This window comes from Alosa alosa, chromosome 20, assembly GCF_017589495.1.
Source record: "Alosa alosa isolate M-15738 ecotype Scorff River chromosome 20, AALO_Geno_1.1, whole genome shotgun sequence".
Lineage (NCBI taxonomy): Eukaryota > Metazoa > Chordata > Actinopteri > Clupeiformes > Clupeidae > Alosa > Alosa alosa.
Window position 1 is genome coordinate 16715816 of NC_063208.1, and position 125000 is coordinate 16840815.

General features: G+C 43.0%; 5 protein-coding genes across 10 annotated transcripts; 2 read left to right on the top strand and 3 right to left on the bottom strand.

Moving 5' to 3' along the window:
• Positions 1-11426: 11426 nt before the first annotated feature.
• On the bottom strand, positions 11427-20852 carry e2f3 (E2F transcription factor 3). The gene is made up of 7 exons (XM_048229037.1): positions 20335-20852; positions 18498-18600; positions 17739-17958; positions 14839-15006; positions 14495-14609; positions 14028-14166; positions 11427-12077 (listed from the first exon to the last, which is right to left on the bottom strand). Exons 1-7 carry the CDS (start codon positions 20608-20610, stop codon positions 11776-11778), a joined length of 1323 nt encoding a protein of 440 aa, XP_048084994.1. The 5' UTR covers positions 20611-20852; the 3' UTR covers positions 11427-11775.
• A 384-nt stretch (positions 20853-21236) lies between these two features.
• Positions 21237-25708, bottom strand: srfbp1 (serum response factor binding protein 1). Of its 2 annotated transcripts, none has more exons than XM_048229029.1 (3): positions 25635-25708; positions 24524-25158; positions 21237-23091 (listed from the first exon to the last, which is right to left on the bottom strand). In XM_048229029.1, the coding sequence occupies exons 2-3, from the start codon at positions 25130-25132 to the stop codon at positions 21436-21438; spliced, it is 2265 nt and encodes a 754-aa protein (XP_048084986.1). In that variant the 5' UTR covers positions 25133-25158; positions 25635-25708; the 3' UTR covers positions 21237-21435. The 2 variants fall into 2 exon arrangements, with proteins under 2 accessions (XP_048084986.1, XP_048084985.1); XM_048229028.1 differs by having other exon boundaries at positions 25639-25678.
• Positions 25709-25769: 61 nt separating this feature from the next.
• On the top strand, positions 25770-45057 carry maco1a (macoilin 1a). 3 transcript variants are annotated; one of them, XM_048229030.1, is made up of 11 exons: positions 25770-26019; positions 27096-27237; positions 27617-27743; positions 28793-28916; positions 30280-30458; positions 33825-34443; positions 34890-35048; positions 36834-37016; positions 38134-38254; positions 39704-39878; positions 42576-45057. In XM_048229030.1, exons 1-11 carry the CDS (start codon positions 25940-25942, stop codon positions 42776-42778), a joined length of 2112 nt encoding a protein of 703 aa, XP_048084987.1. In that variant the 5' UTR covers positions 25770-25939; the 3' UTR covers positions 42779-45057. The 3 variants fall into 3 exon arrangements, with proteins under 3 accessions (XP_048084987.1, XP_048084988.1, XP_048084989.1); XM_048229031.1 differs by having other exon boundaries at positions 33828-34443; XM_048229032.1 differs by lacking the exons at positions 25770-26019; positions 27617-27743 and having other exon boundaries at positions 27172-27237; positions 28276-28916.
• Positions 45058-46121: 1064 nt separating this feature from the next.
• Positions 46122-60661, top strand: ldlrap1a (low density lipoprotein receptor adaptor protein 1a). Of its 3 annotated transcripts, XM_048229041.1 has the most exons (10): positions 46122-46491; positions 51549-51691; positions 51812-51924; positions 52798-52912; positions 54358-54430; positions 54619-54711; positions 55188-55306; positions 55509-55543; positions 58858-58889; positions 59940-60661. In XM_048229041.1, exons 1-10 carry the CDS (start codon positions 46407-46409, stop codon positions 59984-59986), a joined length of 855 nt encoding a protein of 284 aa, XP_048084998.1. In that variant the 5' UTR covers positions 46122-46406; the 3' UTR covers positions 59987-60661. The 3 variants fall into 3 exon arrangements, with proteins under 3 accessions (XP_048084998.1, XP_048084999.1, XP_048084997.1); XM_048229040.1 differs by lacking the exon at positions 58858-58889 and having other exon boundaries at positions 46126-46491; XM_048229042.1 differs by lacking the exons at positions 55509-55543; positions 58858-58889 and having other exon boundaries at positions 46123-46491.
• A 3993-nt stretch (positions 60662-64654) lies between these two features.
• fndc5b (fibronectin type III domain containing 5b) lies at positions 64655-80031 on the bottom strand. The gene is made up of 6 exons (XM_048229044.1): positions 79464-80031; positions 74832-74947; positions 74227-74425; positions 69120-69209; positions 68004-68189; positions 64655-67555 (listed from the first exon to the last, which is right to left on the bottom strand). Exons 1-5 carry the CDS (start codon positions 79531-79533, stop codon positions 68050-68052), a joined length of 615 nt encoding a protein of 204 aa, XP_048085001.1. The 5' UTR covers positions 79534-80031; the 3' UTR covers positions 64655-67555; positions 68004-68049.
• Positions 80032-125000: the final 44969 nt, after the last annotated feature.

The window sequence follows — 125000 nt, forward strand, 5'->3', positions numbered from 1 at the left end:
ACGGGTACGCTCTCACATACTCCCCCTCACTCATTCGCTCACTCACACACACACACACACACACACACACACACACACACACACACACACACACACACACACACACACACACACACACACACAAACACACACACACACACATTCTGTCTCTCCCCTCCCTAAGTCACACAATCTGCCTCGAGAGATGATGAAATGCACGCATTTGAGTAGCAAAATAACATTTACATAGCTGCCATTTCAATTTTACCTAACCCATCCACTTTCTCACACACACACACACACACACACACACAGGTTTCCCCGTTTCAACATCAGGTTTCGCTCTCCACTGCAACAGTTCTCCCGCCGCCTGTCTGGCCCGTGTGTGCCCATCTGAGGGATGGCTGGGTGGGAAGGAGGGGGGGGGACGGACTCCGTGGAGAACTCCAAACATGACCCTGGGCCCACACGGCCATCGCGTGCCCATCTGTGGGCTACCCCATAATGAATGCACTGTTGCTTCAACTCTGAGTGAGATTGATGGTGCCCGTGCATCAAACAGCCATCAGAGCCGGCGCCCTAATTTTTCATCTTTATCAGAACTCTTGACAGAAAGCGGTCCGCACTCCGTGCCGAAGATGCGCCTTGATTGGAAACAGCTTGCCCATCCTTCGGCCCCCACTTTGCTAACGACATTCAAATGTATGCTCCTGGTCACGGATATGGCTTTAATGAAATTAATTGCAATCAGACGCGTGTTTTTTTTTTTTCTTTTTCTTTTTGTGCACAAGGACGAAGGTAATTAAGGTCACCTAGCCAAGTAACCTCAGTCAAGCAGGGGCCTCCATGTAAATGAGAATGCAAAGCGCAAAGTAGTTAATTTGGCCTCTTGACATTCCGAAAACGACTCTGGGGGCTCCCGCATGCAAATCACATGCAAATGACGGCGAGATGCTTTTGTTTCCTCCCCAAAAATAGCGTGCAGATACAGGAAAAGTACAAGCTCTGCTAATATTTGCTGTTCGGCAGGTGAAACGGAGAGACCATGTGGTGCGAGCAGGAGTGGGGTGGGTGAAAAAAAAAGTTCAAGACCGTGCAGCTGTCAACGCCGGCAGATCAGTACGCAGACAACATCTGGCCCGTGCAAAAAAAAAAGAGAGAAAGCCAAACGGCTGCTCCTTCTTGGACCAATAAAAGGCTGCTTTACACTAAACAAAAACTCACCTAGGAAGAAAAAGCACACGGCTAAGGCTCAGCCTGCACCATCCACAAACACAGGCACTAGCCAACGTTATGTCATGTTTCACCACAAAAGTACTGAAAGGCAAGTTACACAACAATATCCTTTCTTTCACAAGCACTCACTCGCACATGTGTACACGCCCTCACATGCACAAGTGCATGGACATTCACATGCACACACACACACACACAGAGAGACACAGACAGAGAGAGAGAGAGAGAGAGAGAGAGAGAGAGAGAGAGACACAAGACACAGACACAGGCACACACACACACACACACACACACACACACATTACATTACATTACATTTGGCTGACGCTTTTTAACCAAAGCGACTAACAACATGGTAAACAGTAAGTTTTAGAACAATTCTCACAATTTTAGGACAGTTTAAAAAAAACATTAGAGTACAGTAAGAATAAGTGCGTCGGTGAGTGCTGTTTTTAGCAGTTACTTGTCAGTTTAAAACGGCTGGTGAGTGCTAGGATCAGTAAGACTTGTTGTAAGTGTTGCTATGAGAGTAGATGTTCTCTAAAGAGCTGGGTCTTCAGGAGTTTTTGAAAGTGGAAAAGGATGTCCCTGCCCTTGTAGGAACTGGCAGTGTGTTCCACCAACGAGGAACAACAGATGAGAAAAGTTTGATTGGTTTGAGCTGCATCGGGTAGAGAGGCAGACGTTCGTCAGAGGAGCGCAGCGGTCTGGAGGTAGTGTAAGTCTGTATGAGGGCATTCAAGTAGGTGGGAGCAGAACCGAGACTACTTTGTAGGCAAGCGTTAGAGACTTGAATTTGATGCGGGGCCGCCATAGGTAGCCAGTGTAGCTGGATGAGCAGCGGGTAACATGTGCCCTTTTGGGTTGGTTGTAGACCAGGCACGCCGCTGCGTTCTGGATCATCTGAAGTGGTTTCACTGGCGCAGGCTGGGAGACCTGTCAGGAGGGCATTGCAGTAGTCGAAGTCGTGAGATGACTATTGCCTGAACCAGAAGTTGGGTAGCATCTTGAGTCAAGTAAGTCCTGATTTTCCTCGTGATGTTGTAGAGTGCTAAACGCGGCATGACCGGGCTTAACTGAGGCAACATGATCTGAGAAGTTTAGTTGGTTGTCGAGAACAACTCCTAGATTTCTTGCAGTCCTGGTCGGTGAAACAGACAGGGAGTCAAATTTGATGTTGATGTCGTGGTGTATGGTAGGTTTAGCTGGGATGACCAGCAGTTCAGTCTTTGAGAGGTTCAGCTGGAGGTGGTGTGCCTTCATCCATGTAGCTATGTCTGAAAGGCAATCTGAGATCCGTGCTGAAACCAGGGGGTCGTCAGGTGGAAAGGACAGATAGAGCTGTGTGTCGTCTGCATAGCAGTGGTATGAGAAGCCGTGCGAACACACACACACACACACATACACATTCTGTGGCTCGGAGGGACAGAGTGTCATGATGCCTGTGGCTGACCATGTTACAGGGCAGGCCTACGTGTCAGTGGCAAGCCAATTTACAGATTCCCCCAAACAGCTGCTCCGCATGCGGGAGGCCAAGATTACCTGCTCCACACGGAGACCGCATCAATACAGGAGGGAAGGAAGGCAGACAGGCAGACAGACAGGCAAGGGACGTGGAGAGAGAGCAAGAAAGCAGGGGAAACAGAAAGCAAGAAAGAAAGATAGAGAAAGAGAGGCATGTGATCAGGGAGAGCTAAAATGCAAGACAGGAAAAATAATGGAAGGCAGGAAGAATGAAAAAGAAAGAGAAACAGAGAAGAAAGTGCCGCAAAGAAAAGGAGCAAAATATATAATGAAAATAAAGAGGGAAATAAAATCTATTTTCTAATGCGCACCAAGGACAGTCATTCCTTTCCAAAAGACAAATGAATGGAGAATCAAATTAACACCTGGTCCATATATGGATTCTTCCTTTTATGGATTGGCAGAGAACGGAAGGAGAGCAGTCATAATTTTGTTTCCCTGAACGACTTTTCCTCCTGCCCAGAGATCGCCTTACTGGCCCAGGCCTCCAATCACCGCCTCCAATCGCCATGGAGGGAGTGGAACACTCCTCTCCTCCCCTCGCCCAAACATTCTGAGTCAATGAGTGCCAATGATGTTATTGATGATCATTCCCATGAGCAAAGGCATTAGTGCTGGAAGTTCAAACAAGTTTTGTTCTAATTTAATATACTTCTGTTTCCTTCGAGGAAATGCAATATCGGTTTTCAGTCATTACTGAATTGGGCTTAAACCATCTACGGCTTAAAAGGGGGAATATGCAGATTCTGACATTAATCACTGAAGAGGAGAAGTGTAGAACTAAAAGGTGGAAAACCATTAAAACCCCCCTTGGGAGCAGCATGTTAAAAAATGATCATTATGAATGCAATGGGATTGTTTGAAATGTGTGTTTAAGAAATTAAGTGAAAATATGCTTTTAAGGCAAGCCCAGTACTACAGTATGTATCCATTTATCTGCCAAACAAAGAAGAGTATATAAAGTATCACAGTCTAATTATGCAGAGCTATGTAACGAGTTAGCAAATGAAACACTATTAATCTTAATTTGGAAGGCTTTAGTGGAAAACAGCAGTAGGAAAAAGCATCTTGCACTGATTGAATTTTGGCTATAGGATCATGCGGCAATGATCGCTCTTGGAATCGTGTTTTATGAAAAATGAAATAAATAATGGAAGTGTTGTTTGTTTGATGCATCTTAAATAGTTTTTTTTTTTAAATAGCTCTCATCCACTCTTCAATATTAAATCCACAACTTAACAACCATCAACTCAATTACATCTACCATTTTTGTTCCAAGACCACACCTTGCTAAACTGATGCTTCAAGTCAATATGACTTGAACTAGACACTAGTCAATATGAATGTCCCTTCTGGAAGTTTATTTAATAAAGAATCAAGTGACCAGGTGACCGCCTACTTCATGTCAGTTGGCCAAAATATTGTGCATATTCTAGTGAAGTTGGACTTATTTCCAAATTCTTGAATATGCTGGGTGTCAAATTCAAGTGCAAGGCAAGCGAAGGGCAACCCCAATCCTGACTTCTCCCATCATACATGACAATATGATGACCCCCTTCTCTGTTCTGGTTGGATTCATTGCTTTCAGCTCAGCGGCACGGAAAAAAAAAAAAATAACAGAACGTGCCCAGAATGCATTGCAAGTCAACGCTCAACTTCGCCAATAATAATCTTTGCATTGCAACGGACCAGTGTTTGTGAGACGGCGGTGTGTGGCGGCCATCATTACCGAAAGTTATGAGCCGAGAGTGGACGGGCATCACCTCTGGTTTTGAGAGAGAACAGACGCCACCCCGGGGAGAAAAATCAATCATATCTCTTTGTGCCGGCGCCGAGCGAAATCTGTCCAAGTGATTCACCATCACCATTTTGCCGTCCCACAATCCATCACGGCTCTTTTTAGTCATAAAGGAGAGGGCAGGGGTCACTGAGCCTCGGCAGTGAGGAGCGGGGAGCCATCGCCGGGGAGAGAGAGATTGCGGTGTCCGCATGAGGGAAGAAAATGAAAAGAGCCATTTGGGCCTGGGCGAGTGATACCGATGCATCACACACAGTGATCAACTCTCCCGAGAGTGATATGTGTTTTGTGACACCAGTTGAAACAGATATAACTCAGAGATGACCACCAGCTGCCCACTATATATCAATCCGTGATTGGACTACAGTAAGTACATTTGCTTAGGATTTGGCTATTTCTGAGCTCATTCACTTGACAAATATATTGATTTGTATATTAATATGGTGGTTGGCCAGTTGTCTGAAGGTTTAAGAGTGAAAGCATTAGTGTAAGCTAAGGAATAAATTTCACTTGATAATGCAACACTAATCCAGAAGAATGGCGCTAAACCTTGAAACCTGGAGCTCTGTACTTGTTAATGTGGCTACTGTACTGTGAACAAGTGGTGGTTGGGTTTTTTTTTATGTGTGTGCTGCTAAAAAGATTCAGCAGCACATTTTAAAAGCAATACGCACCTACTTGCCTCATCCCTCTTGGCACATTCCCAGCTTCTCTCAATCTTGTTTGACACTCCATTCTACACCACTCTTTTCCCTCCCTCGCTCCTTCTCTCTCTTCTCCTCCCTCCCTCCCTCTCTCTCTCTCCTTCCTTCTCATCTCGAGTTGTGCACAACTGGCTGAGTACGAGTTGGCACGTACTGTACGTGCCATGACCTGCAGTAACCCCTACCAGCAGCAGATTCAGCTTGGCTGATCTCAAAGTGTACCGAACCACTCGACTGTTCTCAGCTCATTTCCTTGCCGGCCCTGATCACATGGGCTTCATTAGAATCTGTGAAAAGTGCACTGCACTGAGCGCAGTAATAATGCGTATCATTTGCTCACTGCCACTGCTCAAGTGTCCCTTTCTTCCTTCTTTCCTCCATGAGATTGATTGGTTTTCCTTTGTTGGCCCAGACACTGTGCTGCGTAGGAATAACCCAGCCGTAGCGGCTAATGTCCCTCCGTCATTTGACCAGCACATTTGTGCCATTCACATGCGGTCATCAATGGGCACACATGCATAATGCAAAACGGCACGCTGTACCATTAGAACACCTCATTCCACCGTCTGCAAAGAGGCGGAGGTATCGATCCAGGGCTGTTAAAGGGGCCAACCTGTTCTGTGCGTGAGTCAATAGATCACCAGCACACTTGTACACGAAATACATGCACCTGCTAAGCCAAGCCAAACATTTCTGGGCACAATGATGTTATGTGCATTTTTGGGGGGTTTCGTCATGTTGTGGCTGAGCGGGGAATAGTGGACAGCAATTGGAGGCACCGGATTCTGCACCGGTGGGCATGGAGGAGAAGGGGAGAGCGGACGAGGGGAGAGAGGGGAGCCTCTCCCCAACACTCCGATTGGACGACGGCGCGCCGCAAATTGCAGCGTAGTAGAGCCCTCGGCCAATCAGCAGCAGCCTAAACGCTCGACTTTGTACACTGCGAGTATGTGAGTGTATGTGTGTGTGTTTTTATGAATGAGCTGCAGCATGCGATCTGAGCACGCGTGTGCATGCAGAAGTGCTGCTGCTGCTGCTACTACTACTATGCTTGTTGCATACGGTGTGCGAGGATTCTTTTAGGTTTTTTTTTTTTTTTTTTTTTTTTTGCCTGCGGTCTCCTGGCATGCAGAAGCAGAAGAGCAGAACGTGTTCTAACACCCCGCACCGAATCCTTAAAGCTCAACTAGACGTCTAGACATGAGGTCAGAGTGGGGAAGAGTTCATTTCTATAGTGACTGATTAAGATTGATAAGATGAGGCTTATTCGCTGTAAGACGGCTGACTATACACTGAAGAGTCCCCGACATGCATTTGTTGGATCCGTTTAAATTCAAATGCAAAAGCCATTTACATCAATCCAAAACAGTGTAGACAAGTGTCCTGAAGTACCTAATCGAGGCCGTGTGGTAAACAGACGAAATAAAGATCTTAGCACAACACATTCACAAAAATCACACAAACCAGCGATTCTAATGAAATATGTGACTTTCTATGAACTTTCTGTCTGACGGGGAGTTAAAAAAAAAGTGGGGAACTAGGTTAAGTGTGCCTTGCTCCGCTGCCGTGGTTCAACAGTGCCACCTAGAGGCAAGCCGGCAGTGCAACACCAGAGGTGCCACATTACATCACCACATAGAGCGCGCCAGCCCTGCTGTGCCTCTCCGCTTCAGTTCGTTTTCGCCTCAGACAAAGAGCAGGCAGACAGACGCACGCACGCACGCACGCACGCGCGCACGCGTACACACACACACACACACACACACACACACACACACACACACACACACACACACACACACACACACACACACACACACACACACACACACACACACGGCTCAACCAAGGCGCAGTCTTCAAGGCTCGGCGTGATAAGAGAAGCAGCACACAATGAGTGCGTCAGTCAATCTGCTCACACTAATGGTGCAGCCTGCTCCACTAGCTCTTCGGCACATAATGAAAAGCTAATAGGATGTCTGACAGCCCTGTGTGACAGACGCCAAGACGAGCAAAAAAGGACACTCCTTTCCCTCTTTACCTGCCCAGTGTAATTGCAACAGATATGATACTGGCGCCATATGTATAGGTATATAGGTAATGTAAAGGCGCTCTCAAGGACAGGGTGTATTACGGGGGGGTACTTAAAGTCACTCCAGGGTGTGAACGGCACCAATGGAAAAGCGTCAGACAAAGGAGAGCCTATTCCTCTGGCTTGGTACAGAGAGGGAAAGAAAAACACCATCCCGGGTTTAACAAGGTGGCCAGTTAATAATATTCTGACATTACTGTACTCAGGAGAGCAGGAAATCTACCCAGGGCACGCTTTAATTGGGCAGTGCTCCTCAAAAAAACAGCTGCTGTTTTCTAGATGAGGAAACACTGCCACCTCAAGTTCAGAGTGGGGAAGATCCAAGGCGCTGTAACAAAGAAGCTCATCACCAAAACACACCCAGTCTGACAGTGCTGCTGCACTAACAGTCAATACCCTCTCCATCCTCAACAATGGCCAGTTTTATTCAAACAAAAATTATAAAGTAAAAAAGTACAATTATATGGGCAAACAGTTGAGATGAGAATAGGCATATTTGAAGTGAAGGACACCCTGACTACTGTAAATAATTAGGTTTCAAAAGGCAGATTTGATTGACAAGACCAGTTAGGCACTGAGGAATCATTTCCAGCAAAATCTTGCAATCAGTACTAACCACTGACTTTCACTGGAAGCTGCTAAATCAGACACAAAAAGGCAGGTTGAAGCAGGAAATGTCACTCAAAGAACAAACCCAACTCTTGGCGGCATTTAAACCCCCTTGACAGAAGAAAATCAACTCATTTGTACTAGTGACCCATGACCTTGCTCTACACAAGCGCCACAGGCCTCCATTTACGAGAGGGGGTAGGAAGAGAGGAAAACTTTTTGTTCTGAGAGACAACCTGCTCTTCAGTGTGAACAAGGCCATCAATCAACCCTAAGGGCACTCTCTCCAATTAGAGCAAAGCTAATTGAGGTCCTTGACCCCCTATGTAGGAACGCAGAAACACACACACAGGCGTCTCTACCTGTTCCCAAGCGCCAAAGCCCAGTATAAGGATTTTAATTCCATGGCCAGCCACTGGTTCAAGGTGGAAGTTGGGCTCGGATATACTGGGAATTCAGGTTTACAACTCTGAAAACACTTCAGTGAGACACCAGGATCATGTTAGATCATGATTTCATGTGTTATCCTGTATGTAGCTGGATGACCACACTGACTCAGAGGAACTCCCGCCTCAACTGGGGGTGTTCCCGACAGTAGCTATGCAAATGACTTGAAGTATATAACCGTACTTGGATTGGTTGGTGCCGTCCGTCGATTGGCTTGATTGGCCAGTGCCGTCTGTCGGTGCAGCAACAGCTGAACTTCTCAATGCGAGCGACGGGAAAAACGCCATGCAACGGACCCACAATTCAGTTCGGCTATAAACTACGTGAACGAAAGGGTCTTCTCCTGTATGCTCATTTATTTCCGGTGGATATAACGGCATGTTCTGTTATATTCTGCTCCTCACATCTTTCTGATACTGATTATCTTGTTTGCCCAATAACAACAAATTTACACACACACACACACACACACACACACACACACACACACACACACACACACACACACACACACACACACACACACACACACACACACACACACACACACAAAACCCTTCTTTATCGTAACACGCCGATTCCCTAGTGAATCACCAAACCCAGTCGGTGTAGACACTAATTACATCAACAATAGCAACAGGTTAAAACACACCTGACTCCACTGGAAACAAAGGAGTGCACAGAGAGCCTTTGGTGCACGTAGCCTATTGGTAAAAAACTGATTGGTCCATTGCTAAAAAGTGATTGGTCTGACAAATAAATTTCAAAGTGAACATGTACAGGTACAAAAAGCTTCAACACATCTTTATTAAAACTTGTTTTTTTTAGTTTTTTTTTTTTTTATGCACAATTCACAAACAAAACAGCAACAAAAAAACAAAAAATCTACACGTGTTAAACACACTCAATTGTAGGTCGTAACACATTTTAAATTAAACCTGATTCAATTATGCATTTCCTCTTAAAGGTTCATAGCTCACCGTTTCTGATAAAATGCCACATTTTTTTGTTCAGAACCATCAAGTCAGCCATATCTCTGAGAATTAGCTTGAATGAACACGTGATGAATGTTCTCAATTACATTTGGTCTTTGGAAAAACTGAAGCAAATGAGTTTTCCAAAATCCACACAAACATTTTAAAACAAAGTCAGAGATGACCAACCATGATTCAAGGCAGCTAGGTCTCTCTAACTGAACCAACCAAGAGAGCTTGGTTTCCACCACCAGATTACTGATCAGGCATGAATGAGGAGAAAAAAAAAAAAGATGGAAACAAAACAAAGATCGACAGACCTCACAGAATAGATCTTCAGGGCAGTACATGGTTGGATCTTCCACAACTTAACAGTAATGAGTTGCAAGAAGGAGCCTATCCGTTGCAAATATTCCCATGGCTGACATGTACACTGCAGCATTTGAAACAGCTTGTCGAGCAGATGAGCCGTCATCCAAAAAAAAGAAAAGGCACAATTTTTACATTATAGGGTGTAAAACGTGACACTTAGCCATTTTTCGGTTCCGACATGTACACTCCATTCCAGTGGATGATGTCAAGTCATGCTATTCAGTGCTCAACTCAATGATTTTACAAGTGGCAGAAAAAAAACCCTACCAAACTAACAGATCAACAAATCTTTTGGTGCAAATTGCACTGCTAACCAACCATCGGTCTACAGATGGTTAAAGCACAAGATGGTGTTTGTTGATGTAGTGACTACTTCTGTAAACTGACAAATCATACACAATTTCCCAGGGGAACTATTCAAAAGAAGAACCACGATTAAAACACAGCTTTTGAAGGAAATTAATAATGTAAAACATGTACATTACAAAAGCTAGCTCAAAACAAAAACAAACAAAAGATAATTAAAAATCACAACTACTCTGCTCAAGAGGTAGTCTACAAGTACCTAATGCATTGACATCAGAGCTTTATTATAAAATGGCTTTTAAAGAACAAGGAGTCTTTAGCATATTCGAGGTTGAAGGCATTACACTTCATCTCTTCACTCGAACACAAACACACCATCATCCCCAGCGATGTCCTTCACAAAGCATTTCATAGGGAATATTAAGTGTTTACATTTCCGGTGAATGGAAACATATACAACCATGTCTGAAAATCTGCTTGTAAAAAGGTAGGATACCCAGTCAATGGGTAGAAGTATAACTGCTTGACAAAATAAATTATATAAAAAAAAAAAAAAAAAAGAAAAAAAAAAAAAAAAAAAAAAAAAAAAAAAAAAAAAAAAAAAAAAAATAAAGCATGAGAATTATTCTGTTTCACAACACATAGTTTGGAAGACAAGGAGTCGCTCACTTTTCAGTTTTGTACATCGTTTTTCCCCAAACGGTGATTAATGATGAAATGCATTGATCAAGTATTACATTTTGGTGGCCCTGAGATACTCCTAGCACTGTGGCTGGAGCATGTAATGCCTCTGCAGACAGCCAGCATCTGATTGATTTACTTGGGTTAGAAGTAATTGCCATTTTCTATTTAAATTTTGTCCAAATGAACCTACGCATGACTGCACCAGCTAAATCGTCTGACCTTTTCAATGTTTTCAGACGGCTGGAGATTGAGCGGCGACTGATGACTAGTAATTTCTCCTTTTGTCTCTTTTTTTTGTGTGCGATAGGAGGTTGGCCCATTTCCATTTCATTGCCTCCAGCCAGAGAATGGTGGATTTTACGCATGTGACGCAAACCTTTTCCTTTTCAATTGAGAGATACTACACATCTTTCATGCAGTCACGTTCACTCATAGCAAGCACACACACACACACACACACACACACACACACACCCCCGCCTAAAAAGGACAGCAGGAATACAGAGTTGTGACAACTGGCCAAAAACTGACAAACATTACGAGCAGACACAATGATGCTTTTCAAATTTAACCAAAACTGATCACTGACAATTCTGTTCTGTAGGATATAGTGCCATGATGCTAACTTATATCACTGTACAACAGAAAAAAAAAAAAAAAAACAAACAAGCTGAACTAAGCAAAAAACAACCAATGGGGGGGCACACACAGCAGTCTTTAGCTTTAAGGGCACCAACAAAAGTCTGTGGCCGAGAGAATCCTGGAGTGCAACATCGTAGTGTGACCACCGAGCCCAGTGAAGCGTTTCTGCCCACCATTACCCCTCCTTGCCTCACCCACATTCCAGACCAGTAGTCACTTCACTTCTCCCACAATAAGGTGCACACGTGTCACCAAAGGGTTCCCTGGGTGAACTCATTCTCTGCGCTTTCGGTGTAGCTGCTACTCACCACCACCACCACTTAGACAGCCACCTCATCAGCCAGACTGTAATCCTCTCCTCTCTACAATCATTGCTTCAGGGGGCCCTGGGGCCTTGGAGGTGAGAGATCAGTTGCAAAGCAGGTCATCGAAGTGGAGCGTGTCCAGGTCGTAGGAGTCAAACAGGTCGTTGATGCCCTCATCATCCTCCAGGCCCAGCATGTAGTCGTCGCTCAGCAGCGCAGGCGAGAGCGTGACGAAGGGCATCTGGTCATCGGTCTGCTGGAGGATACTCGAGAGGGAGGCCGAGAGCGGGGATAGGGGCGGAACGCCGAGGTTCGGCGGTTGGCTTTTCACCGGGGTGCTGATCATGCTGCTGCCACTTGTGCCGTTGCCACCATTTACCGTGATTCCATCGCTAGACACGCCATCTACGCAGCCGAGGGAAGAGGTGGGAACAAAGAGGCAAAGAGGTTGAAGTTGTATTATCCGGTCTTGCTCGTCCTCCTACTCCGCTTCACATGCCACCCTCGTCGAACAAACCAACACTTCCTGACATTCAGATTCAGACCACAATCAATAAGCTACGCTAATTTCCCTTGTTTGAACAATTACCTAATGCATGCAAGTATTGTCATTTAAGAAACTTTCTTTTGACATTTTTGCTTAAGGGCATCATCATGGTACTTCAAAAACAATCAATATCCCAAATTTTTCTAAAACACTGCAGTTAATAGTACCAAAATCAGTTTCCGCATAAACAAGGGGTTACACATTCTGTTTATAATGGGGTCTGGATTAATCAGATTGAAAGGGCTAGGTTAAGCTTTGAATTTCCAGTGGATTGGAAATTATTGGAGACAATTTCCACTAGTATAAGCAACCCCAGAGCAAATACAAAAAAAATCAGATTGAAAGGGCTAGGTTAAGCTTTGAATTTCCAGTGGATTGGAATATAAATATTGGAAACCCACAGCTGTGTCAAAGCACAATCTGAAGTCATTCAGTAATCAGTATTGGTTCTGTTTGTTTAATGAAAACTGCCAATTTAAAGGTTTAGACACAGTCCTGCGTCTGCATTCCCTGCACTGCGTGCTGGCTGACTGTGTTGAAAATTGCATCAAGAAGGTATTGGAAACACGTGGCATGTGTGCATGAGCTCTGCTCAGCAAGCGACAACACCGAAAGAACTTCACTCTATTGTCTGTCTAGTGAGCTCCTCATTCCTACCATGTCCTTAAATATTACAAGAATCATCACTTATCAAATACCACAATATCCAGAGGATGTTTTTGTCTGCTTAAAAAAATGAGAATTAATAATTCTTGAATCAATGGTTGAATATCAGATTCTACAAAGTCTTGAAAGTAGCCCGTTTGGAAATGTCTACGCAACTCAACCAGTTAGTTTATAAGTATCCATGCCCAGTATGTATTAGTATGCTTGCTGTGTTTAATACAAGTCTTGTGATCTTGCATCAATGAAACTGCTCATCAAGGAGCATATTCAAAACTATAACCACAAATCAATTAAGGAGACAATTTGAACTCCATCGATTGTTCGCTTTGTTTGCTGAAACATCGAGTATGCCTAGGGTGCACGCCGCGTAGCGAATGGATGTGTGTGAAGAAGCTTGCCAGTGCATTAAAAAGGTGCCATGTGTAAGAATTGAGGTAAAAATATATAAAAAAAATGAGCTACACGCATCAAAAGAATGAGAAGAAATAAGGGCGATGATGTCATTAAAAAAAATGACAAGGTATAGTGCTGCAGAGATATCAACCTGAATTAGCATGCTAAATTACTAGCCACAGCCCGACAGGTGTCATAATTCCAGTTTCGGCCATGGGAGGCGGTATGCCTTTCTGGAGGTTTACTGCCCCAATCTTTTATGGAATGTGGAGTATGAATTGATTTTTTGGCGGACATTACACATGGCACCTTTAAGGAACTGGTGGCTAATGTCATGAACAGAACCTGCCCAGTTTCAGAGACTAGCTATTTAAATTGGCGTCTGAAGAGCTTAAAATAGTCTGCTTTACAGGCAACCCTTCAATAATAGATGTTAGGTTGTAGAATACAGCAACTCATACCTTTAGCTACAGTTCAGTATTGCTAGCCAAGTTTTGTTCATGTGCTATCCCCCCTTTTCAATTATGATCACAGACTTGATGCTGCTGACAGGGCCTGAAATGAAATATTGCCTCCCTTCACAAGGGCAGAAACCTCCATGCCCATCTCTTGCCATTAGGCCTTACTCTAAAGTACATAAAATACCAATTTCACTGGAACACAAAGGACAACCAAGACTTCCATTTCAAGCAGGTTGTAATGCCTCTGAAAATTCTGCTCCTGTCAAAAGCACACAGAAGAGAGCTCACCTTGAGAAACTTTGACAAAGGCGGTGTGGTTCCCATTCACATCCAGGCCATTCTTCAGGGGGCTGCCGGGGTTGTTTTCATCCGTGCAGAGGAAGACATCAATAGGGCCCTGTGAGCTGCTCAGGTGGACCTGTAAACTCTGCCAGCACAATAGGAAGGCATTAGTCTCAAAAGAAAGTCACCGTTTACAACTCTTTAGATGAGGTGACGACTCCGGTAGCTAAAGGGGCAAATTAACAGTCATAATTCCACATTTCAACTCTCCAATATGGTAGAGCAGATCCTTTAAAATATATAGTTTATAAAGTAACTTGTGTGAATATTCTAAGGGAGGCTCACTGGCTCAGTCACAAAATAAATGTGATCATTTGAGGCCCTGATTTGTTTACAAGCAACACAGACAGGTCTACAACACAGACCAGAATTGACTGAATTGGGTTGAATAAATAGACCTAAAAATAACCTACTTCTTTGGGATCAGGCACTTCCAGTTTGGTCTCCTGTGGAGCTTTGACCACAATTACCGTCTGGTCTCTGAGGCTACTGATCCGACGGATGTCCTGATAGCTGACGTACGCATATGTGAGGACGGGGTTAAGGAAAAGGTCAAGTAAGCGACATTGCACTCTGACCCTTCAAAGAGGCAAAGAGATATGAGGCTACCAATTCATCCACCCTTGAGTGATGCATTGCCCCAAGACCATTATTATGGTGGAATGCTCACTCAAGTGATCTGCTACAAACACACTTCTTGACGAACATGTAACTTGTTGATCACAGCAAGGAGACGGGGGACTTATGTAAAGGATATTTCTGGTTCTGCGTGTCCTCGGTCATTCGTTGGACCTTGTGTGTGCACGTCTGGATGAGCTCGTCCAACCGCCGCTCCTCCTGACTCAGCTCCAGTATCTCCCGGTCCAGACTCTGCTTTGGGTGGTGCTGAGAGAGGGGGCCCCCTTCCGAGGTCAGACTGCAGCCCCTGAAACACAATGGTCACCTGTTAGCACCAAGTTTCATCATGAAGTCTTATGGCAAAACATGAATGCGTGTGCGAGCAAAGCAAAGATCTGTGTTCTGCTAATTTACTGGAGGTGGGCAGTGGTGATGTAGACAAACAAATTGGGTGAATGAGTGAAAAAATATTGGAAAAGGTTTTAAATTTGTTTGGTCAATTAATTTGCAAAAAAAGGAGTTATGTAGTTTAGATATTTAATTCAGGACTATAATGGAAAGACCACTCTTATCGAGACAAGTGACTGGGTAGCCTACAAGCTGGCTCACTAACTAGTTTGCTGATTTAGTCTGTTACACCATTTCCACAAGCCACAACACGCCAAAACAGAGTAAAGAGATTGACACTTCACTTGTATGCATTTTTAACCTAAATACTTCTAATCTTCTTGAACAGAGGTATCATTTAACTGCAACACCGATGCAATCAAAATAGTCATAATCACATACATACCAAATATACCAGAGGTTTATAGAGGTAATATGGTGTTTGGTTAAGAGAATGGGATCATAACATGTTCCATAATTTGAAACATTACCTCGCATGTACAGAACATTGAAAGAAGACACGCTTGGGAGAAACATTGTTATTACATCTACAGCTGGCGCTACAACTTTACGTCCCCTCTCAGCCACCGCGGTCCTGATGAGTGGCTACTGTGTCGGCCATCCATAAACGCTGAGAGGTCAGTCAAAACTATTCCTCCGTGATTCCTCATAGGTGGAATGAGTTACCTAATGTTCTACGTTCCTACACTTCTCACCGAGTTACAGTTTGTATGTTTATGGTTTCTGTTATTTTCATTGTTGATATTTGACATTTATGATGTATATTGTTGTTACTATTATACTTAATGTAGGCTTTTCAACTTTATTGGTTAAAAATAATAGTTTAAATTAATGTAGTGGTTATATACTGTAAGTTGCTTGGGGCAAAAGTGCCAGCCAAATATTATAACCATAAAACCAGAATAAGTCATGGCATGCCTAATGGCTTTATTCCTACATGGAGGGGGAAAAAGCATGCTTTATATGTCAATTGTGTTACTGTTCAGGGTTTCGTAAAGTCGGTCATGTACATGTTAGCATTTAAATATCTGTAACATGTACACTTTGCTTATTGAGGACTACAATATTTGAGGAATTATCTGCACCAACCAAATAAAGGCAGGGTAAAAGTTTTATCTGAAAAATGTTAGGCCTCACCGGCACTTCATCTTAAACATGAAATATCACATATGCACCCATGCTGTACAGCAATGCTGATGAGATAACATGAAATATTTTTTTTTTGTGGGGAGGAGGTTACATTTTACAAACCAAAATCGCATTTTCCTTATTACAGCCGTCAATGAGAGAACACCACGTATCACTTTCGTGGTCACAACAGTCTTTACTTACATGATTTTGATTTTCTAATAGGGAAGTAAGGATTAAGTGTTTGTGACAACACATCATGATACATTTCATAATGTTTGATCGCCGTTTTGGTATGAAGAATGCTTCACATAATGAATGCACTCTAGAAAGTGAAAGTGGGCCTCCTCTATGAGTCTGTCTAGCTGCCTGTAGCTGATGTGCACGTTCACAATCGATTACGTTCCTCAAATGGAGAACACATCCATGTTGATAGCCAATCTATGTAATCCTTGGCATGGCCACTCTATGTAATCCTTCTGTGTTTGCAAAATTCCTGACAGATCCTGATAGCTAAACTTTTTTCCTTTCAGTTAACAGTTGATGTAGAGGCACCTAGCGTAATTTGACTTGGTGACGAGTCCTACTGTGCAAAAGAGAGAGAAAGAGGAAGAGAGAGAAAGAGAAAAAAAGAAAGACAGAAAGCAAGAGAGAATAAGAAAGAAAAGAAAGAAAGAGAAAAAGAAAGAAATAAAGAGAGAATGAAAAAGAGAATGAAAGAAAGAGAAAGAGAAAAAGAAAGAAAGAAAGAGAAAGAAAGAAAAAGAGAAAAAGAAAGAAATAAAGAGAGAATGAAAAAGAGAATGAAAGAAAGATAAAGACAGAAAGAAAGAAAAAGAAAGAGAAAGAAAGAAAAAGAAGAAAGGAGAGAGAAAGAAAGAGTCTGCGCGTCTCTGCATGGTGTAGATTCGATTCAAGTCAGAAGTTGGTCTGTCCGGTCGCGCATTCATGCCGCTCCATTATTAGATTAACGTCATCAACAGCGCTGTAAAATGTGTGCGGGAATTTCATTATGATGGCTAGAGTTAAGCGACTTGAATAAATGATGCGCTATACCCGATATCCGCAATCCTGTGCTGAAATTTACGTTCGCATTGCATGTTTGCATTGAATGTTTGCATGCATATCAAAATATGGCCTATCGCTTGATGTGCAAAAAACACATACTGTATATTTTCCATCTAAGAATGCATTTAACAATCAAACACAAAACAAAAAGTGCCAAACTCTCAAGTGTAGAACAATGAAGCACAACACTAGCAAACATGCCAGTGATGCTGCGGAAACTGGGCAGCAGGACCATATGGCCTCACGTGGCCATAACATAGACCATAAGACTGCAAATCTAATCTCATCCCTGACCCCAGAGCTGACACTCCTAAACTAATCCCAACCTTAACCCAAATTCCAAGTTCTCCCTCAACCCCCACTCTGCTGTGGTCAACGCTATTCCTCAATCACTAGTGTTGTGATGGCTTCAATCCATGCCTGGGCTATACTCACAGCCACTGGATGTTGTTTTTGGATTTCTTCTTGATGAGGCGGACACCTTCCAGAACGTTAGTGATGTCATAGAGGCGTCTCTTCTGGACTTTCAAAACCTCAGCTGCTTGGTTGAGGTCCAGAACGCCATCCGAGGACTGGGCCAGGAGCTGACAGAACTTCTTGGTCAGCAGCCCCAGTGACGTGTCATAGCGGGTCTTCTCTGGTGGAGATTTGGGTGCTGCAGCATCAGAAAAAGAAATGTGTTAGGCAATTACAAAAAACATACTCCAGCAAGCTAAATAAAGCAACCTTTGTGTTCACCAAAGGATGAAGCAATCACTTATTCAACGCCTGATGCTTATGAAAACATTAAGAAAACATGCAGATAACATGCAAATTTGTATGTGTACACACATTTTTATTTTCTATATTTACAGGTATTGAGGGAAAACGGTCTTTGCTCTCCTTGTACATGTTGTGTGCATACCACCTTGCATCTTGTAGCAAAAGTTCATGTACTGGACCCCTATATAACTTCTCTGCGATACGCAAACTCTTTGCATGTTTAAATAAACTTGGTAATAACTCCGTATGCATTCTGACACTAATCCAGGATATGCACAGCAATCTATGCAACCTTATTTAGAAATGCTCATAACAAAATGACCCCAATTTAGAACACAAGTAGTCAAGTAAATCGTTGGAATCGTCTGGGATCATGACTGACACCTTCCTATGTGGGTTCCACTCCCCATTTGGTCCCCCTGCATAGCTTACTTTTGGGGCTTTTCGGCTGAAGGGGTCCCCGTTTGCCTTTTGCAGTCTTGGTAGGGTCACTGTACTGGTGGTCTGTGATATCAAGCTCCAGACGACGTTTTGCCTGAAAAGTGTGGAAATGCTTGAATCAAAATGTTCAGAAAGGGTGAACAAAATGTTTCGAAAATGTGTCAAAACAACTTCTCTCAAAAACGGGTGAAAAATGCCCCTTGTTCTAAGTCATTACTACTGCCACCCAGGATAAGTTAAATCGTTTGAGCAAAACCCTCCTGGCTACCTTTAGTGCACTACTAAGGAAATTCATACTGGGAAGCATAGCCATTAATAGATCTTCATAGAAACAATCCACGTTATTTGTGCCCTCAAGCAATTGGGACTATACCCTAGTTGATAGAACAAACTTGAATTTCCCCTGGGGATCAATAAAGTATCTATCTATCTATCAATCAAAGATTTCCACCAAACAAAAATACATACATGTCACGGATAGTAGCTTTCAAAAGTAATGTAATGCTGCATTTCATAGAGGGAAAAACACATGACGGGGTGTTGTACTACCCATCTTCCTGCAGCTGCGTCCATTTTAAGTAAATAGACACCATGATGCCTCCCTCTCCGTTGCTGCGAGTAACTTCCTTCGATACACGGTGCAATGAAATATGTCTAAAGTACTGAAAGCAGAGTCCTTTTGTACTGTATACATGCATAAAACGGGTATTGAGCTTAACTAATTGCAGCCACAGGACGTAAACAAGTACTTTGTGGGACAAGCGTTCGTAAGACTGCTAGGACACTTAGGAAGATCCTTTCACCAGTTAGTTTATATAATGTTATCGGCCAATTTGTCTGAAAAGGCCCACTCAGCCATAGTTAAGTTAGCCAGCTAGCCCCATGGCTTTAGTTTACTAACCTTGTGCAAAGTTAAATGGAAACACTTGGTGTACGACGCTAGCTAACTTGGTCTACACAGAGTAATTTCTGAACGCGCAATAAGACTTATTTGGGATGAGTCAAGACAAAATGTTGAATATGGCTAGTTTGTACATGTTAAGTGCAACTTAACGTTAGTTATCAAGTCCTCGAGGTGCTTCTGAGGTAGCAAATGGACCCCATCCCCCCTCCAAACACCAACTGGGCCTAGTTAGAACACGAAGCCATGTCTGTCGATTAGTTTGATAACTTATAGGTTGAATATACACCCATTTCATTTCGAACAGAAAAATGGCCAACAGTCTTCTTTAGTCACATCAGTCATAAACATTCGACTTTACAGACTGTGACTGACCAACACGTATGTTTCTCGACTAGCTTGCAAGCTAATTGCTTAGCAAATTATGCACTTTGTATGACTGCTTGCACTAGCTTGCTGCAGCCGTTATTGTGTTAGTGTGATAATTTGCTATATTTTATCTACTAGTCTTAACCAATTCGGTTACCCATCAAACGATATAACTTATTATCATCAAATGTTAATGCACCTTGGTCTGTCGAGCTACCTTAAACCACTTGCCAGCAACGACACAAACGTTCAATGTAAGTTGCAGTGGTAGGATTAACAGGAAAATGCAAGGTCTTCAAAGAGAAGATAACACAAAAGACTTGAAAGTTTTCTAGGGATTGCAAGAGTTGTTTAAAAACACAAGGAAATGCAGAAATAACAATAGCTAACTTTGCTAACTATCATTGCTAGTTTTTCCAGACAACCATAGTTAGCTCTGGTGCAATATCTGTTTTGACAGCTATTAACACCGTTCAAACAAAGCTGGTTCGCGTCGCAAACTTAAATTGTTAATAGGCAATTAACGTCAATTCAAAAACATGTTTAGTGATGGGTTACCGGAGGTCGTCCTAAAGGTGGTCGTTGTCCCGTTCCGTTGCTTGGTCCGTGGGGAGTAGTATACAGCAAACTGCCAGTTTGAGGATCAGGCGCACAGACATTGTTAGACTGTGCTGCACAGGACGGTGGAGTAATTATTTGTATATAAGTAGCAGTGGAATAACCGGTGGTCAGACGATCAGGTAGATGCGTTAAAACTGAATTTCTGTCAAGGGTAGAGCCCCCGACCCCCGATAATATCAATTTCTCCGGGACCGAGGAAACCCCCTTTCTCATCTTCGGAGGCTCGGGCTCCCTTTGTCCCTCCTTTGGTTGGGATATATTTTTATATAAATCCCACGGACAGTTTATCAAAATAATCACAAAAATCAATAGACGAATGTCTTACGAAAATATTTATTCTAAAATTGTGTAATTGTATTGTCTAAAATCGTCCGATGGAATGGATTTAAAAGAGACGCGAACTCCACCCCGGCAGCTAGAAAAATGGCTCCAGGAAGCTGACAATGAATGAAGGGATACGGTTTACGCGCGAAAGGCCCTCCCGCGAAACTCAGATTTCCCGGCAAATTTTCAAATAATATTTGCATACTGCAGGCGATTGGTCGCGGAGGAGGTATTCTCCGCCCCAAATGATGACAGCGCTTTTGTGACGTGTTCAAAATGGGCGGTCGGGTTCAGGCACCAGAAATACTTCTTTTTTTGACGGAAGAATACAGGACTTGGAAGTCTTACCAAAAATGAAAGCTTAAAAGGCAACACAGAGATCCAAATGTAGTGCACAAACTATTGTCTTGTGTCTCAGTCCTCGATGCTAACAGGCTGACTTATCTGAGTTCTTTCTCTGAGATATATAAACTCATTGTACAAGAATTTTAAAGGCATTCAAATCAACTCACAGCTACAAGGACACATGTTTAATGACAACGTTATGAAACATGAAATTAAGCAACATAAAACAAATTCCAACATTCAGAAGCACAACACAAATGTAAAATTATACTACTTGTTTTGACCACAAATGTTACAATGCTCAGAAAACAGTCTCCAACATATTGTTAATTAATCTGATATAAAAATGATCTCCTACATCACAACAAGTTAATCATCAAACTTGATCTTTTTCCCTTGAAACGCTGTGATTTGACTCATCTGCTCCTTCCTCTTTCTGCTGGCCTCCCAAGAAGGATGCAGTGCCTCTGGAGCTTGTCTGGAAGAGTTAAAGGTCTTCCCTGGTGGTGGCCTCTGGCTCCTATTCTGGCTCTGCCAACTGTCATTTGGTTGCCTGCCTCTTCTGGCTCCAAAGGAATCCTTTTCCTTATGTCCCCAATTACTACTGAAATCGCTCTTCTGATTCTGGAAGGACGACCCTGGTTTCCTGTTTGGTGCAGAGTTCTGGTTTTGCTTCCTCTCCCAAGGAGCTTCTGAGTCTCCCTCTGGCTGTCTCGTTGGCTTCTGAAACCGTGGTGGTGGTTTGGCACCAAATCTATCTCTGGCACCTCTACCCTTTGAAAGGGCATTGCAGAAGACGGATTCAAATTTAGAGTGTTTGAAGTCTCTCTTGAATGTGGTTTCCTTTTCCTCTTGTTTGTGGTCTTGCTCAGTGTCCTGGTCGGCACTTTTCCTTACATCTTTTGTTTTTTCCTCACCAGTTGCCAGATTCTTTTTCTTCTTAAATTTGCTGACCTTGCCAATAAAGAAGTCGTCGTCATCACTCTCCTCTGACATAGATGACTGCTTGTGAAAACGCTCCTCTGTGCTGTCATCAAAGTATGGCTTTTCCTCACCATCTGACAATTCCAAATCACTTTCACTGTCAGCATCCTCTGCTGCTTTTACTTCCTCTTTATTTTTATTTATTGGTCTCTTGCATACAGATTTAGAAACCGGTTTATTTTTTGGAACAGGAGAGACAGTATGGCTTTTATTCAAGGGCGTTGTATTTTCATCAGGTTTGAAACTGCTGTCTACAATGGAAGAAATGTTTGATGTGCTTTCCTGATCCACAACGGTCACAGAATGTCCTTCAGGTTTTCCTTCTACAGGTTTCTTTACTGGGGCAGAAGTTGCTTTAATTGAAATGTCTTCATCTGCAACTATCTGGACCACTTCAGCTACCTGAGATTTACTAGTAATGTGTCTCTTATGTAGTATTTCCTCTTCCTCATCCTCTGCTTCACTATCACCTGTCTCATCATCCTCTTCTGTCTCATCACCCTCCTCTCCATCATCATCATCATCATCATCGTCGTCATCGTCGTCGTCGTCATCATCATCGTCATCATCTTGGTCCTCATCATCCTCCTCCTCGTTTTCGCTGTTCTCTCTCTGTACAGAGGCCTGCTCAAGGCGTCTTTTCTTCTTTTCCTCAGCTTCTGCAGCTTTTCGCTTCTCCTCCTCAATGGCCTCTTTGACTGCTTGCAGCCTCTTAACAAAGCGAGGATGCGTGGCGATACGGGCAGTGGATCGTTCCAGTGGGCTAGCATCAGGGTCCTCACGCACTTTCTCCAGGTTTGCATTCTCCTGCAAGGCAGCCATGGTCACATGGTCTGGTTTGACGCTTCGAAGCACCTGAATTTCTTTGAGAAGTCTGCTGATCTTCTGCTTGTTTTCCTCCAACTCGGATGGCTCACCTGTCTTCCTCTTGAGGACTTCTGTCTGGTTTGTGAGCTTGCTAATGATGAGCACTCTTATCTTCTTCACCTCCTTCCTCATCTTCACAACCTCCACAGGCACCTTCTCACTTTCTGTTGATGTCTGTGCAGAGAGATCAGAGTAGCTGGATAAGTGTCTATTTGTATCAAATACATCATACTGTTTGATAGTTCATCACAGAGTTTAAATGGTAAACATTGGGGGTGGGGGTGTACACACACACCCATGTTTGCATCAAAGTAGTATATAACGGTCCAGTTGTGATTGTTTGTGTGTGTACACTGCCGTTCAAAAGTTTCAAGTCAATTAGAAATGTTCTTGTTTTTGATCAATACAGTGTAGACATCATTAACGTTGTACATGCCTCTTGTAGAAGGTAATAGCTGATATTTAATGCAATATCTGCATAAGTGTAAAGAGGCCATTTATCACCCATTGTCATTCATCTTTATGTTCCGATGGCACATTCTGTTTGCTAACATGAGTTTACTGACTTAACTGATCATTAGACAACTCTTTTGCAATTATGTTAGAGCTGTAAACAACAATGAAACTGGCCCTCTTTAGAGGAGTTGAATATCAGCAACGTCAACTATTTTGGGTTTGATTAAAAGCCCAAAGTGGGCATAAACAAAGAATTATCCTTCTGACAAGCGTCAATCAATTCTTTTCCTGAGAAATGAAGGCTATTCCATGTCAAAGAAACTGAGGAGTGAGAGGCCCCAGTTCACAATGGAGCAAGATGACAGATGGATCAGAGTGTCTAGTTTAAGAGACACATGCCTCACAGGTCCTTAACTGACAGCTTTGTTAAATAGTACCCACAAAACACAAATGCCGACGAAAGCAGAAGAGGTGACTTTAGGATACTGACCTATAGACAGAGTTGTAAAGAAAAAGCCATATCTAAGATGGGCCAATAAAAAGAAAAGATTAAGATGGGCAAAAGAACACACACACAGAACAGAGGAAGATTGGGGGTGTGGTATTAGAAATCTACACATGATACTGCCTCGGTGTGTGCACATTTTTAGGTATAAATATGGGGTCATTGAGACAGGAGAAGAATATAACTGACATTCGCTGCAGTTTTCTAGGATGTGTCTATCAATCATAGCAAAAGCATATCTCAGCAATGAAATAAGAGGACTGTTTGAACAAAAAAATGAACAAAAATCTGAGACCATGATTTCACGCCTGCTTGAACCGATATCGAATGACCTTAATATTATGTATGACCACAAAATCATTTGCATTCTTTGTTGCACTGTAATAAATGTTGTTCCCTTACAATGCATATGTGTAAATGACACTGTGTAAAGGGCTGACTTACAATTACTAAATAGATGTTATTATATTGCTGTAAACCTGATTAGTTGTTTAAAACCTGTTGACTGCTGGGTTTGTATTATGTGGTTCAGGACAGCAGTTCAGATAGTAGTTTGGTCTTTTATCATTTATAACCCAAATCAAACAAGCATTTTATACAATTCAATTTCATCTACTGCATGAACATGTAAGGTGTAGTAATTACCTGTTTTACCGTGGCTGCTTCATTGTCTGACATTGTCTGACTGGTTTGAGAAGCAGTTGTCTCATCAGTACTAGTAACACAGCCTTCACTTGGAGGATTGTCATTGTCATCCAGTTTCTCTGTCAATATCTTCTCCACCTCACCAGCTGTGGCCTGAACATCTTCACTGGCCACAGGTCTCTCGGTCTCTTTTTCAGTTATATCTGGTTTACTCTTTTTCTCTCCCTTTGATGATGTGCTGGTCCTCTCATCTTTAAAGGCATTGATTCGGTCCTTGATGCTCTGGATCTTTTGGCTGAACTGAGGATGAGTGGCAATGCGGGCCACAGCGCGATCTGTGATGCTGGCCTGTGGATTCTGACACACCTTCTCAAAGTTGATGTCTGTCTGCAAGGCGGTCTTAGTGACTGTGTCTGGTGCTATAACTTTCATTTCATGGATCTCCTCCAACAGTCTTGCTGCCCGCCTCTGATTCCTCTGCATTTCCTCCTCTTTGCCCTTCTTCTTTTTGAGCATATTCATCTGACGGGTGAGCTTGCGAATGATGAAGACCTTCACCTTCTTTACCTCACTCCTCATCTTTACCACCTCATTGCTAAGATTCAGCATCGTGACTTGTTTTATTTAACTGATTCCTGCAAAGTTACAAAAAAGAACACATTCATTGATGCTGCAAGTTTCAAACATGTATTTGTAGTTTAATGTATTATGTAGTTTCAAGAATGGCAACGTTTCATTATACGTTAGTTTTTAAGAACTAAAAGAACCATTCAGTTGACGTGAAGTTAGGGGCTCGTCAGGTTATGCTACTTTCAACTTTATAATGACAGGCAAGCAGCAAGACTGTACACGACTTCGACTACAATGTTTGCATGTGTAGAGATTTTTTTTAGAATAATTCGTACCACAAGATAACGTATAATCAGCAAGAATAGTAGGCTAATGTTAGCTAACGTCCCCTATAAGCATGGCTGAGTAAACAGCATGTGAACAAACTTTGAACGATTTGGGCTCTACTGTCAGGCATTTACAGGCGTTAGACGAGACTCAGCGCAACTAGTTCAGATAGTATAGTCCTTTTTACAATAAACATTTAATATTACGAACATACCCACATGCACCTTCATAGACACAATTTTAAAGAAAAACACATCTGTGACGGGGCGCAGCCATCTTGATTCCCTGTACGTATGTTTTATCTGACGCAACCAACGTAATAGCGTCACGAAACGTCTAAAATAAAAAAGAGGGAGGGCCTTCAATAGAATGTTTTTATTTATTTCTTTGTTTCTGGTACAAGAAAAACAATATCAGCAGTGCATTTGGAAAGCAATGCACATTTGTGCAACCCAGCAAACGTAATCATTTATTGGATATACCAACTATAAACAGTAAGTGTAATCGAAAAGGGGGAGAATGAAGCGGCGCAATGCGGACTGCAGCAAACTCCGTCGCCCGTTAAAACGGAACCGAATCACCGAGGGTATTCATAGCAGGTACGAAGTGTGGGGTTTTAGGGACTCGATCACACAACAATGGCGGCGTCATTGTGAGCCCTGGCAGTCATATGGCTATTTAATTTTCAGATCTTGCCAGTTACATGCAGCTTCCAGCAGGCAAGGATGCTGCTGCAGCTAGCAAAGGGAGCTAGTTAGCCTGATAGCTAGCCTTATTTGACTCATGTTTAGTCATTTTTAGGCCTTGTGGAGTACACGCTGTGATTAAAAAAATGGAAATAGAAAAACGCCTGAAAATCATACTGTAGACGGTGCAGTTATGGATTATTATTAATCACAAGTGGAATGCATCTCGCATAAAGGTCTCGAGCAAGAATAGCTGTCTGGTTGTCATGTAGCCCTATCCTTCATTCAAGTTGGCTTTTTGCCTCAGCCAGTAATGCCAATGTTAGCAAGCTAGCGAAGCTAATCATAGAACACGCTGACAGAATGGTACTAAAACACCAGTTGGTCAGTTTCTTCTGAATGACTGCTTTATTCATGAAAGAGGTAGCCTACATTCAAGAGCCTCCCGATTAACTCTGTTCTGTAGTGAACATTGCATGGTCGAAATTGCCTAATGTAGTTAGCTAGTTCGTGTATTTGCTCTGAAACCACATGATTGCCAGGTGAGCTTAGTTTTGCCAGCTGTCACATCGATGTTCTTTTTCTGCATATCTCGTTTTGGAAGGGTTCCCCCAATGTTTAGGTGGAAATTATTTTTGCTACATTCCTAGCCCTGCTAGATTGGGTATGCACCATAGTGATGCTAAGATGTTATTATTTGGACACATCTCTCCCCTTTCCTAAATGCCTTACAACATTTTACACAGCTGTTAGGCAGGGGAATAGCACCTAGAGAGGGGAAACAATGTTTCCACTACCTTGACAGTTGGCAGAATCTAGGGGTAGGAGGAAACAAAGATTTTATCATGACATGTTTGTGTTTGTGATCTTTTTATCATTACCTCCAGATGTACAGAACAAACCTTTATTTTTGTCTCTGTCTTTCTTTCCCATGTAGATACATTCATTCACTCGCTCATTATCTTTGTTTTTAATTCTTCTCTCCACAGTACCTTCCTTTACCTGAAATTCTTGGTGGTGTGGGCTCTGGTGCTTTTGGCTGATTTTGTTCTGGAATTCAGGTTTGAGTACCTGTGGCCCTTTTGGCTCTTCATAAGGAGTGTGTATGACTCTTTCAGGTACCAGGGACTGGTAAGTGATCAGACAGATTAACTGTATTGCTGCCCCTTTTGCAGTCTTGTGCAGAACTTTAACTCAACAGATCAAACAATTAGGCCTAAAGTCAATCAACCAAGCCCACAGGAGTTGATGTGCATGTGTAAATGTTGCTTGTACAGCCCGATTTTTCTCCACACAACAACAAATCAAACTTTCTCACTGAATCGTTTCCTTTACAGTCAGTGCATGAACTTAACAAGTGAATAGCCATCAGACTGTGTTGATGATTAACACGGATGCTGAAATAATTCTGTGGTTTAGAAAACTCTTAGAGTTGTTTATGATCTGCTGATCTCATGACTCTATTTTTCCCTCATCTCTTTCCCTGTCTCTATTCTCTTGTGTCCTGCAGGCTTTCTCTGTGTTTTTCGTATGCGTTGCATTTACTTCAGACATCATATGCCTCCTCTTCATCCCAGTACAGTGGCTCTTCTTTGCTGCCAGCACATATGTCTGGGTGCAGTATGTATGGCACACAGGTGAGCTACAGTAAAAAGTGGAAGTTGACTGATGGAAATCAAACCGGGGTTGACCGATCGTCTGTCGGTTACCTTACTGCACACCCATGAGCTGAGCCCATTAACCCACTACAGGCTCAACTTCACCCAGGCCCATAGAAGCAGCAGAGCTGTGAAAGCAGAGTCATCAGTACCAATCATTAATAAAATGGGGTGACTTACAAATTCTTTGTCAAAATGATCCACAACGGCATAGTGGTGTACTTCATAGTGTGGGACACGCCAGGTGCTCAGTAATTTGTTGGTGTGCAAACTTAAAAGCATCAACTTGCAATTCAGTTTAGCAAAGACCATCTCTCTCTCTCTCTCTCTCTCTCTCTCTCTCTCTCTCTCTCTCTCCATTTCATCACTTGCACTTGCACTCGATCACTTCTTCCATCTAAATTTTTGATCGCACTCTCATTTATAGGCAGCTTAAAATGAGAATAATTGAATTCTCTTCTCTTTAATGGATAGCGGAACTGGTACTGAAAACACAATTCTGTCATAATAGATCAATCTTCCCTCTTCTCTTGGTGAAGAGTGACTTTACAATATCCCAAGAAGGGAGTCGTGCAATGGTTTGCTGAGAATGATGAGTAGATCGAGGAGACCGGGGCCCAGGTGTTCCAACGCCACGATTGTCACCACCGCTGCTACGCCACCCAGAGCGAGTCTGAACACGACCCAAGTCCCGTGACCTTTTTTTATTCCTCTTCCTCCGCTAACGACAAGGTTTTGGAGCCTTTATTATAGGCCAAGGAGAAACATGTAGTGGAAGAATGTGTTGCTTCAAAAGAGCGCTTTAACCAACAGCTGGGGTGTTTTTCAAGCAAGGCAGTTCGGGATGCTCTGAATGCTAAGGATATAAAGCTGTTCAAATGTTCACTTACCCTCTTTATGATGATGCCATCAGATTGTCAAATGACATGTGTTGATGAGGGAAAAGTGTGGTTAGGTCCTTAATAAGATATGCATGCAGCATCACTCTCTTTCTCTTTCCCTCTCTTTCTCTTCCCCTGCCATCACAGAAAGAGGCGTGTGTCTGCCAACTGTATCCCTGTGGATACTTTTTGTCTACATCGAAGCAGCCATCCGGTTCAAAGACTTGAAAAACTTCCATGTTGACCTCTGCCGTCCCTTCGCTGCCCACTGGTAAACACCACTTTCACTAACATTTACAACCTTGCACTAGAGTGCAATATATTTGATAACCGCGTGATCGTAAGCGTTGTGCTATAATTGCTTGAGCGGAACCACTACTTGTTTCAGCGTGTGTGTGTTTGTGTGTTGTGGTGAAACCCAGCTATCAGTCACAAAGTACTTCCTAAAATATTTCTCGTAAATTGCCCCAGTGTTTTTGCAGTGCTGCTTTCTAGCCGTGGACTTTACCCATTGCAAAGGGTATAGGTTGTAGATAGATAGATAGATAGATAGATAGATAGATAGATAGATAGATAGATAGATCCAAAGTCAAAGTCAAAGTCAGCTTTATTGTCAATTTCTTCACATGTTCCAGACATACAAAGAGATCGAAATTACGTTTCTCACTATCCCACGGTGAAGACTAGACATATTTTACCAATTTAGGTCCACAGACAAACATAACATTCAAGTAAACAAAAAAATAAGTAAATAAGAGGGCACATATAATAATGAAAAAATAAGAGCAGCAAAATTTGGTTGAAATTGTGCATAGACAGTCAATAAAATACTAGTGCAAAGTCAGGCCAATAAAAGGCTTGGGTAGTTCTGTTTGACCTAAGTAAGAAAGAAAGTGATAGATAGAAGAAGTAGATAGATAGATACTTTATTGATCCCAAGGGAAATTCAAAATTGTGTATTGAGAACATAACAATGAAGATTAGGTGATGATTAGATGTTGACTTGATCGAATGATTCCTTAAGTGAGACACCACATAAGATCCAAAAGGGACTTTTTATTTGAAATGTCCACAGTATTTTTTGTGTCCTCATAGGAAGTGATGAAATACTTTAATATTGGGAAAGTCTTTTTTGCAGAGGTCTGCATTCTACTCATGCAATTTTATTGAATTATCTTGCTTAAAATTTTGTATAATAAAATGAATGGCCTGGCTGCCTGTAGCATGTTTTATAGTTAAAAAAAAAACCCACTAGAGCTTGATAGGGCTAAAAAAAAACTCTGATCTCGATATGCTGAGGAAAGATGGCAATATATTATATGATACGACTATTACATCATATATCATATCAAGTAATGTAGATATGGTTATACAAAAAACACATCATGCGGTAATACTTTTTAATAGTTTCAGTTCAGTTTCAGTTGTGCAAAATTAAACAATATTACAATATAACAGAATGATCACAATATTACTATATATAATATGATATGGCACAGCAGAATGCTCCACAATTAAATTTGCAAGGAGATTGTTTTCAAAATAATTGGATAAACCTGAATATTACTTCTGCATGGACTTCATTTGTACAATTCCCTACTGACCTGTGATCCTCTGCTCCCTGGGAAACCCAGCATCGGCTACCCGGTGGTGACGCTGGGCTTTGGCTTCAAGAGCTATGTCAGCTACAAGATGCGCTTGCGCAAGCAGAAGGAGGTGCAGAAGGAGAACGAGTTCTACATGCAGCTGCTTCAGCAGGCCCTGCCACCAGAGCAACAGATGCTCCAGAGGCAGGAGAGGGAGGCCGAGGAAGGTCAGACACACACACACACACACACACACACACACACACACACACTCACACACTCAGACTTCTTATTCTCTCTCACTCACACTCACACACTCAGACTTCTTATTCTCTCTCTCTCTCACACACACACACACACTCTCAGACTATGGAGTCAAAATAGGGTCTTTAATATTGAGAGCTTGTGTAAAGATGTTCACATGTGTAATAAAGTTTTGCAGCTGTGGAAAAGAAGTTCTGTATGTGCAAAGACATTTCGTACCTGTAGAAATGTTTTGTACATGTGTGAAAAATGTGTATCTGTAAAAATATTTTGTACACGTGTGTAAAAAATATGTACCTGCACAAATACTTTGTACGTGTGTGAATCTCCTACGCGATGATTTCCTGCGCAACATTGAAAGTATGAGCTTGTGAAACTGATTTGCAATGTATACGGACTTTTGACCCTAATTTTACTGCCTTTCTGAATAGACGGGCTCTGAGTACTCTTTCATATGAAGCCAATCTGTTTAGCACCAAAATCTGGGTGGTCGGTGGGAAACGCTGATTGGTTGGCAGAAAGCAATGTGTTGATTGGCTCTTCAGAAAGGCAGTAAAATTAGGGTCAAAAGTCCGTAAGCATTGCAAAATAGTTTCACAAGCTCGTACTTTCAGTGTTGCGCAGGAAAGCATCGCAGAAGGCCGCAGAGGGAGATTCACACATGTACAAAGTATTTGTGCAGGTACATATTTTTTTCCACAAGTGTACAAAATATTTTTACAGATCCGCGATCCCTCCCCCACATATGTACAAAACATTTCTACAGATAGATACACATTTCTTTCACACAAGTACATACTATTTCTACAGGTACATATTTTTTTTCACACATGTACAAAATATTTCTACAGGTACGAAATGTCTTTGCACATTCAGAACTCCTTTTGCACAGCTGCAAAACTTTATTACACATGTGAACATCTTTACACAACCTCTCAATATTAATGACCCTATTTTGACTCCATATCAGACATTCTCACTAGGGCTGAGACAACGCGTCGACCTAATCGATGACATCGACGCAAAGAATACGTCGACGCAAAATATGAGCGTCGATTCGTCAAGCATAACGTGTGCTGCTAAATATTTTTAATCTTACGTTGACTAATCTGTGGCTGGGCACCACGAAATCAAAACCGGCCACCACACGTTGATGTTCTATGTTGTAGGCCTACTATTTAAATTAAAGATAAAATAAAATCATTTCATTGAGCTGCACTTTTTACTCACACAGCCTTTCCTCGCCCCGCCCGTTCTCTCTCGTAACGAGCCCGCTGCTCCTCCTCTGCATGTGCATTTAACAAAATATTCACGATTGTTGAAGGATTGTTGTTGCCACATAGAAGCACTGCATAGAGCACAGTGGGCTAAATTGGTATTAAATCCGCTTAGCATCGTGACCATGCTGTGCAAATTTGTTCAAAACTGCTGCATTAAAGTTAAAGTAAACTCTGCTAAGGTCTTAGTTTAGTCTCCTCAATGTACTAAGTTAAGTTACAGTATGCAATCAAGCAGTATCTCAAAGCTAACGTTAGAATACTGTTTGGATGTCAAGTTTAGCATGCTTACTTGCAGCTGCTTGTATTCGTTATTCATGCAGGGCTCATTTTATTGACTCTGAATGTTTGCAAAATCCCGATGTAAATTGAAAAGTGTTTTCCAAGACTCAAAAGTGCTTGTCCAAAGGAGAAGTACGAACTGTTATTGAACTAACTACTTATGAATTGCATCCACACATCAGCAGCCTTTTAACTGTGTTAATGTTAATAGGATTCCCACACGAACCTCTTAAAATGACAGGCACTCAATTAGGCATACACTACTGAACTTTATTGAATGCTACCTCTGACTAAGAATGCTTTACTTTGCACTTGTATAGTCTTTTATTTTGTAATCTTAAAAGCAATGAACGTATATTGCAATGTTAAATAATTCATGTTTTAATTCATGTTTTTTCATTCAGATATGTAAATAAACATAAGTTGCTATTAGTGAATTAATGGGGAGATAATCGACAATCGAATCGAAATCGAATCGGACTGAAAAAAATGAATCGTTAGATTAATCGATGCATCGAAAAAATAATCGCTAGATTAATCGTTTAAAAAATAATAATTTATCCCAGCCCTAATTCTCACGCACCATCACTCATTCACATTTGTCTGTCCCTCCCTCTATAGTACATGGTCATACACTCAATTACTTACACCTTGCTCATTCACTAGTGCTTATTACACGGCTCTTCAGAGTGCTGCAGATAGTTCCATTCACATGAATGGGCCTTCCCAACGTTCGGGCCTATGTTAAATCTACATAAATCACCGGCAAAGCATTTAATCACCGCTGTCAATGGCAACGGGTTTTGTGCTTCTGATTAATGTCTTTCATATCACTACGCAAGGACTGGAACTTCATTCAAACGTGAAAGCAGACGGTTGATCAGCTGTGTTCTAAAGAATGTTTGATTCAAGTTCAGCAGCGTGTGTTGTTTGCTTAACTATTTGTTTCTCAGCAAATGCCACGATGAACGGTAACAAATAGGCTAGGTTATGTAGGCTAAAGTCATATCGTGGGGAGTTTATTATTTCGTTTTGGCAAGTAGCCGTATAATAAGCGGGATAATGTATAGAATGCCGGTCATTACTGTGAAAATAAGTCTATACATTATCCCTTACTTAGTCACTCCCTTGTTTATCTTTTTACTCACTGCCAATATGCACTGCCACTCCCCATCAGTCTGTTCGTTCTTCAACAATTAAATCATCTCGTACCTAAGAGATAGACCAGACATGACATTTCCTCTGGTGTCTGTGATATTGTCATTGTCAGTAGAGTTGCTAGGCTACTACAGGTAAATGGGGGAGTATCCTCTATCTTTAAGACTCGACAGAGGCAGCAGAACGGTATGAGCTAAGTTCGGGGTGGGGCAGTGAGTTTACATGGTGTCTCCCTGGGTGATGTTCTGCATCTCCCTGCTATCAAGTCCTCTACACTATCACCATGACACATGTTCTCCTATGAGTCTCCCTTGCCACTTTGAGCTGTCCACTTATTTGTGAGTTGTCCCCTTCTTAGCCTTCCCTGTTGGGCCTATGTAAGCATTCTTTGCTGTACTTATTTGCCAGAAGAATAGATGTAGAAATAGCTGTCAGCATTACTGGTATGGCTATTATAACTGCCTCGGTCAACAGAGGACAATGAAAATCCACATTTAGTTTATGAATGTTCTTGTCAATATTTGTTAATATTTTGTTTGTGTTGTGTTTTTTTTTTTACTGAGGCTCACTGACCTCTCTCTCTCTCTCTCTCTCATATATCTACCTCCATAGCAGCAGTGACCAAGGGCACGTCAGACGGCGACTCCACAGCAGTGTCTCAGAACGGCGCGCCCGCCTCCAAGAAGCTGCCTGCCACGCTGCCCGAGCTGGAATACCGGGAGAAAGGCAGCAAAGACGGTGGTGGTGGTGGTGGCGGCAAAGACCGCGAGGCCAAAAAACAACATCAGCAACAGCACAGCATAGGCATCAACAACAACATCCTGCACACAGTGGACTCCAAGCTCCAGGAACTGGAGTACATGGAGAACCACCTGAGCAGCAAGAGACTCAATAACGAGCTGGGCGACAGCGCCGAGAACCTGCTCGTCCGAGAAGATGCCGGGGGCCCTCCCCCGAGCAACAACAACAACAACTCCTCAACTTCCTCTTCCTCCTCCTCCTCCTCGTCCAATAAGAACTATAAAAACGCCACAGGGGGTGGGAGCTCGTCGCCGCGCAGCCACAGCTCCACCAATGGCAGCGTGCCCTCGTCATCCTCGGGCTCCTCCTCGTCCAATAAGAACGAGAAGAAGCAGAAGTGTTCGGGCGGGAAGAGCCCAGCTGCGCACAAGGACACAATGGAGAACTGCATCCCCAACAACCAGCTGAGTAAGCCGGATGCACTCGTGCGGTAAGAGCCCCTTTTCACACCAAGTGTCTTTGGACACCTGTCACAGCTTTTTAGGATTCTCTGCCTTCACCTCTGAGCAAAGCAAGTTCACATTGAATACTGTTGAAAAAAACAAAAACAAAGAAGAATACTGTTGAATCTTCAGTAACAGTATGATGTTTGGCTTTTGAATTTTTTATTTATTTTTTTAATAGAAAAGATTGCCTACCACCCCTCTCTCCCTCTCACTCTCTGCCTTTCTGTCTATCTTTCTCTTTTTTTATTGAACATTGACTTACATACGAATTACTGACATACACCCTCTTGTCAATCCCTTGCGTTGTCAATGGTCTACCTCACCTTTCATATTTCTTCACTCTCCCTGTCTCTCGAATTCCTTCGCCCACCATCTGTGATGACTGCCCTTTTTATCTCACCCTCACATCCGTCTGTGTCTCTTCTCCCAGGCTGGAGCAGGACATCAAGAAGCTGAAGGCGGACCTGCAGGCGAGCCGGCAGCTGGAGCAGGACCTGCGCAGCCAGATCAGCTCGCTGAGCAGTGCCGAGCGGAGCATGCGCTCTGAGCTGGGCCAGCTGCGCCAGGAGAACGAGCTGCTGCAGAACCGGTGAGACCCCCCAAGCAGTGCCGGACAGCATACACCACACCGTCTCACCACAACAATACACCCTGTTCTTCCTCGAAATGGAGGCACCATATGCCACACCAACACACTAGTGCTGATGGGTTAAATCGGGTCGTCACAACACATTACACATTACAGCATGCCTCTCTGGGATTTGTGGCGGTTCAGTGTGTCAGACGTGTGAGTCATATGACTGCACACATGTGGACTCGGGGCTACAGTAAATTGTTGTGTGTTTGTTCTGAACACAGATTAAGATTAGATTCTGGCCTGATTCTGAAGTCTTCAACACACACCCTTATGACATTTACACTGATCCCTTGTGCCATTCTTTAACATTGTGTAATAATGAAACAGTGGAATTAACAGGTGTGTTTGTTGTGGTAATAAGCATTTTTCATTTTTTCCCCCCAAAAAAGCCTAAAGGTTAGAAAGCTAACCCATTCCCTCCTTTTGTTCTTGCTTTAAAGGGGGAAATCCGGTGTTAAATGGGTTTTACATATGTTAAGTATGACCATAAGAGAGTCATGGACGAGGGGTGACCTTATCCAGACCCAAATTATTCCGAAGTTAGCCATTTTTTACAGATTCTCCCATAGCGCTAATAACGCTAGCAAACAGGGCACCGGTTCTACTGCACATAAATCGCTTCTTTAGCCCATCTACAAGGCTAACAAGAGCTCCAAACTTCGCCAACAGTGTAATTAGGTTCTTAACCTTTAAAATGAGGCATTGGCAACATTGTAAGTGTGGTGTGCTGAAAGTTTATTTAGAAGACAGTTTATACACGCACTACCTGGAGTAACTCTTCTGCATATTTTCCGGGCGACGCCATTTTGAATTTAGATTGAACGACAATCTCGTGTTGTCAGTCCTCGTCCTCGTCTATGATCTTATGGTCACACTTAACTTATGTAAAACCCGTTTTACACCGGATTTCCCCCTTTAAGCCTTGGAAACACCAGCAGCCCACGTTTGCAAGACCAACCTGGTTGTGACAGATGTGCTAATTTATTTACCCTCCATCGTGTGTGTGTGTGTGTCTGTGTGTGTGTGTGTGTGTGTGCGTGCGTGCGTGCATACTTTTAATCCCAGTTTGATGCTCTGTGCATCACTCACTCAGTTTTATGGTGTGTGGCGACGCAGACCACAAGGAATGTGATCGGTCATCTCCCCCTCTGTGTTGAGTCGGCTGCTTCAAGCAGCCTACTGTGAGGAGTAGCAACATGCTACTAACCTAAGCTTTGCAAATAAACTCACTTATTTTCTGGTTACAATAACTAGGTCATTGGAATATGCGGTGTCTATAACTTTTACAAAATCTCAGCAAGAAAAGACTAAACAAATCACTATTTCACCAATCTATGGAGTTCACCATTCTGACTACTGTTGTGGTGGTGAGCGACACAGACACAGGAGATGCAGAACTTGAAAGGTTCATGCCAGCATCGCTGGCAATGCCACAGCATAGATCGTAAAGTAGAGTCGACGCAGAAGCATAAAACAGCCTTAACTGTTCTGTTTGCGGAGCATGTGCTGTAAAAATTAGCTTCCACTGTATTCAATGGAACTGACTACACCAGACGCGAGCGCTGCGCACATTCAAAAACTTAAAAAATATAAAACATTTTTTTACGCTCCGCAAAAGGAACACTTCAGTTGCACTCCCAGTGTAGCCTGGTTATTTGATGTGAGACATAGGGAAGCACCCTGTGTGTCTGTGCCTGTGTGTCTTTCCTACTGTTAAAACTGTTTCTGTCCCACCAGGCTCCACAACGCAGTGCAGGCCAAGCAGAAGGACAAGCAGACCATCGTGCAGCTGGAGAAGCGCCTGAAGGCCGAGCAGGAGGCCCGTGCCGCTGCCGAAAAGCAGCTTGCCGACGAGAAGAAGAGGAAGAAGATGGAGGAAGCCACAGCGGCACGCGCGGTCGCTCTGGCCGCAGCCTCTAGGTCTGTCCACACACACAGAGTACACATATAAAACTTTCTACAGTGTGCACAGGTGTGTGTGTGTGTGTGTGTGTGTGTGTGTGTAAAAGACAAAAAAAAACTACTTTTCTATATGAAATAATACCTTCAAACATCACAGACAGGATATGTATTTGTGCCCTCAAAACTAGTACATGCCTACCAATGAAGCATAAGCTTCAAGCAAACAGACATATAGCCCTGTACACATATATATATATATGAGATGCTTTTGTCTGAGCTGTGTCTACAAACCGTCAGTCACTCAGACATACTCATATTCCATGTGTATGTACTTAGGGGTGACATTGGACAAAGGCGTCTGCTAAATCCATAACCATAACCATAACATGGAGACGCATGCAAAAACCTATACGTTGCCAGGTTGATTTAAGTACACTTTTTTGATCCCGTGAGGGGAAATTTGGTCTCTGCATTTAACCCAATCAGTGAATTAGTGAAACACAAACAGCACACAGTGAACACAAAGTGAGGTGAAGCACACACTAATCCAGGTGCAGTGAGCTGCCTGCTTCAACGGCGGCGCTCGGGGAGCAGTGAGGGGTTAGGTGCCTTGCTCAAGGGCACTTCAGCCACGGCCCACTGGTCGGGGCTCGAACCGGCAACCCTCCGGTTACAAGTCCAGAGTGCTAACCAGTGGGCCACGGCTGCCCCAATTTGTATGCTAAGCAACAGGTGTGCCTGGGGCATGCATCTGCATCAACACTTCCATTCACCGATCACTAGTGAAAGGGTTGTGGCTCATGTATTTGCCTCTGGCCTACATGATCAGGAACAGGTGCTAGATTTGTTTGCAATATGTAGACGTTTGTGTATGAGAAACACAGATACACACACACATACAGTACATACACACACACACACACACACACACACACACACACACACACATTCATACCAACATATAGAGACATGTCTTGTCTTTGTCTTTGCTACACACAGCGTAGTGCAGTATGTGTATAATAATTTGTTTGTTAAACATAAACACACAGTTTAATGAAAACCCTTTATAAATAGGCACACTGAGATTCAATATCCCTGTTTTACCGTGTGTGTGCGTACGTATGCTTACTTGCAGAGGGGAGTGTACAGACTCACTGCGCGGCCGTATCCGTGAGCTGGAGTCGGAGTGCAAGAAGCTCACGCAGGACATGAAGCTGAAGGAGGAACAGATCCGAGAGCTGGAGGTCAAGGCACAGGTCAGCCTCTACTCAACATGGCTCCTCTCTCTCTCTCTGATGAGCCAAATAAGAACGCCCACATTCAGACATTCACAGTGTCGCTGATTGTGCTATGATGTCCTCCTGACACTGGGGCTCAGTCAGTAGCTGGCTTGTTTGAGCAGACGATGACCCTCAAGGTGATGACGACAGGTTTAGAGACTTGCCAGTCGGGTCTGTCGTACAAAAGAACACAAAGGAAAGAGGGATGAGGGGTATTTAACTATTAAGAGAGATTAGTTGCGTGTTGAGCCACACCAGAAGTGTGTTCAAATTTGGCAAACAGCTGCAAAACGTTTGTGGTGATCGCCTTGTTGCCTGACATTTTTGTGTACACGTTCAGGGTGTCCGCGGGGTTGTAAAAAGTATTAAAAGGTAGTAAATGAAATTAGCCAAATTTAAGGCCATTTAAAAGTAATAAAAAGTAATAAACATCATCTGATGAGGTATTACATTTTCGAACCACTAACTATGATGTTTTCCATTTGTGTTAAGTGCAGGCCTATCTCCTAAAATTTCGCGTGAATTTATTTATATAATATTAATTATATGTGCGAGTAGGACCTGAGCGATATGTCTGTGTGCGTTCACGGTAAAAACTTTTAGCGCCCCCTCAAACTCTATGCTCAAACTGGATACGGCTGGCTTACTGCCTAAACTTGTTGCCAAAAGTTCGCTACCATTGACGATGTCATGGGAAATTTTATTTTTTCGGACATTTGGTTAGAGGACTCGAGATTCAAAGACTGGCTTAGGCTAGTTGGCAACAGCCAAGAGGCTTATTACCACGTCTGTAAAAAGACAATAAATGCGAATTGTGAATGCCGTCAGGTCACATATGAAGTCTACCAGAGCCGTTTTTCTACCGAAGAGACGACTGCCTGGCTCATCGGCCACGTAGGGCTACTGTCTCCACATAAATATGAGTCATTGAAGCTATCAGTATGTCTACGCTACCAGCTGTCATTGTCATCCAAAAAAGTAATCATTTGTGCCATCGCGTTTCAATGACAGTCAGTTGATAGCAAACAGCATCTGATTCTGTGCTTTGTACAAAGCTGTCAAATACCCACTCTTCCTGGCGCCACCCTCTGCATCAGATTGGCACAGCCCCAAGGTGTGCTTGGCTCATTGCAGCTATGGGGATAAATGAATCATTACACAGATGAAAATGCCAAAATATTAAACCAATTATGCAGTCAGTCACTGACATTAAAGCAGTCAACCCCTCACATGCTCATTAGGTCTATTAGCCAATTTAATCAGCCTTTGAACAACATGAGTTAGAATGTTTGCACAATTTACATTTTCATCACAATGCCATTAGATTAGAACAATGTTGACAGCAACTTCTACACACTATTAGAGATCATGTAGTGGACTGCACTGACCATCTTCTCTTTGTGCTCTTGTTTGTCACTTTGGCAGGAGCTGCGTAAATATAAGGAGAACGAGAAGGAGACGGAGGTGCTGATGTCGGCCCTGTCGGCCATGCAGGATAAGACCCAGCACCTGGAGAACAGCCTGAGCGCAGAGACCAGGATCAAGCTGGACCTCTTCTCCGCTCTGGGCGACGCCAAGAGGCAGCTGGAGATCGCACAAGGTTGGCAAACATATCCCCCCTTTTTTCTTTCTTTCTCTCCATCTTTCTATTTGTGCCCCTCTCTCTCTCTCTCTCTCTCTCTCTCTCTCTCTCTCTCTCTCTCTGTCTCTCTCTCTGTCTCTGTCTCTGTCTCTGTCTGTCTCTCTCTCTCTCTGTCTCTCTTGATTAGTCTGGTTCTAAACCCCTCACATAACACCTGGAATATGCAGGTTAAAACTGCTTTGATCTATATCCGTATTAACCATGTTAAAACATTTAGCCTGAAGTATCAATCTTAATGTTTTAATCAGAATAGCAATATCCGGTATAGCTAAATTAAATGAAAACTGATCCTTCATTAGATGTAATAACCATTAAATGGTGACAGAGGTCTACAACTTAGGTCATGAAATGGATTTTACCTCAGGCCAAATTCTAACTAAGCAACTAGGCCCACTCTAGCTGCCTGCACTTCCTGACACACACACACACACACACACACACACACACACACACACACACACACACACCTCATGGCACACTTGCTCAATCATGCTCTTTATTATTAGACGTGGGTAGCCAATCACTTTTATTCAAACCTGTAATTTTCTAGTCAAATGAAGGTGTTCTGAGGAATCGGCCTGTGATTTGGGCTGCTTCTGAAAAAAAAAAAGATCTGTGCAATCTTTTTTTTTTGTTCTCATGGAAATGCAAAATGGTAGCCAAGCATTTTGTGTGACTGATTAAAATGGACAGAATTATTAGACAGAAACTTTTTATCTCATGGCAGTGGCAATGACATGATGACAAGCCTGTTGTACAGCTTTGCCCCTGTTAGGAATGCCTGTTATGTGCTATTATTATGATTCTCATCTGTTAGATAGATATGTCTAGATTGTTCAGATATCTGTACTGGTCCAGCCTAAGGTCAAACACAGAGCTAACTAATAATAATAAATAATAATAATAAAGCTTTATTTGTATAGCACCTTTCATACACAGAATGCAGCTCAAAGTGCTTTACATTTGAAGCATGTAACACAATAATAGTCAGTCAGTCATTATCAATCACTTTTCTTTGCTGTTTATGTTATACTCAGTAACATATCAAAAATATAGAAAATGACGTCATAAGACTGGCAGCCTTAACCCTCTTACCCCCCACAAGCACGCCATATGGCAACTGTGGCAAGGAAAAACTCCCATATTCCAGGAAGAAACCTGGCTGCGCCCTCCAATAGTAGCAGATGTAGAATAATCTGAAAATGTAGTCTACAGGATAAGATGAGTTAACTAAAAGCTTTCCTGTACAGGTATGTTTTCAGATCTTTTTTTAAAATATTTACTGAACTTCGCCTGCTTGATGTACAGAGGCAGGGTGTTCCATAGTTTGGGGCATAATGGATAAACGCAGCTTCTCCACTTTGTTTGTGGAGCACTTTGGGTACGATTAAAAGATTAGAATTGGATGATCTAAGTTTCCTTTGTGGTTGATAAGATATTAAAAGCTCAGAGATATATGAAGGTGCTATGCCATTCAGAGCTTTGTAAGTAATTAACATAACCTTAAAATCAATTCTATAGGAAATAGGGAGCCAGTGCAGTTCAGCCAACACAGGGGTGATGTGTTCTCTCTTCTTAGTCTTAGTTAAAAGTCTAGCCGCAGAGTTCTGTATGAGTGCCAATTTCTTTAGATGTTTTTTGGGAAGACCAGTGAAAAGTGCATTGCAGTAGTCTAACCTGCTAGTGATAAAGGCGTGAATTAGTTTTTCTGCATCTTGTTGAGTTAAAAAGGGCCGCACTTTGGCAATGTTTCTCAAGTGGAAATAGGCTGTCTGAGTAACTTTACTGATATGGGGCTTAAAACTTAACTCTGCATCTAAGATGACACCGAGGCTTGTTACTTTTGGTTTGACCTGGTGTGCCAAGTTCCCCAGATTACTAAGAATAATATCTCGCTTTAGTTTTGGTCCAACCAGAAGTACCTCTGTTTTGTCATCATTTAGTTTCAAAAAGTTTTTGCTCATCCACTGATTAATGGAGGTTAGGCATGCAGTGAGGGAGCAAAGGCCATCTGGGTTAGTTGGCTCCACAGAAAGATACAATTGGGTATCATCTGCGTAGCTGTGGAAGTTTACATTATGCTGACTTATGACGTTTCCCAATGGGAGCATATATAGAGAAAATAGCAGGGGACCAAGGCAGCTCCCCTGGGCCACACCAAAAGGCAAGTCATGTAATAATGAATGAGACAGGTGTCTTTTGCGAGCCAACCTAACCAGTTCTGCTGCAGTGTGTCACTATGCAAAGAGCAATCATCTTGGTGTGACATCATCTTGTGTTATTTCTCTCAAAATGTGGCCCCTTTTAGATCTTTTGTCTCTATTCAGTACAGGTGGCTTTGCTGGGTTATGACTGGGGTATAGGTGTAATGCTGTCAAACCAGATCTGCTTTATAAGCTAATGGCATGAAGGGGTAGCAAAGTTGAAGGAAAAGCATGCCCGCATACACACAACACCCACACACCCAGACATCTTTAGACCTTTTTATCCACTGCATTATTTATGGTAGTTATGGGTGTTTTTGTTGTTGAGTCAAATAACATAATTATTATCAGTGTGTCTCACTACTCACCAGCCAGTTGCCATCTTCCTTTCTATCTTTGCAGTTCTTTCTTTCTTATGTTCTTTCTCACACATTACCCTTCTTGCCTGCAGGTCAGATTATGCAGAAGGAGCAGGAGATCAAGGAGCTGAAGCAGAAGATTGCAGAGGTGATGGCCGTCATGCCCAGCATCTCCTACACCAGCGAGGCCAACAGCATGAGCCCTGTGGCGCCCCACTACTCCTCCAAGTTCATGGACACCAGTCCCTCCAGCCTGGACCCCAACGCCTCCGTCTACCAGCCCCTCAAAAAGTGAACTCTGGCCTCCTCTCCACTCCCTCCCTCCAGCAAACCATCCATCCATCCATCCATCACTCCAGCTCACCTTTCATTCCCTGCCTCCATTTTTGTTTTTCCCCATGTTTTTTTTTTATTTTATTTTTTTCAGTTTGGTTATAACCATGAAAAGATTTTATGTTTGTATGTTTTCCACTGGGTTTTGTGGGATGCGTTCTGTTGTTTTGTGTGTGTGTGTATGTGTGCACATGAGTGTGCGTGTGTTTTTTTGTTTTTTTTGTTTGTTTGTTGTTTTTTCCCCCCCAGTTGAGCCTTTTTGTAGTGTAACTCGTTTGCTCATTGGCTAGAGAATGAGGAATAAGGAGAGTAAGGGATATCATTAACCAAGACTGCCCATTTTTGTTCCCTCATTTTTATACACATTAAATGTCTTCTCAGAAGCCGTCAAAAAAGCTGTTTGTTTTAGCACCCACGTGTTTTCATGGGTCTTTAGAAAGACGTTCTAGAGTTAAGACAGAAAATCGTTTTGCCACTGGTTACTTTTTTATATGTCAAAAATGGTGGCAGTGCATTTACTTTTATGTAAATGTTACCATCTCTTAAGTTTTCAATGAATGTAACAGAAAAATGGAACAAACAAAGCTGACAAATTATGCTTTATGTCATATCCTTTGAAAGGAAACAGTTTGTGAATTCATTTGTCCACTTTTTTCCTGAAATGTTGTGATTGTTTTGGAAAAAGCACATTTCAGTCCAGTTATGACCATAGCAATGTACGTTTCCTCCTAGAAAATACATTTCATCATTGGAACTTTTTTGTTTTTAAAAAAAAAAAAAAAAAAAAAACACACTTGGCCATGTGTGTTTCTTTGTTACATGGATACTCTAAAACTAACACTTGGTCTCTGAGACCAGCCCAAGATTTGTTTTGTATTCTGAAACTCGTCTGGTTTCTCAAGAGAAGAGTTCATTCAGAAGGGCCGGACTGTGGCATGGTGTACTCATTAACTTTATGCTGCAAAAACATTTGGGGAATGTTGATCTCTTTGAATTAATTGCAAGATATTTTATTGTTGGACCAAAATTACATAGGAAATAGATTCTTTAAGCAATGCAAAATAACAACAGTGAAAAAAAGAGAGAGAAAAAAACACACATTGAATATGATGTCTAGGTAACTGATATTTGCCAGTTGTCATACTACACAGTGCCTTGAGATCTCTTCGAATACACACATACAGTACATATACACACACTGCAAGATACTTGTCTGACACTTCTTTACAGACTCCCAAAATCCTTATAAAGTCCCTTCTTATCTACCCTACCCCACCCCCCCCCCCCCACACACACACACACACACACACACACACTCCAACTCATACACACCTGACCCAGTTGTGTTATTTCTGCTTAGCTCCTCAGTGACCCCGTCATGGTGTAAGGGAAGAGGTGGATGTGGTAGGTTTAGTGGGAGTAGGGGGTTGTGTTAAGTCCAACCTGCCAAATGCCCCCTGCAAGGACCCCACCCCTCATCAGGCCTGCTGGCCGCCATTGATTTGTTTACGACAATGTAAAATAACTTTTTTTCTGCTGAATGTTTTGATTTGAATCGTTTGTTTTGATTTCTTTTTTAGTCAAAAAAGTGCCAAGTTAATGGGTGTTTGTTTCTGCGTTCATGTTTTTTGTTTCGTATTCCTCCATGCATATTTATTTAAAACGATGACTATGATGATAATAATGTAAGATAATACGTTGGCGAAAGCACTGGAGCGTATTTGGTTTTCCTTCTGTGATTGTAAGAATGGAAAGGAAAGGGTGAGCCTTTGGTTACACCCCCCCTTCCCCACCCCTCTTCTTCATTTGGAGTTATGTTCTTTCAGTGATTGCATCATGTTACAAAGAGGAGCAGCTTGTCTGCTTTCAGTTTTGTTTTTGTATTTCTTTTTTTTTTATCTCCAGTGGGATGAAGTTTGTGAAAGTGCTGCGTCTATCTTTACTGTACCTCTCTCACTCCCAAGTCCACCCGGCCATTTCCTTAGCGTTGACCATGTTGTGTGTTTTATGGCCTACCTTGGAAAAGTATTTCTGTGGATTGCAATGGCGTTGTACTGGATTATTGACTTTTTTTTTGTAAAACTTTGTGGAGAGTAAAAGGAAAAAAAAAGTTTTGTTTCTCTCTGTTACTCGTCCACTTCGTTACTTTCAAAAATTGATTTCCGCTGCGTTTGCTCACTCTGTGGGGTTTACAAAACCATTAAATGAAATCTTGCTGGTTATGCAAGATGTTTGAAATTGCATGGGTCTGTGTGCTTGTTCCTTATCAGTTAAACTATCGGTTAAACCATCCATATTCTAATATGTTAACAATCAATGAAAATATTTACTTTTATAAGGTCTTCAGTAGCATCTGTAAATATAAGAACTTCTCCATGTACTTGCATAACATAAGTAGGGTATAAAAACAAGAGATGTGTTAGAAGTTTAACCAGGTATTGGTATTCTACTATTTTTTGGTATAGTGAAAAGGCTTATATATTTCAGAATGTATTCATTGCCACATTATATGTGCATGTCTGGGTTAAAGCCCAATTTCGCACAGGTCACCTAATGGGCTCTCCAACCTCAGTTGTGTTATTGTAATGGAAATGTAATGCAATGATGTTCATAAGTCGGAATGCAATATGCCATGTAGTTAACAAAGTCACCTCTGCAATACTGTGAATGAGACAAATGAGTATTGGGGCTGCACAATTATCGCAATATGAACCAACGCAATTACCCAATTGTTAAATATATAAATAATCGTGCACAGTTATTTTTTGTCACCTTTCTGACTTTCATATTAATTTCATCCCCCTTGACTGTGGCACTTCTGGTTGTTGGGTGTGCATATAGTGTGTGAGGGGCACAGAAATTCTGATTGGTGAGCCTCACAGTTGGTCGGGGGTGTTGTGCTACTTGTGCACCAGGCGTGCTCACAAATCAGGCAATCAGGAAAAAAATCGCAATTAGATATTTTCCCCAAATCGTGCAGCAGACAGTAGCCTGAGTCAACTTTCTTTCAAATTAGGAATTTGTTTCAGACTCTGTTGTGGTGACCGTCAAATCTGCATGTGCCTGGTGTGGGTAGGCTAGGCTATATGGTAAAATAGCGGTAGGGCCTACTCGTAGAGAAAATGCAAAGAATGTATCAACGTCCAGCTCTTCTGCATTTAGGAATACTTTGAAAACCCCACATTGAAGTCCTCTTCATGACCACATGGGGGCACTCGAAATTTAAAACAAAGCTAGGATATTTGAATTGAAGCGTTGGCTGTAGGCTAAATAATACGTCACAGCGTAGAGTTCGTGGCGTTTATTTTAAAATTGCGTAAGGACCAGCTGTGTATTTGATTAAAGTCAAGAAATGTATGCTATGGTGTAAAATAACACATCCTGCTGTCACGCCTTCGTGTTTGCTATTCTCTGATTGACAGCTTCAACACCGCCCAGTTGGAAGGACAATCCTCATTCCCATGGGTTTCGGCATCCAAACGCAAACAAAAGTTGGAGAAGTAGCCTAGTTGAGACAGCGCATGGCAACGACAGAGTGCTGGACAGAGAGAGTGTAGATTTATATAATTTTTTTTATATCAGCTGTACATATGGATGCTCTTAAGTCCGCGGGGAGGGCTATTATTCGTAGTCCAAGTATGGCCAAACAATCTTGGAATTCAGGAAAACACAAAAGTAAGTAACCTATCCTGTGCCAATTATTTCTCTCCGATAGTCAACTTCTGAGAGTTGTGCAACGGTTGCCTGCGGGATCGGCTTGTTTTACCACTTTAGCGTAGAGTTCTGGTAGTAGGAGACCATTTATCCACTGTTATTCAGTCGAACTAAGAAAACAATGTAGCCTAGCGAGAAGCCGATTGTGCTGTGATTCGTTTTAGGTCTCTTCAATTTATATGCTGCTGTTTTGCGGTAGAAGAACTAGCCTAGATGGCAGTTCTATCGTAGGGTGCTGTCGTATTTCTAACTTGCACCGTTATTTCGTCTACATAACATGAATCCAAACGTGTTGATTACATTGTTGTCTTTTAGAACAGTGTCCAAAAATGTAGTTACTTTGTTGCATTACCTGTTGATAGGCCTGTGGGGTTCAAACAATCTGTTGTGGTTGTGCCTTGTGCTGATAACGTTAAGTCACGTGCGACGAAAAACTGTGCCATAACTTGTGAGGTCAAGGCAGCCCTAAAAAGCGGTCTTGCTACCTAAAGTTAGGCTACATTGCCAGTCAGTTATAGCAGTGTTTCTCAAACTTTTTTTCTGGGGACCAACTTTTTAAAAATGACAGACTATCTCGACCCAACTCGTGACTGTGGTATTTAACAAACTAGATCAGTGGTTATCAAACTTTTTCTTTCATTCCCCACTTTTTGGCATAATAGGCCTACTGTCGCGATCGAGGCGCCTGTCCCATACTCAAGTTTTTTTGGTGAATGCAGTAATCTTATTTGCTAGGTGAGGTAGGTGCTTGTCTTTGCCTTGTAACTGGACATTTTACTCATATCGCTAAGATGGGCCAGCTTCGTCAAGAAATGTTTATTAGTGAACGTGCTTGCAGATTCAAACATGCGCTCTTCCTCCAAGAAGAGGCTACTCGGAGCTCAAACACGCGCGACAGCACTTTACCTCGGCCACCTTGCCTCGCTGTGAAACAGTACAGCCTTTAGGTCAGCTACCATCTCTTCGCAAAGTGCGGAGAATAGACGCGCTTTTAAGGGCCGGGTTTTGGTGAAATTCACCACTCTCACAACAACGTTCAAAATCTCATGTAGGTCGGGTCTAACTAAACTGCCTTGACACGAGCGCTTCCCTGTGAATAACACAGTGCGTCCATTGGGCATCGGGTGCTACCTGGGCCCAGGCTACAGATAAAACAAATAACAAAAAAAAAACTCCTGTTTTTCACGTCAGTTCGCGCCCCACCTGGCATGTCTCCGCGACCCAGTAGTAGGTCGCGACCCACAGTTTGAGAAACGCTGGTTATAGTGTGCTCAGATATGTAGGGATAGACCGTTCTACATTTGACAGTAACAATCTACACTATTTAGGCCTAAACAAAAACATCCACAGTTAACCTTGCGATGCGTTTCCTTCAGTGTAAGAACAGGGTTAGGCTACTACATCAACAACGCTACTAAACAGTGATGTTCAGTCGTAGCCTTGTTGTCAAAGTAGGCTACTGCTATATCACTCAAAATATTTGATTTCACCTTTTTTGCTTTCAAGGCGACTGGTCGCCTAATGCATAGGCTAGCTCTGTGTATGATTTGTTAAACTAACCTTTTGTTGCTCTACTGACCTACTTTCACAAATGTTCTGCCTTCTGTCAAACTTTGGACATTTACTCCACATAGACGACAGGGAATCGAGACTATAGGCTACTTAACACAAATCCTGCAGATCAGCACTGAAGTATGCCTTGGTTTCCTTAAGAAGCTAATGGATCCTAGTCTTCCCTACATGACTTAGTAAGCCTATCCATACAGTGGTACTACACTCGGAACGGGATGATTCTTAACGTAGGTCTGTCATCAGCACAGATAATACTTCTGAGATGTATCCTAGGGAAACAATGTAATTTGTTATCAAGAAAGATAATCTGCTAATTACAATTCATGCTGTGTAAGATCATCTCATATTTCTTCTAACACCTTCCAGTAAGCTACCATTTTACGGACATCAGTCATTTTAATAGGTGGAAAATGTATTTTCCCTCCCTTCAAAGTCATGCCAGCTCAGAAGATGAACCATATAGCTTGCGGCAAATGCGTTGTAATGAGGAGTGGGCCGGGGAAGACTTTTATTGCATGCTTCAGTCTGAATATTGTGTGTGTGTGTGTGTGTGTGTGTGTATTTAAGCATGCACGTAGTTCATACTGAACATGGTGGCACAAGTATGGGTGACATACCTATTTGAGAACCTAGCAACCAGGGCTAATGTCCCTATGGTCCAGAGATTACCTAATTACATGGTTTTGGTCTCACATTTTTTACATATGGTCAGGAGTTGCGACTCGAGTTAAGCCCTTGTGTAAAAGCTTTTGTGATGGATTTCCATTTGGTAGTGAAAACAGCTAAACGGCACACTGCATCTCAGTCAGATACGCGTGCATGTGAAGTATTCGACAGAGAGATTATGGTAGCCATCTGTGACACATAGCCTTTTTTTATTCCAGGGGACAGTGTTTGTACCTCAGCGCTAGTTTTCCTCTGTCTGACTTCTCAGCTGGAAAAGTGTTTGGTTGCCCAGCACTGGCATTTTGATCAAAGATAGACGATACAACGCCTGGTCCAATGATGAAATCTCTACTTGAACTGTCTAAGAAGCTGCACAGTGATGTGAACAAGCTACTGTTGTGGGTCTTAAACATTGACTTACCGTTTAAAGTCTTGCTTTACTTTTCACAATATAATAGGACTTGAATCTGTTGCTGAGGGTTTAAATGTAGTTACAGATCAAGATGAGGAACAACATTGCACCATGATTCAGCAGCTGGTCAAGCAGCAACTGCCCCGGGATGTGGCAACTCAGATTCCTGCAGGGCATGTCACTAATAGCTTAATGCATTTATATTCACTTTAAAAGCCCAAAAATATCTTTCGGTAATGGAAGTGATGACTGTCACAACACATTAAATGACATTAATTCTCTCTATCCCGCCAACTGTTTCGTCAGAGGAAAAAAGAAGGCTGTATACATTAAAGATACATGAGTGACCATTTAAGTTGGTCTAATGGGTCTGCCCCAGTTTGCAAAAATTGGCTTTGCGTCTCACTTTCCCCAAAGGCCTCAAATCCCAAGCGAGTTATCTGGGGGGAAAGTACACACACACACACACACACATAGACGCACGGCACAAAACCCACATACTTTTCCCATTCTTAATCTTTTGGCATTTGAAGAGGATGAGAGTGTGTGAGTCAGGGATTGGAGGCCCCAGGTACCAGTGCGAAATGGCCCTCAGCCGGCATCATGGGGAGAAAGTGAGGGGCTTTTCTCTGTGATGGAGGGCGCCTGCGCGTCCCACTAATCAGAATAATGGAGATTGCCTGTCAGCCTGGCGATGTTATTGCGCTGTTATGCGCTTTTTTGCAGAGTCGGAGGATCACCTCCAGACTGCCGTCTCGAGCACTGAGGACAGTCATCAATAACTCTGGGAAAGATGCGTGTGTGTGGTGATGTGGGGGGATCTGCATTTAGAAAATTATTCAAAATTTCCAGCCCTGTCCGTGGTCTTCAATCACTTTTGGATGGTGTTGATTCAAGGCTATCGATCAACTCTGTGGTGCTCGTCTAGCGTTTCTGCGCTGCTTGTCCTCCATTACTGTCACTTGTTGTTCTTGGCTTCCTGCTCGCTCTCTTCCTCTCTCTCCCTCCATAATCTTATTTTAACCGTCATTTCTACTGTGAGATGTTGGGACTGGGTAGTCGTTTGTAAAATCCAATTGAATAAAACTGGGCTTTTCAGTCGAGGGGATGAGGAAGTTTCCCCTTTTCGTCAGATTTTATTACCAACAAAACAACAACACGTTACATTTAAATAGCGCTTTTCTCAACACTCAAAGCGCTCCACATGGAAGGGAGGACCTCACTAACCACCACCAATGTGTAGCACCCACCTGGGTGATGCACAAGAGCCATTATGCGCCAGAACACTCACCACACACCAGCTTGAGGTAGAGAGTGAAGGAGTGAATGAGCCAATTACAGTGGGGGATGATTAGGAGGCCAGATTAAATGAGCCAGGTTGGAAATCTAGCCAGGACACCGGGGAATCCCCTACTCTTTGCAATAAGTGCCATGGGATCTTTAATGACCACAGTGAGTCAGGACCTCGGTTTAATGTCTCATCCGATGGACTGCATCTCCTACAGTACAGTGTCTCCGTTACTGCATTGGGGCATTGGGATCGATCTTTTTGGCCAGAGGGAAGAGGGCCACCTACTGAACACCCACCATCACCACTTCCAGCAGCAACCTAGTTTTTCTCCCATCCAAGTACTAACCAGGCCCACACCCGCGCGCGCGCATCTTGAACACTTGATGCAGTAATTCATCTTACATTTTAGGAGGAGGTGTCCCTCCACCCATCCCACTGGAATTCACAAACACATTCTCAAACCATACTCCAGATTCCAGCTCAGAGCTTTGCTCATAGAAATGAGACAGGGGGCGAGAGAGAGAAGGACGAGTCTTGAGGATAGAGGAGCCCGTGGTCTTTTGTGATGCTTATCAAAGGCTTATCAGAGCTTTCCCCACACTACCATGGATATTTCATAAGCATAGTTTGGGGTTCAGAGGTAGGTCACCATGGGCTAGAGAGAGATAAGGTTTATGCCTGTCCCTGGAGCTTTTCAGACTAAGCTTGTTTTTATGTTATTTTGTCACTGTTTTGTTCAGTATGTCAATGCAAAACAGGGCCTCTCTTATCAGTGTGTGTCAGTTCAAGATCAAGGACGTCTCTTGTCCTGATTTTACTTGATTCACCTGGAAACCTGAATATTTACACAGATGCTATCTGTAGGACATAACCATATCTGGTAAATATTTACATTATCAAAGCTTAGCAGATATCTATACATACGCACTGTTGTGTGTAAACAAACAAAAGCAGTGCTTTACTGAACTTTGTCTCTCCAGACAGTTTTGTTATCCTTTAGTCCATGTGCTGCCAGGGGGGAAAAAGTTTACATTAGCAGAAGGTTGTTGATGTCCCATGACCTGCTTTGCTCCACAGAGCTTCCGGAGAATTGGACAGACACAAGGGAGACCATCCTGGAGGGCATGACCTTTAACCTCAGGCACCTGGGGATGACCCTGGTGGACCAACCGAAAGGCGAGGAGCTCTCGGCGGCAGCTGTCAAACGCATTGTCGCCACAGTGAGTCCATTGTGTGAAAAGATTTCTTTCTCTGTCGTGTTTTGATGAATTTGAAATAGTATTTTCTGAGCAGAAACTTTTATATTATTCTTCTGTTGTGAATGCTGTCTTCTTTTGTAGGCCAAAGCAAGTGGGAAGAAACTCCAAAAAGTTGCTTTAAAAGTTTCACCTCAGGGAATTATCCTCTGTGACTATGCAACCAAACAGCTGATCGAAAATGTGTCTATATACAGGTGAGTCTCCACTTCTAGAGACCTGAGGAGTCTTTTTGCTCTATCCAAAATTGTTTCAAGCTTTGTTCTATTTTCCTTTCTTCCTTGCAAATCCATCAGATAAGTCAGGCTAAGAAAGATTCTTCCTGACGGCTATAAAAAAAAACATTCCCTTAATGATGCCGTCTGTGATTTGACTTTGGTTTTGTGAAAGGCTGTTAATGTTTTAGGTCAACAGACAATACAGTAATACCTCTACCTCTTGTGCCCCCCCCCCCCCCAACTGCAGTTATTTCCCTGCTTGTCATTAGAGATTTAAGATCTCTCTCTCTCCCTCTCTCTGTTTCTTTCTCTTAGCTCTCTCTCTCTCTCACACACATATTCTCTTTCTTTCTCACACACTGTCCTACACCACAGATCACATATCCCAGCACATATGCTCTCAGTGTTTTCTTGCTGAGGAGGAATGCCTAATAAATGTCTCTTAAGTCTTCGTTGCAGGACTGTTTCCCATAAATCTTTGCTGCTCACAGCTGGGTGGGCAGCGCACGTGTTGTTGGACGTAATGTTGTCCACATTCTCTCTCTCTCTCTTTCCCCCTCTTGCTCTCACCCTCTCACACGCAGACCTAGATTGCACATATGGACAGACTTAGAAGAATAACAACTCAAGCAAATTCCAGGCCCCCACACCCTCTAAAAAATGTCAGGCCATTCACAATTTTAAAGGAAAAGCTTCCTGGCCTCAATAATCCAGGCTCACTACATTTTGTGCTAGATGTTGTCTGCTGTATTTGTATGTAAACCTATGGACAATGGTGCCTTTACTGGCAGGGAGAGGTCTGACATTTCTGCGACCTTTCTTTCTCCCCCTTACCCATTTCCCCCTTTCCAGAATATCCTATTGCACTGCAGACAAGATGCACGACAAGGTGTTTGCCTACATCGCCCAAAACCAACAGAACCAGACTCTGGAGTGCCATGCATTCCTCTGCGCCAAAAGAAAAGTGGTAAGTGTTTTTAATTCTTTAAATTCCTGAACCAAACACCTGACTCATGATTCACATATCAGACTTGCTTTTAGTACAAGGTAGTTTGATTTGTCATGACTTGCCCAACTACACCTCTGAATAGGTCTTAGCTTTCCCCTGACACAAGTAGCCCCAGCAGGACTGTATGAAATGAAAACTGTGTAGAGAAAAGTAGTAATAACAGGGTTGTGGTTGAATTCTCAAGAAGCTGTATACTGTTAAATTCCTCTTTTGTAAGTGCTGTAGGCCACCTTGGATGGAAGTGTGGGATACATTTGAGTATAACTAGATGTACCGCAGAGCGGTATAAAATATGACCGCCGCCCAGTCCAGCACATTTTTTCCACAAAAATAAATCACGCTGAAAGGCCTATATAATTCTAACTGTCTCACTAAATTGCATTATCCACACTCAATTCTCACTGGTATCTGCTAGACAACAAGTACCAAAACATGATTAGTTCATAGATTTCACATGTAAAATTCATTTTATACAACCCCACCCCCATCTTGCCTGTTCATAATTCTGAGAAATTCTTGAATTGTGTGCGTGTACATGTTTATGTTTATGTTTGTGGGTGTGTGTGTTTGTGTGCGTGCTTGTGTGTTTGCCTGCGTATGTGTGTTTGTGCATGTGCATGCATGTGTACATATGTCTAAAAAATTGGTCATCCTAGGCCCTACGGTTCTCAAGATATTCACAGAAAACTGTGTCTGCCCTACCCTCCTTTCGGGGGGTCCAGTACAGCGGGGGGGCTACAGATCAAAACAAAAAACGATGGTTCCATGCTATCCATGTGGGGTTACATGCCCACCAAGTTTCGTGTACCCCGGTCTTTCAGTGTCCCGGGAATCCTTGTTGGTGTACGGTCACTAAATGTACTCATAAATTATTTTATTGTAAGGCCCCCCATGAACGAAAGTTCACAAAACTTGGCATGCATTCAGAGGGTGTCATAATGATCCTACACTTTCAATTTCGTGCAGTTTTGACCATGTCAGCCAGAGATATTGTGATGAAAACACCTAATTTTTTGCTTTTTAATTTTTAACTAGGTGGCGCTATACATGAAATAAGTGGTAATGGGATGGGTTGACATGCCCCCTTAAGACCAACATACAAAAAAAGGTGGACCTCCTAGGCCCTACGGTTCTCGAGATATTCACAGAAAACTGTCTCCGGCCACCTACAGGCCGAAAGAAAAAGACGGAAAAAGAAAATCTGACTAAACCTATATGACCGGGTCATAATAAAGTATAACACAATAGTGTGTCATAAGAGGGTTTTCGTGTTTGAATCAAGGAGCAATTTCTATTTTGTACTGTTTTGAACTGTAAGTCACTTTGAATAAAAGTGTTGGATTAATGTAAATGAATGATCGTGTAAATGCATGAATAACAACTTCAATGTCTCTTCCCTGTAGGCTCAAGCAGTGACTCTCACTGTGGCTCAAGCCTTCAAAGTTGCTTTTGAGTTCTGGCAGGTGGCCAAAGAAGGTATTCAATTTTGTGCTGTCCCTGGGTTTCTTTATTGTGCTCTAAATGCTGTGCGGTGGCAGGGATGAGAACAGTTTGGTGGGGAAAGTGGATTTGGTTAATGGGGAATAGAGGAGAATGGGAAATGTAATTATGGAGTTGATGTAGAGAGATGATGATGATGTGCCATCTGTCCTCGCTCCTCGCAGAGAAAGAGCAGCGGGTAAAGTCCAGCTCTGTCCAAGAAGTTACCGACAACGCCCAGACATGTCCAGAGATGTCCACCAATTTACAGGGACCAGGTAGTTTGTACACATTCACACTATAAAACACTACAGGCCTCAAATAGAATGCTCGGCAAAGTGCAAAGTCAGTCTATGAGCCGAGTTCTTGTGCATGAACTAACGGCATCATGTTGCATGAGACCGCTTTTATCTGACCCACCGATGTCTGTGATTAAATTATTTCTTATTGTATTAAAATTTGCACAAATACAAGCTTTAGTTCAACTTAAGACTTCATTTGAATGAATGTCCTGTTTTAATCGAAGCACATATAAACTCATGCACACCTTTTTATTTATTTTATGATATCAAACAAACAAGCAAACATGCATGTTCATTATCTCCCTCGTGTCCTCATCCACACAGAAGATTCCTTTCTGAGTCTATGCCTAAACGCATCGATTGTGGCCAGAATGGGCAATCATTAGCTACAAAGAAAGCACTGTCTATATGTAACACTGTATGCATTTGTTTGTCATGCTCTTTTTTTGTAGATGTAGCTACAGGGAATCTGTTGGACTTTGATAGCTCCTGTAAGATTGTGGATGATGTTGACAATCGAAAGAACCTTGTGACTAACCTCAACAGGCCTGATAACAACAACACCATCTGGGTAAGACCATTTCTAGTCACATGTTTATTTTTATTACCATTTCAACATCATTTCCCAATTCATAGTTAAAGATTTTGCCAACTGAGTTCAATAGAATTATAGCCTTGATTGTTCTCTTTGAAATCCTCTTGGAGTAATAGTATGAAATCTGAGCTGACTTCAAAAGAAAACATACTTAGGAAGTGTTTTCATCACTTGACAGGAAATTGATGATGGCTTGGATGAAGCGTTTTCAAGGTAAGTTCATATAACTGTCAGATTTCTCAGGGGGCGTCCTCTTGGGCTGATACTGTTGTGCATCACTCTAATCCACACGTACCAAACCGATCTTTTTTTCCTCCGTCTTCCCTGGAACCGTATCAAGAATATTTGCGTCCAAACGGATCCATCTCAACACGACTCAACACGTTACTTCATATCCCAGGCCTATAGGTGGCACTGTTTCTTTACAGAAATTGACCAAAGCTTGCGCTGACAGAATAGTCTACGACGAAATGGCTAGTGCAAGGAAACCAGAATTGTTTGTGTGGACTTACAGTGAACTGTCAACTGTAGTAAACTGTAAAACTAATAAACTTAATTTTTACGGTTTGTGAAGGGTGCAGTGCAGTCCCGTCCTTTATTTGGCTAACGCAGGTAAAAATAATCTCCTTTACTTTCTTTGGTTGTAGGATAGTCCGCGATTCACATTAGTTTTGGTTATCACCGCAAGTGCAAAGGCTAGGCGTACCCAAGTTCTAGGGCTATTCCGTCGCCACATTGATAATATTGCTATAATAGCCTTACAGTCGATACGTTTGCTTGCATCAAATCGCGCATTCGCATTTAGTGTGCATCTATAGGCTTAACATGAGTTTTAAGCGTCTTTGTAGCTCATATCTGACTTCACTATGAATGCATTTATTATAACCGCCGCGCAGGTTTAGTCAGTTTTTTTTTTTGTGTTTTTTTTTTCGCATGCCCAAATTTCCGTCAAGGATTCCCGGGACACTGAAAGACCGGGGTACACAAAACTTGGTGGGCATGTAACCCCACATGGACAGCGTGGAACCATCGTTTTTTGTTTTGATCTGTAGCCCCCCCGCTGGACTGGACCCCCGAAAGGAGTGTAGGGCAGACAGTTTTCTGTGAATATCTTGAGAACTGTAGGGCCTAGGATGACCATTTTTTTCCGTATGTTTGCCTCCAGGGGTCATGTTAACCCATTTCATGTGCACACATGTGCACAAACAGATACACACGCACACACATACATTCACAGTAATCATATGTATGACACATACTCACACAGTAGACATATGTACGCATGCATGCACAGGCACATACACAGGCAGACACACAAGCACGCACGCACACACACACACACACACACACACATAACATAAACATGTACATGCACACAATTCAAGAATTTCTCAGAATTATGAACAGGCAAGATGGAGGTGGGGTTGTATAAAATGAATTTTACATGTGAAATCAATGAACTAATCATGTTTTGGTACTTGTTGTCTAGCAGATACCAGTGAGAATTGAGTGTGGATAATGCAATTTAGTGAGACAGTTAGAATCCTATAGGCCTTTCAGCGTGATTTATTTTTGTGGAAAAAATGTGCTGGACTGGGCGGCGGTCATATTTTGTACCGCTCTGCGGTACATCTAGTTTATGTTGTAAGACATGTAAAATAAATGAATGACACCGGCACTACGCACAAATTAATGTAAACTTACACCGCACTTTCCTAATAACTTAAGTTCTCTCGCGTCACTGACAGTAGCTAGAATGCATAAAAAAACACCGGGAAAAACATTGTTCAGTCCACCAAGTCATAAGCTATCGGCGCTGCGCAGCACCAGTTGTGATATTTATCCTACGGAGTATAATCGTAGGTAATGTCATGTATGAAAACTAGTATTGTTAGGCAATAGGCTACAATAAGTGTCAAGTCCAGGGCAGCTGTTGCGATGACATCATCGATACGCAAGTAGGATGTGCGGTTTCACTGTCCAAACGAATTCAAAAGGGCTACGCTTTCAAATTTTTCCACTGTGGGACCAGGTTTCAAAAAAGTGCGGTTTCGGGCAGTGCGTCGTTTACAGGATTCGTTTGGACGCTCGGCCAAGACGAAGCAAAACCTCTGCGTTTAACCCAAAAAGCGTCTCCGTGTGGACGGGCTCTAACAAGAGAAGGTTGGCAGACTCGGCCTTGTAAAACGAACAGCTTGGAAATGAGCTTGCAGGGGAGAAAAAATGTAAATGACCTGATTTCCAACATCTGATGCTTTTACTGAGGGTTGAGAACCGAGAGGGGGGTGGATGTTACAAGTATAAGTAAGTATATATACTTTTTTGATCCCGTGAGGGAAATTTGGTCTCTGCATTTAACCCAATCGGTGAATTAGTGTAACACAAACGTCACACAGTGAGGTGAAGCACACACTAATCCCGGTGCGCTGCCTGCTACAACGGCGGCGCTCGGGGAGCAGTGAGGGGTTAGGTGCCTTGCTCAAGGGCACTTCAGCCGCAGCCCACTGGTCGGGGCTCGAACCGGCAACCCTCCGGTTACAAGTCCAGAGTGCTAACCAGTGGGCCACGGCTGCCCCAATGTTGCTATTTATCAAAGGCATCTCCTCAGTTGCAAAGTAATGATCTAAAGAAGAGTAAGTAAAAACACACATTTATAATGATATAAACACAAGGTTTAAGTATGCTTTTGGTTTGACAGTTTCCGCTCCATGGGATCTGTTGTCACATTGGCCACTTTATATGATACCCTTGAACAGAACAGGAAGAAAATGTTAGTTTTAGTGATGCATTGAGTGACTGAGTGTATTGTTGGTTTCTTTAATGTATCAGATAGGTAGTTAGGTGGAAAATGTGGCAGTTTTTTTAAGTTTATTTGTTCAGTTAGCTGGTTGGGAAACTACTAAGTTACTGCTAGGAAACTACTGGTTGTTTTTAAACCATTTCTGTCACCTTTAGCCTTCCTTTTGTAGGTCGCCAAATTCGAATGCAAGTCAGCAGCCTGCTGCCAATTTCCAAATGACCGTTTTAATGCCCATTCTTTACTTAATTCATATGAAGGAGGACCTGTAAGTCATCTTGCCCTGGGGAAAACACCTTAGTTGAAGTGGCATGGTTGAGGTGGTGGCCACTGCCTTCAGACTTTCTCTAAAAATATTGTTGAAATGGCTTCCTAGTCTATTTTATCTTGAGAATATCCGGCTTGAAATATTGGATTTGGATAATCAGTCAGTTAAAAAAAAAGTCTTACCTCGTGCACATGATTACAAACTCTTTATACACAGAGGAGGGTCAGAGCAGCCATCTCCTGATTTAAAGCTGGCTATGCATTTTCAAAACAATACTAAGTCTTATAATTCGATGTACGTAACAGTCTTCCTCGATGAACATATAATTGTTGTCGTTTACATAATTTCTGGGTGAACTCATTAATGCTCTGCCACAGAAGAAGATTAAAAAGCATCACAGAATTCCACACAATTCCACACTGTAAAGGCCCCCTCATACCAGTCTTTCTTTGTACCCCATAGCTGCAGTTTGGATAACTTTCGGTCTTCTTCAGGTAACGTTGTGATTGTGTCCAGAATTTGTCAATCCCATAGTATTGCTCCCTCAGTCCCACCCCCCACCCCTGCGTAGCCTCATCTCTCTCCTACCCCTCCTCCTCACTCCGCCCTTCCCATAAACCCATGGAAATGTGTCAGAACTCTGCCCGTCTTACTGGAAAACATGATGGTATAGAGCCGGTTTCCTGTACATGGATTAAGCCTAGTCCTTGAGTAAAAAGCTTTCCTTCAATGGAAATCTCCACTAAAGTTCTTTTTTAGTGCATGACTAAGCCTAAGCCATATACAGAAAGCCGGCCTGATGATGCTTTAGTAGTAGCACTCTCTCCTGAAAGGAGACAAATATTGAGGCTGCGGTTATGGAACAGGTCCTTCTTCCTCCTCTTGGCTAACATGCAGTAAGGCAGAGTTCTGAGCCAGCGCCACCACCCCACTCCCACTCCCACCTTCATGACCTCATTCACCTCCTCCTCAACCTGGCGAAGGGCAATGCCACAACGCCTCCAAAAAGCCTTGTTTGTCCTTAAACTGTAGTGCTTTTGACCTCATGCTCCTTGTTTGTTTGTCTTCTAGGTGTGTATGTGTCTGTGTATTTCTTATCAGGACAGACAGACGGGACAAAAAAACACTGCAAATTGTAGATGCAGAATGTCACGGCATCATTTGAACTGAAATGGTTGTATTATGAATAAATACAGTTTTGGGGGTTTTGAGGTGACTTTTGGATTGAGGCAGATTAAATGAAAGCTAGTGTTCAACAGAGTTGAACAGTGGTGGACTTTGACTTCCTTTCTTGCAGTGTACAGATGACTAATAACAGACAGACTAATACCACAAATAGCATTGCATTACTCTTTATCATTAGTCACATACAGATACAATTATGTAGCTTTGACCAATATTAACAACAAATCTTAACAATGTCAATCCTATGTCATGTCTAATCAAGCAATGAAATACATTTCAAGACTGTACATATAGTAAATATTTATGCCTTTCACTTCTAAAAGACTGATCTCTCCACATTTCTCTCCTTATCACGCCAGACTGGCAGAGGCTCGTACTAACCCCCAGGTCCTGGACATTGGGGTGACTCCTCTGGACTGGAACACGGACCCCGACTGGGACAAAGCCAATGGGAACCCCCCCAGGTCAGATGACCCGTTTGGGTTCTGAGAACCAGACCATGGCAAGGCACTCTGGAGATGAAAGCATAGATGGGAACAGAGGTCACAGTGTATGACACCATCTTTGGAATGCCCACTGCTAAGAATGACAATGAATAGATAGCACTTTCATTCTTTAATAGTCAACCAATGTAGAGCTTTGCTCACCATGCCAATATTATGTAGATGTTACTTTTAAAGCTGGACGACCTCAGCATTCATACATTTTCTTGATTGGATGATTTTACTCAAGGATCTTATTCTCACTTGTATTTAACTACATCAGTATTATTTAGATTTGCATATATTTATCAGTTCTTCCATAGTCCTTACTGTAGCGTAAACAAACATGCTATGATGACAGTTAGAGCAGTGTATAAATGGCAATCACGGACTAATCACTGATTTAAATTCCGTTATGAATTATTATGAATATATCAAATGCTATATTTTTGAGTTTATTTTGTAATAAAAAAACTTGAACATAACCTTAAAATTGAAAACAAGTGCTTCCCTCTCTCACAGAGAGGATTCTGCAGCAGTTTGAATAATACATTTCTGTATTATATTGATAACTAAATAAATATACAATTTAATAATGATGGATGTCTTTTTTTGCCTCAATTAATAGCAATTAAGTTACATTTATTATTACTTGTAATGGTTCATGTGAACAGCAAGAGTTGAAACATGTCTTTCAAACAAAACCGGCTGTCCCTTTAGAGCACATCTGGATTCACTCCTGTGAAAAGTGATTATGCCGCCCATTGCCATGCTTTTGTAAGAGACCAGTGAAATGAATGCTTGTCGGCCATTTTCAAACCAGAAAGAAAGGATGGAGCCCCTAGAAATTATCCACTTACAGCTGTAGGGGGCAGCACATTCACACTCAGCCTACATCTCCCCTTGAGCAGATCTGTGAGACACTTACTGTCTACTATGGCAGTGACCTATTATACTGGTCTTGAAATGCCATCCTATACAGATGCACAGCTCCTAGGCCGTAAGCAGTTTATCCACTTAACGGTCTTTTTTGTGCTGAGTGGTTTTGTGATATGTTTGTTTGTGTACATATTTGAAGGCAGCTGACTCATTTGTTTGCCAAAATGGACGAAGATGATCATGTAACGATGAGAAGTGAAGGAAGTGAAATGTTGGGATGGAAAAAGATGGGACTCATGGATGGATTCATGTAAAAGTATAGCAGTAATGTCACCCACAATGGACCACTCTGGAATGTCTTTAATGCTTTGAGTTTATGTGCACTCAATTTCCGTCAGGCCTAAAGCAGCCAAAGAATGGGGTCAGGGGGAATAAAACAACCAAAAGTCTTATTCAGCAAAGAAAATGCCCTGCCAACAGTACTGTTTACCTCGATCAAACCCCTGAAAGCAACCCGGAATAGCCTACTTGTTATTCAGCATATTTTCTTAATGTTTCTTTTTTTTATGACTCACTGGGGCTCCATTTTTAGGCTCTATGATTTTTCCCCAAGTGGAGACAGGCATTTTGGTTTCCTCCTTGCTTCGGTGGAAAAGAATAGTGTGTAGTTGTGAGTTTTGTTTTTGGCTTGCCTAAGCATATCAATGCCTTTAAATAATGCAGGTAGTTTAAGTAAGGCTGTCAGGATGAATTTTCTGCATATGTTATGGCTGTGAGAATGTAGTGTGTGTGTCTGCGTGAGTGTGTGGGATGAGCCGCGTGACGCAGGGCCCTCCAGAGGACTCTTGACACACATGGCCTCAGCGGTGAAACGTGGCAGAAAACGTGTGTGGGGAGGTGCAGACCGATACAGAAAGGCAGAGACCCGCTCTTACTCCCCACAACCACACAGTGTTGGCTTCAGTTTCTCTGTTATTGCATTAAAATAAATGTGCTAATCTGGTACAGGTTACCATGCGCACACACTTACCTTCAGTACAAGAACCTCAATCTCTCTTTGAGGTGATTACTATCTGTTTTGTAATTTTATCAGTAACAACAGTAACCATAAGCAATAAAGGCTTCACGTCTATAGGGTTAAGAAACGGGGGTAGTCTTAAGCTTTACAGTTCAGTGATGACAAATACACTGGTTATTTGTAATTCATGATGTGTCCGAAAATTTCCCTTAAAAAAGGTGGTCAGTATAATCAGAAAAATAGTAAGGGACAAACAATGTTGCAACTGACATAATTGTATTGACATGAAGGCCATTCTCATAGTTTTCGTCTTTCAGCTGCTTTACATTCTCCATTAATATTTCACTTGGCAAGGGGGAAAATATTGTTGGGGTTATAGTATTCCTCTAGGGAATTAAGCAATTTCCCTATAGAGTAGGTTTTCAAATTTACCTTCAAAATGCCATAGGCACCAACCACAGGATGGTGACCTTGTAGTTTAGCTACTGAAATTCACTGACTCAGTGAAAGCGTCTAGATTGAGGTGAAGATTTGATCCATCATCAAATTCTTGCTACGGCCTACTTAAGCCTACTGCTTTTTACTGTGAGGTCATGGATAGCGCGCACGCCATTGTGGCCAGATGAGGTCCTAGAGATCCTCAGAGATTGATGACACAAAGCAACATTTGGACCACGGAACAACCCAACAGTTTCATTCTTCATTCACATGCTGCCTCCACATTTGTAGTTCGTCAAATTGACTTGTTAGATTCAAAACATTGACTACAGACATGACTTTCTCCTGAAACAAGACACGCTATGTACCTTTAAGTAAGTTTTACGAAGAACACCATGCTAGTTAGGTAGGCTACTGTAGGTAACACCTGACAAGCAGTCAATGATAGCCTACCAAAGCATAAAATACCACGAGGCAACACATGTTGAAAATATGTGACACTTTATTTTTGTTACATTATTGAACATATACTTTTTTTTATAACGGTATAAATCGTATAATTTCCGTTTAGAATTGCAGAATCATGCTAGCCCTCATGAAGCTTTTATGACTAACAACTGACATAGACTTGATGATTGACATAAAACAATCAGCTATACGTTTTATTTTGTTTCTTTATGTCCATGCGTCTTATTAAATCCATCTATTGTGGTACAAATGTATTTTAAATAGCATAACTGTAGTATACACTGTTTTTTGTTATACTTGTCACCATCTGCTGTCTTGGGTGCTTTAAGGCTTGTTAGTCTAATGAAATCAAATTGAAGGCATACTGCTCATAGCCAGAACTGCCAAGTCACAAATGTATGTACAAGAAAAGCATTTTAAACATACCCTCTTAACCTGAATAGACAAAAAAAAACACATTAAAACAGTATTAATGAAGTACTTGTGCTAAAAGGAAACAAGCAAGCTGAGAGAGTTAAATTGTACTTAAACTCTGCTATTTGCTGTAAGCCCATAAAAGAAGAGCACAAGTCTTGGCATTTCAGACATGAGGCTTCTAATTAAAGAGAGAGCAGACACGTGTGTGTCTGTGTGTGTTTGTGTATGCTTGTTCATAGAGAAAACAGATAATGGCCTGTATTAAACAAAAGTTATCCTCAACATGGCATACAGTATATTTAAAGAAGATATTCAAATACATCTGTATAGAAATTGTATTAGGCTCTGTCCTTCATGACAATAATCTGCTCTACATTGTTGGAGTTAAGATATACAGTCTAACATGTGAATCCTGTCATCTATTGATCATTCTGCAGACTGTATTGTTGAGTGATGCAACATACAGTCAATATTTCAAAGGTGTCAAAAATGCCAGGTTTCTGTCGTCCAATTATTGGCCTTGATTCTGAAAATTTGCCATTTATGGTTTTTTTTTAAACTCCATATTGCAAAATGTCACACTGTGAAAACCTGGCATCAATACTTGATGTTCAGTTCCATGTCGAAATGTTTACTTGCACATCCGAGTGCATAGTACTGGCTCTAGTAAGCCACATAAAATGGGAGCTGTTGGAATGGTAATTTAAGGGTCCCCTGAAGATAGCACTTTGCTCTTGCTGTCACCTGCTGTTTGGGTCTGAATTTTGAATGAAGTGGAATCATGCAAGTCCCGCACTTTTTTTCTAGACTGCAGAAGGGTGAAGGGATAATAGCTTTGGTCAGTGTGGCAGAACGTCGCTCGGGGAGGTTGTCACTTAGTCAGGTAAGTGTAGTGTATTTTTTTTTACTCTCATTTTAGTCAAATGCTCCCTCCAGAAGCAGCGTTTCGTGGCAGAGGCACAAGGAAATATCAGGATTTTTCACGGGAAGATAAAGCATTGTAGCAGAGAAAAAAAAAACAGCTCACCAGTCTATAGCTGCATGAATCACCCTCTTGCTTTCTCTCTCTCTCTCTCTCTCCTCCTCTTTCATTCTTTCTTTCTCCTTATGTCTCTACCCGTCTGTTAGTTTCTCACTCAGTCTCGCTGTTTTTTGCCTGATCCCCTTCTGTTTGTTATGTAAGCTGCCCAAAAACAATATTGATATCAGCCATTTTTCACTCCGCCACCTGCCTACTCTCTTCGCCCACAGCCAAGGTTAATTAGCAGTCATTAAAGAAGAAATATATTGCCTCTGCAGGGAAGGAGAGAAAGAGACGAATGGTGAAAAATGAGGATACCGAGTTGTGTGGGTAGAGAGAGAAAGAGGGGGGATACCTGACCGTGTCGCTATGGCAATGGCAACTAGGGAGTAATAGTAGCAAGTTTGGACTGGGACATGTTTAATTGATCTAGGATTCCTTCAGGTACCCTTCAACGGACTTGATTAACAGAGTCATCAATCCAAGGCAGGTGGCGAAAGGAATACATATTGTTGGCTAGGTGCTCCCTGTAGGGTTGACCTCAAACTCGCATAGGTCTGACCTCCCATTAGAGTTCGACCTTGTTGAAAAAGGATAGTGCATGTGCTTATTAGCACAGACGTTGTGTTGAAGGACAAAACCCAGAGCAAGATCTCCAAAAAAAATTTGGAAAGCAATTTAATCGGAAACAAACTAGCTCCTCACCGAGTTTTTCACACTGGATATGATGTTAAATTCCTTGTGCTTTTGGTTAGGGATCTACAGTGACCACATTTATTGATGTCACAATGCTTATCTCCACACCTAAATAAGTTTACCTCTAATCTACCTTGATCAGAGATCACATCTTCCAATGGCATGCCAGGGGCTATAGAAAATATTAGAAATTGCTATCATTTTAAAAAAAAAAAAAAAATGTTGTAACTTCATATTAATGATATTTGAAGTATAATGTTATCTAGATAGTCATGGTTTTACTTTATAGGCCACTTCCTCATTCCCAATTTTTTTTTGAAATACGGCTGAAAGCAGTGATTATGGGGTAGTTGTCAGGGCAACTGGATGTCATGTGATGGGTGTGCCTGTAAGTGCTCACATTATATCAAATTACCAAAGATTGGCCAAGTTATGAGTTTCATGTTTTATATCAAATGACTGAAGATTGGCTACAGAGTTCACTCCCTGTGTGTTAGTAATGTCGACACTTAGAAATCAACCTCCATCTCATAATTTTTGTCAGACGTTGTCTGACGATCTTCTGTGCCAAATTTAGTATGGTTGAAATTGCTCTTGAAAAAGGCTTTGAACAGGGCTACATCCATGAGTTCAATAGTATCTCATTTTTGACGAGTTACATGCATAAACATGCCTCCCACTCTGACCCATTGGTGGTGCTAGAGGTGCAACCATGAAACTTGTTGAAAAGACTCATGCTAGAGGTGCAACCACAAAACTTGTTTTACAAGACAATCTGTGTGCCAAATTTCAAAACATTACCATACAGTTCTTCAGGCTTCCAGAAGCCTTAGCCCGAAGAAGTTAAGAAGGAATAACAATAAGAATGTTGTAATGCCAATTGCGATTTTGGTATAATTTGCAACAAAAAACATCTTATAGATCGTCAATAAATACAGCGACCCAAATGCAACCACATATAGCCTATTAGTTCATATACAACTCAATTCAACCCCTGAATAGACAGGATGTGTCACACCGGTGGATTATTATCCCCACACACTGCTTTGCTCTGATCTTCCACAGCTCATCATTACTGACGACTTTACTCTTTTCTTCCAGTCTAGTCAGCTCTAGCCCTCACAAGGGAGATTGATGAGTATGCCTGCCCCGCTGACTGCTCTGATAAACTCTGAATATCCCGAGCCTTTCCCTTGTTCCTGCTGCGAACGCCACTGAATGAAAATACCTCTCATGAGACCGGTGAGCTCAGCAGAACTTCCATTGACTCGCTTGTCACCACAGGTTGACAGAAAGCCAACAGTCTCGGCCTCAAACTGCTCATAAAGGGATGCGATCTAAAATAGCTCAAAGCCAGACAGAATAGCAGAAACGAAACGATAGTAGTACCCACACTATGACGAATAATGAGGACCAACATTCAGTCTAAATATTGTACAGTAAATGTGCTCATTTTAGACAGCAACCTTACTTGAGATACACAAGTGACTAAATAGATACTCTGCAAGTTATATGAATGTGTCGTGTATATGTGACCTGTCCTTGTTGGTCCGAACAATGCAGCCCCATTTACACAGGCTGAGAGCTGACGCGGTGCTCGTGACTCTTGTTGTTGTTGTTGTTGTTGTTGTTTGTTGTGTCTCCGGACAGTGCTTGAGTGCCCTGAGAGCTAGAGGGTGTTTAGGGAGGGGATCCCACTGCACCAATAAACAAAGGTGCTTGAGGATCCATGGGGAAAATAGTTGGGGGAGGAGGAGGGTAAGTAAAGGGTACAGCAACCAAGATAGTTTTGGTTGATGGTAAAAAAGGAGATGGTTAAAAGGGAGACATAAATAGAAAACAGAGACAAGTAAAGGATCAGTAGACTGAGCTAGGTAGATAGATAAATGGAATGTATATATTTAATCATCAGTCGTGGCTTTAGCAGTATTACTCTGGCCAGAGCTCTAATCCTGTTCTCGGACTGATAAGGGTAAAAAGCAGAAAGGGGACAGAACAACAAATCTTTTTCTTTCTTTTTTTTGTCCCCCCTTCTCTCCTCCCCTCTCCTCTCCTCTCCTCTCCTCTTCTCATTCCACTCCTCAGTAAAAGTACCTTTCTAGTTCCTCCAAAGCCCACCTCTATCAGAGGATGGCCCATTCCTCAGCCTTATCTCCCTGGTGAGGCTGGCTGGCTAGCTTGTGCGAGAGGGAGCTGCTGCTGCTGCTGCTGTTTCGGGTTGCCAAGGCTTTTCCGATTCCTTAACGTGCTCCTGCAGTGACCGTCACTCGTCACCGCCGGGTGGCCATTACAGATCGACCCACCCAACCTCCAGCATGACATCCCTTAGACCACTTGACCACCCGTCTTGTGTAGGTCTCCAAGTCCTTGTGAGTCCCAAGTGTCACTTGTTTCCGCTGTGCTTACATGGTATAGAGACTGAATAGAAAAGCACCAAAGGGGGGTCTGTTTTGATCTTCTAAGGGCGTCTCGAAGGAGTCTTTAAGATGAAGCGGGGAAGTCTGTCATAAGATGGGGTGGTGATGTCATTTCATGGCTTTCTAACATGTCAAGGTTCTGTGGAGGGCAAGAACAGGAATAATCCGGTCCGGTTAACTTTTAATGCTCTCACAACTGAGCAGCCTTAGTATTATGTAATCTAATGAAATGATTAAGGATTTATAAAGGCTACTCTATTCATATTGCATGCCGGCTTTTTACCATTTTTAATTCATTATTAGAGCACTGCCATTTTCAATAACTTACAACAAGCACTTATGTATATATTCAAGCAGCTGCTAGATTTACATATATTTGCCTAGTGCATTTTCTTACTTTTCATAAGATTATTTACACTTGGATGTACTTCATAATAGGTGTTTGTGGGGGTCTGCTGATGTTGCACATACAGTATAGTCTCATTTTTCTGTTCCTTCAGATACGGTGTTGAACCGTGTGAATTCAAATCTCTGTGTTCAATAAGACATGTGACGTGATTTGTATGTGTTGTGATCACCATGGTTACCTTTCCTGAGGCTGATGCCTGTTATTGCCGGGAAAGGGGGGCTGTATTAGACCTTGCTGCGCAGTAGTCCCCCTGTTGGGTGCTCTGGGGTACTGCACTCCGACGAGTTCTTGGCTTTGTCCTTGTTGTTGTTGGGCTCATTGTCTTTGATGATGTCATACTGACGGCAGAAGAGAGCAATCACACCTGGAAGTGATGAGGACAGGTGGAGAGGGGTGGGGGTGAAGGAATATGAAGGAATTTAATACCGTATGTGAGAGAGGTCGTAAACTGAGAGAAAGCAAGAAGGGCAAGGTGAATTAGGTATCTCGGTATTGGGCCATAGTTTTGCTATGACCTGAAGTCACCTGAACTGAACCATGCTATGTGAAACACTCACATCCGATCTCACATGCACAGGCTTGATGGGGTCTGCTATGAAGGGAGTTTGGCCCTTGTGGCCCAATTAGACCAAAGCAGCTCACACTTCTCCTTCAAAGTGTGAGACGCTAATTTCGCTTTGTAGTGCGATCAGTTGAGAATTCTCGAAGCCCTTGGGAGGTTCTACTGTATGTTACATGGCTTAGCAGCATTGGATTCAGAGCTGCGTGTAGAACCATCATACATATTGGATGCTTTCCTGAATATTGCATTGAGTAGATCCTGCAGGGTTTATTTTACTGTGTTTGTGATATTCCATAATAACTCTATTTTCACTAGTCACACAGAGAGTAGGATTTATATGAGCTTGTTTCATCATTTTAGGCATAGCAATATAAAAACATCAGCTTGCTTTATAAAATAAATCATAGTGGCAGCTATAAACAATACAAAAGGTGGCACCATGAAATATCTTTGAAATATTAATCTTTAAATTAGATTTTAGCACATGAAATATGCAAGTGGTCGCAGAAAACACTACATTTTTCTAGAGGCCATACACAGTAGTCAGATCTTTTATCACATATCAACACTGCTCAGAATGATGTTTATTTCATTGGAGCAAACAAAAAAACAAAAAATGTCCACAGTACCGTTGAGATGGTCCTAGGTGTGCGAGTGCTTGTAGTAGATGCACTTCAGCTTGTGGCCTGATTGAGCTGGATGGGATTGGAGATGACCTCTTGGGTGCCTTACCTGCCCACATAACCAGCACGACGACGATGATGATGAGCTCTCCAGCCCTCAGCTGAGCTGCCTGGTCCACCTCCTCCATCGTCACCTCATCTGTGGGTGAGACAGGAAGATGGTAAGAGGCATGCACGCACACGTCACATGGGCGCATGCAAGATGTACTAACACATATTGAAACAAGTGAAAATACTTTAACATACTACGAAGAAATATCTTGCTAGAAATAAACAACAACCATATGTAGCCCTGATTTAAGATTAATTCATGTTACATAGATTTCACTTCTTCCAGTAAACACACACACACACACCTACACATACACATACACACAGAGAAAGAGACACATTTAGCCCAGGAAATATAAGAATGCAATAAACCAGAAAACGTTATGGAGACTGGAAATAGACAAGGATGTGCTCTCAGACAAATAATTGTAAGATGGTATCAGTTTGTATGAGAATATAAATCTAAACTACATCAAACACTTCAATGATCTAAAAAGATATAAAATGACTTGTCCCTAAAGTCTCTGATTTATTTTAGATTAGGCCAGATTATTTTTCCTAATTCAACATATCTTCACATATCCAAATGCATTCTATTTATAACATCAATTGTGGAAGCTATTGTGAATCCTTTCTTACACAAGTGATAAAACATTTTTATTGCTGTCTTCAGTTTATTCAGACTCAGATGGTTGCAGGTTGGCCGATAGCCATTTCCATGCCGGAGGCTAAATGTTCCATTGAGAATGTAAACACAATTTATATTTAATTTTTAAAGTAACTGATTGGTGTCTTGTCAACCACTGGGAACAGCACAACATTTAGATATATTGAAAAGATGAAAGGCTTTGGCAGGGACACCCTCACTAAAGAAATCACATACTGGTAATCATATACACAGACAAAATCACTCTGTAGTAGTCGCCCAGCTTCCACTTTGAACAAAACTGGCCTTCAATTTCTACTTGAACGACTAGATTTTTTATTTAAACATGCTGCAGCATCGTTAGAGTGTTTCAGATTCCTCCTCTCAGCTCGATGGGTTTAATCTAACCATCAGAAGTGCTGTGGTACGCTCCCATGAGCAGGTCTGTAGGGACCGGTTTTCAGTTGCTTGTGCACAGTGATTCATGTAATGATCTTCCTCCACTGTTTCTCATCCTCCTCGGCGAGACTGCCCTGGCCCGCGAGAGCACTCTCCAGATCCATCACAGCCCAGGCTGTCGATGGCTGCGGCACTTGCCATACTGCTAATATCATGGCTTTCTGAGTCTCTGTCTGATCCAGCTGAGGGATGCAGGCAGTCGAGAAAGGAGGGGGGAAGTCTTGTTTCAGAGCTACTCTTTTTCTCAGGCCCCTGGTTTCTTTATTTTATTTCACTTTGCTCCATTGCAGATGGAAAAAGGAAGTCTGTGGAGGCATACTGTACCCACACCCCCTATTTTTTCACTCTCTCTTTCTCTCTTAGTTTCCCCTGATATGCCAGAGGGGCATATCACAGCTTCAGTAATGTTGGAAGCTAAAGAGTGCAGCCTTCCACCAGTAAGAGAGGTAGATGCATGTTTTCGTTTAGACAGATCTGAAGGAGAAGACCGTGTGCATGAACGTCCTCTGGAACAGAAAAGACAGCTCGGGTGTCTACACATGCTACAACAGTCAAGAAACTGAGCATAGGTGTGCGTTGCCACATCAGAGAAATCAAAGAGGGCTCTGTGGCAGCCGTCAAAAGTCACTGCGACTCGAGCGAGCAGACCCATATTTTTCCCTCCATCACACCTCAGATTTTCTTCACCAGCTCCCAAACAAACGGAGGCAGACACCTCTCTCCTCCCACATCAAACCAAGGTGTTTTCTCCCCGCTTTTCTAGTTCTCTCTACAGGACCTCGAAGGATGAAGCCCAGCGTGGTGCCAAACCACCACAAGCTGGGCAGAGAGGTAAACTGTCTGTGTTCATTAGCCTCAGCTCCACCACTGTGCCATTAAGTGGAGCGTTATGGTGCCCGCTCGATTGCAGCCAGACCTTAAAGGAGAAATTCCGGCCGATTTTTACATGGATCTTGATCGCTAGACATCGCCGAGTACTGTCGATAGGGAAAAAAATGATCAGAATCGGTGCTTCCGAACTGGAGTAGCTGCAGCTAATCGGCCGGATTTCTCCTGTAATGACCGATGATAAGCAAGTTACCTCAGAATCAGTGAGATGTGATTGACGGCTGATGTGTGCCAGACACTTTCGGTCACACAGTCACAAACAAGTTTTAAAGGAGTCAGACAGAAGTGCTTTAAAACGGCCAACCAACTTGTTTAATGTTGTGATCAACATTGATCATAATTGGCATCCTCTCCGAATGTTTGTTTGGTAAGAAATGAGCCTTTACAGTACGTTGTTAAAAAGTCTTCAGAGTTTGTACTTTTTTGTACTTTTGAAGTGTTATGTAGGAAAAACATACTGGCTTTTGTCTCATCCACACTGCAAATCATTAATGGTCAAGTAGGCTCCAGTGTTGGAGTTCTTTTAAGAGGTGACTCATTCTGCAGCATGTCCTCTAAAAGCACTACGGGCTGGCGCTACAGACCTCTGAGTTACGCGTTAACACAGTCCCTTTTGCCAGACTTAATTTGTCTCAGTTTTGCACTAACAGCTCAGCCAGCCCAGGCTCTGTTTCAAAGCACTGCCACTCAGGCTTGTGCAAAATTCCAGAATTGAATTGAAACTGGCTCTTAAATTCCAATTAAATTCTTGAATTTCTCTTGCATTTCAATTGAGGTAGCAAACAGGAAGCAGAATTGCAATTCGAATTGTGCACAACCCTGCTGCCACTGCTCCAGGACATTTGCTCTTCAAATACATTAAATGACACTAATAGTTGGAGGATGATGTCACCATTTCAAAAGTGTAAAAGCCTTTTTCATTGATGTGTTTGTTAGAGACTGTTCACGTGTCACTGTGTAATATACATTTCTTACACAGTGAAGTGACATTTAGTGTAGTTTGTAACATCTGTGCTCTTTTCTAATTGTTTTTTGTACTACATACAGAAGTAGAAAAAGTCAGTTGGCATAAAAAGGATTTGGTGATAGTGTGAGAAAGAAATTCATTAGAGGTATGTGAAGTGTTCTGTGTAACTTTTTCCCCTTAAAATAGTAGGATTTGGTGTAGATCATGTTGGTAAAAAAGGATTTCATAACTCTTTTTGGTATGAAATTAGCATCCAGCAGTGTAGTGACCATTTACATAAAGCATTTATTAAATGGAGGACTGGACACTGGCTTGGGGACATAAAATGGCTCCTGTAAAAGCCCCCTTCCCTTGCTGATGATCCTGTGCTCTATTACTCTCCCCTGCCAGAAGTTTGTGGGAAGAATTGGGTCAGTGAATAGATTATGAAACATGAAATTGGAAATATTATGAGGTCCAGATAAGAAGGCCAAGGCTGCAAATGGGAAATTAATGAGGGAAAGATGTACAAAAGTGAGCAATTGTTGTTTAAAATGGTAGCTCAGACAGCAGGGTTTTTTTTTTCTTTTTCCGAAGGGCCACTTTGCAATGGTTGTGCAACGGCTTCTCCAATTGTCCGGATGGAAAAATGATTCTGTGTGTGCCGAGTGGGGATGTCTGTTAGGGTCTGTTCTTTGCTGTAACCTATTTATGTAGCAGCTGCTTTGTCAGTGCCTGTCCATTTGTCATGACTGTTAGAGGAATAAAGAGGTTGATTAAAGTAGGGGACAATCATGTTTGGCCAGTAATTGTGGTCAGTGTTGAAAGGTGGATGAAGCACAGAAAAAGACACTTATCATTTTAAAAATAAGTTATGTAATGTGTTACATCATTGCCTTTGCTGCTGTTGTTGCCACTTGTGTTTTCACTTTGCTTCACACACTCACAGTTCTCACACAGAGCTGGCCTCCATTAGCTTGGTTAAAATCACACATTCACTTCGTGAATAGAGTCTGGGGACTCACAACTGGGAAACGTTTCCAACACTAGCATGTTGACGGGCAGAGACATAGTGTTAACTGGAATCCTACTTTGCCTAAACTTTACAAACTGACAATAAACAGCATTATTCCACTGCTTGGTTGAATTTCTCATTGTCCTACGTAATTTAGAACGACCATTACACATATGTTATTTGCACACCTATGAAGTAGATCCATTTTTTGGCCGTATCACACTTTTATATTAATTCGCCGAATTGCATCCGAGCTGTAAAATGCAGACGTTCAGAACATGGCAACATTGTAGCATATGACGGAGGTGGCTTTCAGTTAGATGGATGACAGCAGGCTAAGTAAAATAGCGATGTTTCAAAGCTAAAGTTAATCAGAATCTTGGGATACGCCCGCTTGACAACGGGAGAGATAGAACTAACGACTGGCCTTTGGCCGTAGCAACCATCCATTTAAAACTAGTAACGGCAGTTTGTCCTGCAAGTTGAGAAATTAGTTGATATGTGTCGGAAGAAATTAGTTCTACAAACAAGAGAGTTTTAGCGATTAAAACGTTTAAATTGTAACAGGAAAGGAATACAACGCAAGTGGCAACAGTGGAATAAGCGGGATAATGGACTCCATGGTGGTCTGTTCACAGAAATGAATGCACTTACGAGGTTTAAACGGCACTCCGCTTAGCGTCGGGGCCGTTTTACAACCTCGACCTTGCATTCATTTCTGTGAACAGACCACCGTGTCGTCCATTATCCCTTACTCAGCAGCCAAGAAACAATGTATGTAGGCCTACCTTTGCTGTAAATACATTTACACATTCTTCCGATTCTTTGCCATTTTTGATGTTTGCAGGTATTGCAACTACCGTTTGTCACTTTCGATTTAGAAACTAAAGTGCCATCCCCTCTCGTGATTTGCCTGACCTTTTTGGGGTCTGATGGAAGCATTAGTGAATTATAGTGTTCCAGACTAGTATCTCCCTGAAAGGAGATCTAGGTGGGTGCGGCCATTCTCTTGTATCTCAGGCAGGCGTAAACACATACAGCAGTACTTTCACGGACTCAGTGACACAAATGTTGGAAATGTTGGACACACATGTTGGCGTATGCACATTTTGGAGTATACAGAATTATACAGAGCTGAAAGCAAGACTCACCTGGGCTTTTGGAGGCCAGTTTCTCCGATTCCTTGGGCGTGCGGAACAGCACGGTCTCACTGGGTGGGCTGGTCCCGCTCATGCTGATGGACTGCACGTGGACGATGTACTCGGTGTCCTCCTCCAGATCCCACAGAGCACACGAGCGAGTGGTGGTGTTGACTTCCTGGATGAAGCGGAGCATGCGCATGTCCTTCTTCTGTGGAAACACCATAGTGGAGAGAAGTGAGAGCGTGGTAGACACACACACACACACACACACACACAAACACACACACACACACACAATGCACACACACACACACACACACACACACACACAAATACACACATACACTGTAGATGTGTTTGCACACTGACAAACACAACTGGACACATACACAGTTGGAACGGCATACATTTTTTATTTGTGTTGCCTTTAGTTTTTAGAGCCTTTAGTTCTTGCAATACGGTTTTGTGGCTTTAACATCTTCCCAGGCTTTACACACACACAAACATACATTCACATGCACAGACACGCCCACGCATGCATGCACACACACACACACACACACACACACACACACACACACACACACACACACACACACACACACATACAATACCTGCTGGGTGATGGCAAACCCAATAACAGGGTCCCCTTCAAAGATGTCCCATTTCACCAAAGCCGAGTTCACACCCTTAAACTCGATGGTCACATTGAGTGGGGCGGACAGGGTGTCTGGAGAAAAGGGTAACGGTCAGAGCAGAAGCTGTCAAAGCCGTTCATCTTCTCATGTCCTTGATTTGAGTTGTTTTGGTTTGTTTCCTTTTTGCCGACTGCAGCAGAGCAACTGAACAACATTGCTGAGAGGAAAAGTGGTTTTAATAGTGTGATGAAGCTACGGTGAAAAGGTTGTTTCTTCTCTGCTTTTTCTTGTCCTCTTGGGCTTTACTTCTCACTCTTGCTCTCTCTCTGTCTACCACTCTCTCTGCATGTCTTTCTACATTATGTGGTGTTGAGTTCTACCGTCTGGTTCAGTGAGTCAAAGCTTTAATTTGTTGCTCCCTTCGCTTTCTAAAAACTCACAGACAATCAATACCTCTATTGCATTTTACCATTTCTTACTTGTGTGGGGGTACAGGCAAGGTTATTATCAGGGGTAGCCACCATGTCTGATGGATCCTGCAACTAAGAAAATTGCTATTGCTATTGTGTATAAACGAGATTGCACTGTTACAGGCCTATAGGCCTATTACAGCTCCTGTGGTAAACTAAATCTTTACCGTGGAGCACATTATAACGTCTGGAACAAGGTGGTGTTATATGGAAAAAAAATGGAAGAAACAGTAAAACATGCTCATCTCTCTGTCTGCTTGGAGGACATCTTGGGACCCAGACTAGTGACCTGAATCTACTAAAGTAAGCATTTGTTTTGTGCACGGTCTTAATAACAGCTCTTTGGAACACATCCACTAAGCCAATTAGGGAAGGATGTGGAGGTGTGGAGTTTTCAGTAATTATTTGCGTGCCTTTGTTTAGCTGCTTGCAAGCATTCAGTTTTTGCATACAAGGAGAGAGAGGGAAATAGTTTTGAATGTGTGCCCACAGAAACAGTGCCAAGTAGTTTCATCTGCAGTTCCCTATTGCTGAATCGGAAGTATCTCAGCAGGGTTCATGTGGGATATTTTTGGGAAAATGATTCCTATTTCTCCATTATAGCACCTCATTGTTTGAATTTGCATGTCTCTTACATGTCTGCAGTGCATTACAAGGGTAAACTCAGAAAGGCATCATCACATACTGTACACACACACACACACACACACACACAGACACAGACACACAAGGGACTGGGATGTCTTACATGGTGCACAGAAGCACCTTAGAGGAGAATTAGTCTACCCGAAGACAAATGCATATTGATTAACCCATGGGCCAATGTCTCAAACCGAGAGGCCTCTCCAAGTCCAGTCAATGCTTTACCGGTACTGAATGATCCTGCTTTCACAAAAGCCTGAGTGCAGTGCAGAAGAGAATGACAATAATATGGCCTCCAATACATGTGAGACATTGATGGTTAGTTACTGTACTGTTTTGTAAGGAAATCTTTGACTATGGCACTGTGTGTGGAAAAGGAGCATACTTAGTTTTCTGTTACAACAATTTTTAAAGGTTTTACTTAATATTTTCAGTTCAATGAGAAAGCTGTATCAGCAACTTTTCTTGCTAATTAACCTTTCATTTCTTGTGATGTTTCCAAAAATCAGTGTTATCATCTCAACAGTGTTCACAAATTCTTATTCTTATTCTTATTCACTCCTAACTGTCACCATACTGACATTTCTCACTCCCCACTAATGGTACTAGTGGCTATAATAGTGGATGTATTCCCAAATTATTTAATCAAACCAAGTGAAGCACTCGCCAAAGACAAATTAAACTAAGTGTCCCCAGTCATTGTTCATGTGTGTCTAATCACAAACAATCAGAAAGTGTAGATGAGGAGTGGAGCAGCAGACAGATGCAATCACAGAACACACACAACTGTAGTAGGGAAAAAAAGTCATAGAATTACAATACCCTAACACAATCAGTTAACAGTTTATTTGTCAAGTTCTTTATGACTACCCCTTCAACATGACACTCAGATTTTTACTTGAGGTGATAATGAACTGTTTGGACGTTTGTTATTTCAGTGTTTTGACCCTGAATGTTCACTTGTCTGATGTAAATGTAAAAAATACCCATTCAACATCTGTCACTGTGAATTATGAGGAGTTTGTATATTTTAATTCAGATCGAGATATCCTCATTATATGTTTTATATGTTAACTATTATTATTATTATTATTATTTTATGAGTTGTCAGAGGAACACAGTGAAATTCCTTGCACTGGAGGACAACATAAAAGATCTGGACACATTTTACAGCAAATTTTAATGTAATTTGAGCAAGCGTTTGAAGCTGACTGTTACGAGGTGCTCATTTTTTTTGCGTGGGTTCATGAATAATTGGAATATCAATTATCATTACCAGCAGTGTTACTTTTTGAATGTCCTAGTTTTGACTGTTACATATAACTTAACTTACATGAGTGCGTATGACTCACTTTACAAATCAAATTACAAGTCAAAAAGAATAAACCACACGTCAAATATTATGACGTAAAATGCCTCTCTGAGGAATGCTTTTGCACTGCCTCTCAGAGGGAGGCTACCTCTTTGTTTTTTAACCCTGTAGTAAAACATGTCACTTTTCATTGTTCATAATGCTTTACTTTATTAAATTTGCTCTGTAAAACAACAATATTGCCTCATAAAATATATGCAAATGCACCATTGATTACATAACATTAAAATGAATAGCCTATAGATGATGGTTTTGAATATGATATTGACAATAGGTAGCTTTATTTGTGTATATCATACTCTTTATTAATGAAAATATAACAATTAATGTATGCAGTCAACATAATTACAGTTCCATATTTTGAGTACTTTTATAACTGGAGCAGTTTGGTGTGTCTTGCGTCACGAACCATGGCTATCCACATGGCCACAGACACTATACAGTAACTCAGTTATCCCATTACTGTTAGGCCAAAGTCATACAAGACATAGGTCCATTTCCACATGAATAAGAACATCCCCAAATGCTGACTTGTCGTCAGTGTTGCAGTATTTATAGGACTGTGGATGCCTCTCATACATACAGTACATACATAGCCTAAAGTCATAACAACGCCTGTGAGGAGGTGGTGCGTCTTGGTGAGGCTGACGCATCCTGTGCTTGCCTGGTCGTCTGTTTTCCTTGCTGTATCTTAGGAGCACTACTGTATATTACCACCTTACTGGGTTATTCCCCAATTAAGAGGAAATATGCACGTAGGCCTGCACTTCTATGTCCCTGTGCAGTGTTGATGATCTGTGTCTGTCCCCAGACTGCACAGAGTTGTCTGTCTCAAAGGATATTTCCACTAGAGTGTTATGAAACACCGCGGTGGAAAGGAACGACACAGTGCTTGGGGACAAGATGTAAGTGTTTCAGCCTGATGTAAAGCTTGTGCTGTTGTTATTGTTCTTGGTGTTAGATGTGAGACAGAGAGAGTTATCCACAAAGAGAAGAACTTACATAATCAACTGCTGTACACTTCTCTCAACAAAAGTACCCTGAACACATTTTACTCATATGTTACTTTTTCTAACCCTGAAATTATTGAATCACTACTGAACACACATGTGGTACAGCAAGCTTGATGGTCAGCCAGTGAACAGCTTACTCTGCAAACAACACCACAATAACAGTGATGGATTGAACCACACTTCCTAATGTTTGGATGTTTCCATTTGTATCAGTACAGCAAATTACATGCCATCCTGTTTAGATCCATGTCAAGATACCTGGAATATAACCATCTTTAGGTGTGATCTATAACACTTCATAGTGTGTGAACATTTACTGCCTCTTCAATCCTCTTATCTTCAGTGTGTTTTTTGAAAAAAAAAAAAAAAAAAAAAAAACAATGTGTTTCTAAAAATGTTGCCTAGACATCTGTATCAGCAATTCGGGCCTGCTATCAGTCTTGTTCCTTACTGGCCGTTACAGGTATGATTTTAAAGGAGGCCTTTGTGATATTGTAGTTTTAAAACTGATTGAATTATTATATTCTGGATGATACCCACGTATTCAACATGCTGTGAAGTCAGAGTCGATATAGTTAGGTTGTTCTCTTGTTTTGGTTATACACTTGCCATATGCTTAACACTTTACCCGGGGCTCATGGTCAACTGAATAAAATTGGGGCTCACATCCGAGGGTGGTGTGTCATCCGAATTGATTTGGATCATTGCACGTTATAGCCTATTCCAAAAGTACTATAGCCAACACATGGCAGACATAATATTATGCTAAACTTGTGCACAATTATGTACCGTGCATGGCAGGGATAACCACTGTTGCTTTGTGGTGAAGCTGAACAGGTAGCATGATCATTTTGAACCCACTATCCGCATTTACGCACACAATAATACTCGACTGGTTTTATCAACGGTGGCTGTTTGTTTTAACCGCAAAATACAGACATTGATGATGATTCATAAAGCCAGCACATGCATTCTTAACATATCATCCACTATTTTCGATGAAACGGTGGTTGACGACACAGAAGCTGTGGGAAAGCCCATGTCGAATGAAATATTAACAGGTAGTCTATTACATAAATGGCCATAAAAACACAAGTAAATGCAAACTTACCGGCATCAACTGATGACACAGAAAGATAGCCAAGAAACAGTAACGCAGCGTTGAACCCGTTTTCCTCCATCCTTCAAATAAATCTTTACATTCTGTTCGGAGGACGTTGAATCCCATTTACTCTTGGTTGTGTGAACAGCTAGATCGCCGTGTATTTGTAAAACATTCACGACTGTCTAATGCTGCCTTGCTCTTGGCGTTGGCTATCCCCTTGCAGGAACGGTGTCAAGTCTAAACTCCGTAGTTGCCGCAGAAACGCGACATCGGGGGTCTGGGTTGCCTACAGGACCTGGGACAGCGCATCCAGCTCTGCATTCAAGACGCGCGTACAGCATTCTACGCACCTCTGCTTTTTTGCAGGGAAGCGAGCCTCGCTCATCAGCGTCGACGTTGATAATTGCTGACGGATCGCTTTAGTTTGTGCCTTACAGTAGCAAACAAGCTGTTGTGCTTAATGCCGCGTCCATCAGTTGTGCCAAAGTGTATTTCTGTGGCACTCGAGTTTACTGGAGTGCTGCAGAATAGGACGTGCAGTCACCGTCAGACCTCCTAAATCCAGCCCATTCATTGTCTCCTCACTCCCCTCCCGCCGGTCTCCCTACCCTTGTATTGCCTTTTTAGGTGAATAGTCAGCATTAATGATATTACTGCAGATGGGGACTTCCCACCTCATGCCAAATGGTAAAGGACATAGGGTCTTAAGATATTGCACTAATCTGACTGAATCCAGTCATTTATATGGATTACTTGAGGCTATCCTGATTGGCAAAGTCAGTCACAGGTTATTTGCTATTAGGCTACTTGAAACTGATATGTTAATGATTTAATGTGTGGATTGTTTTAAACAAGTTCAGACTGATAGTTTAGCAGCTTACAAAGCATAACAGATAGGGATACAGATACATGCATTTTTGCCCACTTCAATTCATTTCATTAATTCTTCAGGGCTTTGGTCAGTGTCTCAAGGATGTTAGAACCCCAAACATGTGCACATTAACAAGGAGTGGCAGAGAACATTCACACATAGAAGTTAGCCTGTGCCAACTCTCAAATATATACTCAGCAACAGTCTTAAATATGGATTTAGAAATATCCCACTTGGTTCAAAAATACAAACCTATTCAATAGTCATAGTCGAAAAATATAGTCAGAGCTAGTGCCTTGCATAGTACAACATACATTGCAGCTTATATATTGTACCCTACTCTTAATATGACCAAGAGTCTAGTATGTAAACAGAAAGAGGAACAACAATATTGATTTAGTTGGAAAACTTCATGAAATGGTTACCAGCTGGAAAAACTATATGCAGTAACTGAATTTGGTAATTTCCACTGTGTGTGTAAACCTTGTGTCACACCCTGTACAACTGTTTCCACTAATACCTACACTGAATTGAACCACACTGTTTCTGGTTCTTTCCATACAATGCAATCTTGTCCAATGGTTCCCTCACAGCTCTTTAAAAAGTGAATTGCTTTAAAATACTGAATATCAGTAGTGCCTGCCGTGACTGAGTTGGTGTCATTGTGAATAACACATTTTCGGGAATTACAATTAAATTGGATCCATTTGGCTTATACTAGTTCCAGCTCTTTTTCATCTTCTTGTTGTTGGCTTTCTGTGTGCACCAAAGTAACTAACCATTTTTCATAATGGTACCTTCGCTGCATGTTGTTAGGAACTGGGGGAGCCTTTGATTAATGCACAGGTCACACATAGAACTATAGCATTTCAAACAGCAGCTTCTAGTTAATGTAGCCTAATTAGCTGTGGCTTTGCTTGCAAGATAATTACACAAGGCTTTGACACTCTAGGCTGTAAGATGACCTGCAATACACAGGGAAAGCAACTTATGTCTGGGTGAGGAAGGGCAAGCAGTTCCCTCTGTTCCGAGGGCATGTATGATATAAAACACTAAGCCATTTATCTTCACTTCTCTCCAGACAGCATGTTTTTAATTACAATACACAGACACATTGTGGATAATACTAGAGAGTTACAAGAAATTTTTTTTCCTGATACTCATGTTGTATCCATGCAAACAACTGTAGATGTTCCAGCTGGCTTTCTATGGCCATGCATTTCCTCCCATTTTCCATCCGATCTGAAACAAACCTCACAGTAATTTCACTCGCTAGAGGTGCAAAATGACTTATTGAGTTACAAACTCGCGATGAAAACACCTACAAATTGTACACTCTAAATCAACACAGATTGCAGTGCAGATTGCAATTTGCTGTTTTTGTAGACAATGGCTAATGGTGTATCTGCCTGTGATGGTATTCAATAAACTCGTAAAAGTTTATGGGGCCTCCCCATCTGGAATGATTGCATGCTGGGCACTTCTGTCCACTCAGACCTACAACTGTTATTTAGAGCAGCACCTTGGACACTGTATTATTATTGGAGTGCTCTACTGCTCTTAAACCTTTTGTATACTGGAGAGGTCACTGTTGGTGTTGAATCTCTTGCTATTGCAGGCCCGTCGCTAGAAGGCAAGCAAACCAAGCAATTGCTTGGGGCCCCGAGCTGGCCAGGGGCCCCAAGACAACGACTGGTTAAGAATAAAATGCAACGACAAACTGTGAGCCCCCCTTTGATAGTCAATGCAGTAAAGTGCAATGACAAGTGGGTGAACTTAATTGACATTGATAGTCAATGGAGTAAAGTGCAACGACAAGTGGGTAAACTTAAACTGTATGGCTATGCTGTGGTTCCTGTAGTCTTTTATGGCTTGGATGGGGGGGGGGGCTCCATGTCCATTTTGCTTGGGGCCCCCAAATTCCTTGAAACGGCCCTGTACTATTGCAATCTTGGATAGTGTATTATTAAAATGCTCTCTTGCGCTTAAATCTGTAGAAGAGAGGGCACTATTTGTGTTGAATCTCTTGCCATTACTCCATAGTAATTACCCACATATTAATGTATGGCCTTTTTTCAGTGTTTATAGTGTTTCTTTGAAGGCCTTTTGAAAACAGGACACATAGAGGGTGAAAGGATGGGATTGCTTTACTGGCTTTGGCACAGCATTGGCATCTTAAATAATAACCATATGGTGCAGTGTAACACATGAATGACTTCACAGTTATTCTCATTTTATTTATTTGTATCTGCCAGTCTCTTTCACACTATACCTCTAATACTATTGCTGTAACCGTCTTGAGATGAGTATTCTTTCTTTCATTCTTTTTTGTCTTTCTTTCTGCCTTTCCTTCTTTTTGCCTTTATTTCTTTCTTTCTTTATGCCTTCCTTTCTTTCTGTATTTCTTTTCCTCTTCTTGTCTTTCTGCCTTTCTTTTGCTCTCAATTTCAGTCTTAGTTTCTTCAAAAAAGAAAACTGGATAGTAGATAGTAATCTTACCAGGTCCATTCATCAGGGCTCTTGGGGCTGCCTTACGATAACGGTGGGTACAGAACTACCCTAAATTGGTATGCAGACGTACCATCACCACTCTACCTCACTCAGTGGTCCAGAGAGACCCCCAGCCCTCCTTCTCTCTCCCCGAGTGTGTCGTGGTGGCCCACTTCCGAATCGATCCCACGCTCCCCTAATGAAAGCCCGGCCCTCTGGGACAGGGCGCAGGGAGAGTACCGCTCCGCCATGTGTGATTGTTTCATTACCAGGCCTGTCACTGGGACCAGCCCCGTGCAGTGGGTTGGGAGAGAGTGGAGCACTGCATAGGCCTCTCACTTCCAGTCTGAGGGGAAATGGTGTTAGATGAGACGCAAGGAAAATCTGTGTCACCGCGTGGTTGCAAAGAGAGAGAGAGAGAGAGAGGAAAACAACAGTAGCGTAGTGTCCTGCAATCATTCATGGTTTAGTTTGGTTGGGTCATTGGCTTGTGGCGGGGTTTTTTTTGGCCATTGTTTTGATTAAAGGGTTCTGTTTTGCTTGTCTGCACCAAGTTGTTTTGACTCATTTGGTGAGAAGCACTAAAGGCTGAAGATGAAGTGCAGTCCTACGAGACCCTATGGATAGAGGCAACAATTTACACGCAAATGCAATGTGGTTCAAAATGCAAATCAGCGCTTGCTTATTCTTTGAACATGACTCACCTAATGTATTTCCTTGTGCACATTTTTTAAATGATGCCTGCACTCCTGAGAGACTCACATAGGCCTATTTTAGAGGAATTAATTGGCTTCTACCAAGAGCTATCATAAATATTGTGACAGAGCCAAAGATATACTATGTCTGTAGTGTGAGATCAGAAAAATGCTGCAAACTGTAGGGAAAATAAAGAAATTGAGAAATATCTAGCCTCGGCTAATTCTCTACAGACCCCCACCAATCATAATGCGCTCAGGGCCAGATTTACTAACGCTTTTGCGCCCACTTCAGGCATATTTGTTTCGCAACGTGCACGCAAAATCATGGCGAGGCATGGCGAGGATGTCTAAACAGACCGCACTGAGGAAAAAGCGCAGACTGCCTTTCGCGGGAGTTGAAAATGGCAAATTGCGTTGTCTTACTTTCACTTTCACGTCATCCATTTAAACTTGGTAGATTTGACCAATCTTCTATAGCCTACGTGTACAAGAACTGTGTTATTTCATTATTGCTAAACGTTTGATTATTTTTAATGTTGTCATCAATATCAGTAGGGGGTGAAGAAAGGTGCAGATTACCCGATGAAGTGAAAGTTTGTTAAATACCACATACCAAAGCGTTCGCTATCTGCGGTTTTTCCATGGCGCTGATAACGCTGCGTTCGCAAATGTACGCTGCGTTCGCATCTGGCCCTCAGACCCTTTTCCCTTTTGTCACTCGATGAAATAAGATATCATGATGAATAAGATATCACATTGTTTTCAATGTTTTCTTTGTAGCAAGAACAAAATCTCCCCTGACTAAATAAAATGAAGTGCTCTGCATTTCCTTAAGCCCAGCGTACACGCCCACTTTTTCATTCTAACCCATGCCGTTTTTGTGGAGGAATCTTGTTGCTAAATTTTGGTTTCATTAAATGGGTCAATCCAGTGCTGACAGCAGATTCTCACTGCGGATGGTGTACACAGCAGGATGTAAGCGAACCCCCTCTCTTCTTTCGACTGATTGGTTATTTTTTTTTTTTTTGCAGACTTGGCTCCCTTCTGTCTTCTAAGCGATTTTTCAAGAGAGAGAGAGAGATTATTTGTCATTAAAGATTCTTCTCAAAACTAATCTGTTCTGCCACTTCTGCACCCTCAATTTCTTTTCTTCAAACATACAGGGGCAGCACCCGATCAAGTAGCACAGACACTTCATTAAATACATGTCTAGACTGAGGGAAATGTTCAATAGCATCTTCACCAAAAGTTTCTTTAGATACTTTCATTGTTCACATTTGCTGATGAACGTTTTTTTATTTCTGACAGCAATAAAGCAGATGCTCCAGATTCTTTAAATGTTGACAAGAGACCAACAAAACGAGGAAATATCAGTGAAAGCAGTAGACATGTGTGCGTATCCTTGTGTGCGCCTCCATAACAAACAATTTTAGTAGCTTGAAGAGCGAGCAGGCAATGCCAGTAGCCAAAGAAGAGTTGCTGTTGACAGAAGCCTGTGTGTTCGGAGTGGGCAACAGCTGCCACTGCAATGTCAGTACCAGATCAGCTTCCATCATGCCAGGCCAGTACAGCACTCAGAGAGAGAGAGAGAGAGAGACAGAGAGAGAGAGAGAGAGAGAGAAAGAGAAAATAGCTGACATCACCGCATCACCTCTCAGTCATGAATATTCTCCATCCAGGCTTGCTGACCTCCTGTCCTTGGATATTGACACACACACACACACACACACACACACACACACACACACACTATTTCACTTCACTTTAAACTATTCATTTGAATCCTAATTATTGTAATTGGTTTAAGTCCATTTGGACAAAGGCGTCTGCTCAGAACCAGAAACATAAACAGACAGTGCACAGACACATGCTCTTGGCATACACACTCATACACACTCACACACACACACACACACACACACACACACACACATTTACACTTGTTCCCTGGCTGGCTCTGTGGTGCAAGATAGATTGGAGTTGAATGAATTTACTAAAGTGATCCCAGGATGCAGAGTTAGCACTGGCAACCATGGGTGAGGTTGTCCCCTTGATAAAAAAAGTCGTTTGTAAATTATTCTTTCTCTGGCATCAGCTCTTTCATTAGGCCTGCACAAGGACATCCATAAGCACCCAGTGCTGAGGGGGCAGTCTGATGATTAGGGAAGTACAGATAAAGGCATTGGTCTCAGAGCTGCTGGGCCAAGTCCTTGAAACTTTATTTTGTTTACCTGCCCAGCTCATCACGCTCCAATGAACTAAAACATGATAAACATGCATGCACATCCACAGTCACAATTAAAATGGGAAGAAGACAACTTGCAGTCACACTTCATAATGATAGCTTTTCACCCCATGTTTTGATTTTTTTAAATGTTTGATTGTTCATTGTGTCTTGTTACAAAAGCCTTTGTTTTGTGTCAAGAAGCTAGCTTGCTCATCGACCATTTCAACCCCTTAAAGCTATTCTTAGCTCCCAGAGGCAACGTCTGTGTTTGCATTTAAAGGGAGTACCGGTACTTGAAAGCTTCATCACAGCCCAAAAACCACACAGATGAGTTCATAAAGCAGTTGCTTTTGGGGATGGAGTTTAATTAGTGTTAGCTTCTAAGGCTGAAGGCCACTGAGAATCCTGCTAAGGATTACTTAATGTTGTTCAGATGGGTCTTTGCTCACGGCACTTTCACATCCCCAGCTCTTGTTACTGAGCATGCATCCTCGTGAAGGGTATTAGCCCCTTACAGAATGTTGGAATGTTGCAGAATGTTGTGAATGTATTCAAACTATTACGTACGTATGTCAGTAATACTGATAATTAGGCAAATAGATAACTTTGAAAGAAGTTTGATGGATGCCATTTCTGTCTTAGTTTCAGCTGTATTGTTGTACTAGGATATAATAGACATACATAAAGAGATTATTTACAAAAAAATTATTAGTTCAATTTTAAATAATTTTCATAAATCATTTTTTTATGTGAATTTCAAGTACTGAAAGTATATCAAACTGATATTGGATTGTTCCCATTAGATTTATTTTTTTTCTTAATCGAAACAACATAGCTGCTGCAGTTTGATTGATATTACCTATTACACAATAAACTAATGATTTTAGTTTTTTATCTTCATACGTTACAGTATTTCAGTCAGTGACTTCATTAAAGTAAGATTTTTATTACCACACATTTGACAGCCTGTTTCTCTACCATTAGTTCTGCTTGGTCGAAAGTCTTGAAAATGAACTGTGTGCTTTTGTGTATCATCGTCATTGTCAGGTTACACGTCGACATGTAGAACATGCTGAGCACTCAGTCACTGGAGGAAAATGAGGAGTGCTATTTGAAGGCATCTTATTAGGGAGGTGAACCCTGAGATCGGGTGAGTCATTGCTCTCCCCTCCCACACCGTTTCCTCGGGTTTTATGAGCCATTTAAAGCTGTTCCAGGTACATGATCTTGCGGGAAGGTTTTTGAACTGCTTTTTGCCCGTTTTACCATTTCGCTCATTTTCCACACTGCGCTCCGCACGCCGATGCTGTTAACCCAAGCAAGAAATAATTTAATAACCTGTATTATGGTGGCACACACGCAGGCATACATTTAGAAGAAGTGTCGTGGCACACTCAGAACTTCAATATGCAGTAATTTTATTTGACCAACGTTTCGGCTTGTGCCTTCATCAGGGTCATTTTCACATACAACACAAGTCATTGAGGATTCCTTTATGTTACACATGAGTCTCTTGATTGGACAGGTGTTAAGGTGTTAATTGGGGGTGTGTCAGGAGTCCATTCACAAATCCACATGACAAAACGCAGGCTCTTGCTGCTGCAACACAGTGTGGTTTTGATCAGTGGTGCAGACATGCAAGACATACACTTATGAACACACTATGTATGAAACTATTATAAATATGTTTACATTACATACATCAAAGCTTGCAGGCATACACATACCACCCTCTCCCCCAGGGTGCATTCTGATACACACACACCCAGACACACACACACATGCGTGCTCACACACACACACACACACACACACACACACACACACACGCAGATGTAGACATACACACCTGCATACTTTCAAGCATATCCACACCCAGACGTGCGCACACACACACACACACACACACACACACACACACACACACACACACACGTGCATACTCTGAAGCACACACAAATACACACGTACCCAGTGAACACACAAAGAAAGAGAGAAAAAGAGGGAAAATTCACTCTTAAACATGAATAATCTTTTCATACTGGGAAGGAGGCTGCAGTTGCCTGGAGTCATCGGCCGAGGGAGGGTGGTGGAGGGAATCGCGGGGGGACGAGAGAGGACAAGGGAGGGAGAGGTTGGTTAAACGGAAATATATGGGACATGAGAGAGAGACCATGTGGTGCCTCCACATCCCAGTATCTTTTTGAGTCAAGAAAAGCTGTGTCGGTTCTAGTGCATATTTATAGATGTCAGAGACGGGGTAGGACGTGAATGTGTTTGAGTGGCATGGTGCAATAACCAATTATTTGTGTTATACATCAGCTGAAAATAACATCAGTTGTCTTGATAATTAACCCTATGTAAGGCTATGAAAATATGTGTTAATTTCAGATGCACCGTATCTGACATTATCATACCTTGCTGAATAGACTGAACCGCACGTAAAATATTATATTTTTGTGCACAGGCTACCTCATAGACTAGACTATGCTATGTGTATATTTTGAGCATAAATGCCACCGTCTAGCATTAGTGCACAAAACATCATGTTGCATTGCACATTCACTTGGAGTTATCACATCTAATCATCTGCCACTTGTTAGTCTGACAACAATATTTGACCATGCTGAAAAGAATATATCATTTTTTGTAAAGCAAATAATGCATCATGTTTTATGTCAAGATAGCAAAGCTACTGAAAGAATGTTTTGACCCAGACTGAAGTTTGAGATTTTGTTGTGTGACTGACGGCCAGACTTCCTTGCCAAGTTGTGAGCGAAGCTAGCATAATTGCTTGTCTGTGCCTCAGGGTGCCTGTCAAAGGAACAGCACATTTTTCTTTCAAAAACTTTTTAAGGGCATGTCTGAAACATTCATCGAATGTTGTTAGTTTGGCTTTTTGGTCCATGACTGAGATTGTGAGGTGTTCACATTATCAGTTGATGCTACTAATTAGGATTTGCAAGCATTTGAAGACTTATCTAAACAAGTTTCATTATTTCTCTTGACCCCATCCCCACCCAAATAGAACGTTCAAGCATTGTTTTTGTTTTTATTGTTGAAAGGGTCTATAACACTTAAGTATTTAACGCCTCTTCTGCGTATATCTCAAATCGTGACATGGAAAGCTCACTCGGCCCGGGGCATGGTCTCCAAAAAGCAGCCGATACACGAAGCGGTGAGTCATTCTGTTCAGACGCTTCTATTAATGCCCTGCCCTGTCTGGCAAAAGGCATAATGGTGTGTATTGGTCGGTTTAGGGTTTATCTGCAGGTAGAGATGAAACTGAATCCAGCGCATACCCAGTTTCAGGATGGGGGATCATTGTTTCTGCACGTAGTGAATCTGACGGGGGAACAAAGGCGTGTGAATCATCCCTATCAGAATTATTCAGATACAGATACAGAGGAAGGATCCTCCTTTTGTATTCATATTCTTCAGAGGAAGGAAGGATCCCCTCCATCTCAGGGTGGGCCAAAGCTGTCATAGTGGGTAGGGTAATGTCATACATATACTGTACTGGACGTGGAGATCTTAATGCATACCATTGTACCTGTGCAGGTGTAAGGTTATTTCAGGCTTGGACAGCCTATTCTCAAACCCATGTAATTAAAACAAAAAGGTATAAAGCCACTAAGATGTAGTGATATTCTTCTGTGATCAGAACCTCCTACTGTACATGAGTTGACCTTTACTGTTGTGGATACTTGTTAGCACAGAAGCACACCTCAGGCCTGTAAAATTTGTATTTATTCTGTAATGATGGAAGATATATATAGTGTCATTGCCCCCATGAGACTTTGTGTTTTCTTCTCTGAGTTTGACACAGGATTTTGACTTGTTAGGAATCGGAATGTCTGAACTATTCTTTTTCCATGGTCTACTCCTATGGGGTCCTGCGAAGTCTGATTCATGCCCCGTCCCCTTGCGGAATGTCAAACGATTGCGGGTTGTCTGCTAGCCATGGCATGCCAAGCTAATTATAAAAGGCTCTTATCATGCAAAAATGTGAGAAAGAGAGTCACCTGCAGAACAGGGCTCTCAGCACATCTTTATCAATGAGAATGGCAGCTGTGCCATCCCAGGGACGTGGCACCTGCTGGCACATTGTTCACCTTCATGTGCCCGTTTGCCCATGCCACCCACAGTATGGGCAGCAAGACGTGTGAAAAGCTTGTTAGCAGCATTCAATCTGATTTGTCTGTAAAATAGAGGTGATCATGAGGTGGCGAAGGATTATATGGAGGAGTTTATCACAGGCAGTGTGTCTGTTGAGCATGTGTCATTCAAAATTGATCTCCGCGTGTTAACAGACATTTAGCCAAATTTAGGCAAAGAAATAGATGTGCAAAAAAAAAACATAGCAATGAGCTTTCAGAGCATTGGTGAGAAAGAGAAAATTGTTCTGAATACCACAACCTCCAGTATAAATTCTGTGTGTTGCTCATGGATGTTTTTGTCCACAAGTGAGCATTAATATGCTAATATATATATATATATTTTTGTAATGTCCCACTGGCCTATGGAGTACCTCTAACTACCGGTAACTCGCTCTCTCCCTCCTTGCCTCCCTGCTTGCCAAGTGCTCTGTCCCACTGCTGTGGAGGGGGGAAATAATTTAATGGGTAATGAACTTTCTTTTGAGAAAGCGATGTTGTTGATCCCATTAGGTCGATCTATTCTGGGCTTCTGATGAAACAGGCACATTCCAAAATTGGCAAGGTGAGGTTGAGACTTACAGACCATGAAAGTAAAAGCAAGCTATGTTTTACCAGCAACTTCTCAGCTCTTCACTGGCAGTGCACCTTTTCAGAATTATCGTTTAGGATGCATATACAGTAATGATCATCTTGTTTTCTTGAAGCGAAAAACTTAACAAAGGACCCTCCCATACTCACAAATGCATATTCAATCATTCATTTCTGACAGAGTTTCATAGCCTGCAATTTTAAGGTTTGTTCCTTGTTATTCAGGTATACTCAGAGATTCCCTGACAGATTCCAAACTCATAAGGATAAAGATTAATTATGAATTAAGACAGCGTTTTGATGCTGTACGTTTGTAATCCGTCTGGATTTGACTGCGCTAGACTGTAGATTAATGTGTCGTGGGACTCGAGATCTGAGTCGCGGTGCTGATTCACGGGGCTGCAGGGGAGGGCAAGGCGGGTGGGTGGAGGAGGAGGAAGAGGAGGAGGAGGAGGAGGAGGAGGACGGGGGCTTGATGAATAACTGCGGTACTGCTACTGACAGCCGACAGCAGCCGCACAACCACCACCACCACCACCACCACCGCTGAGCTCCCCCTGCAATCCCGAGGCCGAGGATGGATGTGTGAGTGTATGTGTGTGTGTGTGTGTGTACGCATGCATGTGCCAATTTGCGTTAATCTACCTTTGTGTGTATGGATTAGTCTCTGTGTGTTCTGTGTCCTCCTGTGTATGTGTGTGTGTGTGTGTGGGGGGGGTTGTATTTTAATGTTTAAAGAGTGTGTTTGTGTGTATGTGGTGAGCAGACAGGTGAGTCTGCATATATCACAATTTATTTGAGTCTGATGGAGTGAGTGTTGTGTGTAGTCCATGATTTTGTGTATGTGTGTGGATATGCTGCTGTTGTTTTTTTCTGTTATATGTGTGCATGCATGTGTGTCACATTTTTAAAAATTCCAAACACCAAGAAAAACACATTTGTGTGTACTTTCATTACCACTAGCTGTATGCATGTGTGTGTGTGTGTGTGTGTGTGTGTGTGTTGTGTGTGTGTGTGTGTTTGCGTGTGTGTGTGTTTGCCTCTATGAACCACCACACTTCTCTCTGTGTGTGAGCCGTTTTTTATCAAATTTTCTGTAAAATACTGTGCATCTGCATATCTTACTGAGGCAGCCAGACACTAAGGAAGAATCACTCATTTGCCTACCGCTGTCTGGTATCGCATCCCCTTCTCCAGCCTCGCTACACACACACACACACACACACACACACACACACACACACACACACACTGTAGGCGACTGTAGTAGACACACACCGCAAACACACACACACACGCGCACATACTCAGTCCCACACTCACACTCACAAATTCAATCGCGTTCTCCCTCCTTTTTTGGTCTCTTTTATCTCTTTCTGCCTCTCACCCTGGCTCCGAGGCCTGCATATTACTGCCAGTGTGTCCTCATTAAAACAGAAAATGGGAACACATTTGCGATCTCGATTGCACGACTGCTCTTGTTTTTTTCTCTGCTGTGTGTGTGTGTGTGTCATTCCATCCTTTCTTTCCTGCTCCTCTCCTCTTTTTCTCATCTCCACCGTCCGGCTGCGGCCTAATTTCCCCATGAGAAAAACCTTTCTTGCCCGTTCTGTTCTGATTCTCTTTGGCACGTTCTCTCAAAGTCTGCTCACCGCCTGGCCCACGAGGTAATCGCCTTTGTCATGGACCAAGGCACAGTGTGTGTGCCTGTGTGTGCGTGTGTGTGTGTGTGTGTGTGACAGACAATGACCGTTTTTTACTGCCCAGAGATGCAGTGAGGTTGCAGTCGAGGACAGTTTTGGAAGTGCTTCGTTTCTATTTAGTTGACACCAGCGGTTCACTATCACAGATGGTCCATGCCATGGTAGATCATTTGGAGAAGTTTATGGCGGATGTGAAGTTTGATGGGGAAAGCGATTGCCTCCAGCCTGTGGGGAACCACATAACTTGCCCATGGCAGACCAAGACTGCTGTAGATTTATCAGCAGAGAGAGGCATGTTCCCTTGACTACTACACCCTTCACCTTAACAAATAAGCCAGACAGTGTAATGAAGAAATAACTATTACTGTTATTTACTAGTAATACTGTTATCACTGTGTTATTTTACTACTGTTTCTGATTTAATCATTGTGTCAATTTTTATTAGCCTGGCTCCGCCCTTCTACGTACTACCGCTCAATTTTCATTTTCCTTCAGTACGTCGGCTGGGATTTTGGTATATTCGCGAGTTCCAATCAGTGAACCATGCTAGTTTGAGCATGACATACTTCAAGGAAGTTAACGCTTGGCAATGGAAAGTGGCCAAACTTGAGTCTGGTAGGACCAGGCTAGTTTTTTATAGTCATGCACATTTTTAAGTGATATTGTGCTGATATTGTGATATTGTCCTGTTTTCAACATCAAAGCAAACAATCCTCTGCCATGCAGAAATATAGCCCATTGTCGTTTTCATATTGTCATGAGCCTTTACCCCCCAAAAACATTTGTATCAGTATTTATTTGATTTGTAACTGTGATATTGAACAGGCTTGATACAGTGTTATTGCTGTTATTACAGGCTTGATATTAGAAATTAGAAATGCTACTGGGAGTCACCCGTGCTTACTGAACAAGCAGAGCATACAGATCAGTTGGGCATTTGCCCATTTTGGCCAGCAATGTCTTGTATCACCACAGCCATTTCTACACTCATTTATAATTCTTGTCTCTGTGGCTCCTAAGGGACGCGAGCTCATTTCAATTCTTTCTCTCATGAGCAATTATGCACACCCACCTGTTCCAGAGGGGGACTGGACAGTTTGCTATTCTTCCATTGTCAACCCCAAGCTATATTCATCTCAGACATCTCAGGGAAGGTGCTGGTTAGAGTGAAGGTGGAGATTTTGTTACTGTATGGATGTTGGGGGTTGTACTGGTCCGTATATCATAAAGTTAGATTTCTATCAGGCTCTTTCTCTCTTCTCTTGGTCTTTCTTATTCATTATTTTTCAGATTTATTTCTCTCATTTATTCATCATCCATCATTTATTCATGGTACACGAGGTACAATGAATGAGCGGCCATGTCTTGCCAAACCGTGTCCCTTCCCTTGTCAGCGAGGTAGTCGCTGCTGCTGATGCTACCTTTTGCCAGGTGGTGGCGTCGGCCCTGCTAGTACGGTCTGTCCCAGAGTGAACCTGTTCCTGAGGACAACAGATGCTCCCCTTCCTTCTCACCCACCCCCCCCACCCCACCCCCACATCCGGAGCACCCCTCTCGAGAAGTGCCAGGCTTCTGATGACTCATCTTCGCAGCTTTCGGGTTCCTTTTCTTTCTCCCTCGGCCAGGCTTTCCATCTTTGTGTTTTTTTTTTCACCCTCTTTCTCTCAATGGTTTTTTTTTTTTTCTTTCTATCTCTAAGCTAGTTTGAATATGTGTTTCTGTTCTTAAAAATATGACTGTAAGTTCCGTTTTTGAATATATGTTGCTGGTGTGTTGGGAAAAAAATGGGGTCTCTTTTGTTGGGGTTCTTTTTTCAGCCGTGTTTCTAATGATCTAATTATCCATGTTTTAATTACTGCACTCAAAACGAGTTATGCACATATATGCATAAGAGGACCGTTAGAAATTCAGTTTTTGACCTCCATATTTCCTGTCTAGCCAGTAGAAACGCACAAATACAAAGACAGTCTCCTCCAAAAGTGGAGTAAAAAATGAGAATAAAGCGCCAGCCTATCGGATCCAATCTCCCCCTGGCAGCAGCATGAGTTGCGGGAGACAGATGTTGTGTGGACAGCATGCCTCATTACGGGCTCGGCATGGACCGCGTTTGATGAGGAGAGGACGTGAAGCGCTACAGCCATCACCACCACCTCCGCCAGAACCACCACTCACTCTCCCACTCTCTCTTTCTCTCTCACTCTCTCTCTCTCACTCCCCCACTCTCTCTCTCTCTCTTTCTGTCTCTCCCCCACTCTCTTCCCCTCCTCTCTCTCTGCCACTCTCTCTTTCTCTCCTCCACTTTCTTCCCCTCTCTCTCTCTCTCTCTCTCTCTCTCTCTCTCCTCCACTCCATGCTAGACTCCCAGCTCCAGTTCCAGAGCCAGCTGCTCTCAGCCCATCTCTCACCCTCCAGGCAGGCGGACCAGAGAGCCCCGGCACATCATTACAGGCCCTCAGCGCCACTGGAGGCTTTGAGTGAGTGTCAGCTCTTAGTTCATGTTATTTTGGAAGATTTTATGTTATTTAGATACAGGATCTTTTTTTTGGAGGGTGGTGGTGGGGGGGGGAAAGCATAAACGTGAGATTCATAGTCTTGTTTGGGGTATAGAAACAAAAGGGCAAAAGGGAAAACTCTAAGAGTGTGTGTTTGTGTGTAAGTGTTCATGTGAAGGGGGTGTGTGAGGGGCATTTTTGAGCAATTAACACAGCACTTCAGGGAAAGAGAGGAGATGCTCAAGTGCCAAGACTCCCCACACACACACTCACCCCCTCCTCTCCTTCACTGCCGTGCTGTCTGGTGTGTTTCTCTGTCGTGCACCACACATGCTCCTGTGCCCATGCCACTGCATATATTTCCATTTATTCATACGACAAATGTGCAATAAGTGAGTCACAGTGACAAAGACATTGAGACAGGAATATATAGAAGCCTATGAATGTGTGTGTTTGTGTATACTGTGTGTGTGTGTCTCATCTTTGTGTGTGTCTGTCTGTGTGTGTCTGCCATGTGCGGTCACATTATCTGGCCCTAATGAGGGCTGTTGCTTGTGACGTCCAAAGGCACCGAAGGAACTGTTAACTATCCATCTGCGCTGCTGGCCAGGTGCTCTCCCCCGGTACCCGTGACGACCAGACCGGATGTGTACCTTTTTTCTCTGCCGACCATCTGGGTTTGGAAAGCAAGACTTGTTAGTCAGTCTCGTGTGACAACAAAAGCATTTGTTTTGTCCCCCATCCACCTTAACGAACAGCAGACTCCCCTTTATAAGGCTGGCTGTGTCAGGAGACTTCATTTGTGCTTCCATAGTCTGTGAGAGAAAGGGAGAGAGAGAGAAAGAGACTATGGACGTCACTGGCAGTGTAAATCGATGGGAAAAATTAATTTGAAGTCACTTGGAACAGTTCTAAACTCTTTTTCTTCTCATCAGAATTCTGGCCCTCTGCTCCTCCAAGTTGAGGGACTGTTGGTTTCCAGTTTATATGCAGTCCTAGTGCAAAAGAGAGAGAGAGAAAGAGAGTGTGTTTGTGAGAGAGAGAGAGAAAGAGTGAATAAGAGAAGGATAATTTGGTTGCTGTTTAAAGCCATTTGCTGTACAAATCAATGCAAAACATATTTTGGAGTCAATGGAAATAATCTGGAACTTTTAGTTTCTTCACAATTCTGTGTGTAAGCATGCTGGGACACTTCATACCTGCATTATAGATCTGATAACAGCCCTGACATCTGCAATGAAGAGGGACTGTTTACAGGCTTCCAAAGAAATCTATGATACCCTTTGTTGCATTAACAATTAATTGGAATATGAAAATTGAACCCATATTTCACACCTCTGTTTTAGCATTGCTAGCCAGGAGTTATTTTCACAGATCAATGCCAATTGATTTACATATGTCGCAGGGAGTGTGTGTGTGTGTGTGTGTGTGTTGGGGGTGTCAGAGTAAAATATCACTGCAAAGAAAGGATGAGAAAATATTGACCAATATTGAACACTTTCATAGAAGTGCCATTTTCTCACCAAACCCTCAACCCCACTGCAGATCTATGTGTCGTGTCACATTTTCTTTTATCAGCTGATACAGTATGCTACAGTACAGTCATCCAACCTCCTCCTCGCGTTTCTTGTATCCTTGCGACTTGGAGCAGTATTCTGTTGTGCACCTCTTATGACTCCCTACACAGAAGATCGTCCTTTATTTACAACCTCTTCTTTGATCCCGGTCCCCCACCCTCTCTTCATGCATACTGAGCCTTCTCTCTCACGCACATACTTAGACACACACACACACACACACACTTAAGGGTACTACATACTCGCCAGCCACTCCCACTCCCGGTAGCGCGACAATGTGACGTCAAAATTGCGTCATTTCCTCTGCCGCACGAAAAATGTCTGCCTCGCTGATTTACTGGTTACTGGTTCTGTCCCGAATCAAATTAAACATTCTACTTCTCACTTTGAAAGGCCTCCATGACCTTGCCCCTCCCTACCTCTGTGATCTTCTGACCCGTTACACTCCATCCCGCTCCCTGAGATCCTCTAACCAGAATCTCCTCTCTGTCCCCAGCACCAGACGCTCTACCCTGGGTGGCAGGAGTTTTAGCGCTATGGTCCCCAAGCTCTGGAATTCCCTCTCTCAATCCCTCTGTGTATTGTCTTGCTCTGTGTGTGCTCTGCTTGTGTTGACTCTGTAAAGCAACCTTGAGTTTGAGAAAGGCGCTATATAAATAAAACATATTATTATTATTATTATTATTATTATTATTATTGTTATTAATAAACAAAAGCAAAGAGTAATAGTAAAATGACAAACCAGTAGGAAGAAGTAAGAGCCTCACCTTCCCAGGCCTTTTCATATTTCTCGTCACAGTCGTAGCTTGTGACCCAGGGGTTTTGTGCCACACATCCACCGCGATCGCACACCTAATTAAACACATGGAGAACAACACGCCTGTTATTCAGTGGCGCCAGTGGCCCCATGTCCAAGCCCTGAGGCACCGGGCCCTACACAACCAATCGCAAAGAGCGATTTGATTAGTTTGCTGTGTGTGTGTGAAATTTTCTATGATATGCCGTAAATGCGATCAGAAAGTGCACTTCTAGCTTTTGTTGCCCGCTGGGCTGGGATAGCATCTAAGAGCAACACTCCTCTCCTCTTATCTCTGTGAGGCTGTGTGCATAATTCTGCCAGCTAATCAATTTCTTCTTTCTATAATTAATTGTTGCCAGAGGACCTGTGTGTGTGTGTGTGTGTGTGTGTGTGTGTGTCTGTTGGCACCCGTGATCGTTTGATGCCTCTGTGTTGCTTTACTCTCATATAACCTCAGTGTCAATACGGCCGAGGGTTGAAAAATGAAAAAGGCGGCTGCATTAGGAGAGCTGGGAATGTGCGTGTGATCAAAAAGCTGCAGGCCAGTGTGAGGAAAAAAAAGCCATAAAAAATCAGCGCGGGACAGAAGAAGAAAGAGATTTGGCTGCTGGAAGGCGGAGTAAACGGAGAGAGAGAGAGAGATGCTCTGATGTAAGACTTTATGAGTTCTCTGGCTTGTGTTCAGACCCTCTAGCTCGTGTTTAGACCCTATCTTTAGTCTTCTCATGCTGTTTTGTGCTACGTGAAGCTGTCTCAACTAAGGCCCCCCCCACCGTCCCCTTTCTCCTCTGCCAAATTATCTCACTCTCCCTCTTTCTCTTACTCTGTCTCATTCACTCTCGCTTTCTCTCTGAATAAAGGGGAGTTTGAGAAACAAGCACTCCAGTGTCATTTGAGTGACAGGCAGACGGCGCCTTAGGCCCCCACCCTGATTGACAGCCCTCTCTGTCTGTGTGAGAAAGTGGTCCACCAGTGCTCTCGCAGCGCCGGGCCCCTTGCCTTTGCTGCAGGCGCCACTAGCCTCGTGCCCGGCCACGCTCCACGAGAGTGACTCCGTCATCAGAACAGAGGGCAGTGCCAACCAGGGGCTCTTTTCATCTCACCCTCTTGCTTGCTTGCTGCCAAGAACACCCACCAGAGCCCATCCCACATGCACACGCTGCACACACACACACACACACACACACACACACACCCACACCCACACACACACACACACACACACACACACACACACACACACACACACACACACACACACACACACACACACCCACATATACACGCACACACTTGCTCCCCAATAATATATTGCTTCGGTATCCATGGAGACCAGTGGAGCCATCTGGAACACGGTGTCTGAAATTGCCTAATCAGATCATAAGTAATAATCATTTATTTGAATAAACTCAGGAGAAAGCTGAGATGGGCTGAGGGGGGGGGGTGTCTGGCTGCTCTATCACCATGCACTCAACACCAGTGACAATGCATAAAAGAAAAAACAACAACAAAACTACCGCCGCCCCCCCCCATGTCCCTCATTTGCCCATTAATGATAATTTCTTTTAGTTCAGCAAGCTGAAAGTGAGGTGCCGCCAACAGTATAATTACGGCATACTTACAACGGTAACCTTTTTCAATCACTGAGCCAAATGTTTACCTGCCATCGGACTGTGTTGTGCGATGTGTTAACTCCTATGGAAAATAAAATGGGAGTGGAGCTTATACATTTTCTCTCTCTCTCTCTCTCTCTCTCTCTCTCTCTCTCTCTCTCTCTCTCTCTCTCTCTTTCTCTATTTAATCCCATCTGCTTCCAGCCTGGGGAAGATGTGTAGGGATAACATGATACTAATCCCCAGTTAAACTCCCGAATACCGTCATCTCTGTTCTGTTAGTGTGCCTACAGTGACTTAACAATCTGTCAGATTTACTGTATGGCTTACCACACCATGTAGTATTACCATTGTTAACACCGTTACGTATTCACATGTGCATTATGGTTAGGGTATCTACTTTTCAAAAAGTCCCTAGCAAGTAAATCAGTTTCATTTTTTTTATTTTGTACACTACAAATACGCTCTTTAAAACCAGACAGTGGGAGATATTTATTTTCAGTCCTTAGGGCCAAAGGATAGACCTTCAGTTGCCAGACTATACCAAAAAAGACATTCACTAGCAAGACGCTGTGGGGAGGCCTCTTTTAAAAGTGAAAGTGATTTACACTTTCACAAAGCAATTACATGGCATAGTCAAGACTTGCTGCTTGCTGGTAGCATAAAAGACATTTCCACCGTTCACAGTGTCACCCCCCAGCAAGTCCCATTCTTTCACTTGTGTGATTAACAGTCTTAATTACCACCTAGTGTAAAGAAGAGTATGTGTGTGTGTGTGTGTGTAGGTGTGTATGTGTAGGTGTGTGTGTGTGTGTGTGTAGGTGTGTGTGTGTATGTATGTGTGTGTGTGTGCTGACAGTAGCTCTCCTGTGCTTGCAGGCCAAGGACAGGATCAGAGGGCCAGTAGTAATCTGGACAGTGTCTCTATCTTTCTCTCTCTCTCTCTCTCTCTCTCTCTCTCTCTCTCTGTCTGTGTGTGTGGTGTGTGTGTGTGTGTGTGTGTGTGTGTGTGTGTGTGTGTGTGTGTCCCTCATAAAGTTTTATCACACTCGCTGCAGCCAGTTGGCCCTGGTCATGCCGCGCTCTGTCTCATTCTCTTTTATCTTAAACTCCTTTTATCTCCCCACTGCTCTGGTCCATTTACTAGCAGCCAGACATTCACACACACACACACAAACACACACACACACACACACACACACAAATGAGTTGATGGCCTGATTCAAATTTACAGTGGTCACTTAATTTTTAATATAACGGTCAACTAATTTGAATGTCACTCAGCAACCGTAGGATGACATCAGAAAATGTACAGTGGTCTCGTATTTTTTTCCAGAGCTATATATATATATACTCTATATATATATACACATACACATCCATCCAGCACACACACACACACACACACACACACACACACACACACACACACACACACACACACATACACACACACACACACACACACACACACACACACACACATCCCATCCACTCACAACCACATACTGGCATACACACATGTATACACTCTTCAACATCACACATACACGTGGTCTGATCAGTCTGATGCTCTGGTAAGAAACCTTGGGTTGCATTTCTCTATCTTGGTGTGTGTGTGTGTGTGTGTGTGTGTGTGTGTGTGTGTGTGTGTGTGTGTGAGAGAGAGAGAGCTAGAGAGAGACTGTCCATTCCCCAGAGAAATAAAAAGGACTTTCCCAGGGAAGAGTGTGTGTAGAGCACTCTGTCGGCATACAAATGGAGCATATTTTGTCTGGTTCGTCTGCAGATAAAGCCTCGACCTGAATCCTAAAGCATCCTTTTATTTGTCTGTGTTTTGTTTTTCGTGCGAGTTTATTTGTCTGTTCATTTGGCATTTATCCCTTTGATGAATAATCAGGACAAAAGGATGGCCAATTTGATTTATCTCGAATGTGTGTGTGTGTGTGTGTGTGTGTGTGCGGGCGTGCATGCATGCGTGCGAATGTGTGAGTGTGTATTGATGTGATTTCATGTTTATGCATTTGTGCATTCACACACAACACAAGTCTATCTTTTGTGAGTGTGTGTGTTTGTGTGTCTGTTTGTGTGTGTTGTGTACATATAGACTTCCAATTGTGCTTGTCAGCACAAGGTCACCCTCAATGCTGAAACAGACCATCGGCTCGCGCAAACAGAAGAGAGATCCAAACAAGCAAGCTAACACAGAGACACAGAGACACACACACACACACACACACACACACACACAGTGCACACAGAGAGAAAATGAACCCCCCCATACACACACACACACCCTATCATTCAGGGTACGTCTACACGAAACCACCGGGTGAATTTTCTCTTACCGCTTTCACACCTTTAACGACACCGGTAAAGAAAAAACTTGCGTGCACACACAGAGGTGTAACAAGCTAAATGTGCTGTAGTGCATATGCCAGACCAGTCAATGGTGCCGGCCGTGCAGACACTTTCAAAAACTCTCGGTTACAGTCTCCTAAACTGCCGGCGTCGTCTACACGCAAGGCGTAACCAATAACAAAACCTCACCGGTTTCACAAAAAACGGCGTCGTGTAGATGGCCCCCTCAGCTTGGTTCTGTTCCTGCTCATCCTCTCATCCCTCCCTCCCTCCTTCCACTCCTGAGCCCCAGAATTGAGAGCTTTTTTTTTCCCAGAGCCCTCACATTTGTAAACAACCAGGCAATCCAGGCCCAGGATTTCTTGTTTTACACCGATACTAAATCAGCACTCTCCAGTCTCCGCCATTAAAAGTCTATTATCTCACCCCGTAGTGAAAAAGGAGCTCAAGGTTTCCTCATCACGCACAGCGATTTCACAACCCTGTCTCTGCAGGTCGCTGCTCTACTGAGAAACGAAAATAAAACGTAAATAATGAACTGAATTGGGAGCAAATGGAATGAACGCTTTAAGTTTGGATGTGGCGTACTGCTTGACTGCACCTTTAAAAGTATCAGACCTTTTCAGACTACAGACAACAGAGCTAAAGTCTCACCATATCTCCAGACCAAGACCAATGGAGGGGCAGTTAAGCATCAATGTTTGGCCATGGGGAATATATTAGCGCAATGCGCATGTGAGGGGTACTGTGTGGTTTTAAAGTGTCTCCTCTGACAGCGATAGACTGTACACTTTGAGCCCAAGAAAAGTGCCATGCCCAAGATGGTTAATCTGGGCAAAAGCCTGGCTCTGCCCCTCTGAGGGGATGTTAAGCCTTTTCTCAAATGCCTTGTCAGATAAAAGAGAGGGGCGCGGGCTAATCGCAAACATTTTCTCTCAAGAGCTCAAGCAGGAACATTTGTTTGCCATTAACATTCAATATTAGCAAAAAAAACTCACTCCCCATCTTATGAAAGTTGTAATCTATTCACAGTGATTAATGACTGCTAGTGGTCTCAGGGTTTTCAGTGCCCATTAGACCAGACATGGGAATGTTACACCAAAGACACCTTTCTGTCACTCTCTTGTTTTGGCTTTTGACGCAGTGCCAGTATTCAATGATCAAAATCCAAACACAATAGTATTGTTTGTTTGTAATCATGTGGCCGATGAACGTCAACACACTTTAATGAGATCTTAAAGCAAGCGCGCACACATGATGTTTATGGTAGCTAATCTGCATCTGACTCCTTAACTGTGGAGTTTACTGCATGGTATAAATTAGCGTTTTCCCAGAAGCGCAGGCATTTAAGAGTTATGAGATAAACAGGCAGGAGTTATCCATGGGAACCGGCTCTTATATCTTCATACAGTATGTAAGCGTGGGCTGGTGAATGATTTTGAGGAGACCGAGAGTGTATGAACATCTGCATCCTGCATAGCCTATGAGGCAGATGAAAGAAGGGCTCACATTCAGAGAAGTGCGTTATGAATCTAGCTTATGCAAGAAAATATGCTGTTGTGTTTGCTTGAACGTGGCAAATTATTTCTTCATCAGCATGCTCGCCTTATTAATTGTGTAGTGCATGCATGGAAACACATCAAGGCACACAACACAGACATACACATGGACGTTGTACATGTATTAAAACATCCACATTTGCATACTGTACATTAAATTGTCACACATTAATTCCTAGGTAATGTAGTCTCTTTGGGTTACACGTAATACATTTTACCTCTGGAAAACGGTTGCATGCAGAATGACACATTTTCCTTCAAGGACACACACACAAACACACACTCACACACACACACACACACACACACACACACACACACTCATAGAGACATGTACACACACAACCATGCATATTGATATGTATTAATTGCCCTAGCAGATGCATTAGTGCAGTTTGTTAGACGTAATCACGTTTCATTTGCAGCTGATTTGCCGAACGTTGGCTGCACGGCACATTGCTTGATTTTAATATGTCGATTAATCTTCAATTACTTTTAATAACCGCATGGACGGGACAAGAGATGCCTTGGAGGCTCAGAGATATTTATCAAAATATATATACAAAATTAAGTAGAAGCAGACAAACGGTTTACTCAAACGGACAAATAAATGACCTGGAATGGAATGGGGCCCCAAGCATAGGTGGTGGTCAATGCAGTAGGGAGGGGAGGCAGGCAGGCAGGCATCCACCCACACAGATGCAACGCCAGCCTTCCCAGCAAGCGCAGATAACAGCCTGTCTCCACAGAGGCTGAGAGGGTCTGGCAAGGCAGTCTTCATGAATAATTCTGCCATGGTGTGTGTGTGCGTGTGTGTCTTTGAAAAAAAGAGGGAGAAGAGAGGGAGGGAAAGGCAGGGAGTGTGTGTGTATGTGTGTGTGCATGCGCCTGCGTGTGTGCAAATGAGCGAGAGACAGTGTGTGTGTGTGCTGTGCATGTGTAATGGGTGGGTTTGTATGTGTGTGTCTGATGTGCCTGCGTAGTACAGCTGGACGCGCTTTATCTTCGTGTTTGTCAAGCACAGACTGTAGAATACACAATCAGGTCCTATTTCATCACCTGCGCTAATGCTGGCACTGCCAAGGCGTTGATTGAAATGAAAGGGTATGCAGCCTTTCGTATGCAGGTGCTCTCTCTCTCTCTCTCTCTCTCTCTCTCTCTTTCTCTCTCTCTCTCTCTCTCTTTCTCTCTCTTGCTCTCTCTACCAATTTTGGTATTTCCTCCACCTGTTCTTCTCTCTCACTCAGTCTCTTTTCAGTTTTCATAGTATTGATTAGGAGGTACCGACCGCAGCATGTTTGTAAAGGCTTGAGTTGATCTAATGAGGGGAGGAGTGGAGTGAGGGAGAGAGAGGGAGGGAGGGAGGGAGGGAGGGAGCAAGTGATGCTGGCTCGTGCGATCTAATGAGAAAAGAGGTGAAAATGAGTGGGAGAGTGCTGGAGTGGAGGATGAAAGGAAAGATGGGAGGATGAGTTAGGAAAGGAAAGAGAGTTATCCTTGTTATTCATTAGGCATTCATTAGGTAATGCACACACACATATAAACTGGGATTGCTCACAAGAATTTCACTCATAAGCGCACACATTATATTCTTGTGCACGTATGTATGCAAACTACAGTATGTGTTTAGATATGTTCCTGTGTGTTTATACACACATGTCTTTACAGGTCATGGTGATTGTTGGAATTAGCTCAAAATCAGATTGAGATGGTCTTGGTATGTGTGTATGTATTGAGCTGGTCTTGGTATGTGTGTATGTTTGTATGATGTATTTTCTGTGCACTATCTACATGCACACTTGGCTTCATGTTCTCACCTTCTGTATCTGCTTTGTCATCATCTACCTCATTCTTTCCTCTCTCTCTTTCTCTCTCTCTCTTTCTCTCTCTCTCTTTCTCCACTGCCTCACTCTCTCTTCTTCACTCGCTCCATGTTTGTTTTGAGCCAAAGCAACGGTGACACAGAGGCAATTAAGCAGGAAGCAGCTAGGCAAGCGTGGCGCACCACTGTCGCGCCGGATCACAACACACAGACACACACAAAACAAATAACACACCTTCTTCCGCTGGCCCACTTCGCCTGCTGAACTGTCACCTCCGATGCTTCACTCTCTCACTCACACCTAGACACTCACAAGCAGGCAGACAGACAGACAGACAGACAGACAGACAGACACACACACACACACACACACACACACACACACACACACACACACACACACACACACAGACTTACAGACACACACACACACACACACACAATCAGACATATTGTACATACAAACTCTGAAAGGTCCCCTAAGCCACTTCACTGTTCTCTGTACTTTCTCTGTGCCTTCACACATGCATGCACACATAAACACACAAGCACACAGACATACTGATAAATGCAGGAGGTCATTCAAAAGCTATATTAAATCTATAGTAACCTTTGAGCGTCACAATTCCTCTAGTTTATGAAAAACAGAGCAGGTCGTTGCAGTTTTTGGAAATAACAAATGTTTGTGTTGGTTTAGGCTAATATTAGCTCTATGACTGCATGCTCCAGCGTAGCATGTTTTCAAAATGCATTGTGTTCCCCCTACGGAGAACACAAACAGTGGATGTGATTGGTGCAAGCTTCCATTGAATACAGATGATTGATAAATGGGAGTTAGCCTAACATACGGGCGAGAGGGGAAAGGCATTGGTTTTGTGGATGGGGTAAAAGCTATTCATTTGAAAGGTAGGAATTCCTCTTTTTTCCTGTCTCTTAGCTAAATGATGGGTGTCTCATCATGGATTTTCTCTCGCTCTCTGCCTCCTCCTCCGCGCTCTCTAACCTCACTCCAGAGATGGAGAGCCTCCACAATGGCTTTTGATTGGTTGCCTTCCATTCCGGTCCGGAGTCTAAAGAATCGTGTCTGATTGCATGGAAGGGGGTGGAGGGGCTGTGTGGTACTTTGACATTCACTTTTTAACAGAGCATTAAAAGGGCAATTATGCCCCTCACAGAAGGACTTTCAGGGGAACTTGTTAAATAGTGGCTCATGTAGATGGGGGGAGAATGGGAGGCTCTTCTCGCCAGTGGTCCCGCTAGATTCAGGCTCATGAATCTGCATTTCATCAGTACTGATATGGAGACCTTATTGTAGTTAATTAATGAAATCACTGTGGGAGAAAAAAGATTCTGAAATACCCTAAGTGAGAAAGGGCAAAGGGCAAAGAGTTGAGTGAATAATGAAGAGATGAATAATGTAGAAAGATGTACACACACATACACACACACACACACACGCACACACACACACACACACACACACACACACACACACACACACACACACACACACACATTGAGCCATAGTGTACACACATATGCACACCAACATACACAGATAGCGATACATTTGTAAGTCAGTTCTCATAAGCCAAGATGTTCCCCTGCCATGCCATCCTTTTAAAAGGGCATGACACCCACTTGGTCGCTTTAAATCCACTAAATCATTTGTAATAGCCTCCATCCCTGTCATGGCACCACAGAAGGTAGATGACAGTGATTTATGAAGCACAAAGACATGGCTCCGACTCCCCTCTCTTTCCCTGGGTTGTCCTGCACATCATCTGATCCATACTGTCCCGTGTATGTGTGTGTGTGTGTGTGTGTGTGTGTGTGTGTGTGTGTGTGAGCCTGTGTGTGTTTGTGTGTGCCTGTGTGTGTTTGTGTGTGTGTTCGTGTGTGTCTGTGTGTGTGCGCGTGTGCGAGCGTGCGTGGGTGTGTGTGACCTTTGTGTGTGTGTGTGTGTGTGTGTGTGTGTGTGTGTGTGTGTGTGTGTGTGTCTGAGAAAGAGAGACAGAGAGCAGAGAGAGTTGGGTACAGGTGGAGCTGAGTGGAGGGGGGTGCACTCACTCCCTGTGCCCAGAGACAGTGCCGCTTGCTCAGGCATCCACTTTGCCAGAGTCACCTTGTCTGTCCGACCTGTGCTGCAGGGGCCCTGTGTTCACGGCGCGTGAGTGATGGGGAGACTTTGACGAGTGTTTATTTGTTTGTGTGTGTGCTTGCTCTTTGAGCTGATGGGTCGCTCTGGTCCTCCTGACCCACCCTTAGGCTTCACGACACTGTCTGATGAAAGAGGCGCTCTGAGGATGCAAAGGGCAGCGACAGATGTCATTTTAAACAGAGTGCAAACCGAATTAAATACTTCACTGGGCTCGACTCATTTGAGATGGATTGCGATGGGAATCGCTGCATAATCGAATTATCAAGCGGGGCCAAGGCAGTACGTTTCAATCTGGGACTGCCAGTACACTCTCTGCTGGAAAAGGAGGTCAGATGAAAAATGAAATTTCAACCGTGTCGCTGTGGAAGAACTAAATCCGACACACTGCTATGACTTACACTGCAGCAGGTCAAAGGCCTCAGGTCTTACCCCAGTGATAGCATTTTTACCTTAGTCATGGCAGGGCATGCCAATTCACTCACATGCACAAGCATGCCCAGCTCTCACATAATGACGCCCGCTTTTATAAAAAATGAAATTATTGAAGGTATCGACATCTGCTTGTTAATTAACTCTACACAAACTTGGAAGATGTTGTACACAATGTGCTTTGGACTTCTTAGAAAAGTTGCCATCTTTAATTTCAATGTGTTGGAAAATGTTTAACACTGAAACATTTCCAGGGGAAAATAGAAATCTAGGGGAGTATATCCTTTACAGTGTAGTGTTGGTAGAGGGATAATTTGTCATATAACCTCCTCTAGTGGTGACAAGCAGTAAAGGGCCTCAGCACAGGGGGCAGAGTCAGCAGATGCCTAACAACACAGCCTTTTTTCATAAAGCAGTGTGACACGTTCATCGACACTCTGGTGGCTCTCCAGGAATGTCATTTATTTATTTCCTTACATAGCAAACCCTTATCCAGAGTGAATTACAGTGAACTAAGGGCAGTCCCCCTGGAGCAACGCAGCAGTGTAGTGTCATCCTCAGGGGCACAGTGGTGCCTAGATAGATAGATAGATAGATAGATAGATACTTTATTGATCCCCAAGGGGAAATTAAAGGTGTCTGTAGCATACAGACATCACACACAACATGCACTTACAGCAGAAAAAGTAATATAATTATATAAATATATACCTGGGATCCAATGTAAGACCTTGCAGTCAGGGATGTAGTGGTAAAAGAAGAGGTGGGTAAACTATGAATTCTGTGAGGTGGTCTGCGCCATGTGGTATCGGATTTTTAAAAAAGGCATTCAGAACATGTTTGATGATGATGGAGGTTATCGTCCAATGTTTATAACAATATCAGTGGGATTCCTTGAATTTCCCCTGGGGATCAATAAAGTATCTATCTATCTATCTATCTATCTATCTATCTATCTATCTATCTATCTATCTATCTATCTATCTATTAAATGGTTCATAGAGTATAAATATTGTAAATGTGGATAATACAGTGTGATTTTTTTAATGTAAAAAAGTTGCAATTAGTGGATAAACTCTTTTGCGAGGTGGATAAACTCTAATAAGAGGTGGATAAACTCTATTTCTGAAATGTCAGAGGTGGATAAACTGCGTTTAGCCTCCACTACATCCCTGCTTCCAGTGTTACATTTGGAAGCTCAACCTGTTGAGGAGTGAATTATTTTCCTGGTTCCTTCTAGAATTCTACGCAAACAACAATGTTCTTTAGACATAACAGTTCAAATAAAAAAGGGAAAATCTCTGAGGGTAATTACCGCATCATAATGCGGAACTCTGGGTTCGCAAACATATTTGTGACCGTACTCCTTAACGGGAAACATTCTTAACAAAACATCCAGCTGTATACTGTGGAGACTCCTGCACTGATCTTGAGGCAGGGCAGTATTTGCTTAAACACACACACACGCACACACACACCACCAAAAAAAAACAGCCTGTTTGGAAACTTTTCTCTAGGGTCTGGGAGAGGCTAGATAGCTGGTGATGGCTGGCCCTGCCAGACTGCTGTCTGCGGTGCTTTAGTTGTTTTGGCTGTTTTGCCGCAGTGTGAGCGTGAATCTCTCTGATGTATTAGGCCAATGAAACAGCCGAGATGCTGAATCACCTATCCCGATCCTGTGGAAATGGTTTGAGACCTGGCTCTCTCTGTGTGTGTGTGTGTGGGTGTATGGGTGTGTGTGTGTGTGTGTTTTGGGCTGTTTAGGCTCTGATGCCTCTCACACAGGACTGTGTTTTTAATCACTGGCACAGACATACACACACACACACACACACACACACACACACACACACACACACACACACACACACACACACACACACACACACACACACACACACACACAGTGACCATTAAAGCATTTCTCACTAAGCCACTGAGTGATCTCATGTGAATGTAGGGGATATAAAGTCACTAATTACATGGACTGTTGGCTAAATAATGGCCCACCCTCTCAGTCATTCTACAGACACAACTGAGTGGTTTTATAGGAGGGTCTGTCTGAAGGTCTGAAGATATTTAACTGCTCTGAGTTTAACTGATGTGGTAATGATATGAAAGAAATATCTTTGTAATGGATGGAAGTACTTAAAAACGTGCACAGTGCATAGTATGCACAGTGATGATTTTATTAATGTACAGTACTTAATGTATGGTACATACTCTTACATGCAACGTTTGACATCTGTATGTCGAGTGTTAGTCAGTATTGGGTGATATCTAGTTAAGGATGTTGAAAAGATGTTGTTACTTATTGCCAGTTGTCACTTGCTGAGAAATGACTCAATCCTCATCTGTTCAGGCTAAACTGGTTTGTTTATATCCGACGTTGGATCTGCTGGCCTGGCATTTCCCAACCACAAATTTGCACAGAGTTCATTGCAATCTGGACACCCTTAATTGGACCTCAGTCGGCTTTAACTGCTGCCAATGGGCATCGATCACACTCGGTCTGGCAGTGCCAGTCCGCAAAGCCACTCTGGAAATGAACCTCACTTATCCCAGTAAGGAGAAGAGCCATCACATCTATCCCTCTTAACAGAGGCAGTATTAAATCTATTCTGAAGTGTCTTGTTGTTGTAAAAAAAAAAAAATGGATGCCAATCATTTTGTCATTGATGTCAATCACAATCACTGCAATGTCGTTATTGTAGAAAATTCAACAACTCTTCCTGTCAACTGTCATCACTTTTAACCACCCCAACATAACACTTACAACATTTCATTGGAGAGTTTCCAGACTAAAATGCCAGTGAAAATGAGCTGGTGACAGCATGCCTTGAATTTTCCCTTGGGGATCAATAAAGTATCTATCTATCTATGTATCTATCTATTTATCACCTCGAGTCACTTGTGTTTCATACGTAATAACTGGCATCAGAACGACAAGTGTCTTGTCCTAATGTGTTTGTGTATTCAGACAAGCAGTGATTTGATTAATAAATCGTTCATGAAGGAATATGTGAGATACTGTATGTGGATTGGGTGCCGGTACCCACATGCAGTTACACATCCATGCACCAGGTGGTGCTGTTAGACACAAAATATTTTGCCAGGCGTTCCAGCCGCCTCCCTTTTTTTTGTTAGTCTCAATGGAGTCGGGGGCTCCTCTTTACCATGCATGTCATGCCTCGTCACAAATATCATGCCGGGCGTCTTCAGCCGGGGCTATGTGACATTTTACCACCACACCTGTAGCGCATGTTTCTGCCTCCATCGATTTCCTGGTGCCACATACAAGCAAGAAGGTCCGTCTCATTGTTCCCAGTACCGCCAGCCATTCAATATGCCTCAATAGACATGGGAGCATTTAGCACGTATGTGTCTGTGCGTGTGTGTGTGTGTGTGTGTGTGTGTGTGTGTGTTTGTGAGTGTCATTTTTCCATTGTTGTTCTTGTTGTCTGCCTTGATGGAGGTGTAGCCTTTCCCTTCATTTAAAGGGGGCCATCTCCCCACTCCCCAGCCTCTCCGCTGCCTGCCTGCCCGCCTGCCTGGATGGCTGGATGGCTGTTTAGGATTCGCTGCACGTAGCCGCCACCATCTCCTACCCCACCCCACACTCAGTTTGGGCACACTGGACCACTGAGAAGGGAGGGGTCGATCTGATACCTTTTGTTGGAAGGGGGGAAGAAAATTAAGGAGCAATGGATTGGGTTTTTTAGTGCACCATGCTGGGGATGTGTATTTGTGTGTGTGTGTGTGTGTGTGTGTGTGTGTGTGTGTGTGTGTGTGTGTGTGTGTGCGTGTGCGTGTGTGTGTGAGTGAGTGAGAGAGAGAGAATAGGCATATTTTTTTTTGTAACTGTATGCGTGTGTTAGATGAATATGGGGATATTTTGCCAGTATTCCTTTGTCTTTATTTATTATTTATTTCCTGTATTTGCATGGTGGAGGATGACAGGGAGCTTCTACGTGTGAGACAGATATAGGTCACAATGGGTGTGGGGGAGAGAGGAGGAGGAGGAGGAGAAGGAGGAAGAGAGGGAGGGGTATTTATTTATTTATTTGTTTCGGTTCTGTTTCAGCAGTGGATGAAAGGAGAGGAGAGGTTAAGGCATGGTGCGACTGGGAGAAAGAAATGAGAATCAAAGATGGATAATAAAAATGGACAAGGTAGAGATCACAGGAAGATACAGGAGAAAGCAGAAAGAGATAGAGAGAGATAGACAGAGAGACTAATTCACATGATTACTGCCCCACCGTAAAAGCCAAGAGATGCACTACATGTTGGAGAAGAGGAAAATATCACCATGGAAACACCCGTCATACATCCTAGCCTCCCACTACTGGTTTACGCCCCCCCCCCCTTTCCCAACCACCATCACCATCACACACACGGTCACATACACACACTTGTTCTCGTTGCCTCCCCCCTCCCCCTGCTTTGCTCCACTCCTTCCTCCTTTTACCTCTGTCTCCTGCTGTATATATACTATTTTGTCTCCTGCTGTATATATACTATTTTGTCTCCTGCTGTATATATACTATTTTGGGTAGGGATACCCACTAACTCCCTACACAAAATATCTTCCTCTCTCTCTTTTCCCCTCTCTCCCACCCATCACACACACTGGCCTCTATCTCTCTGTTCTTTCTCTCTCTTTCACACACACACACACACACACACACACACACACACACACACACACACACACACACACACATACAAACACACAAACACACACAAACACACAAATACACACATGCTCACACAAGCACACTGATGCACACACAATCTTTTCCCCGCTGGCTTGTTTAGAGCCTTGATCTTACTTTGGCATAGACAGCTTGATGGGACTCATTATAAGTGATTTGTCTTTCCTGGGAAAAATCTCTCCCACTGCTGAGGCAGTGGCTACATACTGTATGTACAGAGAAGAGGCTCTATAACCCCCCTCTCCTCCTCCCTCTCCTTCCTTCCCTTCCTCTCTACCTCCATCTCGCGCTCCAGAATTCCAGGATGGATGTGCCCCTGCAGATGGAGCACACACCCATCCCCCACCTCTCTCTCTCTCTCTCTCTCTCTCTCTCTCTCTCTCTCTCTCTCTCTCTCTCTCTCTCTCTCTTTCTCTATCTCTCGCTCTCTCTCCCCAAACTCTCAGAATAGCATGATGTTGCATTCTGAGCTTTTTCCTTTTTCTTGCTCTCTCCCCATTCTCTCCTCCCCCCCCTTCCCTCTCTCTCTCTCTCTCTCTCTCTCTCTCTCTCTCTCTCTCTCTCTCTCTCTCTCTCTCTCTGCCGTTCCTGCATTACAATTTCATTCGCTCCACGGCATGAATCTCTCGCTGCCGGCTGCTCCATTACCTCTAGCCTTGTTAATTGCCCATCAGCGCGGTATTTCTCTCTGTAATTTTGGGTTTTCCGTTGGAGTGCCCTCGTTAGGCAGAACATCTCCACATGTTGCCTTGCATCTGCTTATTACGATCACGCCGCCCACACTTTTATTTTGTCTGTAATACCCTCAGATCTTTATCAGTAGAATGGAGAGATCCAGCCTACAGTAATGCATGTCGGTTGTGGCCACAAAATGGCACACTCCGTTGGTATACACACAGCACTGACATACATTCAGAGTGTGTGTGTGTGCGCACAGACGTTATTCAGATGAACATTTGCAAAATGCAGAATAATTCTCCGGGAAGGCAAAGTACCAGTTGCATTTCCGCACACACAGTGACATGTCATAGTAATGTGTTTGCACACACACACACACACACACACACACACTCACACATACACACACACAAACACATACAGAAAGACGGATACAGATACAGAAATTCAAATTTGCTGTCCATAGACACGGAAATGCTTATCATTACAATTACACACACACAAAAAACATGTCTTGATTGCATACTTGCACACACACACACACACACACACACACACACACACACACACACACACAGACACACACATACATACACATACACATACACATACATACACATACACATACACATACACATACACATACTGTACACATACACATACAACACATCTGAAAACCTGTTTTTCTGGGTACGTAAATGCCGTATGCCTGTGCATAAGTGAGCATGTGTTATACATGTATGTGTGTGTGTGTGTGTGTGTGTGTGTGTGTGTGTGTGTGTGTGTGTGCATGCTCTTGTTTCAGCCTCCTCTTGAGGGCATGCAATGTCTCCCTTCCTTTCATAGATCAAGTCCCGTGTCACAGGTTCACAGCATCTCAGAGTTCCAAAGACATGAAAGCCATTCCAAAAGACCCATGGAGTGTGTGTGTGTGTGTGTGTGTGTGTGTGTGTGTGTGTGTGTGTGTGTGTGTGAGGAGTGAGTGAGTGTGTGTGTGTGTGTGTGTGTGTGTGTGTGTGTGTGTGTGTGTGTGTGTGTGTGTGTGTGTGTGAGAGAGAGAAATCAAGTGTAAGTACTCGGGTGCGTGTACGCGCGTGTGAAAGTCTGTCTGTGTGTGAAACGAGATAGGCATCTCCACATGTCCCGGCCCTAGGGGAGACAAATATTCATGCACCAGAGAGTAAGTATTTTTCAAAAGCTCTCGAGTGTCATTCCATTCCTGAACGAGCACTTGATTATAAAGTGTGGAAATACTATGATGGAAATACATACATATAATGGTATATCTTTTTTCAGTTTGTGGGACGACCGCCCTGTCTATCACACGGCCTTCCAAGAAAAATCTATTAAAGAAAATCTATTTCTTAAAAAATCTATTAATCGCACCTCATCATGACAGGTGAGTGTCGGGAAACAGCCGGTCTTCAGTGCGACCCAACGGACATATAAAGCTAAGGCAATCTCCATTCCCAGCTTGAGTCGTTTGACATGCGAGTCAGGCTTCTGGATGGGTTGAAACTCTTGTATGGTATCTGAAGGCTCCAGTGTAGCGTTTATTGGAGACAGGTTCTTCTTTTGTCTACTTTTTCTTGCATCTATCATCCTCTCTTCCTCTCTGTCCTCTCTCTCTCATTTCTACCTCTCTACCCCTCTCTTGCCCCCCCACCCTTCTGGACAAATCTCGGCACATCTCCCAGGTGTAATTACTGCACGGAGTCTCAGCAGCTTGTAGGCCTCCCTGATCAATTACAGGTCAGTGTGGAGGACTCCACTGCCCTCCGGCAGCTTGCTTTCATCCACCCTACACCTCCATATCTCTCTCACTCTCTCTTACCCTCTCTCTCACTCTCTCTCTCTGTCTCTCTTTCCCTCAGACTACGACCCCCCTCTCTCATTTTCTTTTTCATTTTTGTCTCCGTCTCATTTTCTCTTTCTCTTTCTCTTTTACATTCTCTCTCTCTCTCTCTCTCTTTCTCTCTCTCTGTTTCCCTCTCTCTGTACTTTTTCCTCCAGGTGGTTTTCTCAGCCCTGTTACTCAGTCTTCCTCCCTTATCCCCCAGTTCCTTCTTTCTGTTTTCCGAAACTCCTTCGTCTCTCACTTCCCTCTTCTGGATTACTCCATGTGTCTCTCTCACTTCTCTTTTCCACTCTTCACGCCTCATCCCTTGAACTGGCTGGCACTGGCAAAGCCTGTGTATGTGTATGCATGTGTGTGCGTGTGTGTGTGTGTGTGTGTGTGTGTGTGTGTGTGTGTGTGTGTGTGTGTATGTGTGTGTGCTGCCAGGGGCCTGGCAGAGAGAGTGCCACTGATGGCACTAAATCATGGTAATTAGGCGATAGACGCACCCCTGTGATTAGGGCATCCTGCTCGGGCGAGTTGCTGCCGAACGCACCAGAGGGACCAGCTTCCAAAAAAGACGCAGAGAAGAGGATGGTAGGAGGAGGACGTAGGTAGAGAGAGAGAGAGAGATTAGGAGAGAAAGATGATGGATAGCTGATGAGAATGTGTGAGAAAGAGAAATTTGGAGAGATGGACAGAGAGGGAGGGAAAATAAATGATAGAGAGAACAGAGGGAGAAAGTCAGTGAGAGAGAGAGGGATTGTTGTTACCTTCTCATCAGGATAACGATAAACAAACCCCTCGGCAAATTAACACAGTCCAGAGAGCTGGGCAACAAATCCTTAGTCACGATATCTCATTCCCCACGCAGACCATGAATACTGACCACCCCATCACACTGCAAAACACGCAGTCATTTTAGTACAACATTGTTTCTAATTCCTACATTGCTTGTTTCACTGTTGAATTTGTCTCAGGTAATAATCTATTGTGTTGTTGTTTGTTAGATCTCTTCATTGTTTGTTATTTCTCAGGCTTAATGAACTGACAGCAGCAGCCTGGTCTAGTCTAGTAGAAGGTGCGGAATGATGAAATTTAAAAAAAAAAAGAAAGAAAATTGGACTTGGACTAGTAATGAAGATACAGTGCCTAGAAAAAGTATTCAGCCCCATGCTAAAGTTGACTAAAAAGAGGAATAAAAAAATAAACATCTTTTGGACATGGATCTTAATGCCTTAATTAAAAAAAATGATTTTCCTACCTCCTACCTTTAAGGACACCAATTTTCTTCGTGAATGAATAATGTATCGCAAATAAATAAATGTTCTTCATTAAAATACAGGTTGCATGAGCTCAATGCAAATCAAACAAGCTAATAGGCTAACTGAAATACACACCATGCCAATCTCTAGAATAAAAATCTGCCTGCCTCTATGGGAATTCAACATAAGTTTAACATAGGGATATGAATAATTATGCACCCTGTATTTTATTAAAGAAGATTTATTTATTTACGATACATTATTCATTCACAAAGAAAGTTGGTGCCCTTAAAGGTTGTTTAAAGGTTGTTTAAAGGTTCTTTTTAGTCAACTTTAGCATGGGGCTGAATACTTTTTCAAGGCACTGTATCTCCCCAGGATGGACCAACCTGTAGTTAAAGACTGTGCTGACCAGTGGGCATGTTATAGATAGCACTGACCAATCAGTTAAGTGAATGAAGACTACACTTAAGATCCTGATCAGTGTCGAAAAGTCTGCCTTTTAAGCTTTGAGATGACGACGGGCTTTGAGTAAAGCTGAGTTGCTAAAATTTACTCCGCTCTGTCATACAGGCATCATGACCTCTCTTGGCCCTACACTGCCCTGTTTGTCATGATATTATGTAGGAACGACCTATCCTAACCTATAAGTATGAATGAACAACAACAAAAGTACACTATAAAGATTGTAGAGCCTAAGTGCTAACTCTAACAGAGAGGGGTTTGGGAAGCCCTGTGTCTGATTCAATGCTCATATATATCTGAGCAGGTCGCTGATGGCAGTATGTAGTTCTCTGTAATGTCATTGTCATCTGCTAGAGATGGAAGTGTGTGTCCCATTCTCATCACTGACCCGCATCAGGAACCAGAGAAACAGTGATGGACCCGTTGACCACTTACTCACAGACACACATGCAAACACACACACATGCACACACACACACCTGCACATGCACATGCACACACACACACACACACACACACACACACACACACACACACACACACACACACACACACACACACACACACACACACACCAGAGAGATAATGCTGATGGACTCAGTGACCATTTACAGGGTCATGTGAAACAACATTCCTGTGCTTCGACAACCAGATGAAAATGGATGCCCTCATTGCACACACACACACACACACCCACACACACACACACACACACACACACACACACACACACACACACACACAGTCTGATATATTGACATACACATACACACACATGCTAACATGTGTGCCCATGTTTCCATGCCATCGTCAACCTTTCCACCTTGCTCTGGGGGTAAACACAAGAAAAAAAAACACATGTCATTTTGTTTGTGTATGTAGGACTTGCGTTTTAATATAAGGTACTGTGTGACTTGTTTACAAATGCAAGGCAGTGGTGTTACATGATTCCCCAGGCCTACAGTGAAAAGAAAATAACACACACACACGCACGCACACACACACACACACACACACACACACACACACACACACACACACACACACACACACACACACACACACACACACACACACACACACACACACACACACACACACGGGTGCATTCACCTATGTCTGATTGGTTGACCTTGTTTTGATGACTGAATCCAGTTTGCTTTTATATTGTATAGTATCATGTTAAGATTTTTAGGAGGGGGCAATGACATTCCAAGACAAATGTAATAGATTAGCTCATTACAGATGTGCGCAGAGCTGATTGAGAGATTGATTGCTTCTGTCTGACGAGGGGGCCTGTCGTGTCATCTATAATCCCTGCTCCCTAACAGTCTCATCTCCTATACACTGTACTCACTCTCCGTCATTCACACACACACACACACACACACACACACACACACACATACACACACAAACACACACACACACACACACACACACACACACACACACACACACACACACACACACACATTCGTGGAAGGCAACAGAATTAAAGCTTAACCTTGAAGTGTAAGGAAAACAGTTAGGGTGTCTGTGATGAATTTGATGACCCCCGTCCATTAATCTTAACCCTCATTGAGTGTCCTTTCATGGCATTGCCAATACTTCACAGAGGAGAGTGTGGGGGGGGGGGTAATCACTCCTGAATCCCTCATTGTAATCCACGCAAAGTCTACAGAGAACAATAGCCGTGAGTTATCAATACAACAGAAATCGGACTAATGTCACTCCTCATGTCTCTGTAGGGAAGAATTAATCACAGATGAGCATGTGGCTAACCTGTTGACCAGTGCCATGATGATCTACACGGCCAGCCTGCCCCTCGTCTGCGGTCCTGATCTGAAATGAATGAACGAGCGACTGCCCAAACGAGTGAGTGGAGTGAGCGGAACGGGTCTTTGCCAATCTGGGTCACACACGCACCATCTGTCTTGACAAGATTACTAGGGGAGTAGGACAAGAAATCCTTTCTCTTTGGCCAGATTAAATATGAAATATAGGGCAGCAAAGAAAGAGAGAGAGAGAGGAGAGAGAGACACTTTCAAAACCTTATTTGAAAGATTTTTATATATATTAAAAATATGTATCAGTTTAATGATTTAGTCCCCCAGAGTTTCCTATGGTCCTAATGTCCTCCATTGCTCACCATTATACCCAAACAGATACATTGTCTGTTTGCTGGTCATACGAGAGAGGGAGAGAGAGAGATAGAGGTAGAGAGTGAGAGGGAGGGGAGGGGGGGGATGGAGGGATGGGTCTGGAGGAGAGACAGGGATTGTTTCCTCCATGCCTGTCTCTGGCCACAGGTCACGGGGGTTAGCTCTGAGCGCAGCAGGGGGGCGACAGGGTCCGCCGCCTCTCGCCAAGAAGACTACAGTGCCTCTGCTCTTCTTTTTGTGCGATAGAGGAGGGGTTTTTCTCTTTCTCTGTCAAATGCTGTTATGGTTAGTCCCATGAGTTAGGGTCTGTTTAGTTTTCACTATTTAAGAGAATGTCTGAATTTTGATGTAATTGTTTTAATAATTTCAACTAGTATTCACGTCACTGAGACACTGATTGCAATGCATACTGAATTAAAATTGAGTATAGAAAATAGTTCATGTGCTTAAGAGAAAAAGAGAAAGAAAAGCAGCACATTTTTATCGGTGCATGTGTGTGTGTGTGTGTGTGTGTGTGTGTGTGTGTGTGTGTGTGTGTGTGTGTGTGTGTGTGTGTGTGTGTGTGTAAAAGATTACATGTATGTAAGGGAACATGCATGAGGTGGAGTACAGATGTGAGAATGGATTCTGACAGGTCCTGAGACGAAAGCCTGGAATGAAAGTCGATGCTGTCGCCATGGTAACCAACCAACCCCCCCACACACACACACACACAAACACACCACCTCTCTCTCTCTCTCTTGCTAGCTTTCTCCCTCCGTCGATTTGAGTGGTGTTTCTTTTGATGAGGCGCTCTCACAAAATGGCAGTGGTTGCCTTTTCCTCTTTTTCTTTCTCTCTTCGGCTCTTTCCTCGTCCTCTCTCTCTCAGACTGTCATCTGAAGCTGCTACAAGTGTCTCACTCGTCAAGTCCCCACTTTCATTAGCAAGAGTTCAAACACAGCCTCACTTTCTCCATGTACTCTCTCTCTCTCTATATATTTCTATCCTCTCCCCTTCTTCCATTCTCTCCCTCTCCCCCACTCTCGCTCACTCTCCTTTAGATACACCAATGAAAAAGAGAGAGCAATAGCTTAGAATGTCATGCCCACGAGGTCTAAATAACATGAGCTATGAGAGCTCATCAGGTGTTAGATAAGTATGAATGAACTCAAACGCAGTGACGCTCACAGGACCGTGGTCAGCATGCTATCAAGTGACTGAATTATGCGCTTGGAAAACCATTTGCATTTTTTTTTTCTCACTACACATACGTCTCTGTCTCTGGTGTGGCGCTAAGAGAGCTGTGGAATGCTAGCTGCAGGTTGGGGCTTTAACGTCATTGGGGAAGTTACTATCATAACAGCAGTCATTTTCTCTGATAAGAGTGAAGATGAATTGAGCGAGTTTCAAGTTCCAAGAATTCCAAGGGCCCTTTTTGAACATGTACTGTAGGATGACAGAATATCGACAGTGTTTGCCTGACAGAGCGCATGTGTTTATTTCTGGGAGCAATTGTGGTCCTCCGTGTCTGTGTGTGCTTGTTTCTATGTATATATGTGTTTGCATGTGATTGTATTGACTGTAATGGTCCAGATGTTGTTTTTTCAGATTTTGGATGGTCCGGAATTTTTTTCTTCCAATATCTATTCATACTTTAGCAGACATATGCACATTAGTTTCCATTAAACTGACTGCCAGCTTCCTATTTTGTCTCCATCTTTTTTCCCTCCTTCGTGGCTGTCAAAATCTGCCAGGTGACGGTGGATGCAATGTGACTCCTGATTAGTTGCTCTGGCAACCCCCGTGAACGTTCAGCGGTGGTCATGGCAACAGCTGATGCACAACGATCTTGCCGAGCAGATTATTCAGATTTCGATGGCGTGTGTGTGTGTGTGTGTGTGTGTGTGTGTGTGTGTGTGTGTGTGTGTGTGTGTGTTGGATTTAGATGGTGGTTGGGGGTGTAGTGGCATGAGAATATGGAGGCGGATTGGCGAGGCGCTCACCAACAGCCAGGAAAAGCAAACGATGATCAGTAATCCTGCATGTTGTGTGTGTTCACCCAGCACCTCCCCAACACACACACACACACACACACACACACACACACACACACACACACACACACAAACCTCACCACCATGGTTGGCTCTCTGCATTCTTTCCACCTGTCTTATTTATAAGCAGCCTTGTTTTCCTGAGAACAGCATCGGGGCTGAATTCACACAGGCCTAAGGGGCTCCTAAGTTTGTCTTCTTTCGAGGCCATACCCCTGGGCGATTTTCCACCGTGTTTAATGCAGTAGAGACCTCCTTCAGGGAAGCGGGACCAGTGGAGGGGCTGCTGATGTCTTTACATACATCTCCAACGTCAAGGGGAGCAGCCTGCCCCGGTTTAGCTGGCAGGGTCCCAAATCGCTTTGTTCAGATGCCAAATTCTCTGCTGTGAGACTCGTTGCAAAGTTGTATGAAAGCATTTGGTTCGTCTTCATCATATCACTAGGTACCACTGGCCTGCTCTACATTGTTTAATGTGTCTGTGCTCCGATGGGTGCAGAGTAGGGGCACTTCCGACTCATTAGTTCTGTATTCAAATGATATAGAACCGTTCCGAGGCTCCAAGAGAGAGAACACCTGTTCTCCCCCACACCTGCACCACATCCTCCCATTAACATCAAGAGAAATAGCCAGCTGGAGCAACAGATTCAGCACGAAAAATGTGAAAGATTAGCCCAGAAAGACAGAGGAAACGAGATGTGTACTTTGAGGTTGTGTGTCTTACTGTGGATTCATGTCTTGCACCAGATTGGCGTGAACAGATCTCCAGCTTCCAATTTCACATGTTTTATTTGTGGATTACTTTACTGTTCACCTAAGTGGAATGGCTGTGCGTTTCGGTTAACGCTGGAAGTGTCTGACCTCTGATATCTGGACGAGGACTCGCCAACATCACAGCCACTCTTAATGACCCTCTGTCCTCACCACCACCTTGCCTCAGGTAGTGAGTGTTCGCCCAGCACCTCCCCAACACACACACACACACACACACACACACACACCTTGCCTCAGGTAGCAAAAGAGATGCAATGGAGGCGTACTGCTCTGAGACGCAACTTCACACCACAGACCCCATTTCACTGCTTTCCCGAATACCCCTAGTGGGATGCAAGCGCCAGGCACCAGTCCAAAATCATTAAAGGCAGTTATGTGTGTGTTTGTGTGTGTGTGGTGTGTGTGTGTGTGTGTGTGTGTGTGTGTGTGTGTGTGTGTGTTTGTTTGTGTGTGTGTGTGTGTGTGTGTGTGTGTGTGTGTGTGTGTGTGTGTGTGAACAGACAGAGGATAAGAGGAGGATGATATACATGAACCTTCCTGTATTAATTCATACCCTATGTCGGAGGAGAGGTCAACGCAACCCCGCCTGCCAAAGCTTTCATGTGTAGAGAGCATTAGTGGAGATTTATGAAGAAACTCACAATGCCTCACACTGAAAGAGCTTAGGCCCACTTTTAATCACTGGACGAAAGGTAGACCCATAAACCACAGCCATACTCGACTCTAGAGCTAACTTGCACATTTACTTTCTTGCTTCTTGTCCAGTGTGTCTGTGTGTGTGTATGTGTGTTTGTGCGTGTATGTGTGTGTGTGTGTATGTGTGTTTGTGTGTGTATGTGTGTGTGTGCGCGTGAGTGTGGATGAACTCTTGTCTAGTTGCTCTAGGTGTAATGCCCCCCATTTTCTGCTGATTCATTGTCCCCCAAATGGGACCCATCCCCTTTCTCTATTCTGTATGAGCTATGTGACCCAGGGCTACACCTGCACATGGTAAACTATGTCTGCGTGTCTGGCTGGGCGGGTGTGTTGTCTCTAAAATTAACGACTGCCCTCTCTCTGTCAAAGGCACTCGCCATTCCTTGAATGAATAAGAAAAGGTGAGACTGGGGCATTGGTTTTCAACAACAAAAAGAGTCCCGCCAAGTAGACAAGAGAGAGGGGGGGGGGGGTTGTGAGGTAGCAGTCTGCCGTGACCTCATCACCGGGGTGCTTGAGGGTGTGTAAGGAGACCATTGAGTGGCAGACCTCAGAGGGGTCACACACACACACACACACACACACACACACACACTGCCCCCCTACACCCACACCCCAAACACACGCTCTACCCCTTCCTCAACCCAATCCCCCACAGTCACCCCCTCCACCGGGGTGTCTGACGAGAACTCTCTCCGACAGGCGCATCAATAATCCAAACCTCCAACGCCCAGCTTTCGCTCCTGATCTGCTCAAACTCCCCCTTCGACAAGAGATGGAGGGAGGGGACGAGGGAGGGGAGAGAGACTATTATAAAAAATAAACGACAAATCCCAAAGGGCAGGCTGCAATAAATGTCACTCCACATCAGAGGGAGCAGGTTCGTGGAGCGAACAGCATGGAGAGAGAGAGAGATGCAGGAGCGGGGGGACATTCACTCTTTTTCTCACTCTCTTTCTCTCTCTTCCTCTCTTTCCTGGACTCGTCTCTGCCTAACCTCAATAGAGAGGGACAGCCAGAAAAAAAAAAAGAACTAGAGGAAGGCAAAAAAAAAAAATTAGCATCGCTTTTGGCTTCGACCTTATACTCTTTTCTTCCAGACACATATCCATGTTGTTTGGGTTCATGTATTTGATCACATATGCTACATAGCCATGTCAGACGCCTTTTTCACCCATCACCTTTATCAAGATCAGCATGAGCAATTTGTGAATTGGAGCCGGTCTGAATAACAAAATCAGATTAAATGAGGGATTTAGCTATCGTGTGACCATGAAATGATTGATCAATATAAAAGTTTTTTTGGCAAAGGAAAAATACTGATTTTACGCCCATAGAGGCATTGAATTGAATTGGGTTGGAAATGCATTTTTGAAATTTAAGTCAGATCTCTTTTTGATTATGGTATTGATCAGTATGGCCTCTAAAACTATTTTTTTCCCTGTTGCCGGCTCATTTGTCATGTTATCAGCAAGAAGAGAGAAAAGAAGACCAAAGAAAAGGAAAAGAGAGATGGAAGGAAAGAGAATGCATTCAGCTGATGAAAACAATCTTGCACGTTTGGAGAGAGAGAGAGAGAGAGAGAGAGAGAGAGAGAGAGAGAGAGGAGGAGAGGGAGAGAGGAGGAGGAGGAGAGAGAGAGAGGAGGGAGGAGAGGAGAGAGGAGGAGAGAGAGAGAGAGAGAGAGAGAGAGAGAGGAGGAGAGGAGGAGAGGGAGAGAGAGGGAGAGAGAGAGAGAGAGAGGGAGGAGAGAGAGAGAGAGGAGGAGAGAGAGAGGAGGAGAGAGAGAGAGAGAGAGAGAGAGAGAGAGAGAGGAGAGGGAGAGAGAGAGAGAGAGAGGGAGGAGAGAGAGAGAGAGAGAGAGAGAGAGAGAGAGATGAGCAGGGCCCGCTTTACCACTCTGGAGAACGATGTCCGTTGTCATGGCAGCGACGTCTCACTCGTTTCCGTGGGAACAGCGATCCAAATCCTGTCTGACTGAGTCCTGTTGCAAGCTCGAGTTTGGCCCTAGGCAAGGGGTGTGGGGGGGGGGACGGGGGTATGGTGGAAAAAATGCAACAGAATGGCAAGTTTACCCTAGAGCGTGGAGACTGACCTGGAAAAGACTAGTTGTGTCTCTCCCCCTGGTTTATTGATACATTTTTGAAGTGTCCCTCATATGAAGCACTGAGGCCCAGTCGCCCAAGCTAATTAAGCTGACCACCAGCAGAGATGGTCCGTGGTCACGGTCGCAGTTGCAGTTGCTCTTATCTGTGTTCTTATCTGTGCAACTGACCATGTGCTGTGGCAACGGGTGCAATTTTGTTTTATGTCAAGGCAAAAGCTCATCGGGTTACATCTTCATTTATTCATAAAACTCAGACATCGTTGGCTCGGTGCCACTGCCTCTTCATAATTAGTGGCCATGCGCACCCTGGCACAGACAAATATGCAGAAATATGCAGCCGAAAGTCATGAAGCGAGAACTGGCGGAACGGGATCACTCCATCATCTTCCCTATGAAAACACTCTCATCTCCACTCTTCCTCATGTCTGTCAGGACCATGTCATTAGTTGGGGGCGGAAGGGGGATGTGGGGGTTGGGCCTGGGGGCCTGGGGGCCTCAAACATCGTCAGCTATAATCTTAAACACAAACTCATGTGTGTGGGGGTCCTTCCAGTGAAAGCAACATTAGTCAGCCTCTTTTTTACACTCACACCCTGCCTGCACGAATGTCAGCATGTTGTGTGTGTGTGTGTGTGTGTGTGGGTATGGGGACTTGTTATTGGCATGTTATTCAGCATACGGGTGAGGGTGTGTGTGTATGGGGTTGGGGGTTGGGTGGGTCCTGGAATGTTCAGGGCCTCTGGGTTGAGGATGTTGGGCTGGGGTGGGGTGAGGTGGGGGTGTTCTTTGGCTCCTGGGGCAAAATCTTTCTTCCGTGTCACATTCAAATATACCGCACCTCCCCAGCTCTGCTCTGGCCTTTGAAACCGGATTCCGACACATGAGACAACACAGTGCGGGTCGGATGCGAGGGTGGCAAGAAATGATTTTTTAACACACAACAAAAGCACATTGTGTCAGAAGGAATTCATCCTATGCCACACCGCGTATCCCATGATCCATAGTCCTTAAATTGCAGATTGTGTGGTTTCCCCCACAAAAAAATATGTTGAAGCGTAGGTAGGCAAAAAAAAGTCTAGATGACTTCAATTCTATTGTATGCATTTACTTTAGTGTGCTTGTGATTGTGCTTGTGTGTGTGTGTGTGTGTGTGTGTGTGTGTGTGTGTGTGTCCTATCAGAACAAATTATTGCTCATGCACCTCCTGTTTTGGGCATAGACATGTTAGATTGACAGTGAGGGTATTGTTCAGATT

Coding starts and splice junctions, on each gene's coding strand:
- e2f3 (XM_048229037.1), bottom strand. CDS start 20,610: ATGAGAAAGGGGGTTTCCTCGGTCCCGGAGAAATTGATATTATCGGGG. Junction 17,959..18,497: donor TCAGCCGAAAAGCCCCAAAA/GTAAGCTATGCA, acceptor CTGATGCTGCAG/CACCCAAATCTCCACCAGAG. Junction 14,610..14,838: donor GAGGACACGCAGAACCAGAA/ATATCCTTTACA, acceptor CCCCGTCCTCAC/ATATGCGTACGTCAGCTATC.
- srfbp1 (XM_048229029.1), bottom strand. CDS start 25,132: ATGCTGAATCTTAGCAATGAGGTGGTAAAGATGAGGAGTGAGGTAAAG. Junction 23,092..24,523: donor AAGCAGCCACGGTAAAACAG/GTAATTACTACA, acceptor CTCTCTGCACAG/ACATCAACAGAAAGTGAGAA.
- maco1a (XM_048229030.1), top strand. CDS start 25,940: ATGAAGCGGCGCAATGCGGACTGCAGCAAACTCCGTCGCCCGTTAAAA. Junction 30,459..33,824: donor GGAGAGGGAGGCCGAGGAAG/GTCAGACACACA, acceptor CTACCTCCATAG/CAGCAGTGACCAAGGGCACG. Junction 37,017..38,133: donor GCTCTGGCCGCAGCCTCTAG/GTCTGTCCACAC, acceptor GCTTACTTGCAG/AGGGGAGTGTACAGACTCAC.
- ldlrap1a (XM_048229040.1), top strand. CDS start 46,407: ATGGATGCTCTTAAGTCCGCGGGGAGGGCTATTATTCGTAGTCCAAGT. Junction 51,925..52,797: donor GAAAATGTGTCTATATACAG/GTGAGTCTCCAC, acceptor CCCCCTTTCCAG/AATATCCTATTGCACTGCAG. Junction 55,307..55,508: donor ATAACAACAACACCATCTGG/GTAAGACCATTT, acceptor ATCACTTGACAG/GAAATTGATGATGGCTTGGA.
- fndc5b (XM_048229044.1), bottom strand. CDS start 79,533: ATGGAGGAAAACGGGTTCAACGCTGCGTTACTGTTTCTTGGCTATCTT. Junction 74,948..79,463: donor TGTGTCATCAGTTGATGCCG/GTAAGTTTGCAT, acceptor CCTTTTCTCCAG/ACACCCTGTCCGCCCCACTC. Junction 68,190..69,119: donor CGTGCTGGTTATGTGGGCAG/GTAAGGCACCCA, acceptor CATCACTTCCAG/GTGTGATTGCTCTCTTCTGC.